The sequence below is a fragment of the Passer domesticus genome, chromosome 24, assembly GCF_036417665.1.
Source record: "Passer domesticus isolate bPasDom1 chromosome 24, bPasDom1.hap1, whole genome shotgun sequence".
In the NCBI taxonomy this organism is placed as follows: domain Eukaryota; kingdom Metazoa; phylum Chordata; class Aves; order Passeriformes; family Passeridae; genus Passer; species Passer domesticus.
In genome coordinates, this window is record NC_087497.1 from 717,960 (window position 1) to 857,330 (window position 139,371).

The 139,371-nt window shown below is 51.2% G+C and overlaps 4 protein-coding genes across 16 annotated transcripts; 1 reads left to right on the forward strand and 3 right to left on the reverse strand.

The window, feature by feature from the left end:
- Positions 1-1,379: 1,379 nt before the first annotated feature.
- LOC135285643 (lethal(3)malignant brain tumor-like protein 3) lies at positions 1,380-43,453 on the reverse strand. 10 transcript variants are annotated; one of them, XM_064398113.1, is made up of 22 exons: positions 43,351-43,453; positions 40,901-41,133; positions 39,715-39,864; positions 33,798-33,906; positions 33,382-33,490; positions 31,992-32,049; positions 30,867-30,955; positions 29,617-29,721; positions 28,848-28,983; positions 28,264-28,355; positions 27,175-27,326; positions 26,337-26,413; positions 24,029-24,114; positions 20,313-20,423; positions 19,058-19,172; positions 18,858-18,957; positions 17,882-18,058; positions 16,428-16,559; positions 15,990-16,051; positions 13,282-13,448; positions 8,733-8,795; positions 1,380-5,418 (listed from the first exon to the last, which is right to left on the reverse strand). In XM_064398113.1, the coding sequence occupies exons 3-22, from the start codon at positions 39,812-39,814 to the stop codon at positions 5,293-5,295; spliced, it is 2,166 nt and encodes a 721-aa protein (XP_064254183.1). In that variant the 5' UTR covers positions 39,815-39,864; positions 40,901-41,133; positions 43,351-43,453; the 3' UTR covers positions 1,380-5,292. The 10 variants fall into 10 exon arrangements, with proteins under 10 accessions (XP_064254183.1, XP_064254186.1, XP_064254184.1 ...); XM_064398116.1 differs by lacking the exon at positions 39,715-39,864 and having other exon boundaries at positions 1,380-5,421; positions 33,382-33,487; positions 41,029-41,133; XM_064398114.1 differs by lacking the exon at positions 39,715-39,864 and having other exon boundaries at positions 1,380-5,421; positions 41,029-41,133.
- A 3,957-nt stretch (positions 43,454-47,410) lies between these two features.
- On the reverse strand, positions 47,411-56,372 carry SRSF4 (serine and arginine rich splicing factor 4). Its single transcript, XM_064398130.1, has 6 exons — positions 56,193-56,372; positions 52,781-52,923; positions 51,810-51,922; positions 49,900-50,114; positions 49,008-49,091; positions 47,411-48,846 (listed from the first exon to the last, which is right to left on the reverse strand). Exons 1-6 carry the CDS (start codon positions 56,297-56,299, stop codon positions 48,075-48,077), a joined length of 1,434 nt encoding a protein of 477 aa, XP_064254200.1. The 5' UTR covers positions 56,300-56,372; the 3' UTR covers positions 47,411-48,074.
- Positions 56,373-57,134: 762 nt separating this feature from the next.
- On the reverse strand, positions 57,135-67,530 carry MECR (mitochondrial trans-2-enoyl-CoA reductase). Its single transcript, XM_064398132.1, has 10 exons — positions 67,157-67,530; positions 65,806-65,903; positions 65,500-65,631; positions 63,897-64,040; positions 63,711-63,813; positions 63,401-63,503; positions 62,917-62,990; positions 62,453-62,513; positions 61,877-61,949; positions 57,135-60,920 (listed from the first exon to the last, which is right to left on the reverse strand). The coding sequence occupies exons 1-10, from the start codon at positions 67,450-67,452 to the stop codon at positions 60,757-60,759; spliced, it is 1,248 nt and encodes a 415-aa protein (XP_064254202.1). The 5' UTR covers positions 67,453-67,530; the 3' UTR covers positions 57,135-60,756.
- A 10,421-nt stretch (positions 67,531-77,951) lies between these two features.
- PTPRU (protein tyrosine phosphatase receptor type U) lies at positions 77,952-134,338 on the forward strand. 4 transcript variants are annotated; one of them, XM_064398099.1, is made up of 32 exons: positions 77,952-78,146; positions 93,466-93,594; positions 98,940-99,211; positions 99,283-99,364; positions 100,059-100,174; positions 100,364-100,538; positions 101,458-101,751; positions 102,317-102,625; positions 105,972-106,081; positions 106,396-106,597; positions 107,424-107,526; positions 107,637-107,910; positions 109,497-109,533; positions 110,064-110,202; positions 111,985-112,014; positions 112,976-113,133; positions 115,301-115,491; positions 116,657-116,729; positions 116,868-116,944; positions 117,667-117,684; positions 118,461-118,497; positions 118,801-118,898; positions 118,990-119,106; positions 119,687-119,841; positions 121,126-121,261; positions 121,354-121,503; positions 121,607-121,780; positions 123,762-123,902; positions 125,477-125,602; positions 127,938-128,095; positions 129,198-129,333; positions 131,537-134,338. In XM_064398099.1, the coding sequence occupies exons 1-32, from the start codon at positions 78,074-78,076 to the stop codon at positions 131,597-131,599; spliced, it is 4,353 nt and encodes a 1,450-aa protein (XP_064254169.1). In that variant the 5' UTR covers positions 77,952-78,073; the 3' UTR covers positions 131,600-134,338. The 4 variants fall into 4 exon arrangements, with proteins under 4 accessions (XP_064254169.1, XP_064254170.1, XP_064254171.1 ...); XM_064398100.1 differs by lacking the exon at positions 117,667-117,684; XM_064398101.1 differs by lacking the exon at positions 111,985-112,014.
- Positions 134,339-139,371: the final 5,033 nt, after the last annotated feature.

Genomic DNA, 139,371 nt, shown 5'->3' on the forward strand with positions numbered 1-139,371 from the left:
CCAAAGGAGAAATATGACTTGGGACAAATAAATTCCATGTTTGCCAGAGCAGAATAATCTGCAAATGCAATCAGCCATTTGAGTGATTGATGGCCCTTGCTCTGCTCAAACTTTTTAGTCAAAATTGTGGGGGAAAAAATATTGCTGCTGAGGAGAAACTCAGATCTCTGAAGTGCAAAGGACACAGCCACAAAACCCAGCACAGCCCCAAGGGAACTAACAAGAGTACAGAGCAGCATTTGATGTTCCCGAGCCTGCTCCAAGCAGCCCAGCTCCCCAGACCGGGAATCCAATCACGGTAACAAAAGCAAACAAACCACGGTTTAAATAGAAGCAAAAACGTTGGAAGGGAAAAACCAATGAGAGCAAATGTTTACTCCGAAGATGGGATAGTTTAGAAATTATGGCTGGGAGCCAACTCTCCAATATTTTTAGTTTCAGAAGGTTTGCAAACCTTAGCTGCCAATGTGGCCCTGGCTCCTCTGCCCTTGGATCAGTGACCTGCTGCAGGTGCAGATCCAGACACCCCTGGGGAGGAGCAGGAGGAAAGGTTCAATGCCTCATTTTGGGGGACATTAGAGAATGGTTTGCAATTTATCAGCTAATTATGATTAGAGCAGAAAAGGTAAGGTAATTATCATGGTTATGGACACACAGTGAAGCTCAGGGGGGCATTAAGTAAAGGAAAAACAGACAGACCCCAAAATGCATTTTTAACATGGATTAATTAATACTGAGAACAAGTTCTTGCTAGCTGTAGTTAAAAACCCAACTTTGAGAGCTGCTTTAAGAAGATGAAGTTCTGGGATTGTGATAGGAAATCACGAGGACTTAAGGAATTCAAGAGGAAACCACAAGCCTTCCAGTGTCTACAGGGTCTCTGGGAGACCCAGAGAGAGACTGGGGACAAGGGACTGCAGGGACAGGACACAAGGAATGGCTTCCCACTGCCAGAGGGCAGGGGTAGATGGGATATTGGGAAGGAATTATTCCCTGGGAGGATGGGTAGGCCCTGGCACAGATTGCCCAGAAAAGCTGTAGCTACTCCATCTCTGGATGGTCTTTAAGGTCCCTACCATCCCAAATCATCCCAGGATTCTATCATTAAGACCTGGAAGCAGCAGAGGAGAGTGAGGAATTGGAAACTCAGGCACAGCTGAAGCAGCCAGTGCTGTCCTGTGAACACATCAAGGAGAGCTCAAGTACAGAGATAAGAGATAAAAATGAAGATGCTGCCTTGTGTTGTGACTGCCGTTTAAGGGAAGGACAACAATGTGATGGCCAAGCCCTCCCAGCGCCAGCCCTCCAGGGCAGCCAGCCCCGTGTCTCCCTGAGCACTGCTGAGGACAGCCCCACACACAGAAGAAACAAACCAGGTGTGAACTTATATTAATTTTATTCACATTTCCAGAGGAAAGCATCAGTGGAGTGCAAGGTTATGGCTAGTGTGGAAAAGCTCAAGTATTTGGTTTAAAACAGGCAGACATTTCTGAGGCTGAGCCGAGGCCCTGCTCTCTTCCTCTGCACGTGCTTCCAGTTCAAGTAACAGGAATCTCCAAAATAAGCTGGCTTATCACATCATGGGGGGGATGTCAAAAACTTTAAAGCTCTCTGTGGTATAAATCCCTAAGTAGGGCATAAAAGTAGCACGCAGGAAATCTTGTACAGCTGAACTGGCTTATCCCTGGGCCAAGTGTTGGGCTTTTCCTTCAGCGGCAGAGTTTTGCTGTCAGCGATGCCAAATGCTCCTGTCCAACTTTAATGTGATTCATTACCCAGAGCTGAAATTTGCTGCTACTGGATTACGGGGATGATTGTTGGTGATGGCACAGGAAAAATTTAACAGGACTTCCAGCCGAGGAGAAGAGAAAAAAAGAAAAATTCTGATTGCTTTGAATTTCAAAAACAACAAAAAGGGAACAAAAACACAGCCAGGAATTTTGGGAACTGGAAATTCCTAAATGCTCTGCTGGCCCATGGGAACTAGTCACAGCTCCGAGTTGCTTCCAAGGAATATTATCTGTATTGCTAAGAGACTCGTGGGTTCAGCTGGGGCAACAACTGGTTCTTGCTGACATCCAGCAGACTCAAAATCCTCCCAACCCCAGGTGGCATTAACCAGTTTCAGTTTTGCTCCCCACAGAGCCACAACTTTTGGATTTTTGCTTCAAAGTGCACGTTTCAAATTACACAAGGCAGGCATCAGATAACCAAAGGCCTCTGCAGAGCCCTGGCCATGCCACAGGCCTGGAGCAGGAACAGGCAGAGCAGAGTTTGGACTGGCAGCAGGAACAACTCACTGAGACACAGTGGAAAGCAGCATTCCCTGACACAAGCAGAATGGCAAAGTTATGGGGCTAAAAGATGAGATGGCTTAGTTTTTTGCTATATTGTAAATATCAGGGAGTTTTAAATGTGTCCAGGGAAGACACTGGAAGTCTTTTTGTCCTGTGAAGTTGCTGGATTTAATTGGAATACAGCTATATTTAGGAAAGGAGTGGGTAATAGATGTGTGCACATTCTTACTTGCTCTACAAAGACAATTATCAGATTACAAAAAAAGGCACAAGAAGCACATTCCTCCTTCTTTCATCCCTAAAAGGTTCCTCCTTCCCCCCTGCTGAAAGCACTGTGCTGGCTGTCACTGAACAACCTCCAAGTACACATTTTCTTCTTTGATCCAGCTGGCTCGGAAGCCCCAAGGATTAAAGATTTCTCTTCTGTTTGAATAATGTCACTGACTAGAATCTCATGGCTTGTTTAACTGATTCTCTTCATCCTCCATCTATATATAGTAAAAGAAATGGAATTAATATTATATTTTGGTTTATTGCTAGAGGCAATCTGCTGTCCCCCAAATCAGGCTCCCAAAGGAAGGAGGTGAAACAGAAAATCTGGCAGGACCTGCTTGTTTGAAACAAGAAAAAGGCAAAATTGCACTTGCCCCACCTGGCTGGGTGTCACAGAGGGGAGAAGTGGGGCAAGGAAGGGCTCAGGATTATTTAGCAAGTCAGTGGAGAGCCAGGAATAAAACAGCCCAGCTCTGCATCTTCTGTTCCAGTTGTCAAGAAACAATTTTGCTTTGCCCAGAAGGCGAGTTCTGTCAGAGGACAGGACATGCCACTTACAATTCAAGTCTTAATGCTGACACTGGATGTGCAGAGTGGGATAAAGGAATGTGACTCTTTGGTGAATATCCTGGTTATCATACTAAAAATGTATTTTAATAAACTAAATTCACCCCTTGCCTAGTCCTTAACACTGCAATAAATTTCTCCCCTGCAGCTGCCTGGCTGTCCAGCTATTAAATATCCCACCAAACCTGTGTCTTCTCTGTGAAGGCTTAAACTCCTAAAATTCTTATTAAAAATAAAAAATACATGGAAACAAACTGCTCTAAATATTATTTCAGGACTGAATTGCTTCAGTGGTGTGGATTCTATTTACAATTTTAAGGAACCTTCTGCTTCAGACAAGTCACAAGAACCTTCTCAGCAGCAGGGGGGTTGGACAAAGGATGTGGGTGACACAGGAAGGGGGAACAAGTGTGTTCCTTGTGTCACCACACAGACATGGACAGCGTGTTCACTCTGCTCCTGACAGCTCCTGGGAAGCCACGCTGGTGGCAGAGATGCCAAGGGAGTTTGAGGTGCCTGTGGATGGATGACATCACCATGCAGTGTCCTGAGACACCCACACAGCCCGGCAGAGGCTGAGGGCAGAACTGCCTTTGGCAGCTCCAGGTCACACCCCCAGTGCTCCCACGGGTTCCCACACACAGGATTCAGCCTGGCAGCTATGGATGAGGGGCTGCAATGGCTGCCTGAGCTGAGATGGTTCTAGAACAGCCCAACAGCCATCAGGGAGAGTGGCCAAAGGGAGAGCCATGAGCTGGTGCTGCCAGCAGCAAGTGGGAACATCACGCGGAGCCCAGCAGGAATCACCACATCTGCCAGGGCTTCCATGGGGAGAGGACAACTTGGGAAGTACCCGTGTGGAAACCCTCACCCAGGATGTTCATGGGCATGCTCCTTAAACTGGCTCTGCTGGAGCAGGAACCACCCGTGCTCCCAGCCAGGAGAGCACAGGCTGCACATGGCAGGAACACAGCCCCAGGCTCCACTTCTTCCCCCACACACAGCAGCTCTCTTTTGGGAAGTAACTGTTTCCTCATTTTGCTGTTTAAGTCCCGATTCCTCTCCAATCTCACATCCCTGTGTGCCCTGCCTGCTCCCCTCCCAGAGGCAGAGGAGCTGCTGCCCTGCTCTCCAGCTCTCTGGCAGGACACAGTGAAGCCCACCTCAAGGGACACAGGGCAAAGCACTTCACATTCATCAGTTTGGATGGTTCAAAAGAAAAGCCATTTGTTTCTTGGAAATCTGTTTACACACTCTCTGGCCACTGCTGGCTTTTCAACTCCCTATTCCTAGCATTTGGCTGACAGTGGAGAAGGCAAGAACAAACACACACCAATGCCCAAGTGCTCCTGATTGTGCCATTTTGCCAGATGTTCCTGGCACAGAAGGAGCTGCACAAAAGCACTGATGGGAGAATTACAGCTAAAATACATCTCTCTGTCTCCAGCAGCAGATGCCCTTATGGGATCTTTGCCTAACCAAAGCCCACCTGCACTGCCCTTGCCTCCTGACAGGGAATGACAGGAATGAGGACGTTTTGCTTGCTGGCAGAACCAATGCAAGTCATCCCTGATGGAAACCCTCTGCCCACGCTCCCTTCCTGCCAGGGTACAAGCAGCCCAGCAGCCAAGGGTATCACAACAACCAGAATCAGTATGAAAAACTGGAATTTAACAATCAGTCCTGAAAAGGTCAGCTCCTGAGTCACAGCAGTGAAGGATACGGGGGAATTGCTTGGAAGTGCATATTTTTCCTCTCTTATTACACAGAACACATTAATCTCGCTGGTGATCACTCAGTCTTTCAGGCACTATCACTGGACACAAAGCCACTTTTACTCAAAACTTTCTTCTTGCTCCTGCAGCTCCACCAGTGCTACCCTGGATTCCCCTTAGAACTGGAGGTTTCTTCTTGATCTCAAAAAGAGATTGATATATCAAAACCAAATTCAATTACAAAATATAATAATATCCTCTTCTTGGAAGTGAAGCTGCCTCATATTCCAGACTGTGGCAGGATTTTTATAACCTCAAACCATTTTTACTAAATTATACTTAAAATACATCAGAGTCCCAATCCACCTGTCCAGCGTGTTGTAATGCTCACAGCTGAAGATCAGCTGTCAATTCCTCCTGGATCTGCCAAAGGCCTCTTCTCAGTTGTCTTCTGCAGACTTGAACATGAGGATAGCATTGTAGATCTTCAGGGCAGGGCCCAGCTTGATGCTGAGTATTTTAACGATGTCGTTCTGCTTGAGGAGCAGGAAGGCCTCGCCATCAATCTGCTGGAGGTTGGAACACAAACAGGACAGGGATTAACCACCAAGGCACAGGCAGGATTTCCACTGCAGGATTTCCATCCAATCTGCAATTCTTGCCTAGTTCTGGCCCTACAACAAATGATGTCTCCTTTCCAAAGGGCACAGACCTCATCTCACAGTGCTTTCCCTAGAAATGGAGAACATCCATGTGTCCTGCCCATGGCAGAGGTAGAATGAGGTGAGTTTTTCAGGGCCTTTCTAACTCAAACCATTCCATGATTCCATATGCTATGATTCCATATGCTATATAGACTAAGGCATAGTGAAGATGCAATATGGCTGGAAAAACAGAGTCTCCTAATCCATCAACAAGGACATATATTTGATTAGATGCAAATTAAGCAAGTGATGAACATACTACCATGTGAAAATACAGGATGCTGTAGGTAGCAGTGAGTAAAATCATGACACACTGTTTCTGGAAAAGGTTAAAAATTCACTTGAGCAAGAACATCCACAGAGACAACACAGATATAATTAATATAAACCCCAAATGCTGCAGGGATGAAGCCAAAGATTAATGGACACAGACAAACAGTAAGTGTCTCCCTAAGTTATTCCATTAAAATCCATTTACAGAGACTGACAGCGTCTCCTCCTCTCACTTGATGCTCACCAGTGCAGCACACAGCACTGGACAGACAGCCCAGCCAGAGTAACAATTCTGCTATTTTTGTAGTCTTCCCAAATAGAATATTTTCGGATGTCAATGTCTGGTGCAAGAGGAAACACAGAGTAAACTCAGAGAACACATGATTAAAGCAAAGAGCTGGGAGCTAGAAGATTTGGTTTTCCCGCTTCTCACCACACAAGAGACCCTCAACAAGTTACTTAATCTGCTACTGAGAGTAACTGGGAAGTTAATTCCTGCACTGGGAATGACAGCAATGCTCCCAGACCACAGATGGCCACACCATGTCCTTGAATCTTATTTTCAAGCTGCCTCAAGTCTACACTGCTGCAATGAATGTGTTAAAAATAGCTTCAAACAAATAGGACTGTGCTGCTTAAATTAAATAACAGAGTCAAGAGGAGCAGAAAACTGCTGGAAAACAGTCCTACATTTCAAAATGGTTTTGTGTCCAATATTATTTATTCCTATGCTTCATTTTCATTGCACTTCCTTATACTTGCTTATTTTAAACAGTCCTGCCCTGAACTGGACCTAGAAGCAAGTCTGTGCTTTATTATTCATTCCTTTGTTCTATCTTATTTGGATGGGTTTTAGAATTCTGTGCACAATTTGTTCTCTTCACTCCTAATGTAAGCAGCAACTTATCCCCTTCCAGCCCCCCACCAAGGGAACTCTGCAAGGGATTTATTTGTCCTGGACATGAAGCACTTGGAGGCTGATCCTGGACAGTGTGGGGAAGCTCAGTTCTCCTGTCACTCACACCTGTATTCTGGCCAAAGACAAACTGCTAAAAGGGTTTTAATTTCATTTCAAACTGACAATGTGGTCTGAGCACAAACTGGAAAAACAACACAAGCCCCTCTAAATCGGGCATAGGGAACCACACTTTGAGGCTGCAGAAAATAAGGATTAGAACAGACTGGCTATGGCACTCTCAGAACCAGAGAGTATTCACTGTGTTCAGGAAGAAATAAAATATATGGAGAATGGTTGGATTTATTAGGAGATTTGCTGGTGTATCTCACCTCTGTATACACCTTCCCTAGAAATCCCTTTAACACAGCTACAGTGAAAGATGTGTTCATTTGAACAAATTTCACTATTCCCACTATATTCAGTTCACGAGTATTCTACTGTATTGTCACATAGTGGACAGTACTTTTTGCAAGCCTCTGTTTCTTTTGCTTCCTATTTTGTGTGAGCCTGCACAGTTTTTAAAACAAGGGAAAACAAAACACAGATACATAAATCCACAAAATGCACTGCAGCCTGATTCCCCCTGAAAGGGAGCCAGCTCTGGAGCAGACAGCGATTACAGACCTGCCCTTTCCAGTCACTGCCATGCAGGAGGAGTAGCTCCAGCCCTTCCCTGGAGCTCTTACAGTCACACAGGAGAGCTCTGAGGACAGAATCACGGGATGGTTTTGGTTGGAAGGAATCTTAAAGCTCATCTTGTTCCACCCCCTGCCATGGGCAAGGACACTTTCCACTATGCCAGGTGGCTCCAAGCCCTGTCCAACCTTGCCTTGGACACTTCCAGGATAGGGCAGCCACAGCTTCTCTGGGCACCCTGTGCCAGGGCCTCATAGGGAGGAACTTCTTCCTAATGCCCACCCTCCTTCAGGTTAAGGCCATTGCCCCTTGCTCTGTCACTCCTCATCTGAAGTTCCTCTCCAGCTCTCCTGGAGCCCTTTAGGCCCTGGAAGGGGCTCTGAGGTCTCCCTGGAGCCTTCTCTTCTCCAGGTGAGCACCTCCAGCTCTCCCAGCCTGGCTCCAGAGCAGAAGGGCTCCAGCCCCTGGAGCATCTCTGTGCTCTCCTCTGGATTCACTCCAGGAGCCCCACATGCTTCTGATGCTGGTGTTCACAGCTGAAGGGAGCTCTGCAGGTGGGGAATCACCTGAGCAGGACAGAGGGGAAGAATTCCACACCCACGAGCTTCCCACACCGTGAGATGAGTCCAGGACAAGGTGCATCTGTGCAAATTCATTGGGGGCTCCTAAAGAACTTCCAAGTGATACCTGTAATGTAAGTGGAAGCTGAAACGCCCAAGAGATCCCTGTCTGTGATCCACCTACAGAGCTGTGCCAAAAACCAGGACAGCCACACCCTGTGCCCATGGAGGTCTCCCAGAGGCCATGGTGAACATACCAGAAATGGGACCAGAGCCCAGCCCATGGCAGTATTGACAGGACACAACTCACACAGGACATGCTCTGACTTCCCTCTGACCTCTGCTTGTCGAATGAAAGGTTCCCCTCCTGCTCTCACCCCAGCCCACAGAGGAAGCCAACAATTCCTGGGAAACCCTGTGCCTGCCAGGCTCCCCAGGAGAAACAGGCACATATCCTCGTTAGAAGCAGCAGATGAGATCCTCACTAACCATTCCAACAGGGCATCTTTAGAGCAGTGCCAAACCCATGGCACAACGGTCCAAGACAGGATGTTAAGCATAAGCTCCATGATTGGAACTGCAGGGGAAATTTAAAGCAGCAGGATGCAATTAGCCATGGTGGAATTCAGCTCCATGCTGAGGCTGCCTCCTAAATGCCACTGCTCTGCAATGAAACGGCTGAGCAGGTCTGAGCTCTCTGCTGTAATTCCAGGGATCTGCAGCACAGGGCCTGGGCACACCCCACTTACCTCTTCCCTGAACACAGATGCATGCTCTTTGCAGCCAGGCAAACGCTGGATAAAGCTCACCACCTGGAAATGCATGTAAGAGAAAGGAAACAAAGACAATTAAAATGAGAAACCATGAAGAAAACCCCTTTTATTTCTGTATGATAATTCCCTATGCAAGAATTTTTAAAACTTTAATACTAAGAACTCTCACGTTAATGAAAGATGTAGACGGAAAACATTGCTGGGTTGTTGCTGCAACTCCTTTGCATTTTGGCTACCATCAATAACTGCCCCTATTATCATTTGACCATTTCTCTCCTTGTAAGAATCCAGTTTCTCCACTCCTCTAGAAGGTTCTCACAAAATCAACATTATTTTTCCAGATAAAAAGCTATATATGGCTTAGACTACTTTAAATTCACTCACAACTTCACTTTCTCTACATTACTGTTGGAAAGTAAAACTAACATGAATAAAGGATTTAGACAGTTTCCCAAGATGGCATGCCTGTAAGAGACAAGATAAACCAAATGAATGAGCACTGCTGGTTTACCAATATGCAAAGGCAGAAGAGCTGGAAAGGAAGAAGGAAGGCAGAAGAGAAAGAAAGGAGTTTTGGTTTCATTTAATCTGTGCTGGGTGCACAGGATCCAGGGAACCAAGCGGATTAATTTTACATTTCACATTAGGGAAAACCTTTCTAGGCAAGGAATCTGTTAACATTTGGAATAATCTCCCTGGAGTCATGCAAGCAGCCCTGGGGTTAGATTATATAACACCAAGGAGTGTGAGGAGTAGCCCTGTGTGCAGTCGAGGATGACTTAATGTGCATTGTCTTCTCCAGCTGCAGCTTCACTGGTTCATAGGAGATTTGTATATTGAGGCATAATCAGAACAAACATCTCCTGTTAATTGGGTGCTCCCTGGCAGGAGCAGCTCTGCTTCATGAGGCATAACCATGTGAGTTGTTGCAGATGTGACATTTCTTCCCTGTACACAAACAAGCAGTTGGGAGGGGTCACTGTCAAACTCAGGCTCCCTTCAACTCAAATTGTCAAAGTCTCCCCTAAATCACATCTCTGTAGCTCCAGACCATCCTACCCCTAGACTTGGAGTCATTCCCTCCCCGCCAGTTCCAACCAGACAGGAACGGGGCTCTCAGAGTGCCCTCCAGGTTTGCTCTGCCCTGGCAGGAGCAGCTCTGACTCCTGTGGTTTCTGTTATGTAACCTGAAAGCAGAGCATCCCTCTCCTTCGACCTCCTCTTCCACTCCATCTTAAAGGCAACCCCTAAAATCCACTTCTCTGACGGATGGTGACTCCAAATTTTCTTCTGTAGAAGTGTAAATTCCTATTAATAACCAATAACAAAACACTACTTTCCTTTGAGTCCCCCTGTCTGCTAATAATTAAAACACAAATGAAAATTGTTCTGCCAGGTCTGGCTCCTTTGAGAATTTACAAGACAGTTGAACCCTTGGGGCAAAAGCTGAGTGCTCTTCAGTGTCTGTGGCACTGAGAGGTTGGCAGACATCTCCAGGGAATGACCTGGGCTTGGCTTGTTCCTGTATCCTTCCCTGCACAACTGCTGCTGGCTATTGTCACTGACACGGAGTGACAGACCTTTGATCTGCCCCAAAGTCCTTTGCAGGGACACTGCAAGCTCCCTGCACCACTGGAGAGGCCTCTCGAGCAAACAGCAGCCCTGGGGTTTATCAGGAATGGAGAACAGAGAGGGAAGAAAGATGCAACAGGAGAAAACGGGAGAGAAGGTCCCCTGGACATGAGACAGACCCCACTGAGCCACGGGGACCTGCCTGGCTGTCACTGCTGGGGAGGAGAGCTCCCAAACCAAGACAGGGCAGTTGAGGGACGAGGGAGGCTTGGGAGCACAAGAACAAACACCACAAGAATCCTACACAACCACACAATACTGGCAGGGAAGCCTTGAACCCTGAGAAAGGTTGTGACTGGGAGGGCTCAAAGTGAGGGTGGGACAGGTGTTGGACAGGTTGGGAACATCTCAGTGGGATCAGAGCTTTTCTATAAGGAGGTAAAAGTCTGCTGGCCCTTCCTGCTGTAACCATCCATAGCTCAGAACTGCCTGCTGGAAACTCTTACACTCCCAAAGCACACTGGTGAAGGGAAAGGGCTTGAAAAAGAGCTTTGTGCAATTCTGAGAACACACTGGAAACTGGACACAACCCTTCTGGAAGGTGCTGATGTGACAGACACACTGAGATCAGCACACGATTGATGGCCCGCAGTGATGAGGCAGCCCCATCAACAACCCTTCAACAGCTACTGCAGGACCGGCCCCCTCTGAGGTCAGAGAGAGGAACTGGGTTAACTGGGATTTAGAAATCTACTTACACTTGGCAAAAGGACAGTCCCCTCCGCCCAGGCACTGGCATTTGAAGCAGGATTAACTAATGAACAATACAACTCTAGCACATCTTAATGTTCTTCTATGAGTCAACAGTATGTGCTCGGAAAACATGAAAGGAAGCTTTCAATAAATACCAAAGCTGCATTAAAGTAACTTCTCTTAGTGAGTGCTCAGAGTTACCACGACTTTCTTAGCTTGAGGGCCCCTAAGTACTGCTACTGCTGCTGCTCTGCCATTTCAGCTGCTCTCAACCAGCAGAAAATTAAAGCAACTGTTTTTTTTCCTTAATGTGGGTTTTATAAAATAAAAACAGTTATTCAGCCTGAAACCAAAGGAGAATTTTACACCCCCATCACTCCTGTTTCAGATCAGCACAGGACTCCTTTAGGACTCCTTTGTGCAGCAGAGTTCAAAGCACAACCCAACGCAAATGTTTGCCCTGCAGGAAGATGTTGGGAGCCCAAATGCTGACAGACCAAATGTACTTTGGACTCCCTAAAACCCAGCAAGTCCTGCTGCTTTCAACTCCCAGATCTGTGGCTACATTGCACTGCACATGTTGATCCTGCAAGTGCTCAGAGAGAACCCAACTCTGGGAATTTTTGATGAAGATAATTTTAAAAACCAGACGCAGTTTACTGAAATTCAAGATAAAACCTGTAATGACTTCAGCCAGTACACTGTGGTGCTGCAACTGAGCTTTTTTCATGTGCCATTCACACTGCTACTGGCAACCAAAAATTCCCCAGTTGTTTCAGGGTGCAGCAGAGTTCAGTTTAATCTGGGTTTGAATCACTATATCCAGTGCCCTGCATCCATGTCTGTGGTCCCTGCTCACACTCATATGTTATCAAACTAATATCCCAGTTAAATCTACCCAGCAGTTGCTTTAAAGGTCAACTGCAAAGGACAAATTTTATTTGGCTTGGATCCTGACACTGTACTCCCATGAAGCAGCCTCATGTTTTATCCAAAAGAAAGAGATTTTGATTATCATGTCAGAGGATTATCTGCTTCTGACTTTATTGATTTGATAAAAGGCCTTTTGGACAAATCATTGGAAGCTATCTCAAAAGGACAGGAACAGTAAATCTTTCAGAGATTTTTTTTTTCCTCCTTGGTATGAATTTAATTCTAAGATATTTTTATTAAAAAGAACAAAAAACCACAACCAAAACCCAACGCTACTACCAAACCACAACAACTAAACACAAAAAAGGACCAGGTTTTAAAACATCAGCACTAATTTCTCTGTCCCTTGTCAAACTGCTGTGGTTCCCATCTCCCACATCACTGCAAATCCCACCAGACTCCTACCACTCCTCCAGCATGAAGAACGAAGTCAAGACAGGATTTATCCAATGTTAAGAGGCACTTAGGGAAAATGCACTTTCTAAAAGTCTCTGAAGATTCTCTCTGCATCATGAGCAGCAGTACCTTTTTCCTGCTTTGCAGATTCCCTGCATCCTTGCAAGCACAACTCTACAGCACATTTCTCTGGAATTAAATGTCCTGCAATTAAGCACCAGGATCCAAATTATAACCACTTCCCAAGCGCAGAGAGAAATATTATTTATGCCCAAGGCATCGAGGCAAAAACCAACTACTCAGCACACAAAACACTCTGGCTTTTTCACACACCACCTAATTACAGGAGACATCTCAAGAGCTGCAGAGACACATCTCCAGCTGCACAGCTACCTCTGCCAGAAATCAGGTCAGGCTGTGGGCAGTTTTGTTCCTAGGGAATCAGGCAGGGAGATGCAGCAGGAGTGGGCATGCACAGTGCAGCTTGGAATTCTCTGCACTGTAAAAGTGAATCAGCAGCAAAGTCACAGGAGAGGGGGAGGGAGATCAGAGAAAGGGAACTGCTGTCAGAATAATGCTTCAGGCCTGAGGACTGAGAAATCAAAGGGTAAATAAACAGAGGGAGGGAGGGAATCCTGTTAAGGGCAATAAGCTGTGGATACCAGAGGGTTAACAGGAGTCCTTCCCCTCCCTGATAAAGGTCTTGGGTCTAACTTCCAGCTGAGTCAGCTGTGGCACACACACAGCAAACAGAAGAGCACTGCCTAGGAGAGCAAAGGAAATAAAGATGTCTCCCAGTAAGCACTCCAGAGGAAGAGTGCTCTGGCATTCCTGCATCCCGGGAGAGCAGAACAGGGAACAGGTAACTCACCTCCTCCACAGTCCATTTGGCAACTTGTTTGGCTGTCAGGCCCGAGACCTCCGGCAAGAGCCTGCAGTGCTGCTCCCAGAAGAGATGGAGGCGGTGGGTCGGGTTAGAGGCCAGGGAAGGCATGAAGATAGACTGGTGGAGGGCCTGCTGGAGATCCAAATCAGTGCCTGAAAAAGGAAACAAGATAAGTCAGAGCCAGGCTTCAAGTAGGAGCAACTACAACAAAGCAGGAAGAAGGGTCACAGCCTGGAGGGGAAAGCAAGGCAGGGTGGGTGAGCCAGGAACGGCTACTGTGTGGCACACGGAGCTCTCAGGACGTTCTCCCCCTCCCAAGCAGGAGAAAGGGGGGAAAAAAAAGACAAAATTGCCAGGCGGGAGGCTTTATCGTTAGCTTCTTCCCTGGAAAATGATGTCATGCTGCTAACAGACAAGATGTTTGCAGCGTTTTATTGACAAGGTGGAGAAATTCTGGTAACAGCATCCTCGGCTGGGAACTGATGGCACCGTTCCAGCCCCAGCTGTAGCCAGAGCTCTGTGATGCCAGCATGGCCTGGGCTCACTCCCCAGGAAACTCCCAGGCCAGGAGCGCTCAAGGTACCTCCAGACATCAACTCCCTCCTCATGTGTCAAGTGAAGCTCTGAAAACCAAGGCAAAAAAAGGAGGAAGGAATCACCCCTCCCTAATGAGATCACTGGAGCAGTGCAGAGTCACGGTCCTACAGGGACGTGCTGGTTATACAACAGGAAGCCAGGCAGAGGATGGGAGCAGGCTGGGAAGCACTCCTCTGATTTACAGCGGCACGGGGGGCTACCCCCGACCCCCCCTGCCGCAGGCTGCCCAGCGCCATCCCGTGGCACCCCCGAGCATCCCCACTGTATCCCAGCCCTCGGGAAGGCTCTGTGTGCCTGGAGCAGCCGCTGCCCTGCTGCCCCTGCTGCCTCTGCTGCCCCTGCTGCTCTGCTGCCTCGCTGCCTCTGCTGCCCTGCTGCTCCTGCTGCACTTCTGCTCTGCTGCCCTGTTGCCCCTGCTGCACTGCTGCTCTGCTGCCCCTGCTGAACTGCTGCCCCTGATGCTCTGCTGCCCCTGCTGCACTGCTGCCGCTGCTGCTCTGCTGCTCCTGCTGCACTGCTGCTCTGCTGCCCTGCTGCCCCTGCTGAGTGGCTCTCACTGGACTTGGGTGTAAGATGCAGGGGGTAAGCAGTCACTATGTGGAATGCACAAAGGAAAGCGGCAGAAATACAAAAAAAGCAGATTCCCAGGGTCTGCCAGCTGCCCCCTACCTGAAGGGGAAGCAGCTCTGGAGATAAAGCCTCTCCTAGTGAACTCCCCTGGCCCCAGAGCCCACTCAGCTCATCTCATCTCCACATCCCTAATGGTCATTAGACAGCATCAAATAACATTAAATTTCTAATAATGAAACCAAGGGAGGATAAATAAAGCCTGAGTAAGAACTGCTCAGTTCAGGAGCTCCTGGCAGAGAGAGGGCACAGGACCTACTCCTGAAAGGGCTGTCACCCCACCCTTCCCTGCTGCAGTGGTGGGGACAGACAGCACCTGGTCTTGTCCCCACCTCCTGCTCCAGGAGGTCCCACTCATGCCCAAGGTCTCCCCCACTGCCACATTCCTGCTGGGTGGGCATTGCTTCCATCTCAGACCAATTCCTTTTCTCCACTAAGCACAAATCCTTGGACTAAGCACCCAAACCATGACCTAGACAAGTGACTTTCCCTCTGATGAAGAAGCAGTGATCTCATAGTTTAAACACAGCTGGGAGAAAAGCTCTGGGTAATTGTGAAATTACAGGTCATTGGATGATTGCATTTCCCTCCCCTGATTTCCATCACTCTCTGGAAGGTGAATGTGAAGGGAGAGTGGGCAGCTTTCCCTGCCAGCTGCAACTGCAGCTTGGAGCTAGCAGACCCCTCAGCTCTGACTGTAGAACTCAGCACTAGGTAAAAATGAGTATTAAAAAAAAAACCAAACCAACAACATCCAGGCACCTGTCCCAGTTTGTGCCTGCTTAGCTATTTTTGATTGGAGACTTATTACCATCTTAAATCCTCCTAAAAGCCTGGTCAGCTCTGTTCTCTGAAATGGCTTTTTATAGTAAATCTGAAAGTTAAGCATATGGTTTGCTAAAGTGATAGCAGAAAGCTGCTCTGAAAACTTAACCTGTCACATACCAGGAAAAAAAACACACTGTTTTTCCATTTAGCTTTTAGTTTTCCTTTTAATCCTTCAGAGACTTTAAAAAGTCCTCCAATGATTCAGAATATGCTTCTGAATAACCATGAGGGTTGAAAAAAAGGGGTTGATGGAACATAAACTATCTGCTAGGTTTTGAGCAAGTCTCCCTTGAGCCCTGTGCTGACTCTGTCACAGCCTGACACAGGCCACAGAGTGTTTAGGAACACAGAGGAGCTTGTCACTACAGAGGAGCTGGCAGTGGCACACAAACCAGTGCACCCTTGTCTCCACAGTTAATAAATACAAGGCTCCACTCTACAAAGTATTGAACCTTTCACTTCTAAGTAATTTTACCCTTTCTCCTAATTTTAAAGGAATTGCCAACATCTCCAGCATGTGCTTTCTCTTGACTGTGGAATCAAAGACAAAAAAATCTGTGATTTCTGAATGATCCTCGTGACTGCGGGGATATTGCAGAGATAGGCACACACACAGAAAGAAGGAATAAAACTTAACCAACCTTTCCCATTGCTTTCCTGTTTCACTAGCTGAAACTTGATATAGGCATGTGAGCACCCGAGCCTGAAAGCAACAATTACAAAACATTTCAGAAGATACAGAAATGAATGTAATTTCTTCTCCACACAAAGACAGATGAGATTTATAGAAACTAAAAACTTCTTTCTCTTAAAATAAGCAATAGCTCCATCCCTGACATCTCTCAGAGCTCAGGGCTGTTTTATTAAATTCATGGCCAGAACTCAGATCTGAGTTTACTGCAGAAAAGAGAGGGCCCAAAACAACAGGAGGAAGGGAGGAGATTTACCATGTCATTCTAAAACACTCTGCTGCCAAACTTAATCAAATTGGGCTGCTTGTTATTTACATCTTTGTTTCAGATACAGCAGCAGCATCAGGAAACACAACTGTTAATGCATGAAACAAAAGTCTTGTTTACGTTTTTGGTGTGGCTTTGATGCTTGCAGAGGAATCCTCCTCTCCCCAGCCTCTCTCCCGACTGTCTTCCGATTGCTCTGATGGAGTGTGGATGCTGCTTTGACACCACTTTTCACTGTCTGGTGCAGATTTTCTGGAAAGACAGATAAATTACAGTAGCTGAGCTGACATCCTCTGTTCCCTTTTCCCACAGGAGAGCAAAGCTGGCTGCTCCTGGCAAGTGAGAGCAACAACCACCACCTTGTGGCAGAACTCTCCTCTTCCCTCCATAAGTACAAAGTGCTCTGTTCCTTTTCTGCAAGGATTGAGAGAGTTTAAGTGAAATAAATCAGCCTCTGTGGACTCAGGCTCTGATCCCAGCAGCTACAGGAAACCACTGTTATGGTGAGAGCAAGAGATTTAAGATTTCTGAATCTTGATACCTCTGGATAACATCCAAGAGTTTCCATGACTAAGTTTGATGCATAAACTGAGCTACAGAGTTGGCCAAGGGAGGACAAAAAGCAGGATGATACCAGACTTACAGGCTGAATTCGGACCTCCCACTATCAGGAAATTAAATACTTAGAAGAAAAGAAATATATTACAATTCTAAAATGCCACTTATTCTGTGAGAATTCAAAATCTCCCAAGAGCTTTATGGTAAAAGTGCCATTGAAATGCAATCAATTTTAGTGTGGAAATTAGGGAATGAAGATGCCTGCATAGTTGCAGCATGGGAGGAAGCAATTTGGCCATGAAGGCTAGGGAGGAGAAAGAAGCATTCATTCCTTTTTTCTGGACAAATAGATCTTGAAAATGTGGTAAATCTAAACAAACAGATGAACTTTAAAACATAGAAAAGCCTTCACATACAATAAAAAAAATTGAAGTATTGCTGGAGTTTGCCCTAGTGAGACTGGATTTGTGAAGACTAAAAATGATCTTAAAAAATCCTTCACATGCTGGTCTGTCCCATGACAGGTTTAACCGACTCCTGCACTCCAAGAACCAAGGCACAGTTCCCATCAATACTGCTCAGCTGCAAGATTTTCTTGTGAGAAAACAAAGTATCTGAGAGTGCTCAGCTTGTTTGCTGCTAAATGATACACACACAGTGCTCAGCCGACGCAGGATGGATGACAGGTACTGTTTAATAGTGCAAAATAGCCTTGGCTTGACAGTTTTAGGACAGGAAACAAAGGACAAGAACATATTTCAAATTGAAACAGCGAGGAAAATTTTATGGAAACAGAATGCAATTTCAGAGCACCAGGATTAAAGAATCAAGAAACTTATTAAGGCATATGAGGGTATAGAAGTGCACTGCTCTGTGTTAAGAGTGACTGGGGCATACGTCAATATTACAGACAGATGAACTCAGTGCTCCACTGTGCTGCTGCCAATTCCAGTGTTTTTCATCCTTGCAAATGGTTTTGCTCCCCAGTACCTGGCCAAGAGTAAAATCCAGCTCACCTGGGCTGTGAAGAGTCACCCTGAGAAGACTCCCCTGCTCCCAGCAATGGGCCAGGGCTCTCCAGCCTCCTGCCTTTCTGCATGATGTTCCCAGGGGACGGTCTCTCCCCACTCAGCCGGTCCTGTAAGAGGTTTTCTCTGCTGAGGTTCACATCAGAGTATGGACAGCCAACTAAGCTGTGATGGAGAAACAAAAAAGAGAGAAGACAATGAAAGCTTTACAGTTATACAGTCTTCCCTACCTCAGGAAGAGAAATCCATCACAAACCCAGAAAAAGTGAGGCCACAAACACTCAGGAGGTGCTGTTACCCAGTTCTAAGTGTGAGAAAGCAGGGGACTATATGGCAGAATTAACCCAGAGTCATGTTGTTAAAGAGCCACCGCAGAGGACAAGAAGAGCTCATCCTCTCTAACTTGCTTATCGGAACAACATTTCATGAATCAACAGAGTTCTGCAACTTTCAGTCTGAAAAATTCAAAGCCCTTTGCTACATTATAATCTACCAGGTCTTCTGACCTCCCACCTGAGATTGTTTTCTTGCTCTTAAAATAATTTACTTGAGAAAAAGCTTCCTCTTCCAAGAGCACACAAGAAATCAAAAGGCAGAGAACAAAACACGAGCAACCTCTCCTCACTTACACTTTAACATCCTACCCATGCCCTCTCCTCTTTAACTGTCTCCTTGCATGATGTTTTGGGTATATCATTTCACAAATATAATTCCTTCAGTACTGCTGGAATGTAGAAACTGGAGCGAATGAATCTGTTTGCATTGCATCTATCACGATTATAGTGGTATAAACAAAATTTATGATCAAACAGCCTGCTTAGACACAAGAGGGAGCTGTGATTGCAGTTATAGCTATCTCCAGAATAACTACCCTGAGATCATTTCAGTGCAGTGCAGTTGCTTGGTGCTGTATCATTATTATTATTGTTGTTGTTGTTGCCATTAACAGCACTCATCCACATACGTGTAATGTGTTCCGTATCGGGGGCCCCGGACGTGCCCGATCCCCTGGCAGCCCGGAGTAGGACACGCCTGTCCCACTGCTCCCTCTGGATCTTCAGCACCTGAGAGTAGTAAAAAAAGGAAGATAAACAGATTTGCACATGAGGAGCAGATTGCACTTAGGAAATTATCCCACATAACAACAGCGTGTGCTGTATTTACCTAGAGGGACTTGCAGAGCGTGTCCAGTTTTGTCACACCAGCCTACAGGATGGATGTCAGGGCTGTCTGCATCCACCCAGAAATCGTAGTGATGGTCCCAGCCATCAAAATGTATCTGAAAGAAGCAGAAGTCTCAGAGAAAGACACAGTTCAGGGCATGACTCAGGTCTTATGTTAACTTCCCCTCTTGTTTCACTTTGCTCAGCTTGGGGCTGATTAATTCTACCTTTCAGATTAATTTTTCAGTCAGGCAAAATCATCTCTGTGTTCAGTCTAACTCTTTGTTTTCCTGCATCTGTGTTTCACAGGTTCTGGGGACACAGTCTGTCACCGCACAGCCCGTGGGATGCTCTAACATGCAAAGTCCAAAGCTATGCACACACAAATGCTTACTTGTTTTGTTTTCTGTGGATCCCAAAGCACCATAAAAGCCAACAAGCTTGGTGAGTTTTGCAGTGAAAGCTGCAATTTGCTGCTGGATGAAGAGACTGGCAGTAGCTCAGATCCAGGTCAGGTTAACAGAGACTGAGGATCACTGGAGTTTAAAGGCTACTGGGTTGTTCATGCAGGAAAGTTTCAATGTATGAATTGAGTATCATGCCACTAGAGACTGGCAAAGCTTGGCTTTTGTTCACAGCAATGAGACTCAGAATCAACCAGATAATGGGGAGTGAACTCCACTCCTGCCCATGCAATCATCCTTTGGGAAGGAGATCTGTGGCCATGGAGTCTCCATCAGTGCAGCCTCCACTTTAGCTGCCTCATACTTAGTTTCTCAGAGCCCAAAGCACAACAGATTATTTGGGGAATATATGTGCAGGAAAAGACTAGGTTAAAATGCATTTATGTGACAAATTTGTACTGGAAAATGACGCTGCTTCCCACATGTACCAGGGTTTAAATTGCTTTGGGTTTTCCTTTCCTGGTAGGAAAAAACCACAGTCAGGCAGCTTCTTTAGCAGAACACTCCTGCTGCCATCAGTCACGGAGACCACAGGGAATATGCCAAGAGATGGGACATCACGCTGTCAAGTGTTAGTTCAAAACAGTTACGTTAGAACAGTAACCAACACCAGGCCAATTCCATCAGATTTCAGCAAAACAAAGCAACAGGAACCATTTCCAGCTGGGCAGGCCTGGATGCAACAGCTGCCAGGCTGTTGTTTGCTGCTCCTTGTTCCCAAGCATTGTTTTCCCTGCGCTGCTCATCCCAGGGCTCTCAGCACAGGCTCTGCACTTGGGAGCAAGGTCATACCTTAACGCGATGGTTGTCTTTGTCAATGATTGTTGCCACTCTTATCAAGATGGGATTTCGCCTGTCCACAGCCTCTAACTTCGTATTAACCTGGAATCCGTGAGGAGGACGCTGGAAGAGAGGATTGTAAGTAGAATGCTAAAAAGCCATGGAGTTCAGAGCTAGCACCTGCTCTGAATGAAATGTGCTCCAGTTTCCATCCATCCCTAGCTGCCTTTGGAGTTTTGGGCTATCTCACATGGCAGACTGTTCAGAGGCTAAAATCAGAGTTTCCAAGAGGTTAAAGTCACTGTTTCCAAGAGGACTTAGTTGAGTGTTTGTCAGCAGCCCCAAACTGCTGGAGAAGCAGCCTGAGGTGGCTCAGCACAGAGGAGCTTTTCCAGCCAGAACAAGAGACCCTTCCCTCACAGACAAAAGGCCAGGGACCACCACAAGCGGCTCCACTGACACAGCCTCCCCAGCCTGACAGCACACTGCCACACGGGAGGGACATGGTCTTTTCTAGAAAAGGAGACCAAGAGGGGAGAGATCCCAACAGTCCATATGAATATCTCCAGGGCAAGCGTCAGAGGATGGTGCCAAACTCTCCAGGAGGGCCCAGTGACAGGAAAAGGAGCAATGGCCCTGAAATAAAACACTAAAACCTCAAGATGAGGAAGAACTTTCCAGGAGGGTAGCAGAGCACTGGAAAAGCTGGCCAGGGAGGGTGTGGAGTCTCCCTCTCTGGTGACATTCCAAACCCACGTGGATGCAGAATTCCAAACCCACCTGTATCACCTGCTCCAGGTGACTCTGCCATGGCAGGGGGGTTGGAATGGATGATCTCCAGCCTCTCTTCCAACCTGACTATTCTGTGATGTCACACCAGCAAGGACAACAGCCAGTTCCCCACTTTTCACATCTGAACATGCCATTGGGTGAAGCCTCTCTTCACTACCCTACATCCACCCTGGCATCAGTTACAGCTCCTGGCTGTCAGAGTTACCCTCATTACACAGATTACTCCTTATGACAATACCTGTGCTGCTCATGAACAGCTGCTGGGAGCTGCTGTGCTGGGGCTCACAGCAGCTCTGGCCCCAGAGCCTCCCCTGCAGAGGTTCACTCACCCTTTTCCTCAAACCCTGAAGATTTTGGGGAAACTCCAGAATGTCCTTTGACCTGATGTGTGCCCTTTTCAGCACACTGTGTAACCTCTAAGCAACAGTTTTTACCAATTTTTCCATTTATCTGACTACAAATTCCTCCTCTGACCTCCTCAGCAGGGGGTTATGGATGGTCATTCAAAACATGTCCCTCTTCACTTCTGCACACAGAGGTGAGGGTTTTAGCAAGAAATTATAAATTGTCTATTTGAACATGACCAGGTTAATGAAATTATTAAAATCACTCTTCCCTCCCAGTCTTCCTTACCCTTGTTATTGCCAGTGGCTGGGGGCAGGAAGGAGATGCACTCTTGAGCTAAGGGGTTTAACTCCACACCTGAAGTTCCTCTTTGGCCATTTCACCTGGACACAGACATCTATCAATGGGCTGTCAGACACTGGACACACCACAAAACAGACAATCTAAACTGCTTTTATTTTCAAGAACACCTTATTGAACCAGCCAACCTTGTCTGTCCTCCCTGAAGAAGGAGCTGAGTGCTCAAGGTTCAAACCCTGCCCAGAAGAGGAGCCAGACTCTTTGCTTAAGCCTTGCTGCTCTTTTGGCAATAGCTTATGAATGTTTTGGAATTGCCAGCCCAAGAGGATGGGTTGAAATAACAATGCTTACATTGGAGCTGTCTCCTGAGTTTTTGGGTAGAGAGGGCAGAAATCCAGAACCAGGACCTGCTATTTGTGCTGATGACCCATGTCTCCAGACTACATAAGACAGCTCTTTAAAATTGTTAAAAGCTAATTCAGTGAGAAATGCCTGTTCTGGCTCTCAACCCGCATTTTTATATACTGATTTCCTGTAATTGCTAGCTGAAATAATAATAATTATTTTTAAAAAATCAATACTTTGCCATTTATTTGCACTTCAGTCCAACCAAGCCAAAAAAAAAAAAAGAGGTTTGATCTTGAAAGAGTCCTATTAACTGCTGATATATCAAATACCTTTTCTTTTCTGTCTCATTTTTGAAACACAGTTTTAGATGCTAATTTGCACTCTGGAGTTTCATGAGGGCCAGAATTGGTCTTTCTACTCTTCTCTCAAAGCCTGATACCTGAAGGAGCAGAACAATGGCTGCAGAAATATCTGGAAAACAGGAAAGAAGGCAGACAAGGCAGCTCCATCCCCCTCGTGAAGACACTTCACTTTGGAAGACCACAAAGAAGGGAGTTCTCAGTACTGAACAGGCTCCCTGTCCTGAGCAAAGCCCTCTTATGTTCAGGTGACATCTCTCACCACACTTTATACCCTGAAAATCCGAGGGAAGAAGCCACAATGGCAAATCTTATAGAGGACTTGGGCTGGGAGTTTTAATTTCACATTTTCGAGCTCTATTGTGATTTCAAAAGAGCTTAGTCCACCCTTGGGGCAACAGCTGTGTCCCACTGACAGGCTCCACCCCTCATCCTGCCTGGCCCTGGCTCCAAGGTGCTTCCCAGCTACGGGAAACCTCAGTCCCAGGGATGTTTTGGATGTGCTGCAGATAACTCCAGTTAAAGCCCTACAGTTCTCTGAAGAGGCAAAAATTTCTTCCACCTCCCTGACACCACTTTGCAGCCTGCACCAACCTCATGTGGACACCCGCTGAAGTCTGGCAATTATCAAATCTGTCTGGCCACATTTTTGCCAGTCTTACCTGAGGCCTCCCTGATTGCTTTTCCTCCTCAGTCCCAAAGACCTTTCCAGAAAAATACACAGGAGGGCAGCAGGTATTAACCTGCAATCCCACTTCAGAAAAAGGAAGCCAGGCAAGTGTCATGATGGCAAAGGAGAGTTTTTAAACATATTGCGAAGTTTAGCAAGGTGAGCCAGCAGCGCGGAATGGAAAAAATCAAATTAAAAGTACAGTCATTTTAGAGGCTTTTGGTTTGTTTCTGCTCACAGTGAGATTCCAGATAAACACACTGAACTGCAATGAAATAAACAGAAGCTCACTATCTCAAGGCTGAGAGAAGCACCTTCATACTGAGTCTGCAGGATGGTCTTAGGGGTTTAGTAGAAATGCTCTTTCATCTGTTAATACATTTATTTCTGTGGAGTGCACAGCTGGCTCCTCCCCAGAAGGACTATGATCTGTATCAGCACATGTAAATCCTTGATATGAACTTCTCTACCTTAATTCCAGCCTCACCAGCCAGGGAAGTACAGATCTGCACAACTGCAAGGTGAATTTCAGAAAGGTTTTTAAAACTTCATGTAGAGGGGACACCAGATAACTGCACTCTTTCTCCTCTCTGTGCCCTCTGTCAGGCACTTCCCACATACCTCTGGAAGCTTCTGGACTGAAGGCTCTGCCCTTAAATCTGCTAATGGAGCCACTGAAGATACTTAGTCAAAAATCCTTTCCAAGCCAGCCTTCCATAATATTAAAAAACAAAAAAATATTGTATTTTGCTGTGTGTTTTTGTTTTAGCAGCACTGAGATGATCTTAAACTCAAAGTAAACCACAGTTTCACCTTCCTCGCACAGACAAGGTGAACCATGCTCAAACAAAGCCTCTAGCAAAAAAGGATGGATAACAGCACCTGAGCAAGAGCAATCAAAGACATTCACCTACCAGTTTAAAGGCTCTTGCTGGGGCTGCTTGGGAATTAGTTTCTTCCAAGTATTTCTCCCATGAGAAGGCTTTGGAATCCCTGTGTCCTGAAAAAACAGAGAATAAACACTTCTGTCAGAAAAACCCCACATTTACTGTTACAGACAGCAAAAAGGCAGCTCTGTGACACTGTAATGAGCACTTGCAATGGATGGTGCTGGAAAGTGGCCTGTTTGCCCCTACCCACCACCTCCAGCACCCAGAGCAGCTCTGCTAGTTCCCCAGTTTTACACTGGGCTTGAACCCTGGTGAGTTCACTTCTGCACAGCTTAATCAATTCTTATTCTCTAAAGAAAACTCCAATTGTGAGTTAGTCAGATGATTCTGTGATGTGTAATGGCATCACTGCATTAATTTCCTGTTTTATTAACTGCTCTATGTGTGAGCACCTGTAAGACTGTAGAACCTTCTCCTCTCCTGCTGCCTGCTCACCCAGGCTGAGTAAACCCAGCAGCCTGGAGAGAAAAGAAAAGGCTCCATGGGTGTGCTGCTGTAACAACAGTGAGATGTCTCCCTGGCAATTGCATTTAAGAAACTACTCTAGGTTTTTCCTATTTCACTAATGTTTACCCCCAGGGCAGGTTCCTTGTGGCAGGAGGGTGCAGTGACTAAATGCAGAGCACAGTCTGCAAACTGCTGCACTTAAATCCTTCATCAGGGAGACCAGAACTGGCTGCAGGTGTTGTGGGGGCACAGGAAATCCTGATATGAGCAGAGAACTGCAGAGTCCAGCCCTGCTGAACCTTCCAGGAGCAGGAACAGATGTGGTGCTGCTGAGAGGGATTGTTCATGACCCCTTCTACATCTACAGTAAAGGCACTGAGGCCAATTCCCCCCATGCAGAGGGATCAGGCAGTGCTTCCTGCTCCACTGAACCTGGAACACAGCAACTACAGGAATTCTTGCTCCAGGGCTGTCAGTCTGACAAATGTCAGGCTTAATTTTTTTATGTTTGCTATTTTTAAGGTGAATGTGCACTTCCAAGGCCTGAAAACAACACTGGTTTCCCTGTACATTCTGTCCTCCCTTATTTGCCAACATTCTTTTCATTTACCAAATTCCAGTACAGCAGAAGGAGATGTGGATTCAGTTACTCCTTCATTTCCAGAAATTCCATCTAGGAAATCATTAGAGCATGGTGCTAACAATGCCAAGGCTGTAGTTCAATTCCTGTATAGGCCGTTCATTTAAGGGTTGGACTCAATGATTCTTGTGGGTCCTTCCAACCCAGAGTATTCTGTGATTTCCAGAAATTCCATCTAGGAAATCAAGGTACAGACCCCTTTTTCTCCCAGCTCACCTTGAAGGAAATGCTGGAAATCCTTCTCCCTTTCTCCCTTCTAAAATCAAATGCAATTATAAATTACCAAACCCTGTTCCATTTTGTCCTAGCTTGCAAGATGTGTCTGGGTGTGTGTTCTGTCCCCATCTGTCAGAGCTGGGCAGTTCTCTGCTGTTCTTTGGGCAGTTTTCTTTCTCTCTCCCACAGCCAATCCTCCCTCCAGGAGATCTCTGCTCTCCATGGCCACTGAGTGTCCCTGCATGGCTGAGAAAATTCCAGCATCCCACTGGGAGATGCTGCGCCCAGGGCAGGAGCCAAGCATTCCTACCTGGATCCAATCTGAGCCTGGAACAGCACAGCAGCCTTTGCCCACTGCATGCCCAGAGGAGCAGCTTTCTCCTGCCCTGCATTGCCAGAGGAAGAGCAGGCCCATCTCCAGCAGCCCTGGAGCTGCAGAGGAAAACTGCAGCCTTGTGCAGGATCCCTGCTCCAGCAGAAGCACAGCTGGCACTGCAGGAGGGCTGAGCCCCCATGGGATGGGACTGTGCCACCACCCTGACCCACAGGGGCTCAGCGCCTCTTCTGACTCTGCCAGGGTTGGTTTGTATTACTGCATTTTTATTTTTATATTTTCTTTTAATTTTTATTTTTCCCCCTAATAAAGAACTGTTATTTCTATTCCCATATCTTTGCCTGAGAGTCCCTTAATTTCAAAATTGTAATAATTTGGAGGGGGGTGGTTTACATTTTCCATTTCAAGAGAGGCTCCTGCCCTCCTTAACAGACAACTGTCTCTTCAAACTGAGAGGGATTTCTTCCGTGAACTATGAAACAAAATAAATTTCAGTGGCAAAAAGCAGGGACAACAATACTGTTCAGGCAGTAAAGAGTTCTGAAGCGAACATGGAACCTGCAAGTATGTAATTATGTGGAAGATACAGTTTGCAGGTTTTTTGGCTAAGGCAGGAAGTCTCACTTGCAACCTACCAGGTGGTGTTGTCAGTGGGGTTCCAGTTTCTTGGCAGTAGCCGACAGGATGGATATATGGGCTGCTCGTTTCACACCTGAATCAAAGAGGGAAATTTGGCACCAGTCAGATGGAAAGCAAAAAGAAAGGGAGGATTTCAAATGCTGTCTGATAGGCCTTTGCTGGGTGAGCAGATGCTTTCAGTGGGTGTGATCATGGTGTAGAAGACAAGCACTGCCTTGTTAGAATGTGTAAACTGGGTTTTCAAGGCATTCAAGCTGTCCCAAAAGTAAGGGAAATACAAAGTAAATCTTGCAATGGTTTGGGTTGGAAGGGACCTTAAAGCCCATCCCCTTCCACCCCTGCTATGGCAGGGACACCTCCCACTGTCCCCAGCTGCTCCCAGCCCCAATGTCCAGCCTGGCCTTGGACACTGCCAGGGATCCAGGGGCAGCCACAGCTGCTCTGGGCACCCTGTGCCAGGCCCTGGCCACCCTCCCAGGGAACAATTCCTTCCCAATATCCCATCTAACTCTGCCCTCTAGCAGTGGGAAGCCATTCCCCTTGTCCTGTCCCTCCGTCCATTGTCCAAAGACCATCTCCAGTTCTCCTGGAGCCCCTTCAGGCACCGCAAGTCTTCTTACTTCCAATGCTTCCCAGTCAGCTCAGGCAACCCCCACTGGCTCTGCACTGACCTGCCCAGCACCCAAACAGGAAGGGAACTACCGGGCAACTTTGTGAAAACCCCAAGTAATTATTCAGATGCCTGAAAACTGATATAAGATCCCAACTTTAGGGCCTGCATTTAACAGAAAGCCAGTCTAGCTTTAGACATGTATAAGAGACAGAGTCTTTTACCAGTAGTCGTAGCTCTCATCCCAGTTATCGAAATGGATCAGCAGCCGGTTTTCCACCATGTCTGTGATGGTGGCCACACAAACCAGTGACGGGTTCTTCTTGTCCACTGCCTCCAGTTTCATTCCCAGACGAAACCCAGAAGGTGTGACAGGCTGAGGAACAGGACACCAGGAAAGAGCCATCAGCCACATTCTTGATCAAGCCATTGAAATCCCCCTTATAAACTCCTTTGATCCCAAAACCCATGGACCAAAACACACTACAGTGCCTATCAAGAGGTTTGCAGACACGATTTTCCATGAGTCCCGGCAATGACTATTACTAAAAACAGCTAATGTGGCTCAAAAAACCAGCATTTCCAGGTACACTGACCACTGCAGCCTCCCAGACTGAGACACTCTGCAGTGATTTGCTGAGGATAATGGGTATTGCACATCCTCTTTTACTGGTGGAAAAGTTAGGAGAGTCTTCAAGGAGATGAAGTGACTGAGTGGGAAGTAGGGCAGAGCTGGACCCTGATCCTCCTGGAGTCAGTGACTGTCCTTGTGCAGCCTCGAATCCAGCAGCCCAAGGGCTTCATGTCATCCCAGTAACATGGAATGGGATGGAGGATTTCACAGGAACTGAGGTTAACAGCCACTGAGAGAGCACCAGTGGGGAAGGATGACAAATGCTCAAGATCCACAGCTCCATAATTAATCCCACGGCACACATGAACATGCTGCTGGAATCCAGAAATTATTTTGGAAATGATTAAACTAGATGAAAGTGACACAAATATCTTGACTGTAGGGGCACAGTAAAACAGACGGCTGTAATATATTTAATAAATGGTTCAGTAAATCTCTTCCTCCAGCATTAAGGAGGAAGGGAAATACAAATTCTTTCTCTGAGAAGTCAGTGACTGGGGAAAGAAAGAAAAATTGTATGAGTTTTCCTTCTTAAAAATAAAACACAGCAGGAAGTTGCATCTGATTGTACTATGGTTGTACCTCTGACATAAGCATATTAAAACCACATACATATTCTGGTCAAAACTCACTTAGCACCAGACCTATTGAAAACCCTCTATTCCATATCACCACTTACACTGCTGAGGGTCTTAAAAAGGCTTTTTGGAGCTGCTTGAGCTTTGCAGTTCTTCAGATAAGTAGTCCAATTAAATTCTCCTTCCTTGAAACCTAGGAAGAGAGAAAAAAAGATTGTTTTACATGGCCCTGGTACATTCTGGTGGGTTTTTCAGAAATGGAAATTACCTGTAAAGGATATGAACTCTGCATGATAACTGCCCTGCTATGATCTCCAGGGGCTGGGCATTTCAACTAAACCAGCTCTCTCTTTTTCACCATAATGTCCAATCATTAATCTCAACCTTCAAATGTTTCTAGGAAATTGAATGCAGGAAAGAACTGAACGCAGAAAAGAAGCAAGTTCTGAAGCACAGAGAGACATTCAATCCAGAGTTTCTACTGTAACTAATAATGTCAGTCTTTGGGAATATCACAGAGAAGATATTTTGCTCTTTTGTGAGTCACTGTGTTACTTAAACCTCTTCCCTTTAGCCCCTCAGATTGAGTTCCACGACGAAATCACACAAAAAATGAAATATGCAGAGACAGGATATCTTAGTAGAATTGATGGTTTCTGGTACACTGCTCTATTTTCTGTCATACCTTTAGGGGGGAGCAGCTTATGGCTTGTTTTTTCACACCAGCCCACAGGGTGGATGTCTGAGGAATCAGCATTAACCCAGAAGTCGTAGCACTCTGGGTAACCATCAAAGTGCAGCCGCATCCTGTAGCCCTGGACCTACAGTGAGAGAAGCTCTGATTATCACCAAGGGTCACAAAGGAGAAAAATAATCACTAATAAAACACTCCCTCATATTTGCACTTACAGAGAAAGTAACTTAGGATCACATTTATTTCTCAGAAACTCTAGTTGTATTTTAACTAATTTTCTCTCCCAGTTTCCATGCTCCTCTTTCCCTACTTCAAACAGCTAGAAATAGAACTGGTCAGGGAACCTCCCTGAGCCCTTGCCCCATGCCATGAACACATTTCTGGAGTACAAAAGGAGCCACAGAACTTAAATGTCTATACCAGATCAACCCAGATTTCACATAACTGAAGCTGCATAAAAGCATTCTGACTTGTTTCTATTTACTAAGTCTTAGGGCCTCATGGCATTGTTCTTTTTCATATTTGTTCACTACAGGCAATTAACAGGTTTGCTATTCTTAGTTACAAATGCAAAAATATGCCAGTAGGATTTCAGGCAAAGATCCTTAATTACATAACACCTTTCCTTCAGTGTCACCTTGAACTCCTACCATTAATTAACTAACTAAAGTACTCTTACTCTAATGTTTCTAGTTTTTATTGGAAAAAAAATATAGATGTACATGGGACTTTTGGAATCAAAAACAAGAAAAGCAACTACCTCAGCAACTGTGAGAACACAGAAGCGGGAGGGGTGCTCAGGATCCACTCCTTCCAATTTCATTCCAACTTTAAATCCATTTCGGCCTTGTGGGAATGACTGATACTGTGAAGGGGAAGAAACATTTGTTTTTAATTCCTAAAGACAAAATCTATTGCAGAGCAGTCATAACATACTTAAGGCTTCAATTTTTATATTTCAGGCTTCAAATGCTCAACTCAGAGAAGAAAATCCCACCCCAAATGACGGTGCTCCAACAAACAGGTACAGGCTCAAGGATCAGTAATGGCACCATCACCATATTTCACATTTACTCGTTATTCTAAATAATCTCTCAAAACCACTGCACTGTTGCAATTAGCTACAAACACATCTTTGAGCAGATGCAGAAATGAGCTCTTCTCAAACACAAAAGAATCCCCTTCCCAGCTCAATGCAGAATCAAAGACCAGGGAAAGCTACAATCAATCACTTTGTGTCAGTGCAGACTCTCACCAAAAGGTAACTGGTCATCTTCAAATGGTGAAAGGGACAAGGCAGGCTTGGTCTTGCACCCTAGTTTTACAGTTATTCCAGAAAACATTTGTGTCTTTCATTCATCTGTAGCCTGAATCCAAGTCAAACAGTTGAAATACAGTAAAAGTTTAAAAGCACCCTGAGCTGGGATTGCAAATGATCCAGTGCAGGACTGGACCTTCCTTTAAAGATTCTTCTGGAAGGACCAACAGCCCTGGGCTCTGAAGAGCTCACTGGGAGCTGCACATTTAACTGAGGTGCAGAGGCAGCTTCAGCAAGGCTGAACCCAGCCTCTGGCACTGCCATGTGACTGACACAAGCCCACCCTCCCTCCTGGCACTCCCCACCGTGCCCACACCATCCCCTGAGCCAGCAGACCCATGGCTTCCCACAGGGACAGGCTGGGAGGGCTCTGTACAATCCCACAGGATATGTGACAGACAGCAGGCTATCCCTCTCCAGCCATCCTTGGAAGCTGCCTAACTGGTCCAGAGCAGAGCAGATCAGATCCAAACAGCTGCTGCTTATTAGTGAGATTCAACCAGCATTTTTTACACCCTGGTTTGGGATGAGATGCCCAGGGCAAATGCCTGTTTCCCTGGCCTACTTGTACCAAGCAACTCAGAAATACAAGTGCTAGCTTAAGGGTGGTGTTCAGTCCCACCTCCACCGAGCTGGTAATCCTGTGATGTTGCCCAAGAAAAACAGCAAGAGAGTGAAAAAAACCTGCCAACCTCTCTGAACAGCTTTTGGGGAGCAGCTGGCATCTGTTCCTCTTCCAGGTAGGAAGACCAGTTCCATACCTTCTTCTTTCCAGGAAGCACTAATTAATCAAAAACAACAAGAAAATGAACGCCTCTCTCTGATGCCTCCTGCTCTGCTTCTGCTCCTCTTTTCTCCTTCTCCTCCCATGTTTGCTGTGGCACCCCAGAAGAGGCAGTGTTACTTAACTTCAGAGGAAAGGTTTTGCTTTCCTTGTTTGCTTTTGCTTGCTTTTGGAAATTTCAGCAATAGGAAAACCATGCTCATTCCCCAGGAAATGAAAATTTACTGTATCACAGGTCAAATGAACTGTGGCATCTGGACTGCTGGCAAGCTGCCTATGGAAAAGTGCCAAGGGAAAGTCCGGACAAGACAGAAAAACTTAAAATTGTGGGAATTAATTCCTCCTCCTGACATTTCACAGAGGAATAAGGGGTTAAATATAAACTAACAGGCAGCAAAGAGAGGTATATAATTGCAGCTAAAATAAGCCTAAAATAAAATAAGTGATTTTTTTGTTAAATTCACAAATATTTTTATATACACACATATAAGTGTGTTACTAACCTCTTAATAACACAATGCATCTACTAGAGAGGCAGCTCTCACATGATGACAACTTGGATTCATTCTAGTAGAACCACAGTCATACACAAAGAAAATTACAATCTAAATGTATATTAAAACTCCCCCCCCCATTACATACTGACTGATTTAAGGTATGTAATACATTTAACTCATAGTCTACAATCAATCATGTTGTTTACAATTTATTTCTACTTAGCACTGTAGGCTGTGGCTAAAGCTCTCCAAAGTCAATGAAAAAAAGATTCTTATTGTCTTCAGAGAGCTCTGTATGAAGCTGACTCCTTCCAGATCCTTACCCTGTGTCCATCATGCAGGCAAATCCAGGATATTCCTGCTAATACACCTTCAAAGTTGACAGTGGTAAAAGGGTTATGTACCTAATAAGCCGTTCTGAATGTGAAATGAGCTCTCCTGTACTTTATTCTTCTGTTTATTATTATTCAGTTTATAATAGCTACTAAAAACAAATCTATAAACATTAGAGAAAAGAGACTATGAGCTTAGCTCACCTTGTTTTATTGGTTTAGTGTTTCTGCGGCTTTTCATATTATTTGATTTATTCTTCTCCTAGACACAGATATGTTAAAAAGAAGTTTAGCAAGATTGTTTTTCCCTCCCTCTGATCATCTCACAATGCAGGTACAACACGGATGTAACAGGTAACTAAAAGGACTACTAGCCAGCATTGCTGTCTCTTGAACAACCCTGAAAGAACATCAGGAGGGAATGTTACACAGATAATGCTGATCTTGGTATCCCAAAGTGCTTTACAAGTTACTTAATATATGCTACTGAAGTTCATTTAAATGTGGCTGTTAAAGAGCAGCACAGGACCAAAATCTCCATTACAATACAGAGGATTTGCTCTCTGCAATGCAGAATTTGCTGCTCACATCAGCAGCCTTACTGGAACACTCCTTTTTCCTTTCCCTTTCTTACATCCATCTATGCAAGGGAATGGATACAGGGGGAAAAAAGGAAGTGATGAAGCCCTGAAGGAAGCAGAAGCTTCAAGTAACTCCTGTCACAGATGAACACCCCAGACAATGTGGTCTCTCTGTGTCACACTCCATGCCCCACCATCATTCCAGTTCCTTCTGTGTGTTTGCAAACTCGGGCTTGCTTCCTCCCAGGCTGTCATTTCTCAGAGCAAACCAAAACCAGGCAAAATGTGCATCCAAAGCTGCCTGCCAAATACTCCCCAGAAGGGACAGGGGTCCAGTTTCTAATGAGAACGAGGAGAAGGGGGAAGAGACAGACTGCAAGGACTTCTGAAAATATCCATCCCTTAAAACATCTCACCTACATCCCAGAGAAAAGCTGAGCAAGACAATGAGTTAAACTGCCCATGACAGCAAAGGCTGCAGCTTTATTGCCCCTGTTCTGCCACACAGTATCCTGCATTATGTGAATAAACATAAAATGGCTCAGAGAGCCACTGATGGGCAGGAGCAGAGCACAGGGCCCCAGGAGGGAGTTAGGAGCTGCAGGAAACTGAAGGAAAGATCAGATCAGGACTGAGGTACTGCTGTTTATGCACCACTAATACAGGTTTCTGGTGGTGCAGTGAGAGTACATGTAAGTATGTAACAAAACCCAAACAAACCCTGCGGTTTGACACTGAACTACACAACAGTATTTTAGTGTAGCTATTCTGGAGACATGTGGTGTCATTACTGTGAACTCCTGACTTTCACTTCACCAGAGCTATTCCTTCACCCCTGTGACTCCTCAGAACAGATATTCCCATCACTGATGTAAATCGGGATCAGACCCAGACCATTCCCTGGGTACAGAACAAGCTCCCTCAGCCCAGTTGTCACTGCACAAGGAACTCTGAAACAACTGCCCCTGCTTTTCACAGCTCTCCTTAAAGGAAGTACATGCAGCCTCATTTACCTCATCCTCATAGGCATTTTCCTCCTCATCCTCCGAATCCAGAGGCAATCTTCTCTTCCTCCGGAGACGTCTGACAGGTCTGCCAGCCTCAGCCACCTGACAGCCACTGCTGGTAGTAAGATTTCCATTATTTCCCATTTCTGCAATCATCTGGAATGTCTTTGATATCATTAAACATCCAAAATTAAAAACAATATAAAATTAAAACATTATTCCTGCACTGTTTCCAGTATCTCTGAACATCTTGGAATGAGGAGGCCTGGGCTGAGGACATGAAGAAATGAAAGGTGTCTGCAGGATTTCCTGGATATAGAACTGTAACACTTGGTCTGACAGGTTCATTCTACTCACAGCAACACCATGCTCCCTTTAAATGTTTTCAAACAAAAAATGGGAAAAATTTGGGATTTCTGTACCTCTCCCTGTGCTGCTGGGAGCCTGTCTGATTACAAATCTTTCCATTCTCAAAGCAATCCATTTGCTCACGGGTTTGGGAATCAGAGCAGGGCACAGCTTGTCTTGGCACTGCAGAAGTAAAGAAAAAGACAAGTATCAAATTAAAATGTTAAAAGACCTTTCAGACAATGAGTTCTGTCAAAGTCCTTTACAAACTTTCATTAACTGACACTCATATCCCATTGTGAGGGAAGTAACCATCAGCAGTGTGCTGCCACACCACCTAGGCAAAGAAAACCCCCTTTTATTTGTAATGTTTTTATTTTGGAGCACTGGTCTCCAATAGTACTCTCAGGCACATCTTCGTTGACTTGATGATCTTAAAGGTCTTTTCCAACGTTCATGACTCCTTGATACTATTGAGAGGGAGCTCTGCTGAAACAGTGAGTAATTTAATCAAAGGAAACTGGTAATTTACAAAGTGATGCTGAACAGCCTGAAGAGCTGACCCCAGGGAAGAATGACCCACATTGCAGCAGTCTGTGGAGAACTGTTGCCCATGGGATGGACTCACTTTGAGAAGTTCATGAAAAACTGTCTCCCATGAGAGGAATTCCCTGCTGGAACAGGGAAGGACTCTGACTCCTCTCCCTGAGCAGCAACAGAAACAACCTTGTGATGAACTGACCATAACCCCCATTCCCAACACCCTGTGCTACTAAGGGGAGGAGGGAGAGCTGGGAAGGAGGGAGGGGTCTGACACTCACCCCTGCTCCAGCACAGCCCCTCACACACTCAGCCTGTCCTGCCAAGGACATCACAGAAAATCCAGATGCAGAACCAGAAAACCCATCCAGACACACAGAGGGCAGCTTTGGAAAAGGCATGATATGTGGCAGACTTCAGAGATTCATCCTTGCAGCTTAAAACACAGGCCATGCAGGAACACTTTACTGGTCCAGATAAAATTATTAAAGTGTGTTAAATAGTGTCACTATGAATCGTTTACTACTCCGGACCTGTAAATGCAACCAAGCATAAAAAAATTTAACTAAAAAAACACCTTTCTGATGAGTAAATAGCTGAAAAGATTACCCATTCCTTGATCTTCCCTATTGTGTGCATTATGGAGCTACTGAACTCCAGAATGAAAGAGCCAAGTCAAAGGTGGTTGCATTTGCAAGCTCTGCTCCAAAGCTTTTATTCCAAGCACTTCATTATTCTGAGATCTTTTCTCAGCCATCTGCACTTCACTGAAACTCCAGTCTGAAAGCATTTGCTTCACTCTGAAACAGGGCTCCTTTGTTGAATGGAGAAGTCCCGTCTTCTACTCCTGTGTGCTTCCTGGCCCCAGGATCCTGCCTCCAGCACCCTATCAAAGCTTCATCCCAAATGTTCTTCCCTCTCTTTATCTAAAGCTTGTATTTCTTAAAGCTTCAAAGATGCTGGACTTGCTTCTGGAAGGCTCACATCCTTCTTTGCAGACCCAAGGAGACAGAGCATCATTTCATTTCAACACAAAGAGAAATGTCCCATTCTGAAGAAATTATAATTCTAAGTGGACTCAGCTTCCTGCAGGATTCCATCCTGTTCATCTCCCTCAAACACTTCAGGAGCAGCAGCATCCTGGTGCAGATTCTAGGGGCAGAGGCTGATGGGACAGCTCAGTTCCACGGCAGAAGGACAGTGGAAGGAGATCCCCAAGCTCCACATGCTGTTCCAGACAGAGTTCCTGTGCCCAGGAGCTGGGAAGGTGCCCATGGCACTGCAGGAGCAGAGGTCTCCAGGGCAGTGATGCCCCTGCACACGAATGAACAGTTCTGGCTCTGCCCAAACCAGTGCAGATGGAGGCTGGGGCTGCCTCTTGCCAAAATCTCACAGTGCACCTGTGGCTAGGTGAGCCGGGGAAGCCCAACCCGAATCCCAGAACACAAAAATTTGTATTAGAAAAACAACGGGCATCTTTACTAACAGTCTCTGATCTGAGGGTGAGGCCTGGCTGATCATGGAGAAAACCTCCAGTTTCATCCCACAATTTTATCCTTCATTCCTAAGTTCTGGAAATGCAGAATTTACTATCAGGACTAAATCTTCCTTTACACAACAGAGCTTGGTGGAGCAGGTTTCCTAATATGAAATCCACACAAACTCTCCAGAAATAATCTATCCTTCCAGAGATGTTCCTGAATGGCGTTAAGGAAAAATGCATTTTGGTCATGCAAAAACTGGAATATAGCAGGGAGAGGAGGAAAAATGATTAAACAAAAAAAAAATTATATTTGGCATCTTAAGGACAAAGCAGCTCTCTGGGCAGCCAGTTATTGTGTTCCAGCTGAACATTCCAACCAGATCCACTAACCAAGGTACTGAGGGCTCTTACACTTGATCATCTAATATAAAACAACACATTATTATTTGGTGTCTCAGTCTAATAAATAACGTGGTGCTTTGTTGATTCTCTGCTATTAGGAGGAATCAATAAAAATGAAGCTGTTTCTGCAATGGAATGTTACTGCTGGTAAGGAGCAGAAGCGTAATTACTTGGATTGAACACAGGGCAAAAGTTGCACCGCTGCAAAAAAACCCAAAAGAGTCAATGGACCAATTCCATGTTTTATGGGAGTGTAGACCACTGATCTCAGAACACCCCAAGCATAAAGGTTTATTCACATCTGCTGGCAGAATTGTTTCCTCATAGCTTAAGGTCCTTCATAGCCCTTCCCCACTGCTCAAAGGGAGGAGGAGGAAGAAAAGGAAGATTATGAACACAGGTTGAATGTTGGGGGCCTGATTCTGAATGCCTGATGTGGTACAACAACCTGATTTTTCAGAGCTCTCAAGTTCCTTCAGCTCAAATTTATCTCACTTGAAATTGATCTTTTCCTCTCCAAGACTCAGAACTTGCAGCCTTGAAGGCTATTCTGTGTATTTGTTTTCAGCACAAAGGAACAGAACAGCTGAATACCTTCATTTGCAAATGAAGGTCAACAGTCACTCTCCCTCCTCTAACACAGAACCCCAGGTTTGTGACCATCAGACCTTGGTTGTGATTCATGAGAGCCCTGTTTGCCCCTGAACTCCATTCCTGACCTGAAGCCTTCCAGGTGCTCAACTTTCTACCTCCAGGCTCAGTGTGAGCATAATTCAGCCAAAGGCAGACCCATAGACCTGATGCAGGCCAACACAGGACACTTCAGCATTCCTGCAGCTCCAATTCCAACACCACCACGGCTCATTATGATTATTTTAACTGGGCCAAAAGCAGGACAGATGTTTGAAAATGGCAATAGCAAATATCTTTGGGACAACCTCTGCAGGAGTTCCCCAGCTTCCACTGGTTTCTTGGAACTGCAGGTGTGGAAGGTCACAGAACACATCCACATCCCCTCGGCTGCAGGGAGAGGCAGGAATTGGACTAAATGAGCTTGTGTTGGGTGGTATTTAATATATTAATATTTGATGTAGCCTTGTACATCTATAAACATTTGTTTGTTGCAAATGTTTGGTTGCCAGTTTCAACAAGAGCAAGCCCATCCCTTTTTAGATTTTATTCTTTGTGTTCAGGCTTTAAAAAATAAAGAAGCTCAAGCGCCAAGATTATTTACAAAGCTCCCTCTGGGAGAAGGAGTTGGGAAGAACAGAAGTAATTAACTTGGAGAATTTACTTCAAACTGGGCCAGGAAAACTTGTCAAAAATCACAATGCAGAAAAAAATCTTGAACTTAACCAGAGAAGTCCTGATAATAATTGGTCTTTCTCATCTCTGCATTTTATAAATCCAGTAAAACACAAAAATATAATAAAGAAATTGCTTTTCTTATAATGTGCCCTTATCAGTAAAATCTGCAATAAAATCAAGACAACCCAATAAAAGGAAGCAAATGGGACAATTAAAAAGAGAGCAGAAACTAACATGAAACATTTTGAAGAACCATAGTCAGGCCCAAACATTCCTTGTTTGTCCCAGTTTGTGATTTCTATTCATCTTTAGCATTTTAAGTCTCAGAAACATTAAGGCAAAAGAAGATACTGCAAAACTGAGATGAGTCATTCAGTTCCAAGTTGTAGATTCAGATTTATGAAATGACAAATGATTGCCAGGCTGGCAGAGATAACGAAGCCTAATTAACATGCTTCCACCCAGACCTCAATGCTTTATCTTTAGACAGGGAATCCACAGGAAGAGGTCAAAAATACTCAGGGTTTGATCTCATTTCTGCCCCTGAACCAGTGCAGGCTTAGGAAACCACCTCATTGTTACTGTAGAAAACCAACTTTAGCTTTTAACATCCATCTTATCTTTGTCGGGAAATGAAAAATTTAAAAAAATAACAAAAAAAATCAAGAAGAAAAAAGGGTAAAAGTTCACTCCAAGTGAGTGTGAAGGCTAAATGGGTGGATGGGGGTTTACTTCTATAAACACCATCAGACTTGATGGGAAGAGAAACATTTCAACAGAAATCCCATTTCAGGTGCTGCCAGGATAATTTCCAATGACATGAGGATTTCAATGTCTCTCTCTGGTGAGGAATGAAATGGTGCAATAAACCCAAAGACTGTAAATCAAATATTAACATGAAGTTTACAGCACTTCTGGCTAAGCCTCCATGGACCAGGAGGGAAAATCCCATTCAACAAGCACCTGGCATCAAGGGAACCATCTGATACTGTGCTGTTATGGGAATAACTGATTTACAAATCACCTTTCTGCCCTGAAACAGGGCAGGAGCTGAGCATAGCTGCTCCTCTCACTCAGTGCAAACTTGCTCTGAGAGCTCCCATCTCCTGGGAGCTCTGCAGCGGTGTCTGACACCTGACATGTGACATCTGCCAGGCTCTCCTGTGCCATCAGTGAGGAACAGAGCTGCACTTTAAACAGAAACACACAAACCCCATCGTGACTCCTTGCAGCACAACTGAAGTCAGAACTGCTCAGAACACTTAGGAGCTCAGACACAGCCACATCGCCTGTACTTGGTTGTGATGATGACAGATGATGCTTTACTCACCCATCAAAACCTGTTACTTACCTCAGGCAAGCAATATTTTGCAAGGCTGAATGAATAGCATTACCAAACAAAACCCCAGCCTCATCTCCAGGAACCTCATCAGTTAGGGACTGAAATGAACCTTCAGAGCCTGCAATGGAACTGTACCAATGCCTCAAAAGAAAGTGCCAGTAGCCACCAAGAAGCATTTAATGCCGTGAAGAGACTGCCTATGCCAGTGAAGGGAAAAAAAGACAAAATTCAGAACTGAGAAATTCCGAGCTGCCCATTGCACTTCCTACTAATTTTTGTTTCCCATTAAGAGGGAAAAATTTTAACTACAAATCAAGGAAAAGATTGCTTTGAAAGATTAGAGTGGAAAAAGGATCTAGGAAAGGAGAGGGATGCTTTGGCTGATACAGAGGAAAAGCAAACACTTTTTGTCTAGGTTCTGCCACAGGACCACAAGATGAAGTACTTGGGTTTTCAGGAGTTTGTCCAGCTCACTTGTAAAACAGAGCCCTTCCAAGTTCCCCCTAAGCACATGATAACATATGGATTATGGTATGGTATTGCACTGGGAGACAAATAAACAGCACCATGGCAATGTGACCTCAATCAGCTTACAGGATCAGACAGCAAAATTGTGAGTTTACTCTAAACCAGCAGCTCATCCTAGAATGAAGCCCAAAGCACTGTTGGAGTCTTTGAGCTGCTCATCTTGGTTTGCTGACACGGCTGTGTCAAAAACACACTCACATATCTATGTCAGCAGTCAGAAGAAAAGCACTGGCACAGGCTGTGGCTGCTGAATGTGTGCCCGTTCCACACCCAGCCCCTCCCTGCCTATGCCAGCTGGCATTCCAGCATTCTCACACAGCACACGCATCACACACCTGACAGCACTGCCTCCTCGAGTCTGACTGTCCCCCTTTGCCACCACACCCACCTTGCTGCCTGTCTCTGTAGGTTTGGGTGACACCGTGACAGCCATGTGGCAGCAGCTCCTCTCTCCTGTCCTTACAGGCACTCGGTGCCATGCTGGACATTCTGACCTATTCCAAACAGACTGGGAGGGACGCAAAAGGAGGCACAAAACCTTTATGGAAAGAGAGGAGCAGAAACAGTGTACTTCCAGTTTTATGGCTTTCACTAGGAGTCTTTGGTGCTGAGCTGCTTTCCCAACTCACATCTCCTCCTGCTTGGGAAGGGCAGCGGCTCTGGGGAGGGCTGCTTGAGCCATGCACAAACATCCATGGGGCTCAGCTGGGAGCCCCAGGAATGTCTCCTCCAGGCCTGAAACCAGAGAGCTGCTAACCCCAGTCCCTGGGAATCACTCGTAATCACTACAACACTTAAACACACTTCTGAACATCACCTGAAGCCACTCAGGAATTACACACCTTAAAAACCTTCATGCTCTGCAGGAGTGACCCAAAGTAGAATCACAGACTCCTAGAATGGATTGGAAGAGACCTTAAATTCCATCTAGTCTCACCCCCTGCCATGCGCAGGGACAGCTTCCACTATCCCAGGTGGCTCCAAGCCCTGTCCAGCCTGACCTTCGACACTTCCAGGGATCCAGGGGCAACCACAGCTACCCTGGCTAAGCTGTGTCAGGACCTCTCCACCCTCACACAGAATTCCTTCCCAATATCTGAGCTAAACCTGCCTCTGTCAGTGTGAAGCCATCCCTGCTTCCCCTGCTGCTCCAGGCCCATGTAAATAGTCTCTCTCCAGAGTTCTTGTAGGTTCCCTTTAGGCACTGGAAAGCTGTAATTAGGTCACCTTGAAGCCTTCTCTTCTCCAGGCTGAACAAACCCAATTCTCTCAGCCTTTCAAAAAGTTAAAAAGCTACAGCATAAATAGTGTTGTCAAAACAAATCCTGTGTGATTCATGAATACAACCTCTACCTGTCTGCTTAGCTCTACCATGCATTTATCCCATCACTTTGCTGGATTCAATCAGAAATTTAAAAAACAAACCAAAACAAACAGGAGATGAGCCAAAAGATGATAAACCTAGCAATAAAACACCCTTTCCTTGGGGGTGAAGTATTTTACCAGTAAATTAAACCATTCTCTGGAAAATAATCTGCCAAATTCAGCAAAGCATGTCTGCTCTCACACCTCACCTGTGGAGAACGGTGAGTGATGCTAATTAGGAGAAAGAGAGTTTGGTCAGATCTCTGTTGGCTTTGGTTGGTAATTGATTTCACGTGCAGGAGTGTGCAGCTGCCAGACTTCCTTAACAAGGACTCACTTGGTCATTTTTCCCCCAAGTCTCCAATCTGATTCTTCATCCTACTGTGTCTCCTTCTTCCTGCTCTTGTGCCCATGCAGCACAATTGGAGGGCTTGAGGAGAGGCTGAAATAGATTAAAAATTACAGAAAATATGGGACAGAGAGAACAGTGTGTGGGGAAGAAGAACCGACAATGCAACTCATTAATCACCGTGTTATTTCACAGAGAGACTGTAAATGCCCAGAGTAATCACTGCTGTGGGTCAATCTGGTTTTGATCCAGTTTATCTACATTTCCTTGATATTCAAACTGTGCAATTCTGAGAATGGAATTTAGGCCTCCAGAACACTTTCCTGCCCAGAAGTGAGGCATGGACTGGCACACGGACACTCCACACCTTATAGTCTGACAACACTCACAGTGGGATTATTGGGGTGTCCTGTGCCAGGACTTGGACTCAATGATCCCTGTGGGTCCCTTCCAACTCAGGGTATTCCACGATTTTATGATCTCCATTGTCATCCCAAGAGAATCTGATTCCATGTCCCAGTGTCAGGCTTGCAGCACGTCATCTCTCAAAAACTACCAGCACTCATGGAAAAGGACAAAGAGGTTACACTGAAGCTTCACCCTCAACACCATTGGAATGTATTGTCATACCCAGAGGTATCTGCACTAAACACTTTGCATGAAGATACAAGTGAGATAAGGGCTAGCCAGTTCTTCTCCTGCAGATAAACCCACACAATTTTAAGCGCATTTAAAGCAAGACTGCAGACACTGCTTTAAATAAATTCACAATGCTACTTTTAAAAATCAGTGTGAAGCCTTAAATTTCAGTAAATAAAAAAACTGGTGATAAAATTGCTGACAAAGCATGGCTGATGCAAACAAAACACACCCTGGGTCCTGAGGAGTCAGTGGGACTGCAATGGTCTGTGGAGTACATCTGGCTGTGTACCCACTCACCCTCCTGCAATTTGCTCATCATGGCAATGAAACCCTGAAGACAGAACAAATCACCTCTGGCCAAGACAAATGGAGCTGGCCCTGCACAACCCGCCCAGCAGTTGTACCCAGCTGTCCTCAGCAGCTCAGACTGGGCTCTGATTCCACCCCAGCACTCACCAGGAATTACAATTCATTTCATACACGTTCAACTTTAATGGGATTACTTGCAGTATAAGGTGCAATCAATTTTAGGGCAAAACCAGTGCACAGAGGCCAAAAACATCCTCTGTTTTAATTGCATCTGTAATTACTTTGTAAGACTGCAATCCAGCAGACTACCCTGGGGACTCCTATTAATCATTATTACATATCTCCCAAGCAGGAATACTCATTTGGAAAAGACTGTTCCCATCCTCAACAAGGTATAATCTGAGTAGATTATAGATCATAAACTGAGGGAGCAAAATGCTGATTAGACCACATCAGACTGCTCTTAATTGCTGTGTAGGGAAGGAAAGTTTGAAGCATCAAGTCCCTTTTTTCCCTCCTTTTTACTTCTGTTTTACTATATAATAAAACACAGACCAGAAAGGTCTGTTACAACTTGGCACAAAATATCAGAGCTCTTTATCCCTTAATCCCCGTTACAGGCTATTTTTTTAAATTTATCTGGGCAGTAATTGAATAAATTAAATGTTTTCATAGTATAAATCTAATCCGATTCCTTGCGGCACCAGGAGCCCATAAAACTGTTCTAATCCCTTTCTCCTGACACCAAACATAACTCAGACTGTCCCACACCGACCCCTACCCGCAGCCGATCGATACTTTTGAAACATTATATTTATCTGTCTATTTATTCGGCGCGGTCTTCCCCTCCCAAAATCCCCATTCCATTAGTTCTGCACTCTGAATTTGCTGCCAGAAAGTTTGATGGTTTTTTGCTTTTTCCGTCAGGTAAAATCTGTTTTCAAACTTAAATCTTTCTGGTTTTCGGGAGGTCTCCAAGAACGGTATCTACTGCACTGGATTTATATGTTCGTTAGTATTTTAGAGTTGTCACAGTCCCGAGGAGTTTCACCGGAGCGGCGCCCAGGCAGGATAACCTCGATTTTCTCCTCAACTTCTTGGGTCAAAATCGGGCAACCACCACCTCGGAAAGTGTAAATACTTCACGACCGTGCAAAGAACTCAAGCCCGCGTTCTGCCGGCGTCCATGGGCGGGTTTGCGGTAGTTTTGCCCCTTTTGGGGGTTTAAACACACTTTCCGCCCCGCGGGGCCCCGGCAGCCCCGGCCCGGAGCCGCCATTTGCGCTCCCGGTCCCCCACCCCCCCAAGATGGCGGCGGCGCCGCCGGGCCCCGACCCCCGCCCGCCCTCCCTCACTCACCGCCGGCCCGGCCCGGCCCGGCCCGGCCCCGCCGCCGCTCCGGGGCCTCGCGATGGAGCCCAGGCAGCGCTGCGAGCCCCGCGGGCCCCCGAGCGCATGCGCGGCCCCGGCCCGGGGGAGGCGGCGCTGGTGGGGATGGGGACCGGGAGCGGGGCGGTGCGGGATATGGTATACTGGGTACGGGGAGCTGGATGTGCGCTACTGGGTATGGGGCACTGGGGTATGGGGCACGGGGAGCTGGATGTGCGCTACTGGGTATGGGGCACTGGGTACGGGGAGCTGGATGTGCGCTACTGGGTATGGTGTACTGGGTATAGGGAGCTGGGTGTGTGCTACTGGGTATGGGGCACTGGGTATGGGGCACTGGGGTACGGGGAGCTGGGTGTGCGCTACTGGGTATGGTGTACTGGGTATGGGGAGCTGGGTGTGCGCTACTGGGTATGGGGCACTGGGGTATGGGGCACGGGGAGCTGGCTGTGCGCTACTGGGTATGGGGCACTGGGGTACGGGGAGCTGGATGTGCGCTACTGGGTATGGGGCACTGGGGTATGGGGCACGGGGAGCTGGCTGTGCACTACTGGGTATGGGGCACTGGGTACGGGGAGCTGGGTGTGCGCTACTGGGTATGGTGTACTGGGTATGGGGAGCTGGGTGTGCGCTACTGGGTATGGTGTACTGGGTATGGGGAGCTGGGTGTGCGCTACTGGGATAGGGGCACTGGGTACGGGGAGCTGGATGTGCGCTACTGGGTATGGGGCACTGGGGTATGGGGCACGGGGAGCTGTCTGTGCGCTACTGGGTATGGGGCACTGGGTACAGGGAGCTGGGTGTGCGCTACTGGGTATGGGGCACTGGGTACGGGGAGCTGGGTGTGCGCTACTGGGTATGGTGTACTGGGTATGGGGAGCTGGGTGTGTGCTACTGGGTATGGGGCACTGGGTATGGGGAGCTGGGTGTGTGCTACTGGGTATGGGGCACTGGGTACGGGGAGCTGGGTGTGCGCTACTGGGTATGGGGCACTGGGTATGGGGAGCTGGGTGTGCGCTACTGGGATAGGGGCACTGGGAATGGGGCACAGGGAGGACCTAGGACAGAGCCGGCAGTGGGGTGGAGATGCACTGGAGTAGGGATGGCACTGGAATGGGGTGGTACCGGGACGTGGAAGCGTGGGATGGGAATGAACTGGGATAGGGCTGGCGCTGGGACAGGACGGGCACTGGGATAGGCACGAACTGGGGCAGAGCTGGCGCTGGGACGGGGCAGACGGGGGGCACTGGGAGGGAGCACATGGGTGTGAAGGACACAGCCCCACTGCCGGAGCCGGCCGGGGGAAGCCTGGGCACGGCCGTGGGCGCTGGGGCGCGTTCACGGGCTTTGGGCCGGGAGCTGTAAATCGCCATTGCCGCCGGCATCCAGCAAATCTCGACCACGGTGTCCCGCTGCTTCCCCCACCAGGAGTAACAGAGGATATTGCCCCGTCTTCTCTGCATTTCTTAAACTTGTTTGTCTTCTCATCTGGGACTATTATTTTCCTTTGTATTTGAATTTTGGAACAATAAAAAAGGTGGGGGTAGGATTTTTTAATGATGCGTCGGGGGTTTCCGCCAAGAGCACAAGCGGGCCCCAAGCTGTGACAGCTTAAATGGAATGGGATTTCGGGAAAATAATAGATGAGATTTGCAATGGCTCATTTGAAATACACATCACAATATTCTTCATCCCTCGTGTGAGGCACATAAAATATCCTTTAGAATCTTTAAATTTAGTCAGAAAACAAATACATTTCTTACCTCATCTGTGCCAGCAAGTTCCAGTTAAAACGCTTGCAGCCAATGTTGAAGCATTCAGTGGGTCCAGGTTTACAGGGCTGTTGGAGCTAAAACATTTTACAAGTAATTGAACCATCCATATTTATTTAGACTCTTAATTTGATTTTAATTGTTGTAAGCTTTGTTGAGAGATCCCTAGTTTGGGGCTTCTTGCCCTTTTATCTTGCTGCCCTACTGATTGTTTTGTCAGAACCTGCCTGGTGCCCACCACATGCATTCCTGCCTTCCCTCCTCAGAGCTCACCTCCAAGGTGCCCCATAAGACAATTACCCCAACCGTGAATCGGATTTGGGGCTGTTTTTCAGTGCATTTTGTGTAGGCTGTAACATCCAGCCTAAAGTTGAGTTCTCACTTTGTATATAATTATTCACACAGAAATGTTACTTGGGAATATTGTGGAATTATTGCAATGGACATTCCACTAATCTTCCTCTCTGGCTATTCAATACAATTATTATTGTTAATATTTTATATTATTACCATTGCCCTGGTTTCACACCTGCTGCCAGGCAGATCTCTGCAGTTTCAGGAGATCAAGACTGTAGCAAGTCTAGGCTGGGAAAGGCAAAGTGCCCACACCAGGGAGCCACATGAGCTGGAGGTTTTTATGCAAATCCCACACTTTAATGCAAAATTAATGGGTAAGACTCACTCAGTGAAGTTTGTGAGACAGAAATGAACACTGACTGATGCAGCAGTGCTCAGCTGAGGCATGTGCCTGGCCCTGCCCATGGAATCACTGTTCTGGGAACACTCCCAATGCTTCACACTTATTCCCAGCAGTTAAGATGTCTCAAAATGTCCATTCCCTGGGAATTCCTGCTCCAACACTCCAACCCACACGTGTGGCTGGGGAGGATGAGCCCATCCCAAGGTCTGTCCCTGCTCTGGGCAGTAAAGCACAGGTGCTCCTGCAGTGGGTGGTGTGTCCAAACCCTGCACTGCACACCCAGGAACCACCATCGCTCCAGGTGCTCATACGTGAAGGATTTTTGGCTTTCTGCACAACTTCCACCTCAGACAAGTTTCCCACATACCTCCCTTAGGTATGTGGGAGGCCTGTCCTCGGGTACTTAAGGAATAGATGCTTTTCCCAAAGGGCTCACTAAAATCTGGCTTGGTCATTTGGAATGGAGTTGCCAGGCAGCAGAAACTGGAGTCACTTTTTAGTCTTTACCTAGACTGTATAATTTTCAGATTTTATTAAAATTATTTTTCAGTTAATTATCCCTTACTAGCAAACATCTTGCCTTGTCTGGTTTGCTTCTGTATTAAGCAGCAAAAAGGATTTAAAATGTCATTTTGAGAGTATAAGATATTAAAGTACTAAATATATATATAGCTGGAAAAGGCTTTTCCTTCTGAAGGTATCTCTTCCACAGAGATGTCTCATGCTGCCATGGTAATATGACATTTGATAAAGTCTGAGCCACTTGCCAAGCCCTGACCCCTCTCAAAGTGTGGGGATATATTTTGTGTTGCAAGCAACTCTGATGATCTATTACCTCTTAATCTTTTTAATATGGCAGGACAAGTTCCAAATTATCAAATTACAGGCAATTACTGCACCTATGAAGTGACTCTCGCTGGAGAGCCACTGCCATCAAGTTGTGAGCAGCTTGGAATTGGCTAAAGGACAGTATTAGAGGAAGCTGTAACTAACCTTTTTATTCCAGACCAAGAACTCACAAAATACATTTTGCGTTCTATTTTTCAGAATGTTGCTTGCAGGCAGAACAGGTGCTGGGGATGTCACTTCTCATTCAAAGCCGATTGTGCAGGAGAAGAGATTGTGGGAAGTTCAGTCTGAGCAATTTGCAAATGGCCCAAGTCTAAATTTGGCATATTATTCAGGAACACCTACACACCTACAAAACTCTTGCTAGAAGCTGCCCTCCCATCTCCCCAGGTCCCCAGGGATGCTGGGGACATAGCACAGAACAGCCACCACCACCCTCTGTGCTTCCAAGCCCAGAAGCACATCCTGAGCTTTTTCTTTTATGAAGGCGCTTCTCAAGCACAGGTGTTTTAGTAGGAGGATAAACTCCTGAAAAATATGCTGGAGAAATAAGTTATTTATCTGGACTGTGTTCAAGTGTTGTGCCTACACTGAATGTGAAGTGGCTTTCTGAATTAGGAACCTTTTTTCTGTGAGTGACTCTCTACAAATTCAGGCTTACCTTGAGAAATAGAAAATGCTGATAATCACAACACAGCACCACATAACCAAATGTCATCAAGCAAAAATAGTCTTTATTCAAATTTCATGGAAACGGGGATCACTGTACTTTGCAAGACAGGGAAAAATAAAATAAAAAAATTTAATATAAAACAAGGATATTGTCACAATACCAGAATATGGAACTATAGTTATTTTCCCTATAGATTACTGCAAGTACCTCTATTTTTTTTCCTTTTGACTGTGCTATTCACAACTTTGTAAGTCCAAAAAATATGGAACAAAAGTAGTATGAAACTTAAGACTTAGCACTTCCACTAAATGGGAGACATCAAAGGGCATCAATCGAGGGCAAAGTCTGTTGAATCCATCATACCTACCTATCAGTCATCATTGCAATCCCATAAACCCATCAGGGCACAGTGCTCATTTCCTGGGCTCATTCCCTGCAAGGCTCTCCTTGGAAAACAGGGCAATCTGGGGGCTCAAGGAAGAGCTGCATGTAAAGAGAACCTTTCTATTGGATAGAAAATGAGTGGAGCAGCCTCACACCAGAGAGCGCTGCAGGGAGAGAGTGCTGCAGTTAATGACAGACAGACCATCAGGTTGTTAAAAATACACAGCATCGACAGGGTTTCTACTTCAATCACTTGGTTACAGCTACTAAACATGTACAAAAGACTTTTCCAACCATTCCAAGTGGTGTGGCAGCAAGGTTAGGATCTGGAACGGGACCTTGACCGCGACCGAGAGTGTGACCGAGAGGCAGACCTAGACCTGGACTTGGACCGGGATCTTGGCTTTGAATCAGATTTAGACCTGGAACGAGAATCTGATTTGATATTTGGTTTGAACTTGGAAATGGACCTAGACCTGGAGCGGGACACCGCATCCTCCCCCTCGCCTTTTGCCTCTTTCTTGTCCGACTCGGATTTGAGCTGCTCCTTTTCTTTGGAGCCTGACCTGGCCCGCTCGTGGCTGTCCTTTCTTCTCTTCTTGCTGCTGCCTTTGCTGTCTCGCTTGCTGCGCCTCTTGCTTTTCTCACTCTTGCTGTGGCTTCGGCTTCTACTTCTGCTGTCATCCCTGCTCCTTTTCCTACTTTTCCTTTTATCTTTGCTGTGGCTCCTGCTCCTACTCTCATCCCTGCTTTTGCTCCTGCTTCTACCCTTGCTAATGCTCTTCTCCCTGTCTTTGCTTCTACTCTTCTCCTTGCTTCTGCTCCTCACTCTCTCCTTCGCCTCTCTCCTCTCCTTACTCCCACTCCTGCTCCTGCTCTTTTCCTTGCTGTGGCTCCTGCTCTTGGCTTTCTCATCACTGTTATGGATACTGCCCTCAGATTTATCCTTGCTTTTGTTTCGGGACTTCTCTGCACTCCTGCTGCGGCTCCTACTTTTATCCTCTTTACTTGGAGTCCTGCTTTTCTCTTTCTGGCCTCTGCTACGGCTCTTGCTTCGACTACGGCTCTTGCTTCTGGAACGGGACACAGACCTGAAAGTGCAAAAGCAACAGAAAGCTCTGCTTTAGTGCGGCAAGAGCTTGAGCAGAGCATGCAGAGAATGGGAGGGAAAACAAAGTGTTCCTGCTGCAAATTTAACATGATGCTTCTCAGTGAAGTGGGAGCCCCCAGTTCTCCCAAGACAAAGACATACCTGGATCTAGATCTGCTCTTGGAGCGGCTGCTACTAGCACTGCGGCTCCTGCTCTTATGGGAGTGTCTGCTTCGAGAGCGAGACCTGCAACACAAGGAACCACCTTCACATTAGCATGTGTCCATGGGGAGAACCCCATGGGGCTACAGCACCTTTCAGCAGCCAAATGTTCAGGGTTACACAATACGGTTACAAACTCAGAGCGCCCTCTCCCCACCTCTCATCCCTGCTGCCACATCTGGCTGCGAGCAGGGTGCTAATCTGGAAGAAAAGATGCCAGTTTATTTAACAGATAATTACTTTCTCAATCAAATCACATTTTGAATATGGTGAGACACTGGCATAAAGCTTTGATTTCAGATTTTTATTTCATAAGCAAGTTCTTCTAGGAACAGTAAAGATTTACCTGAGTTTTCTTTCAACAAGTTCTACCCCAGAAGGGAAAGGGGAGAACACTTGGTGCTGCTGAAGCAGCTCTTGGTCAGCCAAGGAAAGCAACAAATCTCTGACAAACAGGGAACAGGTGGAGGTTTCCAAGCTGAGAAATAACTGTTAGTCCTGATGCTTGGAGCAGAACAGAGTGTTCACAGCTGAAGTGTTAGAAGCACCTTCTGTTTCATTCCATGAGCATGGCTCCACTGGCCACACAGCTGCTCCCACAAAGAGCAAGGGCTGAGTTATCAGGGAAGAACAGTGACAGGTGTTCAGGGAGCAGGTCCACACATCCACCAAGGGAGACACCTCAGAACACAGCCCTCATTTGCCCTGGATATTAATACGTGCTCAAAAAACTAGACTTGTTGAGAACTCCAAACATTTCAAGTTTGGAACCCAAAAGTCTCAATCCGCTCTATGTTCCTTAACTGCAGCCTGAGAAATGTTACAGACATACCTTGAATGGCTTCGGCTTCTGGAGTAAGAGCGGCGCCGTCTCGATCCAGGTCTGTCTTCCATTAATCTAATCTTTCTGCCATTTACTTCTGTCCCGTCCAGCTTTTCAAGGGCTCTTTTCATGTCAGAATAGGATTTGAACTCAATCACACCTTCATTTTTCCTTCCTTTGTGTGCATCTGCATATGTCACTTCCCCTGCCTGACGCATATAATCCTAGGGGAAGAGGACAGAATCACCATCGCCTTGAATCCAGAGCCAGGCTTCCAGCTGACCCTGCTCACTTCTGACACAATGCTCCCTAAGCATCTTCTATTCACAGGGATGTCGGCAAGCCTTTGACCCAAACAGCATCTGTAGTGCCAAATAACACACTATGACTTCACAGAGTTGGTGTGGTGTGATTAGAACCAGGTTGATAGTTTTCAGCCAAATCATAACTTAAGGTCTCCCACTTCAAGTCTTAGATCAAATATGCTCTAGGCTCTTAAGTTTCAAATTACAGAAGTGATTAAAGAAGCAAAATGCTTGCTCTCCAAATAATGTTTTCAAAAATAATTAGGAAAGGTGATAAAGGTTGAATATGAAGAGGCGAGAAGCCCACAAAGAAGCAGACCTCCCTTCATCCTCTACCTTGTCAATATAGCTCGTTCTGCAGAAAAAACCCCCACAGAACTCCAAGCTCAAGTCTTTTTCCCACTTCATGCTTCCTGGCTTCTCTGTTTCAATTCCTAAACCCCTCTGTTTATCAGGGGTCTGTTCTGCCCTGCTTTGAGCAAGGCAGAACAGGGCCTTTGCCAGGCCAGGGCATCTTTCAGCCCCTGTGGAAATTGGCTGCAACGGAAACAGGGCACAGAGCTCTGATTTGGTTTGTTTTCAACCCAGCTACGCCCATTTTAAGTACACTGAAATGAAAGCTATTCCCAAAAAAGCAGTAATGCATCCACTGGAGGATTAATCATGCCATGCTCTACTTAGGATTTTAATACCAGAAGCAAAGACAAGATATTGATAGTGTGAAGCATTAACAACAAAGACACTGGAAGCATCTCTGTACGTACCTGAACTAGTGTAAAATTCACTTACAGACCAGTTTCTACTACGTCAAAGTTTGTTTAGAACAAATTTTACCCTTAAAAGAGAACCATAAGAGAAAGTGTTCCAGTAAGAACAAGTGGGTTTAACCATTGCTGCTCAGTTTGATTAGGAAGCACTAATTTTTTGCATCCACTATTGAAATCCTGCCCCCTGAATCCATGATGTGGATAATCACGAGCCAACACGTCACCTCCAGAGTACTCAGAGGTACCGTGGGCTCCACAGTGTCACTCAACACCTCCACTACTGAGAATCACCTGCCACTCCTCTGGACTTCAAAAATAAGTTTTTGGCAGAGATTTTTCATGATTACTCATTCTGGTAGCATCCTTTCCCTGAAATTCTCCTTAAACCAGTTTTAGATGATGTGGAAATTCCTAAGAGAAACTCTGCAGGAACAATGCTGTTGTTTCAAACAGCTGTAGCACCTTACAAGCTGATGGGTTAAATCCAAACTGACAAGGGCAAACTCCATCTCTAGTGCATCCTACCCCTGGCATGATTTGAGTCTGTTTTGACAGGGCTTAAGAGAAGATAAAACACACCTGTACATGATGTTAGCTGGTGCTAAGGATAAAATTATTCTCCCACTGTCCAGTGCCACCAGTTCTGCAGGTGCAACTCCCAACCTCTCATGAATGGTTTCATATACGCATGCTCCTGTATTAAGGTGTGTGTTACTTCCAAAATCTACTCCCCATGGAGTTGCTCAGTTGGAGCAAAGCAGAGCTGCTCATCACTTTGCCTTGCTGAAGATGTCTTTTACCCTTTGTGCTCTGTAACAGAGAGAGGGTAAGGAAAGGGGCCCCATACCTTCAGATCCTGCCAACTGCAGCGGCTTGACAAATTTTCCACAATCAATCTGTATTCTGTACGGGTAGGGGGACCGTACTTATCTCTTCCGCTTCTTCTATAACCATATCCACCTTTAGGAGGTGACAAGCAGACAGCAGAGCTTCAGCCAGGGAAATGGAGCCTCGCTCTCCACCCCGATGGAACTGCTCTGCCCCGGGTGTTCCCAAAGACATCACAGAGCTCCCCTCAGGGCTAAATCCAACCCCCTTTATGTAACACCTTACAAAGACCCAAAGCATTAAAACAAGCTTGTAATTAAACAAGGCACAGAACTATAATTAGGCTAGAATTAACATGCAATTATATTTAATATTATTTTTTAAACAGTTTGAAAGAAGAAACTGAATAAAGCCAGTTGACTAATATTACTTACATTGCTTAAAAGCTTTCTGAATATCTGACACGAATAAAGCTTTTCAGGCACCTATTTCAGATTAATCTCATCTGTCTCTAACCCTTGGGATCCTCACCACCCAGGTCTAATGGGAAAAGCTTGAGGTCGTCACATGGCTTCTCTTTTTTTTTTGGACAGCCAAGGGCCACAAAGGTCAAAGAGCCACTCATGGAAAGGTACCCCAAGGTCAGCAAATGGAACAGGCAGTCATCTTAGCCTCAAAGGACGCTTTCAATTAAAACATTGAGGTCTTTGTTAAATCTATGTTAAACATCACATTGCAAATAAACCATTCATGTAGTTAAACGAAATGATAATAATAAAAATGGTACAAGAAACTGTGTTTATTAATGTATCAATTAAAAGAGTTTAATACAACAAACAAATTAATAAATATTCAGATTAACAATTACATTTACAGTTACAGAACACTAGTCACAACTTTGTATTGCTTTCCTTTTATATTACTTTTATAAAAGAGTAAACCAATGTTTTATTTAAAACAAGCCATGGATACAAATGCACAAGTGCTTACTGCGTCCAGAACCGTAACTGCTGTCCCGGCGAGGGCCCCGGGCATGCTCCACGATCACTCTCTCCCCACACAGATCTTTCCCATTCAGCTCATAAACAGCATCGTCAGCGTCTCGCAGATCATCGAACTCCACAAAGCCATACCTAGGGATAGGGAGGGAAAAGGGATCACTGGGAAGGAACTGAACCTGAGGTATCTGTGTTCAAAAGCAACTCATGGGTTCCTGCAGAGGCTTGCAGATGCTGTCCTGCAGATGAGCCTCCTGAGCATACTTGAGTGATCAAGGTTTTGAGCCTTGAAAAAAACCTAAAAAAATGAAAACCCTTCCAAAAACAGGAAGAGAAATAGGAAGGCATGAAAACACATTTGCTGATTCACTGAATTGAACCTAAAGTAATTCTTCATCAACAAAATGATAAATCATATAGGATTTATATGAGAGTGTAATGGCTGAATTAATTTGTTAGCAAGAGATTACTATTTTGGCATACTCTTTTGATAAAATCAAGGGTGTTACCTGTCTTTTTAAAGGTAGAAGTTACCCCCCCCACCCCCACTAGAAGTGAGTACTATCCCACACACCAAATAAACACAGAATCACAGAACTGTTCAGATTGGAAAAGCCCTCCAAGATCAGGGAGTCTGACCATGATCTTAGCGATGGCCTTCATCATCCCTGAAGTGTCCAATGCCAGCCTGGATGGGGCTTGGAGCAACCTGGGACAGTGGAAGAGGTCCCTGCCCATGGCAGGGGGCGGAGCAGGATGGGCTTTAAGGTCCCCTCCCACCCAAACCACTTCTCTGTGGAAAGCAACACTGATTTTGAATGGAGGTAAATGGAAGAATGGAAATTTGAAGCTTTGACCTGTGTTCCTCAATCCAGTGTAGAAGTTACATCCCTCTGTCCTGCAGGTGTTATATTGGATGAAGCCTTGAATTCTTCAGAGCTGCCCAGAGTAATGCAGGCAGGTAAGTACAGGAGTAGAACTAGTTTGGTTTTTTATTTTCTTAGAGGCATCACAAGCAGATTTTAGTGTGTTCATAGAAGATAAAAAGCAGGCTGAAATGTTCAATTTTCTGGTCGCTTCATACATTCACTACACACACAGAGCTGTGACTGTCAGTGCAGCTCTGAGCACAAAAGACTGTGAAAACTAAGAGCACACAATTAAAAACTACAATTTGAAATGGAGAATCCTATAAGACCCACATTTTCATTTCCCCGTCCTTCCCTCAGGTAATAATCGCTTTAAGCCATTGAATTTCAAGCTCAAATTACAAGTAGTGAGCCCCAGCTAAGCTTTTAGAGCTCTGTGGTATCACTTTGCATTCCATTGTCTCGCTCCAGCATTCCAGTTTAGCTGCTGAAACACCCAACGGAGGATCCACCAAGGAGAACCCCCAGATTTCCAGAAACAACTCCAAGAATCTCTCCAGTCAAACACCATGCAGGAAGTTTGAACTGTTTCCTAAGCAATAGCAGAAATAAGCCATGGAGGAGGGCTCAGGAGAGCACAGCTCAGCCCAGGGCTTCCCAAGCACAGACATAAAACCTGATTGGCTCAAGTTCCATTTTTGACAAAGAATTTAACTTCAAATCTGTCAAAAGACTTCAGAATATAAAACAAACAGCAAAAAAACCCGATTAAATTGACTTAAAAGCAGAAAGATAAGACCCTTTACCACATCAGCCACATGACAGCAGTTCAACATCTGTTAAGAAAGTTTAGTTGGCTTCCCTTCCCCCTCACCTCCAACATGTATGAAGCAGAAATTCTGAATTTGGGTCTTACTCAGCAACAGGAAAACTGCCCCCCCCCCCACTTCTAAGGACACACAGCAGGACTGGAAAACAGCAGCCTCAGGTATTTCAGCTAATCTTCAACAACACCTGAGGCTGTGTGGGTTAAGACACTGACACATGAACACTTGTTTGCTTTAATAATGGATTTTATTCATCTTATAAACCTGTTAAATGTCCACCTGCCAGCACAAGCAGCATTAAAACTTAATCAGCCTCTTTCACTTTAATGCTCAAGGAGTAACTTGTACAAGAAATTCCTCTTCTCCACTATAATTAATACCTGCCTCTCCTGGCTATATAATGATCAATCCGTATTCCATTCAGCTTTTCTAAGGAAGGCTTCAAGCTGAGTTTCTTGGAAAAAGCAAAGGCACTCATAAGGCTTTGGGTGATGGGAAAAACCCCACCAAAAATGGCAATTGGCTTTTTCTTCAAAAATTCACACTTGAAGGTCTTGACCTGGTGGAACAGGATCCAACCCTTGGAGCTGCAGTGAGGGCTCAGCTGCTGGAACAGCACAGGTAAGAGCACAGAGGTATGGTGGTTTGGGGGGGGGCAGAACACACCCCCGGACAGCCTGCGGGCTCTGGGAGCAGCTCTGCCCCCCACACCCAACACAATGGGTTCTTTTTGGGGAGGTATTGTCCTGGGGTGCAGAGGGGCCCGGGGGGGCCCGCAGCGTGACACAGAAGGCAGGGCAGCACACAGATGAGCTGGCCCTAAGAACTGAAGTGGGACTCTGCTGTCCTACCCTGCAGTTGTCACAGCAACCCAGGTGTCCTGCCTTCCAAAAAGGAGAAGCCCACCCATCCGAGCCCTCCCCAGAAGGGGAGCCCAGGTGTCCTGCATCCACTCGAAAGAAAGGGGAACCCAACCCCCAGCCTCCCTCACCCCTGCCCAAAGGAGAGCCCAGGCATCCACCCCCCCTCACCCCCAACAGAGCCACAGCCATCCCGCGCCCCCAAAAAGGCCCAGACACTGTCCCCCCCTTGACAAGAAGGGGAACCCAGGCATCCTGCTCCCCACCCCAAAAGGGAACCGGAGCATCCTGCTTCCCCAGGGGGACAGCCCAGGTGTCATGCGACTCCCTCGCAAGGAGATCCCAGGCAACCTGTCACCCTCCCCAGAATGGGGAACCCCGGCGCCCTGCACCCCCAGAAAAGGGGGAACCAACGCATCTTGGCCCCCTCCAGTAGGGGGGGGCCCTACCCCCTCCCCCACAAAAAAAGGAGAAACCCAAACGTTCCGCCCCGCCCAAAAAAGGAACCAAGCAGACTGCCCTCCCACAAAAAAAGCCCAGCCATCCTCTCCCCCGCAGAAAGGGCGGACCCAGCCGCCCTGTCCCTCCGCCACTGGAGGTTCAAGCATCCTGCCCAGCCCCCAGAAGAGAGAACCCAACACACCGCCCCTACAAAGGGCCAGGCTTCGCGCCCCCCACCAAGGGGGAGCCCAAGCTTCCTGCCCCTGCCCCCCACCCAAAGGAGGCGACCCAGCCGTCTTGCCCCCACTACCGCCCAGAGCGCCCCGGCGGCCTCCTCCCCCGCGGCCCCCCAAGAGCCTCAGCGCCCGGGCCTCCCCTCGCGGCAGCCGGGCCGAGCCCGCGCTCACCCGTTCTTGAGATCCACCTCGAGGATCTTGCCGTAGCCCTTGAAGAAGCGCTCCACGTCGCGCTCCCGGGCCTGGTAGCTGAGGCGGCCGATGTAGACCCGCGGCATCGCGGGGCCGGGGCTGGGCCCGCGCGGCGTGAGGGGCCCGGGGGCCGCGCGGCCGCCTGACGTCACGGCGGCGCGCGGGCAGCGACGCGGGGCAACGTCACGGCGGGCCGCGCCCCTCGCGCGGGCTGGCTCTTAAAGCGGCCATGCCGGTGAGTGGGCCCCACCGCCACGGAGATGGGGGCCCGTTCCCCATGGAGAGCATGGCTGACCCCCCGTTCCTACGCGCGGGCCCTCATGGGCGTTCCCACGTGTCTGATGTGCAGGGAAGGGTGGGGTCCCCCTTCCCATGGGTCACGGGGCTTGTGGGGTCCCCGGGTGCACCGGGTGTATTGGGGTCTGCCTGCCCATGGGGGTCCCGTTCCCCATGGAGGGGATGGATCGATCCCCCCTTTCCCACGCGCGGGGCGCTAATGAGGGTGTCGAGGTGCTTATGGGGTCCTCTCTTTGGCAGAGGCCTGAGAATTGCCCCAGGCAATGCTGGATCCTGGTGGGACCCCAAAGGCAGGCAGGGATGGGGGTCCCCCATCCCCACACTTGGGCTGCGCAGGCATCCCCCCATGGCATTCCCCATCCGTGACCAGACTTGGCTTTTCCTCCTTCTCTCTAGTGAGCAACAGCATCCCGCTTGCTGAACTCTAAATGTCAGTTTTGGGGAATTATTTTTATCCTTTCAATTGAGACGTCAAATGCCTAAATCACACCAAATCCCAGCAGAGACTCTTGGAACATTCCAACATTAGCAGCCACCCCCCTAAAAACCCCCACAATCACCTCCAAAATGATTAATATTGTGTGGGTGCAACACCAGCAGCTGGATTTCCAGCCATGATCTTGCTCATTTGACAAGGAGAATTCGATTTATTTGTTTCTTCCTTTGTGCCCTGGTGCAGGAGTGAGAGGTCGGAACATTTTGTGAGAGAGTTCTCTAAAGCATGTTGGGTTTTATCACTGAGCCCAATAAACAATGAGGGATAAAAGCTATGCATTAATTTTTCTGGTTTATGCCATGCTTAATAGTGCTCATAACGATCTCTTGGTTCTTTTTTTGCTTTTTTTCCCCCACTTTATCCATCGATGAGGAAGCACTGAGGCACAGGATGGGCTGGCAGGGGGAAGGAAAATGCAAAATACTGGGGGATTTATTAGGGATGGAGGAGCAGAAGGAAGACGCTGGTGCAGAGTCTATCCTGGGGCACACCTGCTCTCTGCTAAGGGAGGTCTCAGTGTGAGGGGTTTTAGGGGAGGTGAAATGGCTTTGACACGTCCATTTAGTTGCCAGCATGACAGTGGGGTTTAATTTCAGAGAGTTCTGCTCTTCCAAGCACACATGCAGTTGTCCAGTGCTCCCTCCAATCCTGAGCAACATTCCTGCCCTGCTCTTCTCCTCACCCCACGGGACCCAGAAAATCCCCCTGATGAAGGTACACCTTCCTGGGCTGTCCCCCACACCCTCTCTGTGCACGGGAATGACACTGCCAGCTCCCAGTGAGGAGCGACCTCCCTGGGCCCCCCAAGCCTTTGGTAGATGCAGAGAGCCCCTGCCATAACCCCACTCATCCAGGACTCCAGGATGAATCCTGGAAGAGCCTTCAGCTGACACAACCAGTCCCTCATAACTCCTCTATCCATGCACAATTCCACACAATTCCGCAGTCCTCCCACTTGGAGCATGTTGGGAACTGGGCACAAGGTGGGAGAACGCCAGTGAGGTCCCTGGGCTGCGTTCTGAAGGTGCTGAGGCAAAGAAAGTTCGAGGAACCCAACCCAAGGGTGGTTATTTCCATTGCAAGATGTCTTTGAGGAACATTTCCCCTATAGTTCATCCTATGGAGCAGCATGGAGAGCCTGCTGGGATCCAAGAACATCACCCAGGGGCAGTCAGAGCAGAAGCAGCCCTGTGGACACCACACACCTGGGTCATTCCAGAGCAATTCCATATAGGCATTTCTGCATGGGGGAGAAGGTGCCAAGCGAAAAATTGGAGGTCTGGGGCATTTGGATGCCCAATGCTGTCCCCTTTCCCCATCCCTCCCTGAGCATTGCTCCCAGGGGCACTGGGACACAGCACTGCCCTGGCAGGACATTCCACATGGAAATACAGCTGGAATCAGCTCTGGGCTCAAACAGATCTCTGGGAAATCAGAGTTTTGGGGTTATTTCTGTATCTCCCACCTCCTGCTGCCAGGAGACAGGTGTCACGCTGTGATGTTACTGTGATAGAACACAGGCTGGAGAACTTCCCAGGCAGCTGGAGCCATAGGATTCCATACTGCTGACTGTCAGGACCAAGAAGCTGGTTGGAGGCAGCCAAGCTGTGAAAAAATAAGTCTAAATGGAGCTGTCGTCACAGGAGACATCCTGTGCTTCTGTCCTGGAGGATCCTGCTTGGTGTGTGCCTTCAGCATCTCCTGACCATCCCAGAGATGATATGGAACCATCTTGGGATGCTGCTGTGGGACCCCCTGCAGACAAAAACGCCCTTGAAGGTTGGCGTAATGAATTCTGGACCACAACATGAAATTTTTCTTCTTAGAGAGCTCTGCTAGCACCAAATCTTTTGCTGACTCTTTCCTCAAGAAGCTATGGGTGATTCTGAGCAGCCATAGTTTCGAGTCAATCTGGTGGGGCAACAATGGGAACTGCCTTGTGAATGGAGAAAAGCTCTTCAGGAAGGAAGTGCTGGGCAGGAGAGGGCCCCAGAAGATCTTTGAAACTGAGTCCATGAGAAGCTTCCTTCTCCAGCTCATGTTCCATGGGTTCTGCAGAATGGAGGGGGATTCTCCCCTGCTGACCTCCATGGAGGAGCTCAGAGCAGTAGCAGCAGCTGGGTCTGCACTGGGAAAAGTACTCCAGCTCCTCCCAACTCAGAGGTTCCGTGGGACACTGACAGGGAGGTTCAAGTTCAGCTAAAATAAGCCTTGACAAGGCTGGAGACTGGATGGGAGCAAATAGCTTTTTTTTGTCTTGGAGTCAGTTACTCTGGACATGCTGAGGGGCCTAGAAACTAGAGGGCTTTGGTTTTCCTCAGCAGTTCTCTGGCTTTTGAAAACCCTACACTTCTCTGCTCCCAAATGCTCAAAACATGAGGGTGGATGTGACTTAACAAAGCTCTGTCCTAACACTTAACTCAGCCAAAGCCTGAGGTGTGAAATGCCAGAGTCCTTTAAACACCATTTTGTCCTTGCTTGTGCCAGCTCCTGGCTCTCCCTTGATTTTCTCCCTCCTCCTTGCAGCAAACAACTCCTTCCCTTTGCCTTTTGCAGCTGCTGTTCTACTCCAACCCCTTTCTCACGAGGGATGACCTGCCCTGTGTCCGGAGGGGGCTGCAGGGTGCTGGGGAAACACAAACCCCCGGGCACTGAGATCCTGGCAAAGCACCCAAGGAAAAGGTGGGATGCTCAACCGGCGGCAGGAGCAGAGGAGGAGGAGGAGGAGGGTGAGGACGCCCAGACATCTCCGAGCAGCAGCTGCACGGTGCCCGAGGCACAGCCCCCTCACGCGAACGGCCCGCAGGCACAGGCACGGCCCCGCCGCAGCCCGCAGGCCGCTCCCGCTCCAGCCGCGGCCGCTCGGCCCCACACGGGCCCCGCACACCCGCACTGCCCACACTCCGCTCCGGGCAGCCAAGCCCGGGGGCTGCGCAGGGGCCCAGGGCTGAGCCGCCCCCGCGCTCCCCTCCTGGCTCGGGATGGCCACGCTGCGGCCCTGGCCGCTGCCCCCCTGCCCCTGCACAGCCAACGCTGCCGGCCTCGGCAGAGCTGCACTGGCCAGAGCAGGGACCACGGGGAGCTTGTGGGGTCATAGAGTAGAAGAGCAGCACAGGAGGAAGCAAGAACACATTGGTGGTTGTTGTCAATAATAAATCTTTTCACATTGCTCTGCAGTGTCACAGTCACTGTTCCACACGCGGCCAGGAGGGCCTTCAGGGACACTGAGGGTCTGGCTCCAGCCCTGCGGTGCCCTTGGCCAAACCCAGCCCGGGGTGACCCAGGGCTCCTCCAGGAGCTGCAGCAGCACCTAGGGCCACTCCAACCACAGCACCCCTCATCACTTGGGGCAGTCCATGCCCCTTCCTCCTCCTACTTGGAGCTGGCCTGGAGGCAGCAGGGCTGCAGGGAGATGATTAGGATTCCCTGCCCATCCCACATTCCAGCTGGGATAACTACAGCCCTGCCAGCCCCAAAAAGCATATCTGAGGGGGAACGGCTGCTCTTTTCACACCCTGAGCTGAGCAAGCCATCATTTGGGATCCCAAACTCCCCCCAGCCATAGTGAGATGCAGCCTCCCTCCTGCAGCACTTCCACACAAAGCTGCGGAGGCTTTTAAAGCTTTCTGTGGGCACCCACAATGTGACAAACAAAGGAAAAAAAGAAATTCAGTGGATCTGGAGGGTCTTTTCCCCACTCAAGTCTGTGGACAAGCATGTGGAACAGGACAGGGCTCCAGGAGCTGCAGGTCAGAGGAGGAGGATCTGCTTGGAGGACACGAAGGGCTTCATGGAGGCCTCCAGCGCTGCCCTGTAGTCCTGAAGCGGGACCTCGGTGCAGGCTGGCGCCGTGAGCTGTCCCCTGCGGATGAGCTGGCACAGGGCGTCCATCATCGCAGCCACGCTCTCCTGGTCTGCACAGGAAGGAGGGAGCTCTCACTGTGCCATGCAGGGCCATCCACCACCCCTGGGAACACCCGCCCGAGGCCGTACAGGGTCCCTGGGTGTGACATGCCCCAGCTCAGACATGTGGGATGAGCCAAGAGCCCCTGCCTGAGGCCAGCACCAGTGTCTCAGACATGTGGGATGAGCCAAGAGCCCCTGCCTGAGGCCAGCACCAGTGTCTCAGACATGTGGGATGAGCCAAGAGCCCCTGCCTGAGAACAGCACCAGTGTCTCAGCACCCTGGTGATGCCTTTAGTTTTAGCTTTCATATTTTCCAGATTCTGTCCTGCATTAGTAACTCTGAACTTCATATAAAGTGTCAGCAAGTTCTCACAGTTCTGTCAGACAGAACAATCTGTTTCCAGCCCCAGAACCAAGGACACCGCTGCAGCTTCAGGCCCAAAAAGTGCAAACAGGGAACTGAGGAGAGCAAACTGGGAGGATGGGACTGTAATTGGACAATTAACCCCAATATAGAAATGGACCAAAACTTATAGAAGTGTGAAAACTCGTGACCCATCATCCATCTTCTTGGGTGTACCCTCGGCTGGGCTTTGTACTGCCCAAGGTGTGTCCTTTGAAGGAAGCCTTTTAATGAATCCCTACTTTATTCCTTTAACACTGTCCAGCCTCTGTTCTAGGGAGCCTCTCAAGGCATCACTGGGACAAGAGAGATGGCTCAGTGAGTGGGAGTGAGGATAGTGCTGGGTGGGGTTTGTCCCCGCTCCCATGCCCAGCAGGGGGACAGACCCTCAGCCCCCTGGCTCAGGTCCCTCAGCCCCCCAGCTCAGGTCTCTCATCCCCCCAGCTCAGGTCTCTCATCCCCCCAGCTCAGGTCCTTCATCCCCCCCGGCTCAGGTCCCTCATCCCCCTAGCTCAGGTCCCTCAGCTCCCCCGGCTCAGGTCCCTCACCCGCCTGGCTCACCCTGTGCGTGGTCCTTCCGCCACTGCGTCATCCAGAACCCACGGAGCCGCACGTCCCGGAAGATGAAGGCACTCTGTGGAATGTATGACACCTATGTGTCCTCCTGGTACCCAGCAACACTCCTATGTCCCCTTGTGCAAATGACACTGGTGTCCCCTTGTGCATCCAGTGACTCCCATGTCCCCTCACACAGGCAGTGACACGTGTGTGTCCCCTCCCAGTGCGACAGTGGTGGAAAGTGGCAGTAAGGCCCCTTGTTAGAGCTCCCATTTTTGAGCCAGGGATGTGGAGAGGTGACTCCAGGGATGCAGAGAGGTGTGGAGTCAGGGCAGGTTTGATGCTCAGCACCTGCGGGATCATTTACCCCCTGGAATTTTTTGGGAGCCCAAATCCTCCATATAAAAGCCAAGAGCCCAGCAGTGGATGCAGCTTGTCCTGTGACAGACCCCATCAGGCAAAAAAAAAGGCTGGAGGGTCTCAGTCTGCACCTGGGGAGAGCCAGGGCCCACAGTACTGAGGGGATGGGGATATGCAGTGGAGCACAGGACAGTAAGGAGGGACATCCCCAGTACTCACCACAGGCACCATCACAGGCTGCTTTGCCATCCCCCCATAGGTGACCATGGTCCCCTTGGGCCTGGAGTAGGAAAGGGGTATTGGGTTAGGTGGTCCCAAAAGGGCAGCTCTGAGTTGCCACCTCCTCCTCTGCTGTCCCCAACCCCCCTGGGGCTGTCCTTACACCCAGGGCTCCCCAGTTACCCCTCAGACCCCACTTCCCAGGCTCTCTTCTTGCTTCCATGCACCATTAGCTGAATTTGCAGCTCAGCACACCAGTTACACCTGGCCAGGACTTGGGGGACCTTCACAACTGGACCCCAACTACCCCCAGCAGCATGAGACTTCAAATCACTGTTGTTACCCAAAACCACTTTTCCATTCATCTTCCCTCTCCAAAAGTTCAACAGACTCCAGAGCAGGACCCTCTATTGCCAGTTTCTGTCCCCAAGCTTGTGCCCAAGCCACCACCCAGCCAAACTTACTGCAGATGCCGCAGCATCTCTGTGGTGCTTTTGCCTCCGACGCAGTTCAGGGCGAGCCGGGGCTTCGGGATGCTCTGCAAGGGTTTATGACAAAGGTTCCCAAACTTTATGGCTTCTTTAGGGGATGGGACCATGGTTCTTGATAAACCAAGCATTAACCTCAACATTTACCTGAGGGCTGCTGAGAGTAGTAGAGCTAAAATCTGTCAGAATCAAGGAACAGCTGGGGTTGGAAGGGACTCATTTCAATCCCCTGCCATGTGCAGAAGACACCTTCAGCTAGACCAGGCTGCTTCAAGCCCAATCTGATTGGAACCAAAATCTGTGATCCTTCCCTTGTGGCAGCAGCAAAATCCCTCCACTACCAGGGCTAAATCCTGATCTAGAGAGAATTTGTCCTTCCCACCATCCCTGCATTTCTCCCCAGTGCTGAACAGCAGCAACAGCCCTGGACCATCTCTCAGTGGGATCAGCACTGAGGTACCTTAAATATATCTTTCATCTCTGGCTTTCTCAGCATCTCCTCTGTGACAACATGGTCAGCACCCAGGGCCATCAGCCTCTCCACCAGTTTTGGGAGATCAGGTCTGGGGAGGGAAAAAGGAGATAAAAAGGACTAAATGAGCCAGGAAGCAGAGTACCCCCTTCTCCTTCCTTCTGCTTCGACGTTGCGTGGGGACAACAGGGAAGAAGCTGGAGAACAACTTGGAGGAGGAAACGGGAGAAAATCCTGGGTTCGATGGGCAGGATGAGCAGATCCAGCTCCCAAACTTGCTCCTCCCCAGAGGACCCACCTGTCCCTCACCACATTGATGCTCTTGATGCCGGAGGCCCTGGCGATCTGGATGACGGCCTGGCCCACACCGCTGTTGGCGGCGTTCTGGATGACGGAGTCACCTGGATGTGAATAAACCCAGATTCCCACTGCGGAGGCAGCCAGGAAATCCGTGTGGAATTGCTCCCTCATGGCAGGGCCATACCAGGTGCCAGGCTTTCGAAGTCGGCCAGCAGACGGAACGCCGTGCAGGGGTTGACGCTCAGAGTGGCAGCACAGAGCACAGGGATGTCATTGGGCACCTTCAGCAGCATCTCCTCAGGGAACACTCCCCGTGTCCGCCACGTCCCTGGGAACAGCAGCACCACAGGCACAGCCACAGCAGGGGGAAAGCAAAGGAAAACCATCAGCTCACACTGTAGCCTTGGCTCTGGCAGCATTGCATGCTTGGGAACCAGCTACAGCCTGGAGAGAGAATTATATAATGGGTTCCCATATGGGTAGAGTCAAAATGCTCTAAGAGGCAAGGAATGGATTCCTCACTGCCTGCCAAGATTTATCACCCAGAAAAGCCTAATCATTTCCTAGAGGGATAATGGGACTGGGGGTCCCTGGGTATGTGTGCAGAGATAATGGAAATACTCTCCATCCTATGGATGAGCCCATATATTCCAAGCCAATTCAGCAAGCTTTACTCCCTCTATGCTTATATCCAATTTAACCCTCTATCATCTATTTACAGCATTTTTATGCTTAAAAATACACCAATTGGCTCTTAACTCTATAGTTTTCCTTCTCTCATTTAGCAAAACGTCTTTTAAGAGGACATAGGCAAAGAACAAGCTGTGACACTAAACCACAACCAGCAAATATCAGACCATTGGCATTTTGGAGGAGCATGGGAGACATTTGTTGGGAAATAAATTCCCACACTTTCCCAGCAGAGCATTATTAAAGAGAAAACTACAGTGAGAGGCCACCGTGACCTTGCCCGTGTGAAATGTTTCATCCCAGGTCTTTAGGGAAGCTCTAAGCTGATGGGACAAAACGTAGCTGTTTCCAGAGAAACACAGATTGCTGCAATGCTTTATAATAGCACAGACATCCCATAAAGGGTCTATGCTACAGAAAAGAAGATTATTGCTAAAATTAAGTTTGACATAAGGAATGGCATTGCCACTACTCCATTCCAGGTGTTCTAGGGTGCATGGTAAGTCCTGTGCACAGAAACCCCTTCCCTGGGGACCCCCATCCTTCTTGAGAACCTTCCCGTGTCTGTGGAGGATGAGCAGCATCACTTGCTGGGGCTGGGCAGCAGGAACTGAGTTTGCTTTTAAAAAATACATTAAAAATAAAATAAAAATAAATTAGTTAATTTAAAAGAAAAATGGGTGGTAAAAATAAACCAAGACAAACAGTTAAGAAATAATTCCATCAATTATCTCAACTGTCTCATTATGATTGGTCTCACATGGCACTAAACGGGCTCCAACTCCTGCTTCCCTCACCCAGCATTCCCTAATGGAATTTTGTTCCCCGTTTTGAGTCCCGTCCCATCAGATGTAATTGCCCCAAGTGCAGGGGCTCATGGCTCTACCCACGTCCTGCAAAGACAGTGCTTTGGAGAGCTGTGTTTTTGCTTTGGAACCCCCAAAATCCCCACAGCAGCTCACACAGGAGCCGACCATGGGTTTGCTCTCTGGATAAGCCTGGGCACCCTGCATGGGCTCCAGCACCCCAAAAATCCCCTGGGAAGATGCTTTGCTGGAGGGTGAGCAAGGACCCAGCAGTGCCGAGGATGAACTCACCGAGTCCGGTGTCCGCGGGGATGACCCAGTCCCCAGGTTTCAGAGCCGTCACACGGCGCCCAGCCTCCAGCACCTCCCCGACACCTTCGTTCCCCCCCACGGCTGGCAGCGGCGACAGGAGGGCGTAGGTCCCTGCAGGGAAGCTGGAGGTGAGCTGGAGACCCCCTCATACCCCAAAATCCCCACGCCAGGAGCCATCTCTGAACCCTCCGAGACAGGAGCTGGGTTTGAAGATCCTCATGGGTCCCTTCCAGCTCAGAGCATCCTGCAAGAACCAGCGTGCAAAGTTTTACTCCAACACACTACCTTGGATCATGTTGATGTCGGCAGGATTGATGGGGGCTGCCAACATCTTGACATGGACATCGCAGTCCCCCAGCTTAGGCACTTCCAGATCCTTCAGTCTGAACAGGGAGACAAAGGAAAAGGGCATTAACACCAGTTTGCTGATGTCTTCTGTGCTGTGGCTGAAGCTGGAGGGTGCCTGTATCACCTACACACCCTACTTAAATTAACAGCACTGTACACCCCACCCCATCAAAAAAATCAGATTTCTGTTACACAAAAGGACAGATTTTTGGAGGAGGCTGCCAAAAGCCAACCGCCCAAAACAATCCCATGTCACTAAGCCCAGTGTTGCTCACTAAACTTAAGAAACTCAGCAGGTTGTGTAAAAAAGCTGCGGTTTTGGCTGGGGATTTTATGGCTCATCCTGCCCCACTTGAGCTTTATGGGAACCCGGGGTATTTCTGGAAATCTGTGAAAAAAGGAGAAATCACAAAGCACAAAGTAAGACCAGTCTTGCATAAGCAATGGGGTGAAAACAGCAAACCTCAGGAAGTAGCCGTGGTGACAAGCACCATTGCACAACTAAATGATAATTTGGAAAAGCAACACTCCTTCTCCAAAAAACCAGGGGATTGGTGTCTGGATGCACCTGGATAATGTATCAGCATGAACTGAGCTGGTTCAAGAGGGGCAGCAAAAGTTCAAAATCTCCTCCCTTGAAAAAAAAGGCCTAAACTCCACTAAACTACAACTTTCTCCTATCCAGGATTTTTGATGCTAAGCATCAGCAGTTTTCCCAAAAAATGCTTGTGATGCTGCTTTGGTTCCTAAATTGAGACCTCAAAGGGAAGACCCATCAATGGGATGCAACCCAGGGTGAAGTTGGTGCACAGTGATGCTGAGGCTCGGACCTCCCCCCCTCCAAATTAAGCAAGAATGGGCTTTTTGAGAAAAACACGAGGTTTAAGGCCAATTGACAGAGCAGCAGCAGGTGGGTGGGGGGATATGGAGGCATCACCCCAGCATCCACCTGCGAGACCATGGCACCAGGAAAACACTGGGGCATCCCAGCGTCCTCCTGTCCCCCTGCGTGTTCAGGGGTCCCACGGGGAGCTGCAACCCATCCCCACCTGGGGTGCGCAAGTCCTGACCCCCCTGCACTGCACCCCCAAAGCAGCCCTGCAGCACCCCAAAACCTCACTGCACCCCCACTCCTCTCTGCACGCCTGCAGCCCCGCTCCAGATCTCTGCCCAACTGTGCCCCCCAGCCCCGGCCCTGCACCCGCACCCCCTCCCCGCAATGCCCCCCACACTCACACCCACCCCACTCCCGCACCCCCTGTAATGCACGCCCGCGTCCCGCCCTTACTGCACGACGGCTGCGGGCTCCCCGTGCCGCTCATAGAGCAGCCCGAGCGGAGGGGTCCCCGCCGTGGCCGATCGCGCCCGCACCGGGGGGCTGCGAACCGGGGGGGTCCGAAGCAGGGGGCTCAGCGTTTGCGGGGTCCGCGCCAGGGGGGTCAGCATTTGCGGGGTCCGAAGCAGGGGGGTCAGCGTTTGCGGGGTCCGCGCCAGGGGGGTCAGCATTTGCGGGGTCCGAGCCAGGGGGGTCAGCGTTTGCGGGGTCCGCGCCCCGCGCAGCACCCGCGCTGCCGCTCGCTGCATTCGCCGCCACTCGGCTGCGCTCGGCTGAACTCGGCACTTCTCGGCGCTCCCCGGCTGAGCCCGGCGCCGCCGCCGGTGACACTCGGGTTGGCCCCGCCCCCTGGCGGCCCCGCCCCGGGCCTTAAGGCGGCGCGGCCACTCGGCCCCACGCCCGCTTCCCGCGGGTTTGTCCCCAAACCGCTCCGAAGTTTTTAACCGGGGCCGCGTCTGCCAGCCCAGCTCTCTGTGCCACGGGCATCGGCGATGGGCACGGCAGCGTCTCGGTCCGCGTGGTGCCTGGATCATGGAATCATGCGGGCTGGAAAGCGCCTCCAGGATGGTCGCTGTGAGACCCCCGGGATCCCTGGCACTGCCGGGCAGGCTGGACGGGGCTTGGAGCAGCCTGGGACAGGGGAGCTGGCCCTGCCATGGCAGGGGTGCAATGGGATGAGCTTGAAGAGCTCTTCCATGGTTTTGTGATTTTGGGGAGAAAAATCCCTTTTCTCTGCTTTATTACCCGGTGCCTTCCAGCTGCTCTGTCTGGGATCGAAACGCTCCCGGCAGGGAGAGCTGCAGGGAAGTGTTCGTCAGATTGTTATTTAAAACAACAGATGCCTGACACGAGTGGTGAGAAAAAAATTCCCGATAGTACTTTAATTCAATGTTTCGTATAATTATCTTGAAGGAAAGGTCTCATTTAGTCTTCCAATTAAAACTGACTAGATTAGAGGGGGAAAAGAGAAGCAGAGGCTCCTGCCTTCCCGATAGACCTGTCACAGAGAGTTGCTTTGCAAAGGATTGATATCCAGGAGAGGATCAGCCCCACAGATTCCTCCTGGGTCATCACCGATCGTCCTGAGACTGTCCCCTTTCCAGTGATCCAGCACAGACACTGGTGGGCACTAAAACCAGGCCAGGTGCTCAGGGAAGGATCTCTGCAGTCCCCGGTGACCCAGCCCTAAGGCTGTCATGATCCTAAATGGAAGATTTAGTCAAGCTGCCTGATAGTTCACATCATTTTTTTTTACAAAAAAGGAAAACAACATATTCTTTGGAGTGTGAATTCAGATTCAAGATGAAGGAAAAGTTCGGGTTTGGAAAAAACTCTGTTCCAAAGTGCTGGTGACAGGTTTTCTGCCTTTTCTGGGGTATGATTTGCTTTTGGGGGTGCCTCAGAGGGCTCAGGGTTGTTCCCACCAGAACCTCTGTAACAGCACAGGTGAGAGAGAGAGAAAAAGAACTTTTCTCACTAACTTCTTCAGTTTATAAGGAGCCTTGAGGTCACTTGTAGGTGGATGTAAAAGTCTCCCATGTGATGGCACTGCAAGGACAGCACTCAGAGGACAAAACAGCCTTTTCCCACCTGGTTTGTGGTCCTGGGCACATCCAGGTCCTGGCAGCACCTCCACCTCCAGGCAGGAAGGGGCCTCCCCAACTGCCTCCAGCATGGCTGGACATTTCAGTCATTTAATAATTTTAATTTAATCACAGCAATAAAATAATGGGATTTTAATAACCTCAAAACCTACAGCTTTCCAAGGACACCAGGAATGCCTCAGATATTTTGTGTTTAGGGGGGATGCATGAGCAATCCGTGGTGGAGGAATTGTGTCCATGCTCTGCCCCGCATGGCAAAGGGTTAATCACTAATTGCAGAAGCCAAATGAGAGGCCTCTCCATCCCCTTGCAAACGTGTGCACCCGCAAATCAGAGCTGGCAGACGATTTATGATTATTTTGTTAATGTTTCTCCTGTAACAAGCACCATTTCCGCATGATTAATGACTACTTCATATCCTGGAATTGCACTTTTTTATAGGAGTGTTGCATGAAAATCCACTTTGCAGTTGAGGGCTTAGGAGTGGGTGGGCAGAGGAGGAAGAGGAGATGATTTCCCAGCACCTGGTGGGGGGAAGGAGTGCTGTCCTCTGCTCCTCTCTGCTTTAACCCCTGTTATTGTTCATGAGCTCAGATTTATCACAGTATCATGATTTATGCAGCCATCGATTAATTGGAGTTGTTCACACTTGGGCACGACTGGAAAGCAAAAGTGCTGCTGATAAGGTGGAATTTGTTCCTGCAGCCGTGAGGGGATGCAGGGTGGGAACAAGCACTTTTGTGACACCAGGGTGGCATTTGCTGGGATTTCATCCCTAAATCCTGTTGTGGACAGAGATTTTATCTCCTGGTTTAGAGGAGTTGAGCCAGCAGGTTCAGCCTGACCCCAGGAGCCTCATGTGGACTGTGCTGCCTCCAGCTCTCCCAGTGCTTAATTAAGTTAATGTGGAATTATTAATTAACTGCTTATAAGACTGACACCCCTTTTAATTAAAGGGAATAATAATTTATTGCCTTTTCCCTTTTTGGTGGAGAAATGGAAAGTGTGTCTGCTTTGCTTAGGAAAAAAATAAGAAAGCTGAGGCTGGAGAGATTTCTGGGAAGGGCTTCTGAGGGGGGATTTTGATCTTGCATCTCAGTGGCTGTCCCAGGGCAGCCAGATGTGGTCCAAGCCCTGCTGGATCCCCTGGACATCAGGTCAGGAGGCTGGGCTGGGATTTCAGGGCTGCGATGCACCAAAAGGACAAGGCTTGTGAAACAACCTGCAAAATAACTTCTGTATCCAGGCAGAGAAGGGGATGCTCAGAATCCCCCATGGGGGAAGGCAGCAGAGGGGCTGCCCCGGCCCTCGAGCACTGAGCTCCTGTGTCCCCAGACCCTTCTCCTTCTTCCCAGTCACTGCAGCCACCATCCTGCTCCTGTGTCCATTGCAGGCTCCTGGGGCCAGTCCCTCCCCATCTCCTGCATTTTTTAATGCTTAAGAACTGCTCAGCTGGTTATTTTCCCATTTTGAGCCTCATTCCCCCAAACCCAGCACTGCTGGCAGAGCCCCATTGCTCTGACATCAGTCGCTTTTTATTAGACTTGCCTGAATCTTTGAATGGAAAACACATTGTCCTTAAAGATCTGCTTTGCATAATCCTTGGTTTATCCCCGAATCCCTCATTTAACATCTCTGATGGAGCTGGACAATCCCATAAACTATTGAATTCTTAACACCTCAAAACGTGTGCCTGATGCTCCCAGCTCCACATGGAGATGAGGGCAGTGGGATGGGATGCCCACAGAGGTTTTGTTTTTTAAGCACATTGATTTTATATAATATATCTGAGGCTGTTTCTTGCCTCTCTGATTTTTTATTAATCCCCCTTTAAGTTGTTTCATTGTCAGATAATTAAGAAAAAATGTCTAGGAAGAAACAGGACGCTCAGTGGCGAATGGAGAATTGATGAGTTCTGATCCTCTGCCAAGGAGATGAACAAGGAGGATTCAGCTCCAGCCATAAATAAGGAAGGAGAGGGAGATGCTGAGAGGATCCAGCTGTGCTGGGGCATCGTCCTTGCTTGCTCCTTGCTTTTCCCATCACGGTTTTTTCCCATGCTGCCAGTATTCGGGTTGTGCAGGGGAGCTGGTCCATCCCTGGACTTTCAGGGTGATAGATGCAAAAATCATCCTGTTCAGGCATTTTTCCAGCTTGGGACAGTGCAGGAACTGGTCTGGAGGGTTGGTGTTTGGGAGGTGACTCAGAACTGAGGTGTGATGTCCACAGGGCATCATCCAGCTGGATGAGGAAGAGCACGGCCGAGGTGGGGAGGGGAGATGCTGCTTTTGGGCCCCATGTTGCCACAATGGCACCCAGAGGCATCATCCCAAGTGATTTGGCAGGGAAGATCTCTTGGAACGGCTTGAAAAGCTGCCCAGGTGAAGAAAGGGACCAAATTAGTGTCTTTTATCTTTTTTTAACTGCATTTTAACTTCTCATTTTCTTTCTCTTCTCTGTAGACCTGAAATTTCCCCATCATTGCAGGAAATTGTTAGCATGAACAATTATTTGGGAAAAGAACTGATGGATGTCTGGGTTCTGTCCATTCCTGAGCCAGTTGGTTTTGTTTGTTCCCATGAAATGCCCGATGAACTCTTTTTGTCACAAACTGCCGAGCACATCCTTTCCCCAATGGGGTTTGGAAAGACACCAAAGCAGAGCTGCTGATGCTCAGAGGAGAGCAAACTAGAGAGAGGAGAGCTAGCACTTCTCCTGTACATAAAACTGAACAAAACAAACCCAAACAAGATGTAAAACCAAATGTAAAATGATAATAAATAAATGTTGGATGTGATATTGTTCCCTAGTTTCCTTGCAGTTGGATTTTAAAAGGAGCTGGTTGCACAGCCAGCTCTGTGCTCAGGCTCTAGCCTGTCAGCACTGAGACATGATTATGAGAAATTTGAGCAATAGCCAAACCTCAGGTCTGAAAATAAATGACATTTGTGATTTTGGATGTGATCAGAGACACAAAATACCTCAGCTGATTTACATTCCCCCTCAAGAAAACCTCCATCCTGAGGCAATACCAAAGGAGCAGCACAAAGAGCTTTGGTGTAGAACTGCTTGGGTTCAATGCCTTGGTTCTGGTTAGTTTTTAATCGTCATTTTCTTGCAAGGTTTAGGGATGGGCAAATCCATGCAGCTGGAATGGCAGCTGGGCTGGGTGAAGTGCTGAGCAGATGGTCAGATGGGTGGTGCATGGTACTGTGGTACATTTTGGGGTTAAAAGCAGTCTGCGAAATTCCAGGAGCATTTATGATGCTCCCAAACACCTCCAAAAGCAGGGAAGGGGATGCACCAACTGGACTGGAATGGACACTTGTGTCCCTGGTAATGTGATTTTTAACTGTTTATGTAGTAGTTCCAGGATAGGGACCACACGGTGATGCAGAGCTATTCCTGCATTTCTACCCCACACTCACAGAGGTCTTTCCAGGAATTAAAAAAAAAAAAAAAAAAAAAGACAAAAATGAGCTGAAGGGAGATAAATAAGCCCACAACAAGGTGACATGGAGGAAACATTTGGGCTTTTCCTGCACAGGTGGCCAGGAAGCAGCTGTGGCTCCAGGTGCCATGGGTGCAGCCCCAGGAGCATCACAGTGAGCCCAGAGGTGACACTGCTGGTGCTGGTGTCCCCATGTCTGTCATACTCCAGAGAGGACAGAAATGGGAGGGTTTAGGGGGGTAGCAGAGGGGGAACAAGCAGAGTCCTAGTAATTGTTGGGGTTTTAAATTCTGCAGTGGAGCTGCTGCCTTGAGCTGTTCCTTGCCAGCCCAGGAGGGAGGCCCTGGGGGTTTGCATCCCTCTAAGGGAGTCCTTGTAAAACCCACTGGGAGAGTTGGTGGCACAGGAAGGTCAGTCAGGGCTGGCCAGGACAGTGGTGGCCTGCAGGGCCCACCCAGGGCTCCCAGCAGGCTCCAGAGCATCTCCCACAGGGGCTGGGATGCTGCTGTGTGCAGGGGCTGCAGGGGATGCTGCTGTGGGCTGGGCTGGATGCTCCACCTGCAGATCTGGGGACATTGCATAGAGCTCTTGGGAAATGCAGGGACAGCTTGAGACATCTCTTTCTGAGATGAAAAGCAAAGTTTCTCCTTGGAATTAGTACCCAGGGTGAGAAAAGAGCAGTTTGCTGGATGCAAGTGGTCCGAGGATTCAGCCACATGTGGGACATTCATGAGGTTGTGCCACCCAGCACTCAAAAAAAGTTGGAGCAACACCCGGGTGAGGATTTAGCTCTGTATGTTGGCACTGATCCTTGGGCTTCCCAATTCCCCGTGGAGAAACCCCCCGTGCCCTTTGAGCCCAAACCAAGAGGTGGCTTGGTGAAAGGTTGAGTCTTAAATAACATCTTCTAACGCCTTGTAACATCTTCTAACATTTTCCTGGCTATTTCCCCTGGGAACTCTTGTTCATTTGTTGCATTGAACAGGAATAGGGAGTTTTATTTGGATGAAGGCACAGAAGTTATTTCATCCTTTCAGGCTGTGATAACTCATCTAATAGCCCTATTACATCCGGCCACGGCACCGCGGCAGGCGTCTGACCACTTGGGGCTGGACAGACAGGGACGAGAACAGCAGGATGAGATAATCTATTTTGTCTGTTAGGAAAGAAAAAGGGTTTTTGGCATTAGCAAAAGGCAGGTGATTTAAGAAAATAGCAGAGAGTTGTTAGAAAGAGCTGGATGGGGGTGTGATAGGTGGAGGTATAGAAAAAGAAAGGGGGGAATATGGGAGGAAGAGGAAGAGAGACTGGAGTAAAGGGAAAAGGAAGAAAACAACCAGAAAGGCAACATTTTTTGGGGGGTGAAATTGCTTAAAATTCAGTGTGGGGTGTTGTGTCCCAGCAGCTCTGCAAGAGCCATTTGCTGCAGGGAAGGCACTGCTGGGAGCAATGCCAGGGAGGGAGTGATGGGCTCTGGGTCCTGTGGGTTTAATGGGGAAAAATGAGGAATTACTGTGCTGGCAGCAAAAGACGGTATTCTGAAATAAGTCAAAATGTAAAGGGTTTTGGTGTGGTCAATGTGGGGATGCTCGCCCAGTGTTTGGGGAGGACCAGTGGGTGCTGCAGCTCCATCCCTGGGCTCTGGGATAAGGGCTTAGGGCAGCCCCCCTCCCTCAACCTGCCATTTTAGAGAGATATCCGAAAGCAAAAGAATCCTCCTGAAAGCACTGCTGTCTCCCAAGAGATTCAAAGCCTCAAATCCCATCTCTTTACTCTCAACATGGGAGAAGCCATAAGATGTGATACAGCCACACTGGCTGCGCTTGAGGCTGCTGTCACTGAGCACCCTGGAGCTGAAAACATTTCTCTCTCAAGTGGGAGGGATGGTTGCAGTGGAGACCATTTGCAATCTCAGCAAGGCCTATATTTTTCCTGCAAATGACTGTACTTGAAGAGTGATTACTTCATTTTAACTCAATTGCTCCTGCAAGACCCTCGGGGGCTAATGGCACAGGGAGACAGGGCAAGGACTGCAGGCTCATCCTGCCAGTGCTCAGGGTGGGAGGAGATGCTTGGGAAGGGTTAGGGGAAAGGATTTGCACCCCAGGAATGGGATGGAGCTTGGTCCTGATGGGTTGTCACTGGCTCCATCCCTGCAGTTGCATGGGGCAGTGCTGTCTGCCCGTCCATCCTTCCTTCCTCACTGCTTCCCTTTGTCCCTCCTTTCTTCCCTCGGTGCAGGGTTAGTCCCAGACCACGCATGATGCATGCTGTGTCCCCTCCAAACCCTGGCTGCACCCCTGGCCCTGTCAATGCCAGGCAGGTCCCCCCCTGCTCGGGGAAGCAGTGATGGGTCCTTGGCCAAGCTTTCCTGTGGGCCAAGCCCTGTGGGACAGGTGGGATTGAGCTGGATGTGCTGGAGGGGCAATTGTCAGTACCTGTCCTCATGCAGAGCCCTGGGGACAATTCCTGCTTGTCCCCAAACCTGGTCACAGCATGAATGCACACTGTCCACTAATTCCTCCCTGCATCCCTCCCCACACCCAGCTCCATCATCGCGGGAGGCTCCCCCAAGCCCCTAACCCGGGAGGTGCCCGCCTGCCCCCCGTGCCCTGGGCCAGTGCCAGCCCTTCGCGGGGACCAGGAGCCTTTGTGGAGCCCCCGTGTCCGTCCTGCTCCGCTCATGCAGGATTTGTGCCTTGCCCCCATGCGTGGTAGGTGCTGGGTGCATGAACGATGCCCGTGGAGAAGCACGGGAGTGGCACCAGATGAACCCCAGGGCTCACCCGAGGAGGTGGCACGGATGGGCTGTGGGGCTGTTGGAGCAGGATGGTGACCCACAGGGAATGGGGAACAGTTCTGTTCTGATATGCTGGCTGCAACAAAACCCCTTTTTATTGTTTTTTGAAGTGATTGGTTTGGAAGTACAATTCGGGGGTTTAAGAGGCAGTGGAAAGCACAGCACAGTGCTCGCAACAGGCTTGTGCAGCTTAAAAACTCCATGCTTCCTGGTTGAATCCCCCAGAATCCTGAGAATATCCTGCTTCTTCTTACCCTTGGCTGCATTTCCTCCCTGAACATTTTCAGTTCAGCTGCTGGGTCAAGACACCCCCAAATTCCTCCCCAGTCTGGGCAGAGACTATCCTCAGCTCATCCCTTGGCTGCTGCATCACCCAGCTCCTCTTTCCAGAAAGATTTGGGGGATTTTTCTCAAAAAACTCCAGGGGGACCCTGCAAAGTGCCACTCTCTGCACCGTGCCAGCCCTCTCCTACCTTCACTGCCACATATCTAAGCAGCTTAATTCCCTTATTTGGCATTATTTTAACAGGCTTTTAGTGTCACTGGGGAGAGGATTTGTCAGAATCACTCCGTGCTCAGCATGGGGCAGCTTGGAGAGGAATGTCCATCACCCTCTGCCCTCAGCCCAGGTGTGCTGTCCTGGCTGGGGGACACACGGTACTGGTCTGGTTTGTCCCCAGACTCATGGGGATGGATGCATCCCTGCAAGAAGTGTCACCATGGTGCTAACCTGCTGGGGGTGCTGCTGGGAGCAACTGGGCTGCTTGGGGAGCAACTGGGGGCAACTGGGAATGGAAGATAAATGTTTTGTACCCCCATGGCACAGGCAGGGGTGACACCGAGGACACTGCTGAGTATTTGGCAGCTCTGAGGTGACCCCAGATGTGCTGAACTCCTGTCCCAGGGAGGAGGGGTCCAGGCAGGGGCTCTGCAGTGTCCCCAAGGCTGTGCAGTGTCCCCAGGGATGTGCCATGTGTCAGTGCAGTGTCCCCAGATAATGAAGCCAGCCCAACACGGAGAAGCAGCACAGCAGCATCCCTAGGGATGAGCTGAACTTGGATGAAGCTGGTGGGCAGTGTTGTCCTACTTCTGGGGCTGGGAGCTTCCCGGTGGGGTCACGGGGCTCAGCAATACACAGGTACCATCCCCTGTCCCTCTGTCACCTGCTGGACGCTGGCTGCTGGGTGCTGTCTTTCAGGACAAGGCTGAATCATTGCAGGGTGATGCCAATGCCAAGGACTCTCCCTGTGTGATTTGGGGTAAGAAGTCACAATATTTCCAGCGTTGTTCCCTCTGCTTTCCCAGTTTTCCTGTGCCCAGGCCGTTTCCCACCCTGGAGCCAGAGCTGGGGCTAGGTAACCTAAGCACGGATCACACCAGAAAAGCTGATGCAAAGTTCCCCTCCTCCTCACCCCAAACCTTTGGGAGAACATTTTCCTCCAGAAGTAGGGCTGGAGAGGATGTCAACAAACAAGGAGCCTTTCATCCCTGCTGGCAGGGACACCAGGGCTGCCAGTGCTTTGTGCCTGATCCTGTGCACTCGGCTGGGAAAGGGACAGAGATTTTCCTCCTTTTACATCCTTCCAGGTTTTTCTCCCTTCTGCTCACTCTGAGTTAGATCCTGCACCTCCCTCCCTCCTGCTTCCCACCCCTGGATGTCTCCAGGGTCTCAGGTGCTGCTGCCACTCCCATACAGCCTTGTCCGGCTTTCCCTGTCACCATCCTGCAGAGCTAAGCATCCTGTCCCTGTCCCTCAAGGACATCCAGCCTGCGGTGGAGGACCGGGGGGGGGTTTCAGGGTCCGAGGACATCCCGGGATGGGCAGGAGGCTCTGTCCCCAGTGTCCCGCCCACAGGGTCTTGTCTCTGCCCCATAGCCTCGGGCACAGCCCAGGGGTGGTGGGGGCACTCGAGGGCTGGGGGAACCCACCCCAGAGTGGGTGTCACCATCGCCTCCCTCTGTCCCAGTCTGCTCCCAGCACCTGTCCTGCGGCTGGAAACCCTGCAGGATCCACTCCAGCTCGGTGGGGACCCTGCAACTGGAACCTATGAGGTCACCCCATGCATTTGGAGCATCGTGGGGACCCTTGTGGAGGCAGCCCCCCCCCAAGCTGGGGACTATCCCTTCATCCCTGCACACCCGGAAAACCAGGGACCCCCACCTCCCAAAGCCTGGCAGCCCCCTGCCCGCAGGGAAGCCCTCTTCCCCCCGCAGCCGGGTCCCCCCGGCTGCAGCAGGAGACACCGCAGCAACGGGGACCCTCGGCGCCACGGGCTCTCCCTGCAGCCGGCCCCCCGCGCTTTCTCCCGCATCCTCGCGGGGTCCCCCCTGCACCACCCCGCAAGCAAGAGGCACTCCCGGGCAGCCCAAGCCGCTCTCCCCCGGCACCGGAGACCTCCCCTCCCTTAACCGTGCATCTCCCTCAGCCCCTAACTCCCGGGACCCCCGTTCCCCGCCTCTCCTGCTCTTGCTCCCCCTCTCTCCCAGCACCGGATATTCCCCTCCTCCCACCCCCCGGTGCTGGAGGCCCCCCCGCCCCTTACCCACGTACCGCCCCCCCTCTCCTTAACTCCCGGGACCGCCCCTCTCCCCGCACGCCCCGGTACGAGAGACCCTCCTCCCTTAACCGAGCGCCGCCCGTGGCCCGCAGCTCCCGGGACCCCTCCGCACGTCTCCTCTCCCCCGGCACCAGAGAACCCCCCCAGTCCCCCCGTAACTCCCGGACCGCCCCCCCGCTGCTCCCAAACTTCCCCCGCGGCGCCACCGCTCGTGTCCGCCAGGGGGCGCCGCCGCCCCGCCCGCCGTTGCCGTTCCCGGTACCGGCGCCCCCCCCGCGCCCCCCCGCGGGCGGCGGTGACGTCACGGCGGGCGCGAGCCGCCGCCGCTGGTATTTGAGGCGCGGGGCGGGCGCGGGGCCCCGCTGCGCCCCCGCCGCGCCGGAACCGCGGGCGCGCAGCGGCGGCGGCGGCCACGGCCCCGCCGCCCCCCGCTCGGTCCCCGGCACCGGCCGCACCATGCGGAGCGCCCGGGCGCTGCTGCTCGCCCTCGCCCTGCGGGTCTACGCGCTGGACACCGAGACGCCCGCCGGTAGGAACGGAGCGCGGTGTGTGCGACGGGGAGAGGGTCCTGCTCGCTCGGTGCGGTTCCGGGGCTCCACCGACCACGGTGCGCGGAGGGTCCAGCCCGTCCCACCGCCACCTGTTCCCACCGGAGAGTGTCCGAACCACCTCGGGACCCCCGTCCTCCGTGAAACCACCGGGATCCCGCCTCCCTCCCTTCCGGGCACCGATATGGGGGCTCCTCCCGCCTGCGCCCCCCCGCCGCTACCGGGGGAAGTTTTTCCTGCCGGGGGTGCGTTGGCCGGGGGGCTCGGCGGCGCCCGCCACCCCGAGGATGCTCCGCTGAGCGCGGCCCCGCGGTTCCCCTCGCTCCCGGTACCGGGGCCGCCGTCCAAACTCCCCCCCCGCTGCACCCCGGGAGGGAAAACTTCCCCCGGTGGCGGCGGGGTACTCGCGGGCGAGAGGAGCCCTCAGGCCGGCGCCCCGGGGCGGCGGGGTCCCGGTGCTGCCACTGGCGGCCCTGGCGGGAAGCCGGGACCCTCCGGTAGGAACAGGTGGCGGCCGCGGCGGCTCCGATCGCAGCCTCCTGGCTCTCGTTTTGCTGGGGGGTTCTGAGGGAGTTGTACGGCGATACGATCCATCGATTAATTTGATTAATTTACATATTTTAAGTTTTCCCCTCCTCCCCTGAGCACCTCGGCGCCGAGCCCAGCGCTCCCCGGGCCCCCCCAGCAGGGAGTCGGGAAGAGCTGATGCGGCGTGCGGGACGACGACGACTCGCTCCCGGTCCCTTCGGGAAGCTGGAATGGGGAATGCTGCGGGGAATGGGAATCTGGGGCTCCCGAGGCGCTACCGGGGGCTGCGAGCGCTGTTTTGGGAAACAGAGCCACGGGACTTGGTGTTTCACTCCAAGGGGTCTCTGGTGCTATCGCCCCCCGCTCCTGGGTGATGCTAATCGCCTTAAAGTGTATTTTTGCCTAGTTCTTTGGTTTTTTACCTTTAAATCCAAGCTGTTCACCTGCACGCAGTCCCTATGGTGGTGCATTGATTTTGTTTTTTTGGGTAGTGGCATTTCTCCAAAGATTATAAATAGTGACGCCTATCAGCAGAAAACAAGCGGCGGCTGACCCGTGCATGGGGGATGGAGAGGCGATGGGTGGGGGGTGTGAACCCGTTGAGGCTCCCCCGGCTCATGCAGGGTGGAGGGAATGGCTGTGTATTTTGGGGGGAGAGGCTGTGTGCTGCAGGAGCTGCTGCTCTGAGCTTTGGGGCTGAGCAGGGGGTGATGGGGAAACTGAGGCATGGAGCTGGTGGGGGGCTCAGTGCTCCGGTGGAGTAAGGGGCCTCTGCCCCCCCCGGTTTCAGAGGGGGATTTGGGGCTCGCTCTCCCCAGCCCGGTGCGTGGTGCTGTGCTGGCTCTCAGGGCTGAGCTGCTGCAGCCCGTGAGGGGCTGGAGGGGCACTGGTGGGGACGCACTGGTACTGGGGCAGCTTTGTGGGGAGGGTCCCCTCCTAAGCAAACCCTTTTCCCTCGGTGGGGTCCCTTCCTTGAAGGGCAGGATCGAGCCTGCTCCTGGTGTAAATCAGGAGTACGTTTGCTCCATTTCCCTGGCAGATGCAGAGCAGGCTCAGCTCCGCAGTGGAGCTGAAGGGACTGGATCCAGCTGGAGGTGAGGGGTCTGCTGCCACCCCCACGCTCCACTGCAGGCTGCTTTTCACCTGGATCTGCTGTTTGAGCCTGCTGATGTGGCTTGGCCGGCTGTGGGGAGGTTGCCGGGCTCATCCCTGGGGCTGCACAGTGGGCAGGGCTGGGGAAAAAAAATATTTAAGCCATTTGCACGTGCTCTGGGCTGCTGGGGAGGACACACTGCTTGTCTCGCTGGATATTTTCAGAAGATGGAGGTTTTTTTAGCTGTGTCTTTGTGAAGAAGGGGCCTAGGTGGTCCCTTCCAAAGGTGGGGAAAGTGAGGCACAGGGAGGAAGTGGGGTGCCCTGGTCACAGCCCACCATGGCCTTAGGGTGTTCTTTGCTCCTTCCTGCAGCCCTCAAACTTCTTGTAGTTCATGAAGGTTTTGCAGTGACTGAGCTGGCATTGCGGGCCCGTTGTCCTTGTCACGGAGGGGACCTGGGTGTGTTGGGAGGCACCGGCTGACCCCCCAGACTGCGGGATGCAGGGGCTCGTGTGGTGCCAGCAGGCTGCGATGGGGACCTGTGCTTGGCACCAGCGGCCTTTGGCAGTCCCACCTCTCCTCGCTGGGCTCTTTGCGGCAGGAGCCTTTCCCTGCTGGAAGCCCGTGGCCAGGAGCCGCCTGGCTTGCGGGGCTCCTCACTGGGCCCGGGGGCAGGAGGTGGTGCAGGCTCAGGTGTTTCCGTCCGCTTGTTGCCTTCCCTGTCTGGAAAGGTGGATGTGGCACTTGGGGACGTGTTGGGGGCATGGCTGGACTCGGTGATGTTTCCCAACCCAAATGATTCCACGGTAGGGTGCACCTCTGTTTCTGTGTGCTGCACCCCAGGAGCTCAGCAAGGAGCTGCTCCGGGGTCCCGGCTGCTCTCCGGCCGTGGGGACCCGCGATGGGGACACACAGCCGCTCTGCTGCGTGGCACTCCTGCCGGAATTATGCGGAAGCTGCTTGCGCTCGGCTCCGACTTCGTTAGCAGCAATTAAGCAAATACAATATTTGGGTTTGCAGCTTCCACTTGGGAGGTTGGGACTGCCAGGGAGCCCTGGACTGGGGTTGGTGGCGTCTCCGGAGGCACTCAGACTGCTTGGGGGGGCTGGGGGAGGTGGCTGCCGGCTGTGTGACCAGCTGGGGCCAGGCAGGGGGGACCGGCCCCCCAAGCGTCCCTGTCCCCGCGCGGCAGCGCCGGCACGGGTGACCCCGACCCCGACGCGGCGGTGCTGTCTCGGTCGAGAGAATGGGAGCAGCCGAGCAGACGCCGTTCCCGGGGCGGGGATTGGGGTCGGGAGCGGGGCAGCCCCCGCCCGTTAACGGTCACGGGGGCTCGGGAGGTGCTGGGAGAAGGGATGAGCAGGGGATGCTCGGGGTAGGGGGTCAGGAGCAGAGATGGCCCCGGCTGCTGCTGGGGGACAGGGTCCGTGTTCCGTGCCCTCCGGGTGCTCAGGTGCCCGATGCTGCTCTTGGAGCGCTTTTCCCGGTGTTTGTTTTCCTCCGCCTGGCTGTTCGTGGGCTCTTCCATGCCAAGGCATTTTTATTCTCCCCACCCCGCCTTCACCAAGCACATAAAATGTGCGAGAACATTACATTTTCCTTGTCAGCTTGTTTCAGGCTTCGTGGGGTTTTTTGTGTTTTCTTTTTTCCCTCTTGCCTATTCTGTCGTGCCAGGGAAGAAGCTCTTTCTCTTGTTTGCTCCTATGTGTGTTTTTAATGCCCTGAGAATGCCATGCCCTTTCCCAGAGCGCCCAGACAGTGCAAACACCCTTGAGGCTTCTGCGTCGAGACACTCTGGAAAATCCTGTTGACGTGCCCAAGTGTGCCTTGGGCAGAGGTTTCTGGCTCCTGAGCCCTTGGCTCTCCAGTGTGGGCAGAGGGACACTGGAGTGTGGTGGATTTTTACCATCCATGAGGGAGAAGCTGAATTTAGGGAGGCTCAGAGTGATGCTCCTGGTTGGACCTGTCCCTCTGGCTCCGTATCTGCAGCTCCACGGTACAGCCTGGCAATGTCTGGGTTTTTTCCTTCTCCATCAAGACTTGCAGTTGCATTTGTTTCATTTTTACCCTTTTCTTGTTCCAAAACTCCTGTTTTGTATTTTTCCTCTGGGTGCCTGGACCTGCCCTGGCCCCTGGAACAGGGTTGCTGGTGAATCACCTCCTGGCCTGAAATGCACATTTTTCCTTTTGTTATCCAAACTAAGACAAACCAGCCCTATTCCAGCTTCCCTGGGAGCTTTCCCAGAATAAAGTCTATCAGGATCAGGGTCCTGGGGGAGGAGGGACACCCCCTGGAAAACCAAGGCAGGTGTTTGTTGGTGGTTTTAACCCCTGTCCTGGCCATGACCACCTCCTTGCTGCCTGTTGATGTTGGTTTTTCTCTTGACTGCACATGAGATGAAGCTTTTCCATCACTTCATCATCCAATCCTTGCTCTGCAGAGAGGCTGGGAGCTCTGAGCACCCCAAAATGCCCCACAAGAATCTTCTCCTGGCTGCAGTCCCTCTGCAGGGATTTGCTGCTTTGCTTTGGGCAGTCGTGTGAAGGTTAAGCATAGGGGGCTGGAGGCAGAGGAAAGCAGATCCCTGCTGCATCCCTGGAAGCTGGGAGGTAGCACAGGCTCTGGAGAGCCTTATCACCATGGCCTTACCATCTGCCTGCTTAAACCTCCATAAATAAGCTTTTTAATAATCTATTATTAACATGCACTATAATTGTCTTATTAGACATGTCTGAGAACCTTTAGTTACTGCGTGATTAAATGTCAAGATTCCCAAACCTCTTCTTCCCTATGGCAGCTCAGGATTTGCTTTGCAGCTTTCCTTGGATCCTGCTCTCTCATGCCAGCCTGAAGATCCCTCCTTGTACTTGGTGAAACTGAGGCTTTCCCTTTGGACAAGAAGGATTCCCAACAATTAATCCCCTGAAGCAAATTGCTTCCTTGTTGGCAGCCTCAAAACAAATAGGTCCTGGAGATGGAGCTTTTCCTTTCTGCTGCAGGTGGCCTGGCAGGAGCTGCTGCTGCTTTTACCCGTGCTGGGGTGGATGTGGGTGGGTGATGGGTGGGGAGGAGGTGCCAGCCTGCATCTGCCTGGCTGGAGGGGTCCTGGGGACACAGGATCTGCTCCTCTTTGCCGGGTGAAGGGTGTCTCTGGGGAGTGGCTGTGGAGCTGGCAGGTGTCAGAGGGAATTTCCTGGGTGTTTCTGAGCTATTGCTTTCCTGGCCCTGGGAGCGGCAGGTTCTGCACCCTTTGCCTGGATCAAAAGCCAAAGTCCAGCTCTTCCAGCTGCTGGAAGGGAAAGGCAGAAGAGCCCTTTCCCCCTCCCTGCTGCCACCACTGGGGGCTCACATGTCAGCTGCCCTTTACGGCTGTTATTTTATGTATTTTTTTTCAAGATCAGCAGTGTTGTTTCTGCTTGCTGGATGGTTGCTGGCTGCAGCTCATTCCCAGCTGCTTGTTTGCTGTTCCAGGTTTTGCCTGGGTGTCACAGCCCAGGTCTGCAGCTCCTGCCTGGGCACATGTTGGGGAACATGCTTACTGCATGTTTAAGGGGCCCAGGCTTTGCACCTCAGTTTCTCCCACCTGGAGAGTGAATCCAAGTGTGGATTGTGGCGAGCCAGGCTGGGGCTGTCCCTGAATGCCAGTGCCAGACCCCAAATCTGGGTGCTGGGTCTATGCTCGCTGCAGGAGCAGGACAGCAGAGCTCCCCTTGTGCCAGGGGGTACCGAGGGGTGCAGGGACTGTTCCTGTGGGTGTCTGGCCACTGGGATGCTGCTTGCTCCAAAGAGGAGGCTGGGCTGCAGTGGGAATGCCAGGAATGTGATGCTCATGCACTTGGGGCCCGGTGAGTTCTCTGTGTGTCACCTTGACTCTGTGTGACAGATTCACAGCTGGAAGTAGCCTCTTGACTGGCTTTGGCCATAAATTCATTATTTCTTGACCTTCCTGCCTCCCAAAGTGCTGAAGATGTTGAGGAAGAGGATGGGGGGTAAGGGAGGGTGCTTGGCACCCCTTTGGCACCTGGCTGACCCCAGTGTCCTGCAGCAGGGATGGTGGGCCCAGCTTGGGGGGTGGGGGGCTCTGGTCAGCCCTGTTGCTGAAGGTGGGGGCAGGGATGTGCCTGCCATGGCCCTGTTACCTGGGGACCCCACTGCCCACCCAGGGTGGTCCCTGACTGGAAGCTGGGAAAGCCCCTATCCCTGACAGGGGTGCAGTGGAGCAGAGAATTGCACTGCAGCTGGGGGGTGGGAGTATGTTGCAGCTGGAGCAATGTTCTGAATATTTTTGTCATACATAATTTTTTGATGCCTTTTTTTAAAATTGGGTTTGAAAAATACTGTCAAATCACCCGTGACAGGGTGGCGGTGCTGGTACAGCCCCTCCCAGCTCCCTCTATCCTTCCCAGACTGACAGAGGCTCCATCCTTGCCCATTCCAGGCCTGTGCTGGTGCTGGGGAGCCCTAAATGGGCCAATAACTGCTCTGGCTCCCTGGACTCTCCATGTGGATCCAACCCTTCCTGACATCGTTAAGTTAATCAGGATTGTGGCTGGGATGGGGAGGCAGGAGATGCTCTGAGGATGAGGGATGGGGACATCGATGACCTGATAAGTCTTAATGAGGCCACTGTCCCCGTGGCCCTGCTCAGGAGACAAGCCCTGGTGACCCCTGGGCGTTTGAGCCTCTGTGCTGCTTTGCGCTGGAGGCCTTCAGCCTAATTAGCCCAGTTAGCCGAGCCAAGGAGCACGTGTGGCTCCGGACCCTCAGCTGTGGACACGCCAGCTGGGGCAGGCTCCAGAGCAGCATGGCACCAGGGGCGAGTGGTGGCCGGTCTAGAAGAGCAGATGAATCAGTTGCTGTGGCCCGGCTGCTGCCCCAGAGCATGAGGCTTGACTTCAAGGTGCTGCCCGAGGGGTCTTGCTGCTGTGTCCTGACAGGGGATGTGGGAATGGCTTTTCTCTGGAGGGGATGGAACGTTGCAGCCCCTTGCTTACAGAGGTGAGAACAGGTACAGGGATGGATCATAGCATCTGCATTCCCTTGCTTGGATGGATTTGGAGGTGTCTATGGAGCTTCTGTGGTTTTGGGGTGCTCTGTAGGGTTCCTCAGGGTGCAGCCCCCTCTCTGTCCTGTGCTTTGTGATCCTGGAGCCTTGTGTTCCTCCAAAAGCTGTGATGGGGAAAGGTTCAACTACAGCAATTCTCAGGGCTGGTCAGGAAGTCCCGGCAGATCCATGCAAGGATGGCGTCTCCTCCAAAGTCCTTCTCTGCTGCTGTCAGCCTATACATGGGGACGAGGACCTGTCACAGCCCCACGCACCCTTGGGTACCAGGTCCTCATTTCCTGCCAGCAGATCCTGCCTATTAGCAGAGGTATGCTGACCCCCTGAGTAATTAGCTGCATAAATGCTCTTTCTTTAATTACAAGGTGCTTCAATGTGGTTAGTTGAATTTACTCAGGTGGGTGATCTTGGGCACCCCCTGGCGCCTCAAAGTCCTCACTGGGACATCTGGTTCTGTGGTTTTGGTGTCATGGGGCACCTGCCTCTGCACCCTGTGGAGGTGGGTGCTGGAGCTTTCCAGTTTCTGGGGAAGGAGCAGCTTGGGAGTGACTTTGGAAGCCTCTCAATGCCAGGGCAGACTCTGAACTCTTCCTGTGGTGCAGGTTCAGCCACTGCCCTTCTGAGGCTCTTCCCAAGGACTCTCTCATTTCTGTTATTATTTCTTCTTATTTTTACTGTCTTTTCATCTGTCTGCTGAGTGATAATATCCCATTGATTTTCTACAGCCAGCAACCAGCCTGCTTTCCCTGGATTATAACAATATTAAACTAAAGCACTGCATCTCCTTATTGGGCTATTTCTCTGTATATCAGCTGAACTTTTTATTTAGCCTCTCACCCAGGCTCCTGTCTGGGGATCTCCTGGCTCTGAATGACATTTCTCTGTCTGAGAGGCTGTGTCCTGCCTTCCCTCCCATGGAATGGTGGCTGCAGCTGGTTGGGGATGGGAGCTGGGATCTGTCTGGGGCAGGATGTGTGCAGGCAGAAGGTGGAAGGTGCTGGGTATTGGGGTTTCATGGTTCTCCCATGGGGTTGCAGGGTGTTGTGTGCACTTCTGGCACTGCAGGGACTCTTCAGTTATTCCTGCACACTTAGTGTAATCCCAGAGTTTTTGCTGGAATGAGTTGAGGGTCCTGCCGGTCAGGATTGATAGATGCCCAAGCCAGTGCTGACTGGGATGACTGAGCCAAATTCATGGACTGGTAAAAACAAACCTGTTTTTTCTGGGCTTGATTTGCCACTTCCTTACCTTTGCCTGGCTGAAGGGTGCCTGGCATGGTCCAGTATGCTCCCTGGACCTGTGGCAGACCTGCTGGGCACACGGCTCCTTGTAATTCCTTCCTTGAGGGCTCCTGCCTTTACCCTCCCATTGCACAGCAGAGGTTCAGCCAAGCCCTGGCGCTGGTGATGGATGTGCCCACGTCACACGTTGTCACCTTCCAGCCCCGCGTCAGTCAGCTGATACTGCTGTTCCTGGCTCTGCTGGTGGCACGGAAGGAGGAGGAGGACAGTGACCTGGATTTTGCATGGCACTGAGCCTTAGTCCTGTTCTCCCCACCTTTATCCCACCTAGGGCTGGCTGGGATGCTGGGCATGGTGGGGATGCTGCGGCCTCATCACGGGATGGGGGCCGAGGGCTCCCTGATTCTGTTCTGTGCCCTGAAATGCCACCAGTGACCCTCGAGCTGCCTCCCAAGGCCCTCCCAGTGCTAGCACATGCTCCATCCCGGGAGGATAAGCCTCCCAGTACCGTGCTCCTGTATCCATCACTGCAGAGATGTGGGACCTGCTGTGGGAGGGGAGGCTGAGGGTTGCCCCCTTTTTATCCCCTGCAGAATAGGGTTGGTTTGGAAAACTTGCTCTTTCCCATGATTTCTGCAGCTGATGTTGGAGTCCCCCAGGGCTTTGGTGTGGTACTGATGTGTCCTAGGGCAGCTGCTTTTCCTGCCTGAATTCCTGCCAAGGGAGCATCTCTGTGTCCTCAGGCATCCCCTGAAAGCAGTGTGTGTCCCTTGGGGCTCATGGTCCTGGTCTCTCAGGGTCCCTGGGCATGTGGAGTAGATAGTCCTCAGCAGAGGCCTGGGGGACCTTAATAAAGAAGCGAGGGGGAGAAATGAGCTTTATTCCCCCTGCCTTTTCCAGTTTATTTTCATTTGTCCCCATTTTTTTCCCCGAAGTGTCGCACAGCTCTGCAGCCCGTGAGCTGTAATTGCACAGGGTGCAATCAATAACGGCAGGATGGAGGTTTCCAAGGGTTTCCTGCCTTGTTTTTTTTCCCATGGAGTCCACCAGACAGCAATGACGGTGTTAATTAAGTGATGGTTCATTATTAAAGCACTTGTGCAGTGGGTTAGTGGCCTCCTGGCTGTGCAGCTCGAGGGTGTTTTTGTGCTGCAGGACCTCTCTTGAGCAGGGTTCGAGTGACGGAGTGATGCTTGTCCTTCCCTGGGAACAGCACTGGCTGGGTCTGGGTGCTGGGCACCAACAGCCTCCGGATGGGATGTTAAATCCCCACATCCCCTCTGGGCATGGAGCTGAAGCCTCCTGGTCTGTGTCCCCCAGCATCTCCAGAGCAGACAGGGAGGTACGCTCCAGGGAGACATTCCTGGTGCTGCCTGCAGCAGGGTGATGCAGCACCTGGTCCCAGGAGTGCTGATCCCTCTGGAGCTAAGAGCATGTGGAGCTGCAGCTGGATTTGCCCCAAGGAATGATTCTGGCAAGATTAATTATTCCCCCTTTGCTTTTAAATGCATTTTTGCCATGCAGTGATGTATGGCACACTTGGTCCTTGCCCAAGCACAAGCCATCCCTGTGGCATTGCAAAGTCTTCAGAGTTATATTTTCCCAATTGTATTTACTTTGAAATGCCTGTAATGAATCCAGATTTGCCAATTCTCTCCCATCCCTGGGGTTCCTTGCAGGCTGCTGGGACTGGGTACTCGCTGTGGGAAGTTTGACAACTCCTTGGGGACCTACAGGTAAAAGCCATAAAGAGTCTTTACCAGTCAAGAAGGGGAAAAAAAAAAAGGAAAAAAGGAGATTTATGTCTTCTGTAGTTGCTGGCAGATGGATATTGTTCTCTAGTCCTGCGTGTTCCAAACACTGAGGTTATCAGGCATAAGTGACTTATTATGCAAATCCTCCCTCTTAATATCTGGCTGCTCTCTCCCTGGAATTGCATTGGCCAAACCCCACACGTTCCTGGAGCTGCTAATGTTTACACATTAGCTTCTCTGGCTAATATACAAGACTTCAAGTTGCAAATTGATGTTTCTTACAGCTGAGCAAATTATTTTTCTATTAAATACAATATTTAAAATGATTTGGAGAACCAAAACAAACTACTGGTGAGAATTCTAATGGTGCTGCTTTCCATATTCTTCTAATAAGCTTTTGTCTGGGCTGAGAAATCAGTGATATTTCTCTTAAAAGTTTCTCTTTGGCAGAAGTGGGGAGCAGAGGAGCAGGGAGGGGGTTTGTTGTCGTCTCTGGGGTGTGATGCACAGAAACACTTTCAGTGTTGTGCCGCTTCCCCAGGCCCTCTGCATGTGTCAAGTGCGGCTACAGAGGGATTCAGCTCCCCTTTGCTGGGTTGGAAAAGGTTTTCCCGGCAAACTTCTGGGGTGTTTGGGCTTGGCCATGGAGCTGTTGGTGTACCCACTGTGGCAGGAGTCCCAGTCAGTGTGAGATGTTGGGGTGCTGGCACACAGGACCTCTCCCTGTGTGGATTTTCCCACTGAGCTGGATTCCTCTGTGCCAAACAGCCTCTGTAACATCCCACCTCTGGGAATTTGAGCCCCCTGCAGAGGGAAATGTTCCTGAATCCCTTACCCTCGCCCGGGAGCCTGTGGGGTGCTGTGTACAGGATCTCACTGGCTGAGAAGTGCATCTAATTTTAGATGAGTTGCAGAATGTGCTCCCTGTCCCCCGTGTCTGCTGGCACCCGGAGGGAAGCAACTCCCAGCGTTTCCTTCCCGGGGCACGTTCCCGTAGGAGTGTGCCAAGGAAAGCACCTTTAAATAGCAGCTGGGATCTGGGAGGTGGAAGGCTGGCTCTGCTCCGGGGGTGCTGGGAAGGAATGGCACCTTGGTGGGATCTGCTGGAGCTGTGGTTCTGTATCCCAGCACACCCAGCTCCCTGGGCTTTCTGCCATCCCTGGGGTGATCCCGGGCTGCTGGTGTTCTGGGGCTTCACCACATCCCCTCTGTGCCTCTGTTTCCCCATTTGCAGCAGATCATTGGCCATTTATCCAGTGTAAAGAGCTTCATCCTTTGGTGCAGACAAAGAGCATCTTCCTTATGTGCGTTTAAGAGGAGAGGTCTTGGGTGTGTTAATTTGGGGGTGTGCAAGCCTCCACCTTCATCCCTTCTCCTGGGAGGCAATGAAAACTTTGGATTTGATGGCAGAAAAGCTCTGTTCACCCCCTGCCACATCTGGCTGTGGTCAGATGATGGTTTCACTCTGCAGGGTGTTTGCACTTGGCTGCCAGGGCAGCGTGTCATGTGCCCTGTGGGTACCTGAATCCTCCCCATTTCCTGCTGAGAACTACTTGGGTTGGAGGACTGGAGCTGCTAGATAAGGCCAGGGATAAAAAATTTATTTTGACTCTGAAATATGACCAGTGTTATCTCCCCTGGCTGGTGCCTGTGACATGGGGTGCTGTGGCTTGTGCTCCCAAGATGCTGTACCCCAGAAATGACCACGGGGTTGATCCAGTCCTGGTTAAGCCACGGTAGGAGCAAAATGGACCTTTTCCCATCAGGACTGGGTGTCCTGGGTAGCTGCACTGTATTTTGTAGTTCTGGGGAAGCAGCACTTGCTAAAGTTTTGGTATAAGCCATTTTTCATAAAACCTGTCCCCATTTTGGGACATTATTGGTGTTTTGTTCCTATCAGATGATACCACAGAGGGTCTTGGGTGGGGGAGAGCACAATCCTGCCATCCCAGATGGGGCCGAGCTGTGATCCCAGTCCTAGATGGTGCTGAGCTGCCCTTTGGCACAGGAGCCTTCTCAAGACTGCTTGATAAAAGGCAAGAGAAGACACGGATCGTGTCCCATGGTGCAGGAGGTTAAACAGGAAAGGTTTAAGTGTGTAATTAACTTGGAAGCGAGAGCAGTGTAGGCTCTGTGGATGAAAGAGCGCGGGGTGGGCTGTAGGCAGGCAGCCACGTTCCTCGGTGGCCGCGGAGAATTAATTAGTTGCTGTCCTTTGTACTTGGTTGTTTGGTCTTTCTTTTTCTTCCTTTTCTTTGTGAATCACTAGTCCCTCCCCTCCCCAGATTTCCTCCTCTTCATCCCTGTAGAGGGAGATGCTGGGTGGCAGTGGTTCCCAAGGGATGCTGAGTGGCAGTGGTGTCCTCCCTGGTGAATCCATTAAGCTGCGTCCTTTTATTTTTTTTTTTTAAGAAATTTTATTTCATCTGGTGTTTAACCCTCACATGGTGCCTGTGCCTCTGCTCTCTCAGCATGCCCTGGTGCTGCAGTGGTACCTGGGGGGATGCTGATCCTGCTACCAGGCTCCCTGACAAACCCCTCCAGCCACCTTTTTTTGCTTTCTTTCAAACAATTTTGCTTCATCTGGTGTTTAACCTCTACATTGGTGCCTGTCCCTCTGCTCCCTTCCACCTGGGCACGTGGTGGATCCATGGAGGTGACAGCCGTACTTGGAGGAGGCTGGGCAGCACTGGTCTCCATCTCCCTAGCAAATCTCTCAAACCACCTCTTTTTTTTTCCTTTTAAAAAAAACCACTTGTCCATCTGGTGTTAAACCCCCGTGCTGGTGCTCATCCTTCTCTCCCCTCTGCCCAGGAATGCTGTGATGTTCTGGAGGTTTTGTGTAGAGTGTTTAATGGAGCACGTCTTGTCCTTGGCACAGGCTGCCTCTTGTGCATGAGACAGGATCTGTGTTGGGGGTGATTTAGGCAGCTTTGGGGTGTTCAGGCTGTGTCTCGGACACGTCCCACCCCCGGGGGCAGACCCCCAGCTCCCTGCAGTATTTTTAGCTGCTGTTGCATTGGGATCACACCTCCTGCGCTCGCTGCCTTCACCTCCGCGCTTGGAGCTGCTGTCACCCTGGCCTGGAGCCAGCTCAGGGGACCCGAGGCTCCTTGGTTCATTTTTAGGTTGTGTCCATACCTGGAGCAGTCTCACCCGGCTCCCACAGTCCTTGTCCTGCTGCCTTTGGGATGGAATAACCCTCCCACTGCTGCAGGTGGATATTTTGGGTTGCAGCCTCCCTGCCCTCCTTGCAAACATTGTGATGAAACGTTAATTTTTTGCAAGTCGCTCTCATGTGCTCACACAGCACCCCATGAGAGGCCCTCTCTGACTTTCCACAGCTGCTGGAGCACCTCCAGCCACCCCCTGTGGAGTTGGGTTGTTGGCATTTAATTGCTCAGGTGTTAATTTTTATGCCCTTAATCTTGTGATGAGGAGGGCGAATCTGCTGGAGGTTGAGCTTCTCTCGGCCCTGTCCTTGGCTGGGGAGAGATGGTGCCAGAAGCATCCCATAACTCATGGAAACCAAGTTCTGTGAAGCCCCTTTGGCTTTTTTCCCTGTGTGTACAAATCACGGACAAATTAGTCAGGGAAATGGAGTGGCCAGTCAAGCTGCCTTTGTTTTGTGCCGTGGATGGGAGGGAAGGCTTGTGCCGGGAAAAGCCTTGGCAGTAAACCTGTCCAGGAGGGAGATGGATCAGCTGGGCCAGCACGTATCTGCTCTGTAATTGCATTTTAAACTTCTGGAGCCCAGACGTTGTCTCGTGAGTGGCTGAGGATGCAGGTGTGGGGTGATGGAGTTGTGGGTTGGTGGCAGTGGCTGAGCTGGGGATGGCAGCAGGATTTGGGTGTGGGGCTGCAGTCCAGGAGGAGGAGGAGGGTACATATCTCGTTATGTTTTCAGTGTCTGGGAATAATTTATTGGGGGGGAAGAAATAACTTTTCCCTGGGAAATGGGGCTTTACCAGCCTGAAACATTGTTTGACTCTGCTCTGGTTTCTCAGGCCAAAAAAAAAATCCCCCAAGAACAAATTTCTGCCTCCCAGAATATCCTGCTCAACAGATCTTGGAAAGAAACACTTGGGCCTTTTTTTCTTTTAAATCACTTGGCACTTAGTCTCTGACACTGTTTTATTTTGAAATTTATTTTATTTCCCTTCCTTCCTGGAAAATTTTGACAGATTTGTGCTTTTCCTCCCGTTAGGAAGTGCAGCCAAGTTCCAGACTCTAAAATCCGACACGTCTCGTGGTGAGAACTGAGGACCAGGGGCTGCAGTGCGGGGGCACATCCGCACGTGGGCTGGGCAGACGCTCCATTTCGGGAAGGGCTTTAAGAAAGCTGTGATGTCTCAGTGCCTCCAGACATATGAATAGGAGAGAATTTGCTTACCGTTTTTTAAAAAGAAGTTTCTTATGGCTGTGAGAGGAAAAAACAGTTGGTGACGGAGCTGGAATGTGCCCTTGTGCTTTAAAAAATGAGTGCAAAGGGGCGAAAAAAGCCACAAATGTCTTATATATGAAAGAGTTGGGAATTGAAATTTCCTGAGCATCTTATGGGCTTTTTTCCCAGTGTTTTGACTCTTGTTTGACTAAATGTTGCATCCAAGCATCCCTGAGCACAGGGAGGCACAACCCGTGCCAGCAGCGAGGCCATTAACTGCCAAATCCCCAGGTGGCAGGGGGAATTACTGATGTAATTTGGGATAAAATAGGAAGAAAACGGCAGAAATAATCCCTTGGCCCAGCTCTGTTTTCCTGCCGGTGCATTAGGGGATGTTTGCCGTTGTTCATTCCGCTTGCTCAGAGCTTCCTGGGGCCCCTCGTGAGCCCAGGCCCCGTTAATTAGCGCTGTGCCCTGGTCCCTGTAATCGCGGGTTTAATGGGACAATGGGGCAGTGTGAACCAACAGCCCCCGGTGGCCCCACAGCAAAGCTGACCTGGGCTCCAGGGTTGGATGGATGTGGGATGATGGGGGAGCTGGAAAATGGGGACGGTCTGGAATGTGGGATGAGAGGAGGGGGCTGGATGCGGGCTGGGGGGGCTCTCTCTGTGTCCCCTCCTGTGGGAACAAGTGGCCTTGTGGCATTTGCTGTACTCCTCTGTGCTAAGCTGAGCACGCTGTGGACCAGGGAGGTACGGTGTAAACACCCTCGGACCTCCAAGGGATAAATCTGTAATAAAATATGACTGCCAGAAGGACTCGGCAGTGCCAAGCGGGGGGCTCAGGGCTGCGTTCAGGGTTGGGGTCCTGGATCAGAAATGCCACACTCACATCAGGCCGTGGAGAGAACCCCAGGAGCTCAAGCCACAGGTGGAGGGTTGGGGTCAAAGCCACCACAGCCAAATGCTGTTTCTTGGGGAAAACCCCTTGTGCTACTGACCCCCAGGAAGCAAAGCTGGGAGCTGCATCCTGAGACCTGCCAGCTTGTGTCATTGGTGAAGCTGCACAGGAGCTGTGGGGCCCTGGTAGCAGCCAGGGCCAGACCCCTGCTCACGGTGCCCTTGGGGAATGCCTGGAGTCCCTCAGCGTTCCAGGGGCATCACACCATGCTGGTGGGCTTTTGGGGAGGGAGCAGCCACTCTGGGAGCTCAGGGGCTGACAGGTCTGTCCCCACAGCTGGCTGCACCTTCGAGGAGGACAGTGACCCCAACCAGTGCGAGTACAGCCAGGGCGAGGACGATGACTTCGACTGGGAGCTCATCCGCAGTTACCTGATGCCTCACCTGATGCCTGACCTGCCTCACGGTGAGTGCCAGCGTCCCCTGGGGCCCGCTGTCCCTTACCCTGCCTCCGTGTCCTGTACCCAGGGCTGGGCTATGTGCATCATCCTCGTTTGATTCCTGCAGTGTTTTAGACTTGGCTTCTCCCTGCTTATGTGGGAAATGGGGAAAAAAACCTGTTTCTGGCTTTTTCAAGTGTGGGGAAGGGTTTGTGAGTTGGAGGCATGTCCAAAGTCTTGGGAATTATAAGAAGAAAATGAAAATGGACTTTAAAAAAAGTCTCATTGGTTTAAAACTGGTTTTTTGTTATTTTCTGGGTCCATGTCCTCTCTGCTGGCCAGGCTGGGGGAGCAGACCCAGCCAGGCAGCTGTGAGGAGCTCCCTTCCCCATGAGGGTGGTGTGGGCACCATGCCTGGGTGAATTTGGGGGCTTTGCTTGTTCCCTGCTCTGAACTCTGTCCTGCTGTGACCCCTTGAGTTGTCTTTGAACCCATTGAGGTGCACTGGACTTGGGATGCTCCTTGTTTTTGGGACTGCTGGCTCCTGCCTGATCCTGAAGGGCCAGTCCTGTGCCGAGGCTGGGCAGAAAAACAGGAGAGCTGGTTTAGAGCTCAACAGTAAAAATAGCCTTTTCTGTTTGTCACAGTGTTACCTGCTTTATAGGAAACTCTTTACTGTTCCATCAACCTGCTTCCAGCTGCTTATCTTGTGCCTTGTTCATGCCAGGAGTTAATTTGGCTTTTCCCCTCCACTAGCTCTGCTCTGCCATTGCCTTTCCCCATCACTTTTTCCTTCCATCCTGTCCCTCCTGGCATGTCCTGGCTGCTGGGTGATGGCAGGGATCTGCTGGCAGATCCCTGCTCCTCCCTTGATGATTTTTCCAAGTAATTGCTTTAAACTCAGCTGTCCTAATTGGTGTGTGTCCAGGGGATTTCTTGGGGAAAGCAGAGCTGGGGGTTGAGGTGGCTTGCGATGGAGTGTCTGAAACTGGTAATTAGTTGAGTTTTCTGCTCAACATTCATCTGTAATTTAAAATCTGCAGTGAACTACCTGAGTTTAAAGCCTGGGGGCTTGCAGGGGGCTGGAAGGTCGGGTGGAATGTGGCTTCTCTTCCTACTTGAGGAAAAAACTGTGGCTCAGCAGGAGATGGGGCCTTAAAGGAACACAGAGTTTAGGGAATAAACTCCAGGATTGATGGGGAGATGGGTGTGACATCTCACGTTGGGTGGTGCGAGTATTGCAGTGTCACCCAGGGAAGCGGACACTTGTCCCTGCAGCTCCCCTAGGACCAGGTAATGCTGTTTGCTCATTATCATGGAGCACCGGGGGGGGTGCAGGGACCCCGTATTTGGGTGGTTTTACCCCGTTTTGGGTGGGGACCTGAGGCTTCTGCAGCCCCATCAGCCCCTCGGTCCGTGCAGCAGCTCAGGGGATCAAACGGATTTCACAGTGCCAGAGCCTCTCCAGGGAGCACTTTCCAAAGGAGTCTCGTGGTCTCAGATTAAAATGAGTTTTTATTGGAGATCAGCCAGTTTCAAGGAGTGTAGGATTTATTGGAGTGGGTGCTGGCTGCTGGCCACCTGCTGCTACCTTTCCATCTGACTCTCTTCTTGCTTTCTTGTTTAGTTTAGGGTTCCCCCCCTCCCCCCCTTCTCTTGATTTGTCTCTCTTTCACCTAAATATGATGGATGGGTCTCTCCCATGTTGCAGTTGTAATGTTTTGGGGTTTTTGTCTCTTTATTGCTCCTTTTTTGAAGGAGCAGCTGCAGGGAGCTGCAGGGTAAGGCAGATGTGAGCTTGTAATTCCACACTGGTTTGGGATGGAAGGGACCTTAAAGCTCAACCCATCCCACCCCTGCCATGGCAGGGACACTTTCCACTGTCCCAGGCTGCTCCAAGCTCTGTTCAGCCTGGCCTTGGGCACTGCCAGGGATCCAGGGGCAGCCACAGCTGCTCTGGCAGTTCCAGCCCAGCCCCTCCCCACCCTGCCAGGGAACAGTTCCTAATTCCCAAGATCCCATCCATGGCTGCCCTCTGGCAGTGGCAGCCATTGCCTGTGTCCTGTCCCTCCATCCTTGTCCCCAGTCCCTCTGCAGTTCTCCTGGAGCCCCTTTTGGCACTGAAAGGGGCTCTAAGGTCCCTCACTCAAAATATTAAAACAACATATTTGTGGGTGTTTTTTTCCTCAAATGTGCTTTTTCCTAGATTTTCCTTCCAAATTCACTGACATTAGAAAACCCCCTGTGCATTGGAGCTTCTCAGTGCATGGAGCTGCTGTGTCCCTGCAAACCCTGTCCCTGTGCTGGGGGGGACTGAGCTGTTGTCCCCACCCTGAAGCACTCTGATGCCTCCCCATCCCATCCAAGGAGCTGCTCCTTCAGCTCTCAGCTCCAGCACCACTTCCCAACCAGCTCCTGCTGCAATCCATAAAACCCTTGAACAATGAAGCCCGATTGTTTGCTCCCATGGGAATTGCTGCATTTTGTCCATGGACCGTGTGGTGGTGGGAGATCAGCCCTTGGTGCTGGGGCTGCTTTGGGAGATGTCCAGCGCAGAGTGGGGAGTGGTTCCCTGGTTCCTGTGCTGGCTGTGACATGGAGAAGGATCCGGCACACGTCAGCTTTGTCTTCCAGTGGGATTTCCTGGAGACAGATGCTGCCGTGCTCAGACCTGCTCCCCTGGCACCTCTTGTCTGGCAGTGCCGCCCTCTCCCTGTCATCCTGCTTGCCTTCCCTGCCTTCTAATAGCTCTTGGAAGTTATTTTTTATTTATTTTTATCTCTCAGTGATTTTGTAGGAGGAAAAACTCATCGAGACAGGGAAGTGGGGGGAGTGGGTTCTTCCCTCCTCTTCTTGCAGGGCTGTTTGGGTTTTTCCTGGAGGGGTGCAGTGGCAGGCAGAACCCTTGGGATGGGCAGCATGATGGGAAGAGCTGCCCCTTCCCTATGGGCAAGCAGGGCTTCAACTGGCCTTGGGCACTCCCAGGGATCCAGGGACAGCCATGGCAGCTCTGGGCACCCTGTGTCAGCCCCTCCCCACCCTCACAGGGAGCAATCCCTTCCCAATATCCCATCCAACCCTGCCCTCTGGCAGTTTGAAGTACCTTTGCTTCTCTTATGTTTATAAAAGAAACCCAACCCACACCCTGGGCTTCAGGTTAATGCCAGATATTTACAGCAGAGGAGGATAAAATTAGCACAAAAGCGAGTGGTTGGAACCTGCTTTTTCCAATGCTGCAACACCAGGAAGAAAATTAAGAGGGGAAAATAGCATGTGTGGGAAGCCCTGCCTGATGAAGGATGCTCAGGTGCATCCCTGCTCCCAGGTGACCTTATGGGCATTCTCTGTCTTTTAAAATAACACATCAGTGGTTTAATTTTAGTCTTGGCCTCTTTATTTTGGTTCTATGGCTTTTTGTTTGTAGAGGGCAGAGGAAGGGCCTGTTTGTTAACGAGAGCCCATTCATTAATGAGGTGGCTTTTGGGAGATGTCCCCTGGCATGGGGTGGGTCAATGGTCTCTTTCCACTCTGCTGTTGCCTGGACCAAATGGGGCTGATCTCATTAGAGCAGAAGTAATTTTGCTGGGGGAAATGAGAAGAGAAAAAAGAGAAGCATGGACATAGTGCCTTCCCCTTGGTGGGTGAAACGAGCTGTGCTGGACTCGGAGGAAATATATTGTCATCGCTTTATTTCACCCTGAGTAGCCACCCCAAGGGGCTGGCAGGGCCAGGCAGCCACGCAGGTCAGTGGTGTGGGGAAAATTTGCCTTTTAGGGATTTCTTTCCCTTGCCCCAGCTCCCACCCCTGAAGGAGATGCATCTGGTACTGGCACTGTGTCACCCCAGCTGGTGCTGTGACACCCTGGGTGTTTTGAGGTCCCCCCAGGTGCAGGTCCCAAGTAGATGGGTCTCCCCTGTGATCCCAAATGTTGCATGGACATAGATGGGTGCTCCCCACAATTCCCCTTCACCTTCCTTTGGCTTTTCTTGGAGCTGCTCTGTGGGAGTCGAGGGGAGGAAAGCGCCTGAGCTTAGAATTAATTGATAACGAAGCACTGACTGTCAGGAAAACAATGGTAGGCTTGAATAAATGGCCCAGCTCTGTTACTTACAGCTTCTGCTGGTATTAAAATGGAGATGAATAATCCCTTGCCTTTGGTGAGGGGGAGGATTTGGTGGGGAAGCTTCCCATCCATCCTGTGTGCCAGCCCCATGGCTGTGGTGTACAGCTCTGGGAGCTGTCACGAAGGGCTGGGACTCCTGCATCCCCCTCCTGCCTTCAGACTGCCTGCCTTGGAGCATGTAGGACAGGGAATGGTGCTGCCTTTGGGATCCCATTTGGGATTGTCATCCTGGGTGCTTTATAAGGAAGGCTTCAAGGCTGTGCTGGGACTCCTGGTTTTGCTGCTGGTGATGTTGGCTGGTGGGAGGTGGGATCCCAGCAGCTGCTGGTGGTGGGGCACCTCTGGGAATGACATCCCAGGCACCCCTGAGAGCTGGCATGCTGCTGCTGCTGCTTAAGCCAATGAGGATTTCCCTCTGCGAGTGCCTGCTGAGCACAGTTTAAATGTGGTGACAATTGTGTGGTAAAGGATATGAGGAGCTGGGAATGGAGGTAAACATCTGGGCCCGCCTGGGGAGGGGGACTGATACAGCCAAAGCTGTGAGAGTTAAAGAAGAGCAACATCGAAGCCTTTCCTGACCCTGGGGCCCTGGGGAGGCAGCAGCTCTGATCCTCCCCTCCTCATCCAGCAGCCAGGTCCCATTGCAGTGTCCTGCTGCTGTGCAGAAGGCATCTGCTCCTGACTCCATCCCAAGTCCCTCCTGTCCTACACATCCTCATGGGCTGTCATGGACCAGTGCCCTGGGGCACATGGGCATCTTTGTGGTTCCATATCTTCCACCTTCTCTATCCCTGCTGGCAAAGCTCAGGAGAGGTGGTAAAGGGAGATTAGAATAATGGTATCTCCTTAGTTGGGAGGGGCTCACAGGGAGCATCCAGTCCAACCCCAGACTCCCCACCAACCCCACCCTGGGCATCCCTGCAGCTCTGGCAGCCTCGGGGCCGTGCCCATTCCCTGGGGAGCGTGGGCAGTGCCAGCAGCCTCTGGGGGAAGAACCTTGCCCTGATCTCCAGCGTGAGCTGCCCTGGCCAAGCTCCAGCCGTGCCCTGGCTGCTGTCCTTGTCCCAGAGCAGAGATGGGAGCTGCCCCTCGGGAGGAGCTGCAGATCCCTGAGCTCTGTCCTCAGTGTCCTCTGCTCCAGCTGAACACACCAAGTGCCCTCAGCCACCCCCTGTGTGGCCCCTCCAGACCCTTCACCATCCTCATAATTAACTCCACTCTCTCCCCCTTCTCCCCCGCTGCCGCAGGCTCCTACCTGATGGTGAACTCCTCTCAGCACAGCCCGGGCCAGAAAGCTCACCTGCTCTTCCAGGCACTGAGTGAGAATGACACCCACTGCCTCCAGTTCAGCTACTTCATGTTCAGCCGGGATGGCCACAGCCCCGGCACCCTCAGCGCCTACGTCTGGGTCACGGGGGGCCTGGTGGGCAGCGCCGTCTGGAACGCGTCTGGCTCGCACGGCCGCCAGTGGCACCAGGCAGAGCTGGCAGTCAGCCTGTTCTGGCCCAGCGAGTACCAGGTGAGGCCCGGCAGCCCCCCTGGCCCCAGCCTGGACCCCTGGCCACGGGTGACCCCTGTTTGGTGCCGCAGGTGCTCTTCGAGGCGGTGGTTTCCAGCGAGCGCAGGGGGTACCTGGGCCTGGATGACATTTTGCTCCTGAATTATCCATGCTGTGAGTGCCATGGGATGGGATCTGAGGGGGGGTTGCTGCTGGGCTGGGCTGGGCAGCAGGGCTTGGAACTGGTGTCCATTGGGATGGTTCTGGGGAGAGCAGAGGGCCTAATGTCAGGGTGCAGCCTGGTGGCACTTGGGTGTCCTGATGTTACCTGCGCTGGTGGAGCTCCATCTCCTGGGCACCTCTGAGGCTCCTTTTTGCATCTCCATCCCTATCCCCACCAAAAAAATTGCAACGTTGCTTTTAGTTTTTATAAAACCTTAGAAAAAGCACAGACTGAACACGAGGCATGAGTGTCCCCATCAAGAGGGGCCACCCAGGCTTGTGGGGGGTCCAAAATCCCAGACTGTCCCAACACACTGGCTCTTGGGGTCACCTCCTATTTCTTGCAGGCTGGGCAGAAGACCTGCCCCCTCTATCAATCCCATACCCTGCATCTGGCACCAGCACTGTGGGGTGCTGAAGAGAAAGGCTTATCCCTCCCTGGGACACTGGCTGGTTCTGTGGGGACTGGAACACATTCCTGACTCGGAGCCAGGCTCTGAGGGTGGGCATCAGGCCTGTCCAAAGCTCGGCTCAGCTGTGACATCCTGGGTGGGTTTTTGGGTGGGGAGAGATTTTTGTGGCAGTGCTGCTGTGTGTCTCCTTGGACCTCAGGTCCTTCCTCACCTCTTGCTTTGTCCCTCGGCAGCGAAAGCGCCTCATTTCTCCCGCCTGGGTGATGTGGAGGTGAATGCGGGACAAAATGCCACCTTCCAGTGCGTGGCCGCTGGCAAGGCTGCCGAGGCTGAGCGTTTCCTCATGCAGGTGAGGAATGGTTGTGGTGAATCGGCCGCAGGCAGCCCCACACATGGCTGTCCTGTGGGAAAACCCTGCTGGACATGGCAGGACAAGGGCGATCCCCCTGCTTTTAAGCAGACATCATGTGGGGACACCCCTGGTGGCTCTGGAGGTGCCACCATGCCCCCTGTGACTCTGTGTGTGTCCTGTGGGCAGAGGCAGAATGGTGAGGTGGTCCCTGCTGCCTCGGTGAAGCACATCAGCCACCGACGCTTCCTGGCCACGTTCCAGCTGGACGCGGTGTCCAAGGCGGAGCAGGACCTGTACCGCTGTGTCACCCAGTCCCCCCGTGGCGCCGGCGTCTCCAACTTCGCCGAGCTCATCGTCAAAGGTAGGTGAGCTGCCCTTGCCCACTTCTGGGCCATGGTGGGCCACTCCTGCTCTGCTGTGTGCAGAGGAAGGTGGGATGCCTGGAACACGGGGATTGCAGTGTCCCGCTGTGGAAGAGTTGCTAAACGTGGACTGTGCGGCAGAAAACCAGAAACTCCCTTTCCTGGTGGCCTTAGATCATTTATTTCTGATTGCAGTAGGTGGGAATTAATTAATTATGGTGAAACTGTGAGGCACCATGCTGGGCTGTGCGACTTATAAAGACAATTAAGGTTTGATCAGATGAAACCCTATTGCAGCTGTTAAAGCCTTCTGAAAGTGATGGAGGGCACAGGCACAGACTGAACTTTGAAGACTGGATGTTGTTGTCCTGTACTTGGGTGACTCCCACATCCTCTGGGTGGGGAATCTGAGTTTCTGTGCTCTGCAGCACAAATGCCAGAATGGTTTGGGTTGGAAGGGACCTTAAAGCTCATCCAGTGCCACCCCCTGCCATGAGCAGGGACACCTTCCACTCAACCAGGTTGCACAGAGCCTGGCCTAGGACACTTCCAGGGATGGGGCAGCCACAGCTTCTCTGGGCAGCCTGTGCCAGGGCCTCCCCACCCTCACAGGGAAGAATCTTTTCCTAATATCTAATCTAAACCTACTCTCTGTCAGTGTGAGGCCATTTTCCCTTGTACTGTCACTACATGCTCATGTAAAAAGTCCCTCTGCATCTCTTTTGTAGCCCCTTTCAGATGCTGGAAGGCCATAGTTAGGTCAGCCTAAAGGTTCCCTTCTCCAGCCTAAGTGTGGTGGGTTTGTGTGGGAAGAGACACTGGAAATGTGTCTGACTGCAGGCTGTAAACCATAAAATAAACCTGTGGTTGTGCTGGCTCTGGGGATGCTCCACCTGCCCCTTCTGTGCTCTCTTCCAGAGCCCCCCACGCCCATCGCCCCCCCCCAGCTGCTGCGGGCCGGCTCCACCTACCTCATCATCCAGCTCAACACCAACTCCATCATCGGCGACGGCCCCATCGTGCGCAAGGAGATCGAGTACCGCATGACCTCGGGGCCCTGGTCCGAGGTCCACGCTGTCAACATGCAGACCTACAAGCTCTGGCACCTGGACCCTGACACGGAGTACGAGATCAGTGTCCTGCTGACCCGGCCCGGTGAGGGGGGCACCGGCAAACCGGGGCCGCCCCTCATCAGCCGCACCAAGTGCGCAGGTGGGCCCCATGGCGTCCCTCGGGACAGCTCTCCTGGCACCCCGAGCCCTGCCCCTTCCTGTGGTGAGGAGAGGAGCTAACCCAAGGCACCCGTGTGTCTGTGTGTGTGTGCTGTTGGCAGAGGTGCCCCCTCGTTAACTTCTCCCATTCACTCCAATTAGAGCTGATTAAACTCCCTCCCACTGATGGCACTTGGTCCCTCTTGTCTCGAGAGCCTGACTTGGGTGTGATGACACCACAAGGGCTCTCATGGGGCAGGCACCTTTCTCTGCGTAGCTAGGGCTGCTTGTTGGGCTGGCACCCTGCTTCACCTCTACAGGGAAGGATGAGCGTGGGGCAGCTGCTGTCCCTGCAGAGTTGGTGACTGAGAGATGTCCCCAGTGGTGTCCCCAGCCCTGTCTGCAGGGCAGCAGCATTCTGTGCTGGGGCTGGTCCCAGTTTTGCAGTTGCTCTCTGCACTCGTCCCTTTTGTCCCTATGGATAAAAGTGTTTTCCCTGATAAGACACATAAATCCATGAGATGTTTGCCACCTCACTCACTTCTCCCCGTCTCTCTTCCCCACAGAGCCCATGCGAGCCCCCAAAGGCCTGGCTTTCTCCGAAATCCAGTCCAGACAGCTGACGTTGCAGTGGGAGCCGCTGGGCTACAACCTGACTCGCTGCCACACCTACACCATGTCCCTGTGCTACCGCTACTTCGTGGGCAGTGGCCACAACCAGACCTTCCAGGAGTGTGTGAAGATGGAGCGGAACGCCAACCGCTACACCATCAAAAATCTGCTGCCCTACAAGAACATCCACGTCAAGCTCATCCTCTCCAACCCCGAGGGCCGCAAGGAGGGCAAGGAGGTGATATTCCAGACAGATGAGGATGGTGAGTCTGCTCAAGGAGGTCCATCATCCACGAAATTGGAACTCTGTAGCTGGTGAGCTGCTGGGGTTTCTCCTGTGGCTGGCATGGTGTGCATTCCTGGCTCCTGGCCCATGGGCATGATGGGAATATCTCCTGATCCAAGGGGGAGGTGAAAAGGATCTCACAGCCCCAGAGGTGTACAACAGGAGGTGAAAGAAAGGGGCAGTGATGGTGTTTGGGGAAGGGAGATGCCTGGGGAGCTCAGGGGTTGGATGGGGATGTCACTGTGGACACACTGCCCTCATCCTTGGAGTGGAATTTTACCCCTGACTGGCCCAATGGAGGGCGTGGGTGTTGGCTCATAGCAGCTTCTCAAGCACAGGTCATCCTCACTCACTTGTTATTGGGAACCAAAGCCTGGCAGCTATAATAACAGCAATTAAAACAATTAATACTTTACACTTAGGTAACATCTTTTATCTGCTCGGTTTCTGATGCATTTCTGGGAAAGTGCTGTTCACCAGGGCAGGTGCAGCTTTTTTTGGCTTCCCTGATGCTCTTCCCTGGTGAAGTTTGCTCTCGGGTGGGTTTGGGTTTGTGCAGAGACCTCTGCAGTGATGAGGCCCCGGTTTCTGGCAGCAGCTTTGCTCCTGTTTTCCACCTGTTCTGGCTGTGCCCTGTTCTGGGTTCCCTGTCACCTGAGTGGGAGGACATCCTTGATGGACGCTCCAGCATTGCTCCAGGACTTCCTGGTTTTGGAATCTCTTGCTCTGGTGAGCCCTTCCCTGAGGATCTGCTCAAGCTGAGGCTGCTGGAGAAGTTGGTTTCCTTTACCAGGTCTGGCTTTACCTGCCCCTCACCCTGACTGCAGCTTGCCATCAGCAGTGCCTGAGTCACTCTGGGCTTTGGAGATCCAGGGGATATGGCAGGAGGTGCAGGACAGAGCTGGCTCCATGTGTCCAGTGCTGCCCATCAGTGACAGGCCACATCGGGGGCTGGCCTCTCCCACTGCTGAGTGTGGCTGGAGCATCCCTGCCTCTCACGGAGTCATCTGTTAAGCAAGAACGGAATTAATCTCCAAAGCACTTTTAAAGCATAAAAAATCAGCAATTAAAGGGACTGAACTGGTAATTGCAAGGGATTGAGCTGCCTCCAGAGCCCCGGAGAACCCCTGAGGAAAAGCCTGCCATGGAATTCCCCTGCACAGCACTTGCCATTACGTGTGCAAAGCTCACTCCCGCCTCCCAGGCTGGAAGGCAAAATCTGAAGAGCTGGAGAGGCGCTGAAAGCAACTCTTTTTTTATCTTCAAAGCCTAAATCCAGCACCTTCCTCTGTACACCAACACTTTCCACATCCTCAACCCTCAGCTTGCCCCAGCGGGGGCACCCAGCTCCGCCCTGCCAGTGGTTTATTTTCCAGCTATAATTGCTCCAGTTGTTCTCACTGGGCTGTGACTGCTCCAGCTGTTTGCTTATGGAATATTAATACAGGAGCTCCAGATGTCTTTTTGCTATACTATAATCACTCCAGCTGCTTTTTCCTGTGCCTCAATTAACTGGGGCTGCTGGCTTCCCCCTTGGATTGAACTTGAGGCTGTGTATACATTCAGTCTTGTGGTGATGGATCTATGGAATCCTCCTACGGATATATGGCAGATACTCCTCACGTGTCTGGCCCAGCCTGCCTGGGAGGATGATGATTTCATCCTAGAACTGTGGGATGAACAGCTGCCCCTGCAAGTAAACCAAGGTGCCGAAAGCTCGTTAATGATAGGACCCTTAATTGTGGTTTATTCTGGCACAAGGCCAGTTTTGGCAGCAGCATCCCCTGGGGCTGCTGTTGGTGGGCTGCGAAGATGCACCTCCCCATCCTGAGTGGTAAACCCTGGTTTGGGGCTGGAAAATCCAAGTAACTGGGCCAAACCAAGGCTGTTGTTTACAGCATCCTTCTTGGACCCCAGGCAGAGGTGTGCTGGGCATGTGGAAGTGTGCTGCATCCAGCTGGTGTGTCCAGCTGGTGTTTCAGTTCCCCCCATGGATCCAGGTGACCCACAGCTGGAGACTTCATTCTGTGTGTGCATGGAATGATGAAACTCAATCCCATGGACCTGTGGGAATACCAGTGTGATGGTGCTGCAGGGAGCCACTTCTCCTGGGAGCAGGCAGGGAGCATGCAATGCAACTCAGGATAAATATATATAATTCCATAGATAAATATGTGTGCAAATACGGATAGCAGAAGGGTACGTGCACACCTGGGAGCTGTTGTGTGCATCCTTTGCCTCTCTCAACCTGGGATGGAAGCACGATACCTGTACTTGAATATCTATGTGTGTGTATATATATATATATGTGAATATGTAGGTATTATAATATTAACATAATATATAAATTACCCTATAGACAATAGCAATGATACAACATATAATAATATAAAATAAGATGTCATTGTCTATATCATACAGGCTATATATAATAATAGAAAATAACGTATAATTATATATAGTGTAGGTTCTGTATATTAAAACCCAGTCTCTGTAGGTACACACTTTACTGCCCTACAGGTTTCCGTAATTCTTCCTGAATTTAATAAGCGCCTGTGTACACGTGTAGGACACAGTGCCTCTGATTAAATTAACTTGTAAATCAGGTGGAAACGGCTCGTTTGCACGGTGGGAAGCGCGGGAGGTGATCCCTCTCTCCCAGTCCCGTAATTACACCCGAACAAAAGCTGTGAGAAAAGCCAATCAGAGAGAAGAGCTGCTGTCCCCTGCAAGGTTTGGGAGTGGGGGATGCTGCCGGTGCCTTCCCGAGCCATTGCCTTTCCTCGCTGACCGCCTCGGGTGGAGAAATCCATCATAAAGGAGCGGATATTGATCCTGGCTCCGCTGATTGCCGTCGGTGATTACAGTTATTATTGTGGTGGTGTTAATTAGAGGGGAGGCCGGGCCACGTCGAGCCCGGAGCCCGTCTGCATGTGAGGATGTTGCTGCTTGCTGGCAGTGTCTCCACAGGATGCTAATGGCTCTGGGGGGAATTTGGCTTGTGGGGGAAAAGGGAATTTATTTCTTTTCCTCATGCTGAAAAGCTTGGGCAACCTGTGCTGCCGCTGGTACTTGTGGGGTTTGTACTGGTGTGGGGACCTCCCCCTCCCATGGCAAAATGTCACCAGTGGGTCCAGGAGCATCAATGCCTTGGGTGTCTCCTGAGGAGCCACCAATCCTGTCTGGTGGCACTAGGCAAAGGGAGTGTGGTGGCTTGGTCACAGGGCACAACTGCCACAGCCACCCAAAGGGGTTTCCTGGAGGATTTCTCCTTACAGACTGGTTTCCAGCTGCATGCAAGTACATCTCCTTTCCTTCCCCAGTGCCTGGCGGCATTGCCTCCGAGTCCCTCACCTTCACCCCACTGGAGGACATGATATTCCTGAAGTGGGAGGAACCGGTGGAGCCCAATGGCCTCATCACGCAGTATGAGGTACATCCTGGCCGGTGTGGCACCGGGGGTACTGGGGACATGGGAGGGTCCTGTTGAGGGGTGTGTTGGAGGAGTCTGGGACAACCTCTGCTGTTGGCCATGAGGATTAGAGGTAGCTGCTGCTACTCTTGAGCCCTTTGGCTTTTCCAGTGAACCTCTGCTTTTGTTTCATCTCAAAAAGTCCCTGGCTGCCTCCAGGCTGCCCCGTGACCACCCCCTCCTCTGAATTAGTTGTTTTAATCCCTTCTCCACCTGAATCTGGGCTCTGTCCCCTCTCCCACGGCCACGGGCGATGCTGTGCCCTGTCTCTGCAGATCAGCTACCAGAGCATCGAGTCCTCAGACCCTGCAGTGAATGTCCCGGGCCCGCGGCGCACGGTGTCCAAGCTGCGCAATGAGACCTACCACGTGTTCTCGAACCTCCACCCCGGCACCACCTACCTGTTCTCCGTGCGGGCGCGCACCGGCAAGGGCTTTGGCCAGACGGCGCTCACCGAGATCACCACCAATATCTCCGGTAGGTTCCCCCACTCCCTTCCTGCTCCTGGGGCTTCTCCTCCACTCAGGTGTCCTATGGTGGTGTGGAGCCTCTGGCTCACTCCTGTGGTTTTGGTGACTGGCAGTGTTTTGGTGGCTGGATACTGCCATAGAAAGATGCTCTTGGTGGCAGCTGTGCTGTGAGCCCCCGTGCAGTCCCAGACTGGTGGGTCCTTGTCTGGGGAGCCTGGCTGGCCCAGTGCTGTCTGAGCTCTCAGTGTACGAGCAAGGGATTAATTGGGCTTTGTTAATAAGCTGTGCAGTACTCGGGGCTCTTTGCTCCTGTCCATGGTGTTGCATTAACTGCAGCAAATGGGCTGAACTGAGTGTGAATGGGTACACTGGGACAAAGCAGCTCAAGCTGGACCCCATTGGCTGCCAGTGATGGTTTGGGGACCACAAGACTATGCCAGACATGAGAGGGGTCCCCCACTTTGGTTTGGGGGGTGCTGCTGGGCTGGCTCAGGTGTGCTTCTGCCCTGGGGTGGGGGAAGCTCACACTGTTCCAGTGATTCTGAGTGGTGCTGTTCTTGGGCACATCTCAAGACTGGAGCATTTGGGTCCTGCTGAGGTTGGATCCCACTCTTGTTTTTTCTCTTGTGCCAGACTGGTGTTGGTAACCTCCCTTGTGCACACCCAGGGCTTGTCTCTCAACTCTTGAACAAGACATGGAGAGGCTTTTTATTTCATTTGAAATAATTCATATGACACCACTGGGTGATGCCTTGCCCTGGGCAAAGCTGCTCGTGCCTCAGTTTCCCCCTAAGCCGGGGGAGCCCCAGGACTCACCCCAGCTCCTGTTGCAGCTCCCACCTTTGACTACGGGGACATGCCATCGCCACTGAGCGAGTCAGAGAGCACCATCACGGTGCTACTGCGGCCAGCACAGGGCAGAGGGGCTCCCATCAGGTACGTCAGGGTTGCAGGAGGGTGAGACCCCAAAATGGGGTGACACAGCAGGGTCCAAGGAAGGGCAGGACCCTTCTTCCCAAAACTAACCTGTGCCTGGCCCTCACCAGCACCTATCAGGTGATTGTGGAGGAGGACCGGCCCAAGAAGCTGAAGCGGGAGCTGGGGGGGCAGGAGTGCTTCCCGGTGCCGCTCACGTTTGATGATGCCATGTCCCGCGGCTCCGTGCACTACTTTGGGGCAGAGCTGCCTGCCAGCAGCCTCACCGAGGCCAAGCCCTTCACCGTGGGGGACAACCAGACCTACAGCGGCTACTGGAACCCGCCTCTGGAGCCCAAGAAGGCCTATCTCATCTACTTCCAGGCCATGAGCAACCTCAAAGGGGTGAGTAGCCCTGGCACCTGGTAAGGGCAGGCTGGGGTCTGGGGGTTGGTAAAAATGGGACAACTTTTAGATTGCCCTACCCTGGGTCACCCTCTGGGTTCACCCCTGATGTCCTGCTAGGGGGCAGTTGGTGCTCCAGGCCACCCTTATGGCATGTTGAGATGATGGGTGGGTGTCCTGCTCCAGCATCCCTGGGTTGGTGCCTGTCCCCATCTCCATGCCAATGCAGGGGGGTGGAGTAGTCTAATTTCCCCCACCCACTGCAGTACCAGCCAGGACACCAACAAGCACCAGTGCAGGGCAGCCCCTATTCCTGGGGCTGCTCCTGGGTTGGAGAAGGACTGTTTGGGCAGCCAGAGCTGTGTGTCATTGCTGGGACCCAGCGCTGGCAGGACGGCCAGTCCCAGCTCCAGAGAACTCCTGGGACCTCCCGGGCTGCCCTTCCCTCCCTGCTGCTGCCAGTTCCCTCTGCAGAGCTGCACCCCCTGCACCCACCGGGCTGATTCCTCCAAGTCACCCACAGGACCACCTGGATGCTGTTGGGACCCTTCTTGGCATCACCTGCTCCAGCAGCTCCTGTCCAACCTGCAGGAGCATCCTCATCCTGCACATTTCTGTCCTGCTGCATAGTGGTTACTGAGTCCTTTTCTTTGCTCTGGGGTTGTTCACTCCTCATTTTTTTGTTGTAATTAGAGCCGAGAGGGACAGGGAGGGTCCTGGCTCTGGCTTGCTTGGCACCACTGGTTAATAACTGGTGGCTGATGCTGTGTTACGTCTGTCCTGCTGGGAGGTAATGGATTTATCCCAGCTGCCATCAGATGTTGAAAAAATGCTGGATCGTAGCTGGGGTTTTTCATGGGTTTTGTGCCAGATGAAGCAAGAAGCAGGAGAAAGGAAAAGCTGGAGATCCCAGGGAGAGCAGTGCTGTAGTTGGCCCTGCCCTGGGCATGTGGCATGGGGAGGTCTTGGGCCAAGGGTGGATGGAGCACATTGGTGCCTGGTGTCTTGAGAGACTGGAGAAGACAATACTGCCAAAATGGTGCTTTTTATTTTGCAACAGAAGTTGGATGCATGGAAAAATGGAATATTTTATCTGTACCCATCCCTAAATTGCAAATGTTAAAACTATTGGAGACTTAAGCTGGAACCTTGTGGCAACCTTGGCAACACGTGCAGAGCACCAGGACTGGGGCTTGAAACTTAAGTGGAAGACAAACCCATGAAGCTCTGGATGACATCCTGGGAGTGTTTCAGCTGTAGCTGGTGGCACATTGGTGACATGTGGACTGGCTGTGTCTGCTGGGTTCTCCATGCTCTTGAGCTTCACCATCCCCTCTGTGCCAGGAGCAGTGGCTCCAGCTAAACCTGGGAGTGCTGGGGACAGATCATTCAGCAGCATCTCTTGGGATGTGGGTCCCCAGGAGCTCTTTGGGTGCCGCAGCACAAATCACCCATGGACTCCCTCAATTTGGGGGCCAAAGCACCAATGGACCAGCCTGTGCCCACCCAGCCTCGCTTGGGTGAGAGTGGGGAGCGGAGCCGCTGGGATGCTCATCCAGCACTGACCCCCCTTTTTACCTCCACAGGAAACTCGGCTGAACTGTGTCCGGATCGCTCGCAAAGGTGAGCTCTCCCTTCCCCTGACCACAGCGAGGCCGCGGCTCCGGCGGTCGGGGCTCTGCCAGTGGGTTTGGACCAGCACTGGTGGTGGTTGGGCTGCATGTGATGGGTTATCCCTGCTCCACCCCACGCTCCTTTGTTTCCCACTCTCTTTGGCATCTGGGGTTTTTTTCCCTTCGTTGAATTTTCCTTCCTGATGCTGTTAGTGGGGTGGGGCTGGAATGGTGATGCTGGATGCTGATCCAGGGGTGGATGATGGATGTGGTGGTGGTGTGTGTGATGAAAGATGCACAAAGGGACTGTCCTGCCTCACTGGAATTGAGAGAGGGACTTGTCCACAGTCATAGTGTGGCACTGCAGAGCCCTGTACTGTCTTGGCTGCATAACTTGTGTTCATGGAGAAATGAGCATCCCATGGGACAAATCCCAGTGTTTTCATGCCTGATGTTGCCAATCCCCTTGGAGTGGAGTGTGGTGTGCGCTCACAGCACCCGTGAGCACCCACCCCTCTGCCTGGCCCTGTCCCCTGGCAGCTGCCTGCAAAGAGAGCAAGCGTCCCCTGGAGGTGTCCCAGCACTCGGAGGAGATGGGTCTGATCCTGGGAATCTGTGCTGGAGGACTCATCATTCTGATTATCCTGCTGGGGGCCATCATCATCGCCATTCGGAAAGGGTAAGGAGACCTGGGCTGGTGGCTGGTCCTCCCTCCCTCCCTCCCTCCCTCCCTCCCTCCCTCCCTCCCTCCCTCCCTCCCTCCCTCCCTCCCGCTCAGCTCTTCTCCACCACCGCAGCACTGTCTGGAGTTACTGGTGGGGATTCAGCTGCCCTGGGTGGGCTCCAGATGCTCCCCCGAGCTGTGTCCCATGTGCCCGTGCATCCCACTGGGCACAGACCCCTCATGCTCTGTGACATCAGGCATGGCAGGGGACATTGGGGACTGAGCAGCAAAGTCCTGGGGATGTCCCTACCCCCTCTGCAGCTTTGTTCCACTGTCCCTCTCCCTCATAATTTTTGGTCTTTTGCTTCTTTTCCTGCTGGTTCTTGGCTTTGTGCTGCTTTGGCAATCCTGCATGGATGGAAATGCTTCTGGCCCATGCACGAGCCCTGCACTGGTGCTGAGCCCAGCTGTCCCCATCCCACCAGCTCTTCCCTGCCAACAGCAGCCACGGGACCCCAGGGTGTGCAGCCCTGCACCCCCAGCCCAAAATTACAAAAATCAGCTTGATATACACTGAGATGTTGCCTCTGGGATTCCCTGTTGCCTTGGCCAGGCCAGCAGGAGCGCATCTAGCATGGATGTGGCTGTGGCTGTTGTGGTGGGCTTGCACTGGGGGAGCTCGTGAGGTGGGAGGGGGGAGGGTAAGGGCTTTTCGGGACACTCATCCCTGGGAGCGCTGGGGATGCGGCCGCTGCTTTTCATGTGGATGCAACGCCCTGGAAAAGTGGCTTCTTCTGTGCAGGGCTCAAGGCAGTGCCAGGCCAGGGGGGCTCTCAGAGCTGGGATAAAGGACAGCAATTAAACATGGGGCTTGGGAGGATACAGCAAAGTACATGAACAGCCACAGGGAGAGAAAAACAGCAGGGCAGAGCCTCGGCCCCCGTAAATCTGCAAAGCTCTTCATGGCTCCGTGCACCCTGGAAGGATCCTGGTGGATTTATGTTGCTGGAAGAGTGGGGCTGTAGCATCCCTGCACGCTTTGAGGTGTGGGGCTGGCTCGTGGCTCCACTGGCTCCTTCCCTGATGGAGCAGATGCCAGCAGTGCTGATGTGTTTTGGGGAGTGATGCTGTGGGTGGGAAGCTGTGAGTGTGGCTGCTGCATTCCCATTGCTAGTGCTGCCAGGCAGGAGGAGGAGGAGGAGCAGCAGCTCTGCTTCAGCATCCCAGGATGAACCTGTTGAAGGATAAACCAGAGCCACAAATTATATCTGGTGCTGAGAAGCCTGAATTTAGGGCTGTTGGGAAGCTGGGATAAGCTCATAAATCTTCTCCAGAGTGCTTTGCCATTGGAGAAACACTGATGTGGTGGAATGGAAATGCAGCCTTGGAATATGTGTCTCTAGTAAAAGGTGCACTGTGAATGTGACATCCCAACACTATCTCTCCCTCTGGGCCCCTAACCAACAGCCTGGGGGAAATCCCTACATTTGGGACTTCTTTGTTGTTCACTTTTAAAAATTATGGAATTTTTAAAATAATGACCATAATGACCCCTTGGACAAGGTTGCAGTGGACACCCACCACAAATGTGGTCACGCTGGGAGCCGGTGCTTGTGCTCTTCTGCCAGGATGCTGGCTCCTGCCTGGAGTAAATAACCTGTGGGTGCCACAGGGGAGCCTGATTCCTTTATGATGCATTGAATTTTCTGGCAGCTGACTTGCCCTATAACCTCCCTTCCCAATGCTGGAGAAAAGCTGCTTATGCAATTTCTGCTGTTCTCTTTGCACGCTTGCCAGGAGGAACTACTATTCTTACTCCTATTACCCGTAAGTAATTGTCATTCTCCTGCTTTACCCTCCTCCCGGCCACCCCCCTCACCCTGCTGCTCCAACAAGTCCTTATCTCTGCCAAGGGCATTTTAAGGGTCTCTTTGGATCAGGGAAAATAATGCTGCCGAGCTTGTTAGAGACAGAAGGCAGTGTAAAGGGGAAGGGTCAGCAACTCTGAGTTGAATTCTGGATTTTAGCAGTGCCTTGCAGTGTTCCAGCCCCACCACAATGCCGACATGGGCTCAGATCTCCTGTTCATCCTTCTGGTTTAATCACTGCTCTGGCTTTGGAGCCTGATGCTGCCTCTCAAAAACGTTCATTCAGGTTTCTTTGCCTGAATGACTTGAATTTGGGGTGGGAGGTTCTGTCCCAGTGAGAACTCCTGGGATTTCCCAGCATCTTTGTTAGGTGCCTAACGAGACCCTGCGTGGGGGAAAAAGCCTCTTCAGTGGGTGCCGAGCATGGGTTTACTCAGGGGGGTCCAGCCCATCCCTTGGGATGGATTTGGCCCCTGACATGGCTTTAAAATCACAGAATGATTGGCTTGGAAGGGGCTTAAAGCTCATCTCATTCCAACCCTTGCCATGGGTAGGGACACCTTCTACTAGACCTGGGTGTCACACCTGGAGAACCGGGGCTGCGCAGGGCTGGGGCAGATCCATGCAATGGGAGGTGGCTGGAGAGAGCATTTGACTGCACAGGGAGCACACCTGGCTGTCCAAGGGCAGGGGACAGGAGGGGACATATTGAGGTTGAGCAGCTGGAGTTGCTGCAGCCAGCGAGGGATGCTGCACGTGTGGCTGTGACCGGCTTGGGACAGCAGAGCACCAAAGCATGATGAGCACACTGCTGAAAATAATCCCTTCTGCTGCTGGAATAATCTGAGCCCAGGAGCTTTGAGGGGACCTTAGAGCACCTGATGGTGAGCCCTGCTCACTTCTGCTGCTCCCCACTGCAGGAAACCCGTGAATATGACCAAAGCCACCATAAACTACCGTCACGAGAAGACGCACATGATGAGTGCCATCGACAGGAGCTTCACCGACCAGAGCACCCTGCAGGAGGACGAGCGCCTGGGGCTGTCCTTCATGGACACCCACGGCTATGCAAACAGAGGTGAGGGTGGGAGCCTGGCATCCCCTGTTCTCCTTCCACAGCTGTGCAAACAGAGGCGAGGTTGGTAACCCAGCATCCCATCGCACAGCTGTGGGAACCAAGGTAAGGATGGGGACCCTGACAACCCCCCTGCTTCCTTTCAGCCACAGACGTGCCCAATAACCCCAAAATATCACAGAAACAGCCTGCCAGAGCTCAAGGTGTGTTTGGACTATGCTCTCAGGCACAGGGTGGGGTTGTTGGAGTGTCTGTGCAGGGCCAGGAGTTGGACTCGGGGGTCTCTGTGGGTCCCTTTCAACTCAGGATATTCTGTGATTCTCTTGAAGGCTTGGTGTTACATCTATTTTAGACTGATCTGTGTGGCATAGCAGACTCTTCCCTGCCCTGTGTAAATCTCCAAGGGCATGGATTTCATCGGTGTTGGAGCTTTTGCCCCATCCAGGCTGTGCTGAAGGGGAAGCTCTTGTGGGGAGCTGGATCTGTCTTCTCATGGAGATCTGAGCTTGTGGCTGGGCCGGTTGAGGCCATTTGTGGGCTCAGGATTGGGCTGCAGCCCCCTGGAACTGGGTGAATCCTACCTCCTGGCTTATGCTGAGGTTGGAAACTTTCCCCCAGCCTTCCCCGCACAGCCTGGGCGTTGAAGGGTTAAAGAGCCCCTGTGCTCCCATCAGAGGGAGACTGATAACTTCACACCCACTGGAGGATGTGTCTCCATGCTGATTTAGTTGTAAAATAACTCTTTGGCTGCCCCAGTTTCTGCCATATGCTAATAACATCTGTTACAGTAGCTGTGAGATGCCGCCTGCACGCGGCTCTTCCGCACGGGCTGCGGGAGGAATGCGCTCCCTGCCATTGTCTCATGGATCATTAAAGCCCAGAGGGCAAACTTTTCCTCCTCTGAATACATCCAGCTAGCTTAGGTGTGTTTTTTCTTTGGTTGCTGTCCTTGAAACTCTCCAAGGCTGGTGGGGCTGAGCTGGGGAGCCTGGGCTGCCTACCATGGCTGGGGGAGTCTCCATTGCCTGTAAACATCCTTAATTAATGAAGGGAAATTAATGACTTGGTGACTGGTTGGTGGCTGTTCCCCCCCACCCCTTCAGTTTCTGTGCATTTAAAAGAAAGTCACTAATCTTCATGGCAACCCCAGTGGTTCCTCAGCATGTGGCTGTGGCAGCACCTTGCAAATGCCAGCAATTAATTAATTCCTCTTTAATCCCAGCAGCTGATGAGCCCATTCGTCAGGTCATGGGATGTGGAGGCGCTCTCCTGGGTTGTCCTGTTATCTCGCACTGCCAGAGGGGATAGATGGGATATTGGGAAGGAATTCTTCCCTCTGAGGGTGGGCAGGCCCTGGTACAGGGTGGCCAGAGCAGCTGTGGCTGCCTGTGGATCCCTGGAAGGGTCCTAGGCCAGGTTGGACAGGGCTGGGAGCAGCCTGGGACAGTGGAAGGTGTCCCTGCCCATGGCAGGGGTGGGACTGGATGGGCTTTAAGGTCCCTTCCAACCCTAACCATTCCCTGCTTGCCCATCTCTGGGAGTAGCGCAGAGCATCAGGTTTTGTGCAAACCCAAATTTTGGGATCTGGTGTGAGAAATTGCCCTGACAAACACAGGTGGGGTCTTAGCCTGGCTCTGCTGGTAATGACACAGCAAAGGCATAAACCAGGTAAACACTGCACAGGCTCTCCATCAAACAGCAGTGAGCTCCATTTGTGGCAGCATGAGGAATCCAGAGCTGGTCTCTAGCAGTGAGGGAAATGAACTGTTAAGCTGTGCTGGAGACTTTGGCAAGGGGATTTTTCAACTCAGGATCTTGTGTGAATATTTGGGCATGGAGCTCTTGCTTGTCTGCATGGGAGCTCGTTGTTCCAGCCGAGGGGAAATGAGGTTATTATCCCCTTATGGCCTTGCCTACTGATTTCTAATAGACCTGCTGAGGTCCTAAAAGGCTGTACTGGGCATTCTTGGCTTTGTGGTGTAGGAAGAGCTGCAGAGAACATGAGGGGATGGGAGCGGGATTGAGGGCTGGTGGTCCCCAGAGAGGGCCTGCAGCAGCCGCATCTCCTGGGTATGTCTTCCCCACCCCTCTGTGGGTGTGAGGAGGTGATGGGGATGCAGCCCAATGTTTGGCTGCCCCCATAGCCCCTCGCTGTCCCTCCCTCGTGCAGGTGACCAGCGCAGCAGCGTGGTCAATGAGTCCAGCAGCCTCCTGGGGGGCTCCCCACGGCGGCAGTGCGGCCGCAAGGGCTCCCCGTACCACACGGGGCAGCTGCACCCGGCCGTGCGCGTGGCCGACCTCCTGCAGCACATCAACCAGATGAAGACGGCCGAAGGCTACGGCTTCAAGCAGGAGTATGAGGTGGGGACACCTTGTGCCAGCGTCTCGGGGAGCGGGAGGGAGGATGGATGGGATCCGTGTGCAAGGAGACAATGCTCTATGTCTGGAGCTCTGGATGGAGCTGGAGCTCACAGCTCTGGACTGGCACTGCCAGCGTGGGGGGTGTCCCCAAGTTGGGACTGAATGCTGGCAGCTCTGGGTTATTTCTCAGCTTGAGCAGGTCCCTGAGGTGAGCCAATGCAGCTCAGCCAGCCCTGTCTGCAGTGTGTCATCCCAGCTGTCCTGCAAGGGCTGGGGCTGCTCCTTCCTTTTCCTGTCACCTTCTGCTCTCCAGCACACTTGGCCTATGATAAGCATGGCCATAGCCTAAGAACAAGCAAATCTTGTGCAGTCTGGCAGCTCCAAGACCATGAAGACCCTAGGGAGAGGATGCTGGGGAGGGTGATGCCAGGGGAGGGATTTCTTTCCCAAGAATTGTTGGTTGGTGGCATCATGTCCATCCCAGCTGGCCAGGTCAGAGCACTCGTAACAGAGCAGGTTATTTCACAAGTTTCTGCCTCAGCACAGCAGCGGGGTCATTTCCTGACTCCTTGGTGTCCCACAGGTCTGGAGATTGAAATTTCCCACTGAAATTACTGTTTAATGCTCAGCTGTTTCAGGAGCAGGAGCTCTCTTCCATCCCCCCACCGGCCTCATGCATTGGACAAACCAGGGCTTGTGATAATCATTAGTGCTCCTTGAAAAGCTGCTGTATGTTCTTGGAACTAGTCATTTGAAAGCACTCAGATATTATGGGAGGGGAGAAAACATGTAATTTCCTTCCACTTTCCACCTCTTACGCCAATCTATGAATGTCACTGTTATTACACACAAACCTGTTCTGTGCTGGGGAGAGAAAGGAGCTGGGGAGGTTTAGGAATAAAAAAAAAACTACAACCAACCCTAGGAAAAAAAAAAAACAACCAAAACAGGCAGTCTGTAATTTGCTGGAAAATAGACTGTTTTGTGGATGTAACAGGAGTGTGTAGCTGGCAGAGTGTGCTGTGGAGGTGGAGATGAGGCTGCAAAGAGCCAGGTGTTGGGGTGGAGGGACCACCCTGTATGTCCTGCTCCCCAGGTAGCTTTTGGGGCTGGGGGGACCCCAGAGTCCTGCCCTCAGCTCGAGATGTCCATCCTTTCCTTACAGAGTTTCTTTGAAGGCTGGGATGCTTCAAAGAAGAAAGACAAGACCAAAGGGAGACAAGATCACGTGTCCACATGTGAGTGCCTTTAGCAAAGGCCTAGATACCCCAAACAGCTTCAGAATCCCATGTTCTGCAGATTTCTGGGCCAGAGTGATTGCCCAGGGTGCCCTGTGGGTGAGCAGGCACTGATGGTTCCTTGTCCCCTGCCCCCAGATGACCGTCACCGCGTGAAGCTGCACCCGCTGCTGGGGGACCCCAACTCCGACTACATCAATGCCAACTACATCGACGTAAGTGGGGACAGGGCCTGTGTCCTTGGGACTCTGGGCTGCAGCACGAGCTTCCTGTGGCCTCTCAGGGTCTGTCCAGCAGCATTTGAAGGACTTTGGACAGCCCAGGGTGGGCTGGTCAGTGCATCTCTGGAACACATCATGAAGGACCTGCCTGAGTTGTGTTCATCAGCAGTTTCTGCTTGTTGCATCTCTCTCTGCTCTGTCCCTCCTTCTCATTCCCTCTCTGCTTTTCTATCCACTTCCCCCTCACCTGCTCATGTGGCCGTGGATCTCCCTCTCCCTGGGTGGGGGATGCAGAGGTTGAGAGGACCAAGAGACCATCTGGGGCTCACACTGGAGTACCCCTTGATCCTGCTGGTGTGTGTAAATCTGGGCAGAGCCCAGCCCTGGTGTCCTCTGAGAGCAGTGTCCCCAAGAGCTATGTCCCCTGCCACCTCCAGTAGTGCTGAGACCAGAGCAGCTGCAGGAAGGCTCCAGCATCTCCTGGCAGCAGCAGCAAATCCCACTTTCCCCTCCTGCTCAGAGAGTGTTGTCTGTCAGTGGTGGCCTGATCCCAGTGCCCTAGCAGTGTTCCTCAGCCTGTCCCTGTCCCCTGTGTCCTTTCTGCCCTGTCTCTCCATGGCCTGCTCCAGGGCAGGTGCTCTAACCCCTCTGCTCTGTGCCTCACTAATATCTCTGATCTTTTTCTCTCAAACCTGTGTCCCAATGGGATCGTTAAGATTCGGATTAACCGAGAAGTAAGTAGACTCTTCCCCCTCTCCTCCCTTCTCTGCTCCCATCTCCTGCCAGGTCTCACCCTGGGCAGTGTGGTCTAAATACCATCAGGGAGAGGCAGGCTGGGAAAATGTGTCCATAAACCTGGGAATGTCCAGGGAACGGGAATGCAAGGTCTGTGTGGCACTGGGGCATGGAAAACAGGGCCTGCGTGCTCTGAGAAGGGGTTGAATTTGACCCACAAAAATCCCCTGTGAAAAGACCCACAGGGGATGGAGAAGCCACTGTCACCTCCATGCGTGTGGTGTGGTTTAACTCTGCTGGACATGTGGCCAGGATGTGGGACACTGTGTTCACAGTGCCTGTGGCAGTAGCCTGGCTGGAATGTGCTCCTTGGCATGTCCTTTTAAGGGCTGAGCAGCTGGGATGAAGGAGGGGAATGGGGCTGTCTCAGCACCAGGTGGCTGCTGTGCAGTGGGGGGTCACCAGTGGGGCTCTCCTGGCAGCAGTGTGGTGGCAGAAGGAGCTGGAGTGGAGCTTGTGGATCCCTCAAGGTGCTGACAAAGGATTTTGCAGACCAGGGGTGTGGGTTGGGCATTACGTGAGCCTCTTGTGGGATGCAGGAGATGCACTGTCCCAGGACAAGGTGTGGGATGGCTGCTGAACCTTCTCCTCTTCCTGCAGTGGACTTGCAGGACCTGGCCCAGTGGCTGTAGGGAATTTCTACCAGTTGGGTGTCTGGGAAGTGTCTAAGGGTCTGTGTCCCAGCTTGGGAGTGATGTTTCTGCTTCCCTTGCAGGGCTACCACAGGTCCAACCACTTCATAGCCACACAAGGTGAGTCAGGCCCTGCCTTTTCAGCCAGTGGTTCCTCAGTTCCTGTGTAGCAGCCAGGTTTTATTCCTGGTGGGATTAAACCTTGCAGGAACGGGAAGGGAGGGGGCCAATGTGAAGGTGCTCCCACCCCTCCTGCCTCCCCTTGGCACTGCACAGCCCTGGGGAAAAGGGCTCTCAGGTGCTCTGGAGCTGTTTGTGCCTCAGAGGCAGGAGGGGGGAACATGGTAGCATTGGGCCATTGCCAGGGCTGGGTTCTGCTGGTGGTGCCCATCCATCCCTGGGGGCTTTTACTGTGTCCCACAGGGCCCAAGCAGGAGATGGTGTACGACTTCTGGCGCATGGTGTGGCAGGAGCACTGTTCCAGCATCGTGATGATCACCAAGCTGGTGGAGGTGGGCCGGGTAAGCGTCCCTGTTACCGTGCCATGCCATCCCATCCCTGCTGGAAGCCATCTCTGCAGAGCCTAGCCCCCATCCCGTGCTCTCCTTGCAGGTGAAATGCTCCAAGTACTGGCCGGATGACTCTGAGATGTACGGGGACATCAAGATCACGCTGGTGGAGTCGGAGACATTGGCTGAGTACGCTGTGCGCACCTTCGCCCTTGAGAGGGTACGGCCCTGTCCCTGCCCCACCCTGCCTCGGGGACAGACCCCCCCCCCCGGGCACCTCTCATGCTCCACAGCTTGGCATTTATGAGTACCCTGTTTATTTAACCCAATATGGGGTCACCAGTCACTCCTTTCTTTGCCTTTTCCCTGGCTCTGCACCCTGTGCCGGGCGAGTGGCTCAGTCCCACCTTCGTTTGGACAGTGAGTGAGTGTTTAATTTTTGTGTGAGTGTGGTGGGGGTGAAGGATGCGTTCCTCTCCTCTGGGCTGGAGGTGATGTAGCCATCACTCTGCAGCACGGTAACTGGAGATGGAGCCAGTGCAATTTACCCCTTAATCTACAGGGATGTCAAATTACTGTCTGGTTATAGGGCAGGGACACCTGAGGCTGCAGCCACCTCCTCCTTTTTCTGCTTGGTGGTTTTTAACCCTCTTGCAGCCAAGAGGAAAGAGCTGTGGGGCTGCCCAAGCATGTGACTGCTGTGTGGTCCATCTGCGCGTGGGTGCTGAGCTGGCAAAATCATGGATTCCTGAGAAAATCAAGTGTTTGAGTGACCTTGCCCTCTCACCCTTCCCTTGCAGCGGGGTTACTCGGCCCGGCACGAGGTGAAGCAGTTCCACTTCATGTCGTGGCCCGAGCATGGTGTCCCCTACCATGCCACAGGGCTGCTGGCCTTCATCCGCAGGGTGAAGGCGTCCACGCCGCCCGACGCCGGCCCCATCGTCATCCACTGCAGGTGGGACAGGACACATGTCACAGGTGGGGGTGGAGGGGACCTTAAAGCTCATTCCCCCACCATGGGCTGGGATGCCTTCCACTAGTCCAGATTCCTCCAACCCTTGTCTGACCTGGCCTTGACATCCCTCTGTGATGGCATCTCTCTGTGAAATGTCACTGCTGGGCTGGTGGCAGCAGGGGCTGGTCCAGGGGGACAAGCAGGCAGCAGCACTGTTTGGTGGCTGCCCCAGCCTGTTACTGGTGACAGCTCTGTCCCAGTGGGCAAAGGTGAAATGGCAATGAGCAGCTTGACCACTGCGGATGGTCTGGCTGAAGGGAGAGGCAGGGGGGCAGCAGGACAGCCCTGTTCCCAGGGTTACCCACAGGGCTGTCCCTGCAGGGCTCAGCCACTGGAGCTGGGAGGACACCAGTGATACATCTGAGCAGCTTTGGTGGCTCTCTGTGCCCTGAGCAGGCTTTCCCACATGATGGGCTAATGGCTTTTCCTCCACTGGGCAAACCAGGAGGAGCTGATGAGTGGGAGGGATTTTTTTATTTTTTATTTGATTTCTCCCTGTCAACTGCCTCATCAGTGTTCATTCACCAGCCAGTGTGATTAGTGCCCATAGCCTGTAATCACTGATAATCATGACGAGTGATTCATCAGCCCCAGAAATTAGTATTTCACTGGAAAAGACTCTGAAGGAAAGGAACAGGGGGGTGGTTCCATTCCTGACACATCGCTGGAGGGGGGGTGTCAGGGCACAGTAGGTCTTTGACTGTGACAGCAGCCATGCCAGGGCCTGGATGTCACCACTGCTGGACTCACTCTGGGTACCCTGCTGGGCTTAGCCTTACCCTGAGGGTCTCACCTGGTGCATTCAGACCTGTTCATGCCAGGGGAGCCTCACTGCTCTGCCAGGGCTCAGAGCTGAGCCCTCCTTGGTGCTTTTGGGCTGAGATCCCAGGGGACTTTTGGCACTTAGATGGTTTAGTTGTCGGTTTTATTGCAAAAACCATGTGTTGTGCTGCCTTAAATTAAAAATTAACTTTAGACATGGGTGCTTATCTGATCTTCATACACCCTTGGGGCTGCAGCAGGGGTGTTTGAGCAGGTTTACGGCTAAACCAGCCTCTGGAGGTGTGTGAGGTCCTGGCAGCCCTGTGGGGTTGCTGGGTACAGGATCTGTGTGTTGAGCCCTCGCCCACAGAGGCATTGCTGGGTGCCCAGCAGCCTTTCGGGCTGTGTGTGGATGCCAGCACAGACTGTGAATGTGTTTGCTGTTTCCCCCTCCATCCCCAGTGCTGGCACGGGGAGGACTGGCTGTTACATCGTGCTGGATGTGATGTTGGACATGGCTGAGTGCGAGGGTGTCGTGGACATCTACAACTGCGTGAAGACCCTGTGCTCGCGGAGGATCAACATGATCCAGACAGAGGTGAGCGGGCGTCGGGGACAGCTGGAGACACCTGGGGCTGCTGTCACCAGCCGGCCCTGGAGGCTCAGCCCTGTCCCCTCTCCTCCCCAAAGGAGCAGTACATCTTCATCCATGACGCCATCCTGGAGGCCTGTCTGTGTGGGGAGACCAGCATCCCTGCCAGCGAGTTCAAGCCCACCTACAAGGAGATGGTGAGGATAGAGCCACAGAGCAACTCCTCGCAGCTGCGGGAGGAGTTCCAGGTGAGCGTCCCAAAACCTCTGCAACTCCCCCTTGTCCTTACCCTCCCGGTGCACCCCCTGCTGGGACTAGGCAGGGCTTTGAGGGGGACCCGTGTACCCGCAGACCCTGAACTCGGTGACCCCACACCTGGATGTGGAGGAGTGCAGCATCGCGCTCCTGCCCCGAAACCGGGAGCGCAACCGCAGCATGGACGTCCTGCCGCCCGACCGATGCCTTCCCTTCCTCATCTCCGTGGATGGAGACAGCAACAACTACATCAATGCGGCCTTAACTGATGTGAGTGTTCCCTGGGGAGGGAAGAGGCTGCTTCCTGTGGGCTCAGGCAACTCTTCGTGGTAGAACTTTGTTTGGTTTGGATTTATGGCCTCGTTTTGCACATGGGCAGGAGGGGAAGGGTTGGGATGGCATAATGGGGTCCTGCCACTCCTTCTTTTGTGTAGTAGCACCCTGCAAGAGCTTTTCTCCTGCTCTCACGAGCCAGGCACTGAGGGACTCCAGGATTTTGCAGTGACAGTGGAGCAGGGGAGGGAGAGGAAGCTTTTGTGGGGGTTGGTAGCATTAAGGGTAGCCAGCCCCTGCTGTGATCCTCCTGCCCCTCCTGATGTAACTGGGAAGGCTCAACTGCTCCCAGAGCCAACATGCATCCCCCTGATGCAGTCGGAAAGGACCCCGTGATGACAAAGCTGTCTCCTAATGGCTGATGACCACAAAGCAGAGCAGAGGATGCTGTAGGCTCCAAGCCCACACTGAGGGATGGGGTCATTCATCACCAGCCCCACTTCCCTTTCCTTGAAATGCTTTGCATGGGCAGCACAGAGACCCCCACACCTCAGGCATCTTTCCCAGACCCTCCTGGTCATGGCTGAGTGCTGGCACCAGGCTGAGCCTTATGTTTTCTGTGCTGTGGGTGATTTATCCTGCTGAACCTCTGTGCAGATCCCATCTCCCTGATTCCTGCTCCCACAGCAAAAGCAGTTTGTAAAGCAGAGTGAGCTGCTGGTGGTGGGGAGTGGCTCTCGTACTGCTGCAGTGGGATGGGAGTTTTGTTTCCAGCTTGCTTGCTGTTTGCATATCCATTTTATCTTTATGCATCACTGAGCCTCCCTTAATCTCTGCTGAAGGGTCAGTGAATGAAATATTTTTTATAGACAGACAAAGCCCTTTGGATGAAATTCTTGCTGAAGGGATAAAACCTATTTCCCTCTTTGGGTAAGAAAAAAAAAGTCTCATTCTCTTTAAGTGCCAAAGTGGTTTGCTCAGTCAGTCTGTCCATCTGCCAGATCAGCTTGGCCTGTGCTACCCATCAGTGGTGCTGGTGCCAGTGGAGCTGTGCCCTGCTCCACACCCTGCTGTCACTTACACCTGTGCCAAGAGGAGGGTGCCAAGGCAAGCCTGGGCATGGTGAAATCTCTTTCCCCCTGCTGCTCTCATGCCCCTGCTTGAAGATGGAAAGCTCTTGCTGAGTGCTGGGGTCTCACTGCTGCCCACAGACATGGCCATGGGAATGGCACAATAAGGTCATTTCTGTGAGCTCAGTCAGGAGGTGCTGCAGCAGGCAGAGGACCCCCATTAGCAGAGAGCTGTGCTGATTCTGTGTCTGAAGAGGCTTGAGCCAAACTGTGTTAAGTGTGCCTGGTGCAGTGCTGAGCTCAGCTGTCCCTTGGCAAACCAGTAGCAGGATGACCAAGGGGAGATGTATCTTGTTCAAAGCACAAACCAGAGATACAGTAATTTCCTTCCCTCCCACTTCCTTCTTGCAATCTCTAGGATCTTTTTGGGGGGGTTTTCTTCTTCCCCACAAAAAAAAAAAAAAAAAAAAAAGAAAAGAAAAAAGAAAATGTAACCCAGGTCAGTAGTTGTCTCTGCTGCTCTCAGTGCCTGGTGGTGGGGTGCTGTGGGTGATACTTCCAGTCAGGGCCAGGGTGCAGAGCTGGGGTTTGGGGTCTTCTGGGAGCCACAGCTTCTGCTTGTTCTTTGCTCAAAAGGTAGCATCTTTTCCCTCGTTATTTATGCAAAATACTCTTTCCTGTGAGAGCAAAACGTGGGTGTTTTCATCCTGACAAAGGGCAGGGATCACTTGGATCTCCCCATCACCAGGGCATGGAGGAACTGAGGCTGTGCCAGGGAGACCAGCTCTGCTCAGGCATGGAGAAGAGGGGTTTGGTCCCACTCATCTGGTTGTATTGATTCTTTGGGGTGTGACAAAAGTGGCTCTAGTGTCGCCACCGTGTCCTTACTGGTGCTCATCTTTCCACAGAGCTACACCAAGAGCGCTGCCTTCATCGTCACCCTGCACCCACTGCAGAACACCACCACCGACTTCTGGCGGCTGGTGTATGACTACGGCTGCACCTCCATCGTCATGCTCAACCAGCTCAACCAGTCCAACTCCGCCTGGGTCAGTGCTGCTGCCTGGGCTGTGCTGGCCCATGGGTGGCTTTGTCCTGCTCCCCATTGCCATGACAGTGCTGCAGCCCCTTGCCTTGCTCACTCAGCAATTTCTCCTCTGCAAGGGCACACGGGCCTGTATGCAGCACTCAGGATTTGTCCCCTGTAAGCACAGGGCTGGCCAGCTGGGGACAAAGAGGTGTTGATCAGCAGCCCAGCCTGGGCGCATGGTGTTGGTGTTGCACTAACATTGAGTTGGCATAGTGTTGGAGTTGGTGTAGTGCTGGCTTTGAGTTGGTGTTGCATTGGTGTTGAGTTGGCATTGGCTTTGAGTTGGGGTTGGCATTAAATTGGCATCGCGTTCCATTGGTATTGATGTTGCAATGGTGTTGCATTGCTGTTATGTTGGTGTTGATGTTGCCTTGCCTTTGAGTTGGTGTTCCATTGGTGTTGACATTGCTCCAACAGGTCCATGTTCCCCGAGCTGGAGGCAGCTCTGCAGGTGGGGTCTCACCTGAGCAGGGCAGAGGGACAGAATCCCTTCCTTCCCTCTGCCACTTTTTCTTGTTACTCAGCCCTGCCTCTCTCTTGCTGTCTGTTCTTCAGGGGTGTCTGGGTTACAATATTTAGCTGGATCGTAAATGTTTACTGGTATAAGACCAACAGGTAATAAATCAACCTTTCTAGCAGGCAGCTGCGAAAGGTGACTTTGAGGGTACAGCCCTCACTTGAACTACGCCTTGCCAAGGGAAGTTTTAATATCCAAATTATAGTTCTAAGTCTGGAAGGCTCAGAGATCTCAGAGATTTATAGCCCCTATTAATAACCAATTATTCCTGAGACACATTTGCCGTGCAGTTGGGCCCAGGCCGTGGCTGACCTGCATTGCTAAATGCCCTGTGAAAGTGTGGTGACAAACATCATATATTTTGTGTCGGTGCTGGTTTCCCAGCTGTCACACTGTGAAAACAATCTCACCCATGCTCCAGGGACCAAGCAATCCATCAGTGCCATGATGGACACAGGGAGGGGGAGTTGCTCCCCAGAGGTGCAGCTGGGATTGCTTTGGCTTGTTTGGGATGCCCTGGCCATGGGATGAGGAGCACTGACATCCCACGTTGCTGTCACTGCTGGTGGCAGAGTGGCTCCTAAAGCCAGCAGGGCTTGAGAGCCAGCTGGGAGCAGCCCAGCCCTGCTCTGTTGTTGTGCAGGATCAGGTCTGTGCTGGAACTGGGGCACAGCCCATCCTGCATCCTCCTGGAACAGCAGTGTCCATTCCAGGCAGTGTCAGCTGTTGTGTCCGTGCAGTGTGAGGAGGCTGTGTGGGTGCTGGGGGGTGCACCTGATCTTTCATCTCTGACCCCTCAATAAGCTGGGATATCCTCCAGCCACTGATGTTCTGAGTGAGAAATGGCGCTGTGCTCCAGCACCCCACCCTGGGGCCACCATCCCACCCTGGGGCCACCCCGTGCCAGCAGCCCCCCAGGTCCAGCACCAGCCACTCCCTTCAGAGGCATCTCCTGATGCCCTTCCCGTGTCCCAGCCCGCATTTCCAGTCCCGATGAGCTGTGCTTCTCTCCACAGCCCTGCCTGCAGTACTGGCCCGAGCCGGGGCTCCAGCACTACGGCCCCATGGAGGTGGAGTACATCTCGGGAGTGGCGGATGAGGACATCGTGTCCCGGCTCTTCCGAGTCCAGAACATCACACGGGTGAGCTGCTTTATATGAATTACAGAATCCCAGGATGGTTTAGGTTGGAAGGGAACTTCAAAACCATGCTGTTCCTACCATGGACAGGGACACCTTCCAGTATCCCAGATTGCTCCAAGCCCTGTCCAATCTGGCCTTGGATGCTTCCAGGCATCCAGAGGCAGCCACAGCTTCTCTGGGCACCCTGTGCCAGGGCTTGACAACTCTTTTGGTGGAGAAATTTTCCCCTAATACCCTATCTAAATTTCCCATGATGGAGCTTGAGGCTATTTTCTCTTTTTAATCATTTGTTACCTCGGAGAAGAGACTGACCCCATCTGGCTTCAACATTTCAGGGAGTTGTTGAGAGCAGTAGGATCATTCCTGACTGTTGGGGTCTCCAGCCTAACTCAGCTCCTGCAGAGGAGACAGCCCCAGCTCTCCTCCTGCCAGAGAGGAACTTGTAACATTGCCATTGCTCCATCCAACCTTTCTGGAGTTGACAGCACCTTGAAAGGTGTTAGAAAACTGCCAGAAGACCTTTCTCCTCCTGCCTGAAGCTCCATCTCTGTCCTGCCACACACACAGGACAGGATAGACACTCTCCACGTGGGCACAGCAGCTCCCCTGGCATCAGCAGAGCCCTTTCCCTTCAGGGTGAGAAGATCCACACAGATTTTTACCCTTTGTCAGTGTTGTATGGCTGGTTAAGCTTGCCTTGAAGGAAGAGAAATGCAGGGCAGCAGGGAAAGGATGTGGTGATGCAGAGCTGTACATGGAAAAAAGCAGCTGATTTACCTACAAATGCCAGCTGGGAGGAGATGGCATCCCTGATGTCTTTAAACTCCTAATGGTTGCCAAGAGGCTGAGGCCAGTGCCCCAGTGAAGGTCACTGGGCAGATGGGAATTAGGGAGCTTGGAAGGGAACGTGTGGCTTGGCTGATGGCCCAGCTGGGAAGGTGCTTCAGCGGGGTGGCCAGGGCCAGAGGAGGTAAATCCTGATTATCTGAACTCTTAACACAAAGAGGGTTTTGGTTCACGCTCCCTGAGGGAGCATCTGGCATTTTCTGGGTGTCAGCACAAAATCCTACACCAAATATGCTCATCTCTCAGGTGGTAGGATATACTCTGGGCTAAATTAAAATGCAGTGTGATGGAAATCTCTGGATTGATGAGGAGATTCCTCCAGGGAGCAGATTGCTGGAGCAGGGCTGGGAAATGCATGGAGCCACTTTGTGCCAAGCCTTGCTGGAATGGAGATGGGCATTGGGGGTGTCACAAGTGCTCTAGAGCTCTCACCTCACTTCAAAGCAGATCCCAAAATTTTCTTTCCCAGTCTGTCAAAGGAGTTTTCTTCTGTTTCAACTCCATTTATTTGTTTCCTCTTCCTCCTCTTCCTTCCTGGCTTCCAGCTGGAAGCAAAAACTGGAGCCTAGGGTGGTCAGGCCATTACAGGCACATCCCCAGCTCACATCAGAGCTCCCAAAAAGGTTCAGAAAAGCCCCTGTTTGAAATGTGCAGGTTAGAGTGGGCACCAAATTCCCTCAACTCTGTCCCCAGGAATATCAACTCCCCCACAGCAACACCTGGTTCTGCTGGGTGGAGAAGGTCTGCTGCTCATCCCACTGAGCAGGCACCTGAAACTGCATGGACGGAGCCCTCCAGAGCTGAGTGTCCCCCAGCTGTGCCTGACCCCCCATCTGGCCCTGGGCCCCCCTTTCTCCTCCATGTGCTCCCCACACATGAGCTGTGAGCTCCAGGTTGTGTCTGGGGGGGTGACCATGGTCTCATCCCATCCCGTACTTGGGATGCTCCGAGTGCTCCAGAGCAGGAATGCCACATCTGCCCAGCTAAAGCCTGCTGGGCTCTGTGGATGTAATCCTCCTTCTGGATCCAGCTAACCAGATTAGGTTTCCAAACTAACCAGATTACCAGGTATTAAGCTCCCGCCTCCGTGGCAGCCTCTCAGCAGCCTCCTGGTTTACAGTGAGCACAACAGAACCACATCCCATGGATCTTGGCCATGCAAAGAGGAAGGTGTGATGGAGAAGCCTTGGGGGAGGCTCAGGGGCCTGGGAGAAGGTTTTGGGAGATACAGAGAGGCCAAGATGCTGTGAGGGTGGATAAACCATGTCAGTGAAGTTGTCCTGGGTGGTGGAATGAGTGTGAGCTGGAGGCCAGGGCTGAACCGCCCATGTTAAAGCAGCAGGAAAGGGTTTTCCTCTCTGCCTCTGCTGTCCATGTGTGGCAAACCCCTCTTTCCCTCCATCAAACCTCTCCTGCCCTCTGTTAGATCTTCAGTGGAGGCAAGTGAGGGCAGCCTATGGGTTCCAGATGATGGGTTTTGCTTTTCCAGTTGCAGGAGGGGCACCTGATGGTCCGGCATTTCCAGTACCTGCGCTGGTCAGCCTATCGTGACACCCCAGACTCCAAGAAGTCTTTCCTGCACCTCCTGGCCCAGGTGGAGAGGTGGCAGAAGGAAAGTGGTGATGGCAGGACTGTGGTGCACTGCTTGTGAGTGTCAGCTGGGGAGGAGCAGGCTCTGCTGGGGCGGAGATCCCTCCAGATTCCATGTCCACAGCACTGCCTGGAGATCCTCACAAAGCCCTCACTGGGGTGACTTTGTCCCCAGATGGGGCTACCTCTGCCACAACATGAGTTTTGGGTCACCTCATCCATGAGATGGATGCTCAGCAGGGTGACACCAACCTGCCCTTTGTGCTGGTCCCCCACCCTGGGCAGAGGTCCCAGCCCTGTCCCCACATCCCGTGTGTGTAACAGGCTCCGAAGGGACATGGCAGGAGCTGTGCCACTGCCACCACTTGCTGCTCATTGTTGGGGGGGACAGAGAATCATGTAGTGATTTGGCTGGGAAGGGACCTTAAAGCTCATCTTGTTCCAGTGGGAGGGACACCTCAGGTTGCTCTGAGCCCTGTCCACCCCTGTCCTCCCAGTGGGGTTGGCTCATGAACACCGTGTGTGCTCCCCTCGGATGGGACCCAGCACATTCACAGATGGGGAGAGACAGCAGGCGAGCCTTTAATCAAAAACTAATTGCAGCCTTGTCCATCTTCGTTAGCTGAAGGATAATTTGGGAACATGCTTTATAAAGCTCTGGCACCGTGTTCTTTCTCTCTTCCTCTCCCATGTCCCTATTGCTGTTAGGCTTCAGGTGTGGTGGTGTGGGAACAGGGTTCAGCCCAGGATTTGGGGAGGTTCCCAGTGCCCCATGTGGATTGTGGGGCAGTTCCTCCAGGCAGCAGCACCACCGTGTCCCCTGTCCAGGGTCATCCTGTGCAGGGCAGGAGGGACACAGTTTCCCCAAGGTCACAAGGAGTTGATCCATGACAGGGTCTAGGACCTGAGCCCAAATGTCCAAGATCCAGCCTTGGTAATCCAAAAGGGTTTTTTCATGCTCTGGTGAGGGTTGGAGGGCAGGATCATTGTCCTGCCACCCCATGGGCAGGTTCAGGTCCCCTGGTACAGGTACAATCCCCTGCTCTGGGACACCCACCCCTGGGATGCAAGGCTAGATAGGGAAAGGGAGACTTGGAGGGAGCAGGAAGGTGCTGTGATGCCACCTTCTCACCCCTGACATGTGTGTTTGTCCCACCAGGAATGGAGGTGGCCGGAGCGGCACCTTCTGTGCCTCCACCATGATCCTGGAGATGATCAAGTGTCACAACATGGCAGATGTTTTCTTTGCTGCCAAGACCCTCCGCAACTACAAACCAAATATGGTGGAGACCTTGGTAAGCACCAGACCCTCCCTGTCCACCCTGGCTTCTGCTCCTGGCACGGAGGAGAGGTGCGGGGGATGCCCACCTCCCAAAACACTGCCTTTTCCACCCCAAATCCTGACCAGCATCATGGGCATCCTCACACCAGCTCTGTGCTGGGGTGGGCTGGGAAGTGAGGCAGCTGCTCAAAGCAGCCTCAGGCTTGTCTTCATCCTGCTGTGCCAGCACAGCCTTGGAGTCCGTGCTGGGATTGCTGGAAATCCTCCCAGGAGTTGTAAGGCAGTCACATTAACCCACGGGGTGCAACTGTGGTTCTTTGGAAGGTTGGTGGCATTGGGAGCAGCGCTGGTGTGGAGTGAGATAAATTCTTGTCAGAAATATGAAAGGGAATGAGCAGCACTTGGAGTGAAATGAATGGGTGCACAAGCTGCTGGGAGCAGCAATGGAGTGATGTGTCCTGAGGAGGAGGCTGGAGCTGGCAGCAGGTCAGGGCAAAAAGCCTCTGCCCTAATTCAGGCCTCTGATGATGGAACAGGGGAGGGAGCGGGCACTTGGCTGTCCCTGTGGTGGAGGGATCCATGTGCCTCATGATGTTTTAAGAGCAAGTGAGCTGGAAATGTTTACCATGTTTAGATTATAAAATCCCTAAGTTGCAAAATGAAATGGTTTTGAGGAGGGGATGTGATTTGCATTAGGAATTAAAAGCAGAGGAGAAGGAGAGGGAGGGGAGAGGGGAGCAGGGGGAGGGATGCAGATAATGGAAAGATGATGTGACAAGCATGAAGCCACCAGACCCATTGGGCTAAATTGCAAGGGTATTAAAAAAAGGTAACACATTTCCCATCAGGACACAAGCCTCCTCCCGCCTCAAATGAACCTGAACTGGCTATTCTGGGAATCTCAATCTCCCAGAGTCACCGGGAGGCCGGATACATGCCTGGTGTAAGGAGCTCAGCCCAGCAGAGAGCACTTCCTGCTGCCTGCGCCTCTTCCCCCTCTGTTTGCCCCAGGGGTTATTTTTATATGATAAATGGAAACAATCCCTTTCCTTAATCCAAAAAGCATTATGTGCTTTTAATCTGGGCTGCCGCAGCCTCCTGGCTTTGAAGTCCTTCTCCCCTCTGCCTGCTCCCACCTGGGATCCCGTGGCCGCCCACCTGTGTGGGATAACAGGATTTTCGTGCCAGTGCTCAGGCTCCAATCCCATCCTGCGGCCAGGATCTGGGGAGATGAGCTCTCCCCTCTCCCTCCCTGCTGTCACACCTGCAGCGCTCCCACCTGTGTCCCAGTGCCTGTAGCAGCACCAAAATCCTGATTTGTTTGGGGTTTTGCTCTCCTGGGATGGGCACTGCCACAGTCGGAGCTCTCCTGAGGATTTTGTGCTGTGAGTTGTACTGAGGGTGGGAGAGCGTGGGAACAGGTCATGGAAAGGAGGACGGGGATGGATGAGCCTGCCCTCACAAGCCCCAGTTCAGGGATTTTTGAAACAAAACCAGGAGTCAGCCACTCTGGGCTTTCCCTTTGTGCAGCTGGTGGGGATTGAAGGGTGGGCGGATGCTGATAGCACCCCTGGATGTCTCACAAAAAGATGGGAGAGGGAGTCTGGTCCTGCTGGGCAAGGGAATTTATGATAAAGGAATATCCTGGCAGCCAGGGTAGGACATCTCCACCCACTCCAACCATGGATATCTGCCTGGGTGCTCTCCCCTTTTCCAGCCTCTGCTGAACTCAGAAACAAAAACTCCTTGATTTCCTACCTAAGGTTTTAGTGTGGACACCTCTGACCCCAGACTCTGTTGTTCCCACATCTCTTCCACCATTTGATTGACACATGTCAGTCACTGAGGTGATTAAATTGCTGACCCTCCAGTGTTGGTTGTACCTGGGGTGGTGAATAAAGGTATTTTCACAATAAGGGGATGTTGCAGTCCTGGTCCCTCCCTTGGGGCAGGTGAAGGTGCTGTGTGTCCCCAAAATGCTGGATTTCAGTGCGTGTGGAGCTGTGGGATCTGGGGCACCATGCCCCTGCCCCAGCAGTGCGTGTCGTTTGCCAAGAGTGGAGTTTTTCCTGGCTGTGGCTTCAGCAGAGCTGTCAGGGGTCCCCAACAGGCTGGCAGGTGTTTCCTTAGGATTGTTGATGTGTGTTTTTCCTCACATTCACTTTGGGAAACAGTTCCCTCAGGATTGTAACACCCTCTCTTCTCTCTCTGAACAGGAGCAGTACCATTTCTGCTATGACATAGCACTGGAATACCTGGAGTCCCTGGAGACCAGATAGCACCTGGCCACGAAAGGGGCAGCAAGGGCTTGTGTAGGGGCCGTGCCAACCGCGCTTCCCAGCTGGGCACTGTGTCCCTGCTCGGGGTGGGCAGGGAAACTGCAAAGGAAAGAAAACAGCAAAACCCACCAGGAAACTTGGGATCCAGAAAACAAAAGGATGTGGAGATGTGTTGGCCACTCTCCATCTTCATCCTCCACTCTCCTTCCTTCCTCCCTGCCCTGGGCATGTCCGAGTGGGTGGATCCCGCAGCTCAGCCTGGGGTTGGTGTGTGCAGGATGCGGCCCTGCAGTGCTGCTGGGTCTCTGGAGCTGCTGGAGAGGAGGCCAGGGAGGGGAGGAAGAGGAGGCCAGAAGGAGCTGAGGCTGTTTCCCATCAGAGGAGGATGGACACTGGGAGATGCTGCTCTCTGGTGTGTGGAATTGAAGCTGCTCCTCGGGGAGCCCAGAGGCTGCCGGAGGTTTTGCCTCGGTGGGACTCACTCTGAGCCCGAGCAAAGGCCTCCCCAGGAGCTCCTGAGTTTCTGCCTGTTGGCACCATGAGTTTGATCCTATTTTAGTTCTGTGAGTTCTGACCCTTTGTGTATCCAGCCCTGGACGGCCAGGGATGAGGGATGGGGAGCACTGGCCATGCAATGTCCTTCTGCAAGGACTGATCTGGACCCTCCTGGTGCTTTTGCAAAGTGTTGGAGGGAATGGTTCCCCAGTGTCTCCACACTTTCCTCTCCATCTGTAGCAGTGAGTTCTTCGTGATGTCCCACAGGCACTGGCTCATGGCTCTGTTTTTAACCCTTCCTTTGTGCATCACTGCATTTGAAGCAAAATCCTCAAAATTTGGGTCCATCCCAAATACTTCCTGGATGCCACCCCTGGGCAGTTGCCCATTGATGCTTTTGGTTTTTGCTGGGCCTGGTGGGGCAGGAGGATCGATTTTGGGCTGGTGTTGGCTTGGGCTGAGCTGTGCCAAAACCGTGGCTGTGCATTGGGGCTGAACAGGGGAAGGTCCCCACACCTCTGTGCCACCTGGGCTGGTGGCTGAAGGTACCTGAGGCGTTTCAGCTCCATCCTGCTGCAGGTGGGTGTGAAATGGCACTTTTTCCATTGATGTTGTGGTAACTACTGGGATTCTGCTCTCAGGCTGGTTGTAATAAAATAAATGGCCTTGGAAAGGTGCATCCAGAGGGATCCGGGTCTGGGGAGGCTGGTTCTGTCCTGAGGGCCAGGCAGAACCCTTCCCCATCACTTCTTGGGGGGATGGAGCAGAGCAGATGAGAAACTCCTCCAGATGCTGAGGTTTCATGTGGGCAGCCCTGTACTTCATCCATCTGCCCCCTTCACTCCCCATCCCCCAGCCATGCCTCCCCAGGGCAGGGGCAGCTCCCCTGCCCTGCCTGCCTGGGGCTGCCAATCCATTGCCCAGGGAATTCACCCCAGGGAATCATGAAGGCTGCACAGCTGAAATGGCTGGAGGAGAAACTCAGGAGAGGTTTCCATCCACCTTCCAAAGGTGAAAGAGAGCAGGAAGAGCCATCTCTGCCCTCTCTGCCCCTGGACAATGTGCCAGTGCTGTGGTGATGGGGATTTCAGCACCATCCCAGACCCTTGGTTCTGCCACCTCTTCCTGAGGAATTCACAGTCTGACAATAACTTATTCCAAGGGCTATATGACATAATTCCTTCCTTCTTTCCATCCCTGCTGTCTCACCTGCAGTGTGCCCATTCTGTCTTGTCACCAAAAGGTCTTTTTTACTCCCCAATGGTTCAGTAACACCAGTACCTGGCTACACTAGTACTTACACTGGGATAAATTTGTGTCCTTTTCCCAGTCCCCATCTCTCCATAGACCTGTGCTGTCCTAGGGAAGGTGCTGCATGCTAGGTGCAGAAGTTGTTTGGTTTTGGATAAAAATGGCTGAGCTGAGCCTCTGAAATCCCTGGGAATGGGATGGGAAGCTCTGGGGGATGTCCAGCCCAGGGAGCTGGAGGGATGCTGCTGCCTGGGCCACCCACATCCCCCCTGCAGTCCAGAGGGAGAGAGCATCCCACAGGGCTCTGCAGGTAAAGTATTGCCAGAAAGAGGAAAAGGACGAGAGAAACCCCATTGAGTCCTACAGAGACTGGAGGAGTTGTATATATGTTTGAAAATCAAGATTTTTTTTCCTTTTTATTTTATTTTGATACCTCCTTGCTGGGTGTCTGTGGGTTTTTAGGCCATCTCTGGTGAAAGGCAGATTTTGAAATCCAAGTGCTATAAAACCCAACCCATCTCCAACTTCTACTGACGTGCTCCTCTGACACGAGGCAAGGACATCCTGTACATAGAAATATATATATAGAAATCTATATATAAAAATATAAATACTGTTCTTAAGATGGATAATGTTTATTGGTATTACAGATTGGAGTGGTGCTTTTTTTTTTAAATAAAAACAAAAACAAAAAAAAGGAAAAAATTAAAACCCAAGAAAAACCACCAAATTGGAACAATTTTGTCTATATGCAGTCAAAGTGCTCCTAAAAGCTGGCAGCATCCTAGAGCTGGTGCCAAAGGGACTTGGGACCATGAAGCATCTCCACCATGGACGAGGATGGAGCAGTGGGACCAAGGGAGGGACATGTCTGATGTGGATTGTACCACACACATCCAGCTGTTGTTAATGGTTTTTTTATTATTTTGTTATTATTTTTGGCTTTCTTTCCTTTGAAGAAAATCAGTTGCATAAATAAATGTTCCAAATTTGTGATGGCCTCTGGAGTTCTTTCCTGGCTCTGAGCTGGGAGCTGTGATGGGGGGAGCCCTGAGGTGCAGAAAAAGCCTCTCTCTCAGCCTTATCTTTTAAAGGGCCAGCTTCCTACAAAGCCCCCATGGCACAGAGGAGATGGGGTTGCTTTGTGCTTCCAGAGCTTTGCTGTTGGTGCCCTCCTGGAGATCTCGGACTGGGCAGGGTTACCAGCCACCCTGGCTGCCCACAGCTTCTGATGGAGCTTCCCCCTTGCTGGAAGAGATGGTGTGGAAGAAAAAGAGTGCCAGAGGATTTCCCAGCTGGGAAATGAAGTCCTGTTGTAAGAAGAGCCTTCAGGAAAAGTTCCTGCATTGTCTTCAGTGATTTATTTATTACAAAGCAGCCTTCAGTTAAATGTGTTGTGATATGAAACACTTCCAGTAACACTTGAGTCTTAATTTAATGGAGACCAAGGAAAAAAAATCTAATTGACTTGTCAGGATTGTTTTTCATCTTTAATTAAGGCTCATGAAGGAAGCAGTAATTACACTTTACTGGTAAATAATACAAATGGGGATCATGCAAACTAAAACCAAGTCCTGCCCTTAGGAAGGGCTCTGGGTGTGTGGGTTCAGCCCTGGCAGGGGGTGTCCCTGGGGCTCAGCTCTGTGTCCCCAGGGCTGTTCTGGAGGGCAGGGTGGGCTCAGACTGGTCTGAAGAGTGACAGCAGCTGCTCCCATCAGGAACCGAGAATTGCGGCTGGTTAAGGTAAAAACAGGAGCAGTTCTGTGGGGACAAGGGTGGTGGCCACTGGGTTTGGTGCTTCTCCGAGGAGCTCAGGGGCAGTGGCATCAGTGTCCTTCCTTACTTCATTCCTGCATCTCCTGGAAGAGTCTGGACAGCCCAGAGAGCCAACAGGCCTCAGAGCCAGGACAGCAGCAGAAGTTCAGGTGCTCATCCTGTGGAGATGTCCTCCTGTCCCTCCTTGGATGCATCAGCATGTCCTGGTGAGTAACCTGTTGGGGCTGGGATGGGATGGGACCCTCTCCCTGTTTTGCAGAGCCTGGAGAGCTTGGCATGGGCATGGCTTGAGGCATTTGGGTCCTGCTGCTGCTCTGCCAGGCCTGGACAGATAAGAGTCCCTTAAAGGGAGCACTTTGTGTTAATAACCAATCCAAATACAAGTCCAGTGCCCATCTCTTGGCTCTTGGTAATTGCTTGCCAGCTCAACACCTCCTTTGTGCTGTTATCTGCAGCACACATGCCCAGTAGAGCTGGTAAGAATTTCCCTAAGCCAATGTCATGGTATTGTTGGGGGTGACCTGGGTGCTCTCATTCCATCCACAGGCTCGCTCCCTAATCCGGGCTGACAGACAGCACTGGAAGTGTTGGAGAGTTCAGCTCCAGCCCAGGAGGCATCCAGCAGTTGCTACAGAGATGGCAGGTGGGGACCCCTGTCCCACCCCTCTCCACCTGCCCAGAGGGGCCAGTGTTCCCAGTGGATGCTCAGCTTTGTCCTCACTGGCCCCACTGTGGCCCTCCTGCCCCTGGAGAGCCCACAGCCCCAAAATCTCTGCAGGACACGGGGGGTGTTGTCAGGAGGGTGCCCAGATCTCACCCACCCCGGTATGGAGAGCCATGACCAAGGCTGCCAAAGGAATGGTGGGTGGGGATTTCTCTTCCTTCAGGGGAAGCCAGACTCTTCCCAGGGTGGGGGTCCCACCTGAAGCCCCCATCCCTGTCCCTCCCAGCAGCTCATGGCACATCAGCCCTCTAAAGTTTGGGCTTGTTCCTTTTGATGTGGTGTTTTGGAAGCTGCCTTGAGCCAAGGGGCAGGGCAGAGGCAGGGCTGAGAGAGGCTGTGCTAAACCCTCCTGATTAACCTTGGCAGATTAATTCATTAAAACAAAACCAAATTCAATTAATTCCGGTGGCCCATTTATCACCTGGGATGTCCCTGCAAGGCCAAGAGCTGCTGTGGCTCAGGCTGGGCTCATCCTCGTTCCCCCTCTGATCCCTGTCCTGCCCACGCCTGCCTGCGGAGCTGGACCGAGCTGGACCGGGACAAACCCAGCCCACTGCTGGCCCTGGGGAGGGACAAGCGTGGGGAAGGCTGGCTGGGCAGGATGGCTGTTGTGGTGTGATGTCATGGCTTGCCTCAGTTTCCCTGGTTTCTCCCTGAAGTTTCCTTCCCCAGGTGGGGTGTCAATCACCTCTCCTTTCCCCCACCTTGACTCCTGCTGGGCACTGTCTATCAACCCAGAAATTCCAAGAGAGCATTGAGTGACAGGCAGGTTCAAAGGATACTCTCCATCCCTGGGGGCCATTGGCCCATCCAGGTGTCCCTCTCACCTGAGACCCCCTCCCCCTGTGCCTGGTTGGTGCTCCCTGTGTCCCCTCCCCTGCCCCTCTCTCCAGGTAAAAGGACAAGCAGACCACGCGGTGGGGATTTTGTTGGAGGGTTCTGGTGGAGAGTTCTGGTGGGAGAGTTCAGTGGATTGTTGCAAGATTCAGAGGCCGTGCCACCAAAATAAAAACTCTGGATTGAAACTCTCCATCAGGACCCGCTCCTTTCTTCACCTTGCCTTAAGGGTTTCTCCAGCTCAGGAAGGCCTGAGGAGTGACCCCCTCAACAGCAAGTTCTGGAGCTTGGGGCATGCCCAGACTTGTCCCCACATGCCCAGCTTGACCACAGGTACTGAACAGTGTCTGTGGGAAGAAAACTCCACAGGTTTGGTCAGCAGCCGAGGCCAGACAGACCAAGGCAGTCCTGGCAGTAATATTGGTACACTCCAGTAGATGACCCTGTTCCCATGGACAGCCCCAGGCTCTTCATCCACGTGGGCACAGGAAGCAGAGGCTGAAGAGCCCCGTGCAGGGATGTGCCCATTTCCCCCAGCCATGATCCGGTGGCACAGACACTGCTCTCCACTGTCCTCTCCAATGCTCCACGTCCTGTAGGAGAATTTGTTTAAGCAGCCTTAACTGGGCTGTAATCTCTATGCTGCTCATGTCACCTCTAAATGTTCCATCCAAAGGCTCAATGGGAAGAATTTGTATTTTGAAATAAATATTTCCTCACGGTGTGCAAAATATCTAATCATGTATTTATCCTTAAGTACTTCCAAAAGTCAACATAATTATTCCAGTCCCATTAAGTTTAATTTGCAGTAAATTATGCATTTAGCTTTAAGTTGAGGTTGTTGGTTAGAGTCAAGATAAAGCTCTTGCTATTTATAAAGCAGTATTTCAGCACGAATACAAAACACAAATGCTTGGACAAGAAAATCCTGCTCTGGAAGTTTGGGGAGAATTTCAAATAGGGAGGTTAACAAAAATATCTGTAGAGTGTCTAATCACAGATCTGTGAGCGCACTCAGTCAACTAAAATGAACTCCAAAACAGCTCCTGGAGAGCTGGGCTGCCAAAACAACTTTCCTCAGGCTAAAAAATTTGACTTTTTTTTTTTTTTGAGGATGTGGTTTGGAAAAACAATCATTTAACTTTCCTCCTAGTGTCATGTCTTTGAGATTCACAGGACAGGGAAGGTGTTCCCACTGAAGGAGGTGGAACAGTTTTAACCCATGATTTACCTGTGGTCTTGGGTGTCTCTGCAGATGAACAGCAGCTGGGAATTGTCTCCCCCTTCCTGAGCAGCCTGGGGCCCTTGGGTCCATAGGAGATCTCTGACAGACACGATGGGGGCTCGGTCAGAGCGTTAATGGCTCTGCACCCAGTCTCCATGTGCCAGGCCCTCTGCATTTCAGGGTCAATGGCCAAGTGACAATTTTTCCAGTCCCAGGAGGTGAAGAAGTGATGGGAGGACTTTGAATCCCAGAGAAACTGTGTTGGTGGAGCCAGTGGACTGAGAAGTGCCTGTTGGAGTTTCTTGGCACCTCTGACCCGCTGGTGGGCTGGAGGATGGTCCTTCAGGTAAGGCAAGAGTGGAGTTTGCCAGCAGTTTGTTCTGCACAGTCTGGAGAAGATCTCTCAGTGCTTCACCCCTCCCTTCCTAAACCCAGGCTGGCTTTCTCTGAGCTGCAGTGCTTGGGCTGCTGCCCTGCGTGTGGCATCCTGGGGAAGGGCTGAGGCAGCCCCTGTGCTGGGCAGAGCATCTCCCAGCACTCCCTGCCACCTGGGGACGATGATGCTGCGTCCCCCTGCCCTGCTGCGCTCTGCCAGAGCTCCTGGGCAAGGACAGTGCTGTGCCAGTGAGGCAGGGCTCGCTCAGGGCACCTGGGCTGCTGCTGCTGCCCATGCACGGGGCTCAGCTGGGTGCTGGAGCTGCCAGAACTCCAAAGAGGAGGCACCGAGCCTGGCTCTGGAGGTGGCTGCCTGTCCCCCCTGGTGACAGTGGCCGTAGTGGTGCCAGAGTAGTGCTGGCAGAGCCTCCATCTGCTGATGGCCCAGCACAGGAACACCTTGGGTGCCCCGGGTGATCCAGCTCCTGCCATTCCGGAATGGAAGGTGTTTAAACAGCAGCACAAAGGGAATATGGAGCAGCTCATCTCTTCTCCCTGCTCCATAGGACACTCAAGGAGCTTTCAAGAGGGATTGGCTGACTTGGTGTCTCCAGGATTTCTGTTTTTACAAAATCAGATTCATTAGAAATGTCTGGCTGGGAATAGGTCCCATAGTTTGATTTTTTCCTCAGGATTTATGCTAAGAAGTGTCTAAATCATGGCAGGGAGGCTGGATGGCTGTGGGAAGGGCTGGGATGGGGAAGGCTGTCCCTGAGGATGTGCTGGTGGCTCTGCAGACCCCTGGGAATTCACTCGTTCTGGCAATGGAGGCTGTTGGGGTGGGATTCAGAAAGCTTTTGCTCCTAGGAAGGATTAGAAAGTGTAAGAGCTTCTCCTATGTAGGCCTGGACTGACATCCTGCTGTGCACCCACCCCAGCTTCCCTGGATCTCCCTTTTACCTCCCCTGCACCTCACTCTGTGGAGGTGGAAGAGCATCAGGGGGTCAGGCAGGAGCCTCCTCTGAGACAGGGACTTAAGCACTGAAATGTAGAAACTTTTCCAGAACCATTTCACAGCAAATTTCACAC

What these genes read in the sequence shown, in the direction of transcription:
- LOC135285643 (XM_064398110.1), bottom strand. Translation starts at nt 39,814, where the DNA reads ATGTCCAGCATGGCACCGAGTGCCTGTAAGGACAGGAGAGAGGAGCTG. An exon ending in AAAATGCCTATGAGGATGAG is followed by an intron (nt 32,050 to 33,381) that starts GTAAATGAGGCT and finishes ATCTGTGTCTAG; the next exon opens with GAGAAGAATAAATCAAATAA. An exon ending in CGCTCTGCAAGTCCCTCTAG is followed by an intron (nt 18,958 to 19,057) that starts GTAAATACAGCA and finishes TACTACTCTCAG; the next exon opens with GTGCTGAAGATCCAGAGGGA.
- SRSF4 (XM_064398130.1), bottom strand. Translation starts at nt 56,299, where the DNA reads ATGCCGCGGGTCTACATCGGCCGCCTCAGCTACCAGGCCCGGGAGCGC. An exon ending in CAGTTACGGTTCTGGACGCA is followed by an intron (nt 51,923 to 52,780) that starts GTAAGCACTTGT and finishes CACCTCCTAAAG; the next exon opens with GTGGATATGGTTATAGAAGA. An exon ending in GCAGTTGGCAGGATCTGAAG is followed by an intron (nt 50,115 to 51,809) that starts GTATGGGGCCCC and finishes CTCTTCCCCTAG; the next exon opens with GATTATATGCGTCAGGCAGG.
- MECR (XM_064398132.1), bottom strand. Translation starts at nt 67,452, where the DNA reads ATGCAGCGAGCGGCAGCGCGGGTGCTGCGCGGGGCGCGGACCCCGCAA. An exon ending in CCCCGCGGACACCGGACTCG is followed by an intron (nt 64,041 to 65,499) that starts GTGAGTTCATCC and finishes TGCTGTTCCCAG; the next exon opens with GGACGTGGCGGACACGGGGA. An exon ending in GAGATGCTGCGGCATCTGCA is followed by an intron (nt 62,514 to 62,916) that starts GTAAGTTTGGCT and finishes TTCCTACTCCAG; the next exon opens with GCCCAAGGGGACCATGGTCA.
- PTPRU (XM_064398099.1), top strand. Translation starts at nt 78,074, where the DNA reads ATGCGGAGCGCCCGGGCGCTGCTGCTCGCCCTCGCCCTGCGGGTCTAC. An exon ending in GCTCCTGAATTATCCATGCT is followed by an intron (nt 99,365 to 100,058) that starts GTGAGTGCCATG and finishes GTCCCTCGGCAG; the next exon opens with CGAAAGCGCCTCATTTCTCC. An exon ending in CAGCCGCACCAAGTGCGCAG is followed by an intron (nt 101,752 to 102,316) that starts GTGGGCCCCATG and finishes TCTTCCCCACAG; the next exon opens with AGCCCATGCGAGCCCCCAAA.